The following is a 119,254-nucleotide window of genomic DNA, read 5'->3' as shown; positions in this document are numbered from 1 at the left end:
TTTGAATTTATTTTTGTTAAATTGATAGTGGGTTGCCTTTTAATTCGCATCGGCTATATTTCAGCTATGTAACGAGTTTTAAGTGCCAAAATCGATCTGTTCTAATGTGGGGAATAGAACCAGTGGTTCGGTCGGCGTGACAATCAAATTCTTTGACAACTTTGCCTGTCACAATAACCATAATGATAATAGGTCTGTTTCCTTCCAAAAGCTGCTTATTGATGATAGTGGGTGAGTGAGTTTAGTTTTACGCCGCAGTCAGCAATATTCCATGTATATGGCGGAGGTCTGTAAATAATCGATGACATGTGTCAACCAAGTCAGCGAGCCTGATCACCCGATCCCTTTAGTCGCCTCTTACGACAAGCATAGTCGCCTTTTATGGCAAGCTTATGGTTTGCTGAAGGCCTCTTCTACCCCGGGACCCTCACGGGTCGCGACAAGCATGGTTTGCTGAAGGCCTCTTCTACCCCGGGACCCTCACGGGTCGCGACAAGCATGGTTTGCTGAAGGCCTCTTCTACCAAGGGAGCTTCACGGGTCGCGACAAGCATGGCTTGCTGAAGGCCTCTTCTACCCCGGGACCCTCACGGGTCGCGACATGTATGGTTTGCTGAAGGCCTCTTCTACCCCGGGACCTTCACAGGAAATCATAACAAGGACACAGTTTGATAAATAAACCTCACCATTTTCAAATTAGCTTTGCTTTATTAGTATTCAGGGGTGAGAACTATTTCGTACACGGCACATATGGGGACAGTGAACTTTTAAATACCATAAGTGAGAGTAAGCAGTGTCTAACGCTTACGCCATCTGTACTAATGTGGATTAAAGCAGTGACTGAGGCTTACTCTCGATAATGCGGACTCCGATAATCTGGAAACTCATCAACATAGAAAAACTACATGAATTTAGTAACTATAAACAATGACTCGTTCATCTGAAATTCTGATTTCCTGCACTATTCCACTTTAATCTTTACTGTTCGGATAAACCGAATTTTATCGCACATATTGAAACGTGAATTTACTCACAATCAGTATCTTTGAAAAAATACTGAAAGCAGATTGTAAGACCGGTCAATTGAGAGCGTTCTAACCACCAGTTCCCTAAATCTCAAATACACTCATCTTCATCATTTGCGCTTAAAATAAAAGGTTTAAATTAATATTTAGAATTGAATTCACTCGACAATATATCAGAAAATGAATCGATTAAGAACGCTTTTACTTTGAAATGTTGAATCTGATAATTAAATGTGATATACGTGCTTGCCAGTGCCACACTTTTCAGTCCCGAATATACCCTCTGATGTAGGTGAGTGAGTTTAGTTTTACGCCGCTTTCATCAGTATTCCGGCAACATCGCGGCTGGGCTTCACACATTGCACCTACATAAAGAATCGAAACCCGGATGTTCGTCGTGATGAGAGAACGCTTTAACCATTACTCTACACCAATGCACCCTCACCCATGTGATGAATCCACATTCCGCAAACGGAAAGGGTGTTGGCTCTCTCAGTTCACCATAGTTCTCCAATCCTAGCCTACTGTTTCAATATATCCCGTTAATATGCTGTCGAATTGAGAAAAAAATAAACACAGAAAATTCAGAAATCAAGAACAATGAAATCTGGATTAGGCTATGACATACTGACATTATTTTGTGATCAAGTATTGGTACCAGCCAGTGCTGGTGCAGTGAGTGAGTGAGTGAGTGAGTGAGTGAGTGAGTGGGTGGGTGGGTGAGTGAGTGAGTGAGTGAGTGAGTATGGGTTTACGACGCTTTTAGCAGTATTATAGCAGTATCGAACACGGGTCTTCGGCGTGATGAGCGAAAGCTTCAACCACTGGGCTAGACCACCGCAGCAAAAGCTATCACAAGATGTACTGGCTTAGTGCATGTAGTTCAGTGTGTCAGGTACACGGTCGAAAAATTATTCCGCCGAGATGGTGCGAACAAACATGAGATAATCCTGTAATCCAGCACTCAATAATCATAACCCAAAAACTAATAAATTTCCCATAATGCACACCATTTACCAACTGTCGATTAACGTCACCTGAGTATACCTGTTCACATACATCTGAACATTTACAAACACCTATAGCCATTTACCATGATTACTAATGTATATGGTGGCAATAAACATGGGAATATTTAACAATTTTTCAGTAATTATGTAGATACTTCTCAGGGATATATATTTTATGGAAAGCGGAACTGGATCCATATTGTTCGTGTCAGTGTCTATTGATTTCTGGTTTGATGTGAAGTTCATGTAGCAATAAAACCACGTGTACATGTATGTATACCGTCATATCGGCGACCTACATCGTTCCTTTTGTGTCGGTGGATTACATAATGACTTTTATGACCTACTGGGTGGACTATCAGTCGTTAGCAACGTTTCGCTATTGCTTGACTTAATGTTAGCGACAACACAGGCGAGGTGAAATTGGATATTACGTTGAGATGAATGCTATATGACTTCAGCACATTCTAAACAATCGTACAATTAATTTGAAAGTGATAAAACGGTCTTATGTGTGGATATATAGATGGATGCATGGTTGCATACACGGTAGTGTGCATGTACGTGCGTGCATGTGGAGCATGGATGGGTTGTTGAATGAGTCGACGGACGGACGGGCGGACGGACGGACTGATGTCCGCAATGTGTGTATATTCAGGTGTATGTCGTCTTTGGAACGGTACAGCAGTTGAACAGGGACACCACATTTGGAGACAGGAGACACTCCTTGAGCGAGGTAACAAGATATGCCACAATCTACTGACATCCCACATACGCTGACCTCATGCCTCCTGGGTATTGGCTAGATACTCTTTACAGTTGACCATACGAGCTGAGGCATGGGTGAAGGAACGTGAAGTAGATCTGACACTTGACCACTGGATTTTGGTCTGGTTACCTCCCTTGAAAAAAAGTTGCTTCTTCACATCTCAGCAGCTGTCAAGTTTCAGTTAGTACATTGTGTATACTTCTAAACATGGCTATGTGCCTAAATATATATTTTACTGAAGCACCAAAGAGAAACAGCTTTACTCTGCACTCGGCAATATTCAGCTACATGGCGCCTGTCTGTAATTAATCGGATCAGGGCCAGAGAATCCAGTGATCAACAGAATGAGCATCGATCTACGGAACGGGGATATGGTGACATTTGTCATCTAGGTCAGCGAGCATTACCACCCGATCCCGTTAGTCATGGGTCATGGGAGATCAGTTCTAACCTAATGTTGAAGACAATTTATGGGACATTTAGTATTTTTTGAGGATGAATTCCTTGCACTTCTTTCCCCTTCTAAAGTTTAGAAACACCTGTCGTCTCTTGTCCCAAAGATCATAAATATAAAACACAAAATCATTCTTACATAAGTTTATTCCAGGTTTTTTCACGATTTCTCTCCATGCGTTGTTATTCCCCATTTCTGTAGTAACTAGTCTATGTGGAAGTCCGCATTTCATCACAGATAAAAGGAGCGTCACAAAGATGAAGGGTACAATAGTCACAATACACAAACAATGGTGACTGGTAAACCAGCTTAAGAACATCTCATTTACTAATGATAACATAGTCATTCATTAGCCTTACACACCCAAATGGGTGTAGAGGCAAACCACGGTAGGGTTTCAGTGTACCAAGGTGGGGAATCAAACCTGAACTCCAGCATAACCACATCTTCCTGTGCAAAGTGGCTTCCCCAACTACACCACCTATGTTGGGAACTGAACCCAGGTCTTTGTGTGTGGGTGAACACTTTCAGAGCTGACCTTCCTTAAACCATGTAGGTACCGGATATCTCTCTGATGACACTGTTTTCCAGAAAGGGCGGATATCATCATTTACAACAGCCATTTTGGTCACTTAATAAGAATATAAGACAGATCTACAATATAGGCCTGGAGAAACCAACAATTTGAGAGTGGTTTTATACCACTTTTGGCAATAATCCAGCAATGTCATAGTGGGGTACACCAGAAATGGGCTTCACACACTGTACCAAATGTGGGGAATCATGCCCTTGTCTTAACATTAGGATACTCTACTTATATCCTTGCAGGGTATAAGGGGTGAGGTATGTGGAGAGTTGGGGGTGGGGAGACGGACAACAATGATTGACTGGCAGGGACTTTCATGGTGCTGGTAAAGGTTAGGGTGGGGACGAGAAGAACATGACATAGGGAGTGCATTCATCCCTCGATTCAACCATCTAACCCTCAGCCTTAATAGCATGGTTTCCACCTTTACAAATCCTCAATTTGCCTCAGCTTCACCATCATCAATGGGGCAGTGGGGTAGCCTAGTGTGTACTCAGATGACCTGGGTTCATTTCCCCCATAGGTATAATGTGTAAAGCCCATTTCTGGTGTCCCCTGATTTGATACTGCTGGAATGTTGCTAAAAGAAGCTTAAAACCAAACTCTCTCAGTCACACAAAATCCAAAATTTGCCTCTGCTATACCATCCTCAGTCATGCAGGGTATTTTATTTGCACTATGTTGAGATGAATAACCTGGGCAAAATGCTGCAATAGCCTTGTACTGAAGTTCAAAATGAGAGGCCCTCAGTTTCAGCATAGGATATCAAGTACTATGTCAGTGATGAAGGAGATGAGATGGTAAGACAAAGCAAAGATGAATGGGCCAGAGTAGCATGAACTCCCAATAACCAGGATAAATCTCCCTATAGAGAGCATTGGGCGAGAAAACATATTGATAACTTCCATTACAGTTCAGAGATGCAAGTACTCCTTTTGACAAAACTGGATGGTCTGCAGAATAGCTGTTGTCAAACAGGGTGATCTACAGCGAATTAGTGACAAACATGTATCTCGCAATAAAACATATGTAAGTATTATCATATATTATGTATAAAATAACTGAGAAGATATGAATAATTTTGCATTGAAACCTGTGTGTTATTGTTAGGAATCTGTCTAGCTTAGTTAGTTACATTACATCATATTGTGTGGAAGCTGAAGCAGGATTTAAACCCTCCACCAGAACATCCTGGTTCAGAAAAGGGACACAACTCTGCCAAGAAGAAGCACTATATCACTGGCACAACCACGTCCTACAGTCAAGATAGGAGCATGGAATATACACATGTATTCTATATGGAGAATTAGTCCTGTAAATCAAATTGCAGAGTTGTGTCCCTTTGCTACCAGGATCTGTTGATCATGTGTTCAAATCCATCATTATGAAAATGAAAGCGTAAAGACACTGGGTACTCTGTAATAATGCTTTGAAGACAACACAAGTCACAATATTTGTGTTTTTAGGGTTTACAAAGTTTAGACCAAGACAATATCCATAAAACTGAGATTTCATACAAATGCTTGGAAGAGGTGTGAAACACATGTGACACAAATCGCAGTTGACATCCAGCGTTCAAATTCCAGCAAGATCATCTTTGGCTGTGGGTTTATTTCAATATCTCATGACAGTCTGGTGTATTTATCACAAGTTCAGTGAGAACAGAACTCTTCAATCATGAAGAGCGGAAAAGTGAGAACTTCCTTGGCATGCGGCCATCTTTGCTAATCAGCGCTGTCTCAATATTCCCATATGACGGCATCTGGGCCAGAGAACCGTAGGCAGCTACTGCAGGTCTGCTTCGTAACATCCTGGAAGCAACTCTTCTGATGTCCTCCTCAGTGATCTTGTCTGTATGGTGAAAGAAATTGTGTCAAAATTTGTCATTCTATCACTCCAGTAATGATAATATCACATGTAAACCTTAATGACCAAAATATTCACTTCATTACGTTTTTAAGACTTTTCATGGAGATATCAGGCATTTGAAAAAGCATATGGATTAAATATATCTATTTGCTCTCATCATTTTGACACCATTTGCTTACAATTAAAAGTAGGGAAAATCTACTCTTATTTCAACTACTCATTACTTTTCCAACATGTGTGAAAAATGACAGCCAACAAGTACTAAGGTCTGGGCTACATCTGAACCAGTGGTTTCCAAGAGCCTGATACTATTGTTGATTTGTTGACACAAACACTGAAACCATGTATGTGATTCGTGTCTCTGAATCTGATACGTCTTCTGCTTCACTCAGTGGCATATTAACAGACACTGAAGGAAGAACTACCTAGTTTAACATCTGAGAAATGCAGACTGAAGCAGGGACTACAGTAGCATGACAGAAGAAGCTATTGACAGGTACTCACTGATTTCTTCATAGAAGTATTTGGCTGGTTTGCGATGCCCATTGGCCAGCACCTGTCTGCCAATGTCCTCAAACACCACTGGCCGGGACTCCAGGTTCATCAGCAACATTGACTGGACCTGCCGCTTAGCTCGGTTCAGTTCATCCTGGGGTTATAAAGCATTATCACCTAGTCAGAGGAATCAAATTAGTGAGTGGAATCAATGGAGTCTGAAGTATCAAATGAGTCTGAGGTTTCAAACATGATATGTCAAAGCAAAGATGTCAAAATTAGGGGTATGGAAGCAGGCGCATGTATGAAATTGGAAGCATCAAATCAGTTAGAGGTGTCAAATTAGAGATATCAAATTAATCAGAAGTAACAAATTAGAGGTAACAAATCAGTCAGAGGTATCAAATCAGAAGTATTACACTTGTATGAAACAAGTCACTTGTATGACACTGAAGGCATCAAATCAGTTAGAGGTATCAAATTAGGGGTATTGAATCAGAGGTATCAAATCAGTCATGTATGAAATCAGAGGTATCAAATCTTGGAACTTTGATGGTATTTCAGTCATGTGACGTAATGGAAGTTTAATGCAGGTGGAAAGTCTAATATTATACTTATGGCAGCATTTTACCAAATTTGTAAAACCAAGACCTCTCGATCAAAATCAGGGACAATCAACGAATATCATATCCTGGCATGCTTAAGGACCTTAACTCTACACCTATGTCTCATGAAGACTGATGAAGACTTACCGGGAAGACTCTGCCGGCTGTGTTGACGATCTCTCTGACGATGACCTCAACAAGTTCAGTAAGCTGGGGGGAGATGCAGCCTATGCTTATATCATTATCATTCAGAACATACAATGTTGTTTATACCTATACTTCTCAGCTTTTCATCAAGATATTTCTTTGACTCTATTTTACGCTGTAAAACATTGCTCACTCACTCACTCATTATAAATGGGTTGTGAGAAGCTTTGAGGCCAGGAAAAGGAATGATACATGTCCTAATTGTTCACTCCCATTCAGCAGGGGAGCATTTAGCGCAAATGCAATATGTGAGACAGAATGTGTTTAAAAATTCTTTTCATTTTGCCATCAACAAACACTTAAAAATTTGAAATTAATTCCCCCTGGAATTGTTCTTCCTGCCAGTCACCCCTGCCCAAACAAGGGGCATGCAGGCTATTTACCTGTGATGGATGAGAACTGGCATGGACGCAGAAAAGACCAGTGTCCTGGTAGGCATGGTTGAAGGCTGTAGCATTGTACATCCAGTGGTACCTACATGCAGATGATGGAAATAGTATAACATGAAGTTATCCTGTGCCAGAGCCTGCAGAGGTATTGTAGTGTTCAAGTAGAATGGCTGTGTGATTCATTTATACACTTTCCAGTCCTTAAGAGACTAAAATTTGAATGGATTGTACATCCAGTGGTACCTACACATATGCAATGAAAATAGTATAACATGAAGTTATCTTGTGCCAGAACCTGCAGAGGTATTGTAGTGTTCAAGTAGAATGACTGTGTGATTCATTTATACACTTTCCAGTCCTTAAGAGACTAAAATTTGAATGGATTGTACATCCAGTGGTACCTACACATAGATGTTGGAAATGGTATAACATGAAGTTATCCTGTGCCAGAGCCTGCAAAGGTACTGTAGTGTTCAAGTAGAATGGCTGTGTGAAATTGTGATCCATATACACACTTTCCAGTCCTCAACAGACTCAAATTTGAATGAATAAGCAAAAGAAAGGAAAACGGTCTGACATAACTCATCATGAATTGTTGTACGATCCCTACCTGTTGAGAACGTTGAGGTACAGGCGTGTGTACATGCCCTTGCCTGGCCCGCCAGCGGAGAAGGATCCCCCACCCCCCATCATCATGTTGAGGACACAGAAGGCCACAAAGTCAGGGTCCTGGTGAGAGCAACTCTCAAGCCCAATCACCACGTGTGCCAGTTCAGGGAATGGTGTCGGGCCTAGACTGACATCTGACAAATCTTTCTCCACCTGTTGAGAGTTCAAAACAGTCATTTTCAGACCTATTCCATCTGGAGCTTGAGTTAAACTCTGATAAATGCTTTGATTGAAGGATTTACACATACAGTCAGTTAAAACTCTTGTACAGCCCCTTTTCAGTCAAATAACATTGTATGCCATTTGGTTTCAGTTCAAACATGACCCATACTAGTGACTACAGGGAAAAACTATCCATACATTAATGGGTACAAATGTAATGGGTACATAGGCTTTCCATTAAACAGCATCAATACATTGTGTGCCATGTGGTTTTCATTCAAACATGACCCATACAAGGGGTCTCAGTTGAAAAACTTTCTACTGGTTCAATAACTATCCATACAGAGGGTTCCAATCAAAATGTAAACTGTACCCAGGCTTTCAGTTGAACAGAATCCATACATAGGGCTTCAGATAAACTGCTGTTTATACAAAACATTTATAGTTGTTGAAAAACTAAACACAGGGTTCCACTGCGTATGTAACTCCTAATATACCCAGCAAGCCCACAGGGCTGATAACTGAAAATGTTGCCGGCCATGTTAACAGAATAAGGGAGATAAGGTGTTAAAATAATCTAATTAATAAATTGATGTGTGATTGCTACATACTATCAGAAAAGAACAACACTGTTCATTGGCATAAGGCATTCTTTCTCTAGACCAATCACATTTAGTGTTAGATACATGGTTAGGTCAACCTGTGGAAGTTATGGTTTGACTGATCATGAACTAAAGAGACATTGTCTAGCTACACATTTGTAAATTATTTCCGAAATATTTCCTGTAGTCAATGACATCGTCAAATGCATATCCTTGGAAAATGTCTTGGCCAATTGGGCTGGCTGTAAAGTAAAGTTGCCATGTTACTAGCAAGCTGTGGTCCAATGGGCAGATGCTATTTCACACACTGGGTTCAAGTTTTAACGATATCCATACATCAGGTTTCAGTTCAAACTCAAGAAAGAAATTCATCATTATATATTCACACTTTTCCCTGGCTATAGAACTCGTACAAACAAAGTGAATCTCCAACCTACTTGTAAATGGCCTCCTGTGTACTGTGCCACCGACTTGTCATCTGCCTTGTTGGTGTCAATGATCCCAGGATGCTCTGTCCAGATGGGTGACTTCCTGTTGATGAAGTACTCCTGTGTGAGCTGTACGAGGTGCTGGTGGTCCATCCCCACCCCTGCCACAACCATCCTCCTGGGTGTGTGGAAGTTCTTGAGGTATGTGTACAGACTGCTCCGTGTGTGGACAGCAATGTTCTCAGTAGGACAGAACCTTGGTAGACCTACAGTGTTGTCTCGGAAGGCAGCCTACAGCAGGAGATCATATTGGGGTGAATAAATTGAGTTTCATATCTCTTTTACAAAACATTCCAGCAATATCATAGTTCTGGACACAGGAAATGGACTTCACATAGTGTGCCCTTGTGGGGAATTGAGTCATGGCCTCTGGCGTGACAAACGCTGCAACAACTAGGCTACACAATCAACCTGTCTGATCATACTGGATAGCTTGTAAAACCCTATAAAGAGGTAAGGACGTCCCAAATCATTCATCAAACCATACTAAGTGGCCAATGTCATATAAACTGTAATGTTACTAAAGATTAATGAGGTCTTTATTTTTTCAATCATCAGTTACCCTAGTAACAGTAAAGTAGCAAGGCGCCACATGACAGCATGACAGAAACAATGAGTGAATGAGTGAATGACTATTTTTTCAGCTGCTTTTAGCAATATTCCAACACTATCATGGCGGGGCATGCTAGAAATGGGCCTCACACATTGCACCATGTGGGAACTTGAACCTGGGTCTTCAGGACGACAAATGAACGCTTTAACCACCAGGTTACCCCACCTCTTCTAGAACACACTAATGTGTGTCCCCAAAAGTAGTCATGATGATTGATGTTCAAGTACAACTCACAGCGTGGATCAGCTCCATCAGCAGGGGCTCAGGGTCAGGCTGCATGTTGAGATTCTCCAGTTCAAATGATATCGCCACCCGGGAGTCTTCAAGCTTTACAAACACAGTTCACATAGATATACATCAGCACTTCATCAGTTGTATTACAATGATGTGGATCTTTGTCTTTGAAATGAAGATGATAAGTATGCTCGTTCCATCCTGTTATCTTTCTGATGAAAATTATCGATGAAGAATTACCTCCAGAAGAGTGAGTGAGTTAGGTTTGATAGCTGTTGTCGCAGTATTCCTTGTATCCCACAGCGTTACACCTCAGTGTTGAATGGAAACCGTGAAGTTATGCATGTCTATGACATCTAAAACCTAGTTGGAACTCAAAAGCATGGATAGTTTGTTGTATGAAGTCCCACATATTTCAGCTATGTGGCAGTGGTCTTTATATAATCAAAACTGGACCAGACAGTCAAGTGATCAACAGCATGAGCATCAACCTATGCAACTGTGATACGATTACATCCGTCAACTGAGTTAGCAAACTTGGTCACATTATCCCGTTTGTCACTGCTTACGACAAGATTGGGTTGTTGAAGCCCGGATCTTCATGGGTCAGATTGATTTAATATGATCTCAAACTAACCTCATTGTCTGTTATGTTGGGGCGAAGGACCACTTCCGACAGAATATTCATTACAGCTGGCAGTCCGGTTGTTTCTGCTGAGGCTGCATATATCAACGTGTCTCTGCAACATGACAACATGACATGACCTGACAAGCTCACATGACACATTCTCACGACAGTGTGACATAGAAGAGTGAGAGAATGTTACTGTACTGTGAACTAGGCAATATTCCTGTTATATCACGTTTGTGTCATGTAAACCCATGGTTGACAGCATGAGCACCAATTTCTCCAAGAGAGAGGAATTAATCATGATCAGAGGACATATTTTGATGTCCAAGCAAAACTTCCAAACATGCTGAAATCACCCAAAACACATCTGTTTGGGGGCATGGTTTACAGACAGAAATGACATTAAAAAAATCTGTCAAGTATTGCTAAACGTTTATCAAACACTGCAAAGTCGCAATGTTCAGTTTGGTTGAACTAAATCAATTCATAATTTCTTTATGTCTTTGATATATTTGCCCTTTATCAACTGCCCCTTGCTGTTGTCTGAAAACATGGGGTCTTTTAGATTCCTGGGGTACAACAATGGAGAGACTGGTTTGTACATAGAGGAAGACATTTACTCAAAACAATTGTACCATGTAGTTTAAACAGAGATCTTAATACACTTTGACCCCCAACAGCCACATACACCCTCCTACATTCCCCTATGAATAAATTACCCTTGAGACCCTGAAAGTCACGTTCACTGCCGCTGTTAATAGGACCATACCCATGGTTTGTAGTGTTTCTGCTTACTGTCCCGTATGGCCCAGTCTATGTCGTAATCTCTGATTAATAAATAGCTGCGGAAATGTATCAGCAGACAGAATGTTCCCACAAGTAAAGTGCAGGAGCTTTGAAAGGTGCTGTTGTTTTTCAATGTTATCAGCCTTAAAAAGGAGCACACTGAGCGAAAACAGTGCAACAATGGTAACACATCCCCTACCCTCACCAGACTATACCTGTCTTCTTACAGCTATGTATATGCTCCATTGCCATATACATAATGCGACAGTCACATCTCTATATTTAGACAGTACCTTGATCCCTGGCAGTCACATATTCCGCCATGCTTCTCAAGTTCTTGGAGAATGTGATCCCGATTTTCATATTCTGTTGTTGACTGCAAAATGAATTGTCAGTTATCATGGTGATGGATTATCTTCCCATTAGTTATAAATAATGATGACCACATTGCTGTAAGCTACATCTTTTGTAGTAGCAAGTAAAAATGTTTTGTCAAGTAAAATGTTAAGTGAGTGAGGTTAGTGTTACACCACTTTGAGCAGTATTCCAGCAGGGGTCACCAGAAACTGACTTCATACATTGTACCCATGTTTGGAATTAAACCCAGGTTACTGGCATCCAAAGTGAACACTCTAACAACTGTCCTTTCACAGCTGAGAGGTAGGGACCTTTTTTAAGGATGTTGATCTCAGATGTATCTTGTTCCATATACTTGATTTGTTGTTCATGACAAATTGTTGTTCAGCAAATCATGATCAAGGATATGACAGATATCAAGGATATTATGATTGTGGACAGGCAAGCAAGATGATAAGTCCCACACAGCTGGGAGGAATCAGTCAAGGTTAATGGACCACTAATATCTTAACCTCATTCATGTTGTGTGACAGGAGTTGATTACACAGGGCCACATGAAGCCCTGTTTTCTGGGCGTACAAGCAGAACGCTGTGTGTCACACTGGCCGTAAATGAGTTGGATGAGCAATGTTGTCAGTGCATTGAAGATGAGACAGTGCATGGGAAGCAAGGTCCCTGCATGAAACAGATGCACCATTTAGTTGTAATGATAAAATGCTCTTGTCATTGCAAACTCTGGGAACGAATGACTTACACAGAAAGCTAGTTTCTCCAGGAAATGAGAGATCCCACTTGGGTATGCAACTTCATACCTTGATCCAGAGTCCAAGACAACTGAAACATAGGAGAGGAAATACAATACTGAAATATACTCATAGAAACATGTAAGGGAACAAAATAAAGTGCAAGCCTTCCTATATTCTTTTCCCTCGGTTTCTTCACAAGCTATGTATTCCACTGTGTTTGAAACTTCTGAAAAAACAAAGAATTCCTTATACTTTTATATATTCCCTTATTCGTTTCCTTGAGTATATTATAAACAGGAACAGAATTTGACTGTAATGTTAAGAATTGCACAGGATGGTTCAACATTCACAAGACACAGTAAAAGGTTCTAAAAATGGTTATTTCACAACAATTTAATTAAACCAAAGAATCAGTACTAAATATTTGACACTCACCTTTTTAATATTGTATTTACATTGCTATGGTAACTGATTTAGTGAATACTCCTGAAGATCTGAGTTAGACTTGCTATTCAATAACCCATGCTTATCATAACAGGCAACTAACAGGATCAGGTGGTCAGGCTGGCTCGCTAGGCTGATATATGTCATGCCATTGAAAAGGTGCAGATTGATGCTCAAACTGTAGATCGCTATATTGTATTATCCAGATTTGATTATGTACACACTGCCACCATATAACTGGAAGACTGCTGGGTGTGGCCTTAAACAACAAACCAATCTTTATATATACTGATACACTATATGTTATTTATGAGATAAAAAGCCAAAAATCTCTCCCTACCTCCAACTGTACAGAATTGTCCAAATTTGTTCTGCGAAGCCACAGAGAGGCCATTGTTGAGCACTGTGACCTGAGTATCAGCCGATGACCCAGATACAGAGGCGTATTGGGGGGTGGCAATGTTTGGGAGGGGCTTGGAAAGTGGCACGGAGGTGATGTCGGCACCAGGGGAGCTGCTGCAGAAACTTCGACATCTGGGACTGCTGAAAATTACAGGATCATTTGAATGGTCATGTGGCTGAGGGAATTTTTATGCAATTTTGTGGAGCGTTAAATGCAATTGCTGAGTACCTCGTGTGAAGCATGAATAGGCACAGGTTGCAGGCTTTGGCTTTTACTTCATGGATCTTTTGCTTGTCATTTCGATTCTTAGGTTTTGGTGTGCAAGTTAGGGTAGGATAAACCCAACTCTAACACTAGCTCTAAGATCCCCTTTCAGACCAAGCACCCCTTTCCAATCATTACAGTTGGGAGTCCCAAAAAAGCAAAAACATGATCACAATCATTTGAGTTTGACACTAACTGACAATCAAACAATCCTTTTTAATAATACATCTACTGGACATCCAGTATATCATGTCTGCACCAAGTGAGTTCAAAGATGTCTAGCATTTCAGTGGTGGCACAACCAACAAACAAAGTGTTACATTATTCCACTGATCTGATTTTGCACAGCACTTGAAGATCTGGGTTAGAATATATCTTCAGTAACCCATGCTTGTCGTAACAGGAGACTAACAGAACTGGGTGGTTGGGCTTGCATACTTGGTTGACACGTCATCATTTCCAATCTGAGTAGTACGCTATTGATCACTGGATGGTTTAATTAACAGTTGATTATTTACAGACCATCGCCATGATATAGCTGTAATATTGCTGAGTGCAGTGTAACTAAACTCTCTAACTTATATTCGCTTGATGATTGATGGATCATTGTAACCTCTCCAGGAAAAATATCTATTTCAACGATGATGACAACCACTCAATAAACAGTTTCGAGTGCTTCAGCAAACATTTAAGGTTAACTCCTCTCAGATACACAAAAAATCAAACAAAATATTCACCAAGATATACCATACTTGGTAAGAGTTCCGCACGTAACCCCAGCTTGAAATGTATTCTATTTACCATGAATCGTTCTTGGGTTTAGCTTTAGGGTTCCTAAACATAGAATGGTTTGTAATAAACGGAGGTTACAGGTGGAAATCTTTCGCCACACGTAAACTGTGACAGATTTTCAAAGGGGTACTCCTTAAGGAAGTAGCCTAATCATATATTCCATGCACCGTTCTCATTTGTAATCTGCCATCAGTGAATGTTTGCGATTCATGGAAAACATGAGGTTTTCAATGTCACACAAATACTCTTTTCGATAAACATATGCATTCACGTTTGGGTTGAGACAATGACTTGCTTACAAACATCAGGCTATACAGAGAGGGACATACAAGTATGAATCATTCAAAACAACAATTAGGTCTATACCTCTTTAATCTTTGACATCCTTTTCTCCAAACACGACTCGCCATGCGGGTCGCCATTTTGATATAACGTTTTACGGCACTTTTACGACAATCGACTATGCGCTTTTTCAATGTACCGAATCTTCTACTATCACTTGAAAACAACCCGTTTCAATGTTGTTTCATATATTGCATAACTGGGTTATATACGTATATAAAGGTAATATGGTTTAGTGTTTGCATTTACGACAATATAAATCAATCGACCACGCCCCCTTTTTGCTCAAAAAAAGGATGAATATAATTCTTTTCGTGAAATACATTTAAGATCAAGTATGAAAATAGCTGAAAGCAAACTGTCAAGTTAAAATTAGTATCTTAAAATTATGTATCTGTTATAATGTATGGAACGCATGTTTGTCATGTATTATTTTAGGGCTGGGACGGGTAATATGCATACCTGCGACGTGCCGGCGATGACCCGGGTACCCGTCTCAATACCCGGACCATTTATGACCAATAAATTAAACAACGGAATATGTAAATGTTTCATGATTTAAAAGTTGTATTGTCTTTGAATATACAGACATAATTTACAGTCACGCTTAAAAAATATAAAGCATGTAAATATTATATTGAAATTTGCCTCCCAGCAGATGAATATATTGCCATTTCTTGCAAATCTGATGTCAGGAATGAACATAAAGGGTATCCGGGTAGGGTAGGGTAATAGGGGATAGGGTACCCGGGTAGAAACTTTGGACCCGACCCAGCACCATATTTGATTACTATTGCAGCTTTGGTGATCCCTCATCACATATAAAGAATTACGAATCACATAATGAGCAGCACAGTTAAGTGACATTTGTTCCACATCAGATTCTGGTTTACAAGTCCTTATTCGAAACCAAACGAATCTGTAGTTATTGATCATATGGTACCGTATAATTGGTATTCTACACATACACGGTGGGGTAGCATTGTAGTAAAGCATTGGCTCGTCACCCCGAAAACTCTGGTTCGATTGTCCACATGAGTACAAGGAGTGAAGCACATTTCTGGTGTCATCCGCCGGAATTTTGCTAAAAGCTGAGTAAAACCTCACTCACTCGCTTAAACAACTACCTGTATTGGGGTTAAGGGTTTACATTTTGTATTGGTTTACCGCAAAAAGAAAAACAACCTTTCTTTATAGAGCCTGTACACTGAAACCACCTTGCCAATTAACATAACTCATGTTTAAAGCGCATACGACACTGCCCGTGAGACGCAAGAAGGTGAATCCACCGGTTACCCATTTTTTGCTTGGAGAAGTCCCTATGTGTCTAAACTATATATTGGTTGTATATGTGCTTACATGTACTTGTCCACCTCAACCTAAAAAACATTTATCTTTTTCACAATTTACATCTTGTTATAGTATCTATTAATTGCAGGACATAAAATTTTTATTTTAAAGAAGTTTCTTGTTTTCTCATGGTAGATAACACCCAGAATCGGTGAGTCAGTGTAGTGATAAATGGATGAAATAAACATGGACGGGAAAAAGTTGATCACAATCCACGTCTCCTTCCTACGTTATTGTTCGGTATTGATTATCTATCCGTGATGTATTTTATGGGCGTGGCCGATCCGTGTCCACGTGGCACACTCTTTGTATGTTGCCGCTGATATATATTGAACTTGGCCTATAGTATATTTATCTGACACAATCTGAAATGTGGTCTTTTACAGGCGATGATTAATCATTATTGCTGAAAAAAGAGTATCGATTCGTGATTTGTATAAGACTAGTATCTCCATTATAAGGCTGCGACTGGATGTGACATACAAACTGTGTCTTACATACCCCTCATCATATATTGTGAGGTATGAGAGACTCGCATGCATACTGACGTTCTTGGCAAAGTATATACCTAGTATTTTATCAATATTGTGAGGCTGAGGTATTGTTGTCAAAACATCTGTCAAAATATTTACATTATTTGGGATAAGTTAAAAACATAAATAAATGACTTTGTGAATACTTTCTGTCAACGTATATTATTCCTGAAGTTTGAGATATCGTGTCTCACTGTCTCTGAACAACATTATTTTCCCCACTGCCAAGCTCTATGTGTGAAGCCCTAAATGAAGCAAGTCTAGATTTCCTTGGTATCAGTTCTGAACCCCAGCTCTCCCCGGGTCTCCTTTTCAATTTGAATGGGTTTGTTTGTTCCTATCAAAATTACGTATATTCAGAGATGAAGTGTTTGTCAAGGGATATCGAAAAATAACAGCTGGTACCAGAAATACAAAGAGGTAGGAATCAGAAGGAAAAAGTCAGTCGCCAGTCTAACAAACAAGGCGGTATATTGTGGAAACTGTTAGGCGATGCATGGTATGCATCACTATAGTAGAGTGAGTGAATGGGTGAGTTTAGTTTTACGCCGCACTCAGCACTACCCCCACCTCCACACACACAGACACACACATGACAGCGGTCTGTAAGTAAGGGAGTCTGGATACCACAATCAGATGATCAACAGCATGAGCATCAATCTACGCAACTGTGATACGATGACACGTTTTAACCAAGTCAGATCCTAACCTCCCGATCCCGTTAGTCGCCTCTGACGACAATCATGGGTTACTGGAGAACAGTTCTACAGATCTTCACATGTCTTTAAATATCCTAATGATTTCGGGTGTCTTGTCAATCCTTCTTCGAAAGCAGACCGATCTCCGATGCCGTTGCACTCTGTCGGCCCGAAAATTCTCCACCCAAAAAGACATCTGAAATGGACATCCGGAGCACATTTTGTCATCGATTTACGTTTTTCATGTAACCTACCATCTGATGCTCCACATGCTACATGATTACGTCCGAGACAACCTGACAAATGGTAACCTGCGTTCCGCTTTGCATGTATTATCGGTACACTTATATGTTGTAACGATTCACGGTTACTAGACTAACAGCTAGTCTGTGAAATGAACATATTTTACAGAAAAAAACGTTCATAGTGAAAAAATATATATAATGAAATGGAGCCCTGAGACTTTCTTCATTTTCATTTTTCCTGAAGCTTAGGAAATCTAGACTTGCCACATTTTCTAGACTTGCGTGAGCTTTCTTGGATATATATACTTCAGGGTCTGTACGACAGACTACACTGTTTCGTACATGAAATTATTTTGCTTTCACTTAATTTTCACGTGTCCGGACGTCTTCGCTATCCGGACGATTTTCGAGTGAAACCAAAACGTCCGGATAAACGGGGTTCGACTGTATTGAGTGGGTGAGTGAAAGAGTTTAGTTTTACGCCGCTTTTAGCAATATTCCAGCAATATCACGGCGGGGGACTCCAGAAAATGGGATTCACACATTGTACCCATGTGGGGAATCGAGCCCGGGTCTCCGGCGTGACGAGCGAACACTTTAACCACTAGGCTACACCACCGCCCCTGTCTGGTCACAATCCGTATCACAGCAAGCAAGAGTGAAATGGAAAATGGACAAAGCTATCACACCGGGGGACTCTAGAAATGGAATTCACAAATTGTACCTATGTAGAAAATCGAACCCATGGCTCAGGCGTGATGAACGAACGCTTTAACCATTGGGCTACCCCAACGTCCCGTTTGAATCGGCCTAATAGGACTTTAGGTTTTGATTTCGGAATCAGGTATTTTGTTGTTTGTTTATTTATTAAGTGCGCACTGTATCAGCAATCCAGAAATTACACGGTAGGGGACAGCTGATGTGGGCTTCACACATTATTCGCATTTGGTGAATTGATCCCGGATATACGGCGTGATGAGCGAACACTATAACCCCTGGACTACCAGTGTTCTTTAATTCTTACTTCGATCGGTTTTCTACAATGTTAATTTATAAAAAAAAGTGTTAAACGATATTGATCTCTTTATTAAGCCTCATGATACAGAATCGATGCATATGAATTTAAACATATAGTGCGTGATAGAATTTAATAGATATCGACAACCATTTGTAGGTCAGCGGCGTTCGCACACCACGTGTATGTATAAACGACAGACAACACGTTGTTCAAATTCTCCCTACCTACACTTTGTCATTCAACAAGGGTTCAGCCAATCAGCAACAAACCGTGCACCAGTATCGACGTGTGCAACATGTGTTGGGACGTCAATGTGAGAGAACTCACGATCTTCGAAGTAGCCCACAGTAAGATGTAGTTTCAAACTTGTTTAAGAAAGCTTGTGTTAGTTTTCATCGTGGATTATCCTTTAAGCGTCATTCGGAAACGAATAGCATCTTTTCAAAATGTCAGCTGCCCCTCCAGGTTACATGTCTGATCACAGATATATCGACAGGGGAAAGAGTGAGACGTCTTTCTCCATCCAGTGGATTGTGTATTGTGTTGTGCTTTTCTCTGTGATAATATGTACCAATTCTGCAGTGCCCTATCGTAACTGTGTGTCTAGTACCGGCCAAAACATGGCCTGTTATGCCTCGCCGGAGAGCGTCGAAAACATTAACACGACGTTGACGGTAACGCCACCCGACGTCACTTGCGGACAAACTACGACCGACTACTACCTTCGACTTGGAGATGTGGTGAGCATTCGTGAGTCAAACACTCACGTTAAATTAGTCACTTGTAATAGAGCAGTATATATTATTAAACCAATACTTGTAATACACTTTAGTGTAATTGCTCCTAGCCACCCTTGTCCGTTATACATTATGCATGAGCATCCTACACGTAATACTCAGAGCTAAACATATTAAGGCATTACAGTAGTATGTTGAATATTAGCTGTAATATATATCTCACCTGATATCTCCTTACGGGGAAGAACGAAGAACACTAGATTTCTCACTTAACTTTCAGCCTATCGACATGTTCCTCATATGAACAGCAACATCACACATCTCTTTTTAAATCTGAAAAATCATAAAATTGGAGGGAAAAAATGTATCATTGATCAGAGGGCTGTGTATTAAATGAAATCTGACTCATTTTTTATGACGTAATGTTTGATTTTAGAAACTAAATTGTATTGTCTTGTAAAATTTTCGAGTAATGCTGTTGTAAGGATGACCACAGTGTCGCCTTTATAAGTCGACCGGGGTGTCTCGGTCATATCTGACCGCCACGTTATATTCATGATTTTTAAAAAAATTCGTATAACCATAATATCCTTCGATGTAACGAGCGTTACCAGTTTCAGTTACTTTTAAAGACTATGATTAATTATCATTGTGTACATGGCGAATACTCTTTCATTACCTCTATGATTCACGTGGACTAATCAGTATACACCATTAAGCATGTGACTTCCATGTTTTATGTGTACCATTGCTGACTGTGTTATGGATTATATTTGTAAATATAACTATGCGTATCTTTGAATTATATGATTTGAATGGTAATATTTGGATGTTACTGCATTTGGTTTAGTATGGACTGTTAAAAATAATTATATATACTTATTATTTTCAGTGATATGTATATTATTATGTTTTTCATTGAAACATATATTGAAAATGAATGTGTTTTTTGTTTCCTCCTACCGTGGTAAGATTATTTTACTTACATTACTCCCATGCTGCCTCGCACGAGTGTTGCTATGTTACCTCCGCTCGGGGACGTTGCCATGGGGATATTAAATACTTTACTCCAAAGTTCTTCAGATTTACTGAACCTTGATTTGACTTAAAACTTGATTTGACGTATTGAGAACTATGGGGGCCCGATGATTAATTTTTGCTCACGATGTCAGCCACTGGTTATTAAATATATTACCCTTTCCTAAGCCCACCCTACAATGTTACATGGCGAGATATTACGCCCCCAGCTACCACGTCCCCGATCGGTGCCACTACATCGCTGGGCATGCTGCAACGCCGGGTCTACACAGCTGTGTAACTATGCATGATGGTATTGTAGTACAAATGTCCGGGCTGCTGTTATAATTAATAGCATTGTCAAGCTACGGGTAATGTGAGAGCCTGAAGGTTTGGACTACATCCAGGGGCTCCTTTCACGAAGCAACCTTTAACTCACATTCTTTAACATTGCACTAAGGTGACCTAGTGACTTACGATCACTTTGGTGCTTTGTGAAAGGAGGCCCTGGTAAGCACTGTATTTAGTCACCCTACAACGAAAACATGTTAACTCGAACACCGTTAACTCGATACATCGATTGTTTGATATAACATTACGGAGTATCCACGAAATCCTTTATTAACATGCTCTAGCAGTGGGTTGTCTCGAACCCCAGATAACTGATATTAATTACAGCAACGCTATTTCGAGTTAACAAGGTTTCATTGAAATCAAGTCTGGATATAACGAAATCTTATCAAGATTAAGGACACCGTTAGAAATTTTAAAGAGAACTTACACCTTGGCCTTTAGAAACTGCTATGAAGTTTAATGTATATTATTAAAAAAGCCATCTGTTCACCAGCGACACAAATGTGCTATTAATGATGATCTCTATGCTTAATTTCAAGCAGAAAAATAAACCCCCTTTATCAAAATTACCAACATCGGCTGAATCGTTCAGTAGTGCATAGATACATGCTAGCAGAGACCCACGGTAAATCATATTGTAATTGGAAACAAGTAACGTTGTCGGGAAAATTACGGAACAGGTCCCACCTCTGGAGTTCTTTATATCCAGAACCGAAACCAACCCCAGTCAACACAACCAAACCACTCATCATTTCAGGTTGCTCGTATCAATGCTAACACGGCTTCAGATACTAAGTTCCAGAAGCTTTGAGATGGTAGACTGCAATGCACATCTAAATGCTCTGTCTATCATTCCTGCGGGGGTTTTCTAATGGGAAGTCATTTATGGAGGCCTGCTTGTTCGGACTATTCTGCATCGCGCTATACACTACTAGTGAATGCACAATGTGGTTATTATCAGATATTAAATTTAGTTCTCGCTACCGCTTAACAAATGATTTGAGAACATCCCGTGACGAGTCACGTCTAAATGACTTTGATTCATACCAATCATAGCATCGCTAACAGGATTCACGAAAGTGCGCTTGAAATGTATTTTCTAATCATACAAGCTCGAAAAGGTTAATTCGCAGAGAGGAGGTGGGTTTCAGAAGACAGATTCCGCCGTCAAATTCACTGACTGTCTGTCTCTTTGGCTCATTGTCGTGAAAACACGTGTAAAGGGATCGGTTAGACAGGCTCGCTGACTTGGTTGACACATGATATCAATCGATGCTCATGCTGTTAACCACTGGATTGTTTGGTTCAGACTGGAATATATACAACCCGCAACAAATACAGTTGTAATATTGCCAATCAACCAACTAACCAACTCATTTTATGCTTTACAAATTTTGACAGGCCGCGGGGTCTAGTGTCATACAATCTTGACCATCTTGTTGACAGTGGAACAATTTCCTTACTTCACTTTCAAATTTTGAAACGATGACCTTATTAACCTATTTTTAAAAGCCTCAAAAGTCTGAAATGTAAGTCATCAGCTGAAAACTGGAGCCGTAAAAAATCTGTTTTCTGATTGGCTATTGTCCGCTTCCTGTTAGGCATTTCATTGGTCGTTCTGGCGTGATTTGATACGTTGTGTGTGGCGGTAGCGGGAACTGAGATTTGACTTTATTGAGTTTCGGATATTCTTCTTACAGTTCCTTATGCAAAATTTTAGGTAATGTACATATGGGTGTGTTAAGCGTTACCAATGTTTCACATGCGTGTTTTTCAGCAGTTTTTGCATTACCTATAACTAACTGTATGAAGTAATCCTTAACGTCTTTTGAGTTGTATACATCTCTGGAAGCTAATGTATCGGGGAACATTGCCGAGTATGTTGAACTGGCCTCGTAACAAAGTGGTCTGCATTTGTCATCTTCCAGCTGACATTTGCACATACATTGTCCCGAGATATTGACCTGTCTTTGACAACGTATAGCCTATCAAGAGTGTTGGTTTAGTCGAGCGGTTAAACCCTTGCCCACGTCGGGAGCCAGGTTTCAGTGTGTTACATTACTCATTCATATTGCACCCCATTGTTGTATTGCTGGAATATATCTATAATCATAATTCATTCACCACATCAACCTTTTAACACGATTAATAATTTATGTTACGTATAATGAGAAAACCAGTCTCGATCATACGAAGAGACAAATTACATTGGACGTATAAATGTAGATATGGCAAATATAGATAGAACTGTATTCCCCACCTTGTGATGATACTATGTGTTCGTGAATAAGAGCTGTCTAGCTATTCTCGAAACGTTCGTAACCCTACGTACGTCTTATCTTAAGGACATTTTTGGCTACGATCAAAGTTAAGACATCTTAGGACTACGAACCTTTCCAGAATATCGTCTCTGGATCTGAACTTAAGGTGAGTCATACATCCATACCATACCTCTGAGCTGAAACGTTTTACAGTCATTAGTGTACATCAGGTAAAAGGTTAATTAAGGGGAAAACGTATGGGCGTGGTAAGAGAATATTAAACGGTTCACCCGGAGAAATTAGTAATAAAACCCCCAGCATAACAAGAACAGCAACAACAACAAAACAAGCACACCAAACAAAACAACAACAACAAAAACAAACAAACAAACAAACGAAAAAAGCGCTCACCACCAATTACCAATTCCTTCACTTTCTCGACAACAAGCAACAAGCAATAACTGCGACCAACATTAATAAAAACAATCACAATAACAGACAGCAGATAAAAAACCCATAATAAACAAAGGCCAACAAAACAAATATAAACAACAACAACAACATACAAAAACATCAAACAACAATGGTAACTTGGTGAAAGCACTGCAAGGATTTGACATAACATACCAGACCTTCCAGTGCGTATAATCAACTGATTCAAACACAATAACCAACCATAATATTACAAAATATTAATAAGCTAATCAAGAGTAGTTGATGCGTGTTATTGATACATGTATACACGACACATACTGACTTTACCAAAATATGACTGTATACAGATCAAATGCTCATGCTGTTGATCACTGGAATGTCTGGTCCAAACACGATTCTTTACATACCGCTGTCTTATAGCTGGAATACTGCGGCGTCGAACAAACAAACAAACAAACAAACACTTAATTGCCATTGCTAACCGGATACAGGTAAAATACTTTAGCATCATTAGTGCCAATATGCATATCAAATACTGACTTTAGCATTATCAATACTTGTACACAACAAAAAGATTTCAGAGCCTGTGTAAATGTCAAAGTGTGGCCAGTTAGTGATTTCAACGTCGTTGCTATGCATATTTTCCTCAAGAACCTCCCTGGAACGGAGGCCATGGTGTGCATGATGATGAGAATCCGCTGCTTCGATGCAGCAACTGCCGTTACGGCTGCCCAACGCGCAGTGCCCCTGTGACACCCGGTGTCCAATATTTGAAAAGCTTCCATTTTATTTTGAAGGAATCTTTGGGAAAGTTAAATCCAAAATTTCACATATGTGGGTAACAAGATTTTTTAATCATCACAACTCGTAGGGGTATAACATTTCTACAAAATTGCAGAAAATGGAATACGATCTGTGATTTGGTACCTTTTGCATAATGGTATGCCCCCAGATGATATCAAGTAAAACACATTCATAATAGTATTTGATGACTTCCCGTCATAATCAACAGTCACAGATTTGGTTTGCTCGATGTATTTTCAGTTTGGTGCTGTTGTTTTTTAAGGACAACCCCATCTTGATCGTTCAATGGAATACGATCTGTGATTTGGTACCTTTTGCATAATGGTATGCCCCCAGATGATATCAAGTAAAACATATTCATAATAGTATTTGATGACTTCCCGTCATAATCAACAGTCATAGATTTGGATTGCTCGATTTATTTTTAGTTTGGTGCTGTTTTTTTTAATGACAACCCCATCTTGATCGTTCAAAAACATTGTGTCCAGATATTTATTCTGGCACTGTTTACACTATATTGTGAGCTGACACTTAGGTGAACATTCAGTTATAGTTTGAACCCTTTGCATTATGTATGAATCAGTGAAAACATTATGCCCTTATGATTACGTTGTCTGAAAGCTCTGTCAGGAAACATCATAAAGGGAGTCACGATTGTAGTTTCAAATTGCATGGCACTTTATTAGCTCAGTTTGATTGTAGCGGAGTTCTATCTATCTGAAACACACAAGTGGTTCGTGCATGTTTTGTTTCCTGAAATCGGTGGTGCATTTATTGCAGATTTTGCGGCTTTAAGGTCAACATGAGACTGGAACATAGCGAAACCAATTTGCTTGAGGTTGACAGATAATATATAGAAAAATGAAACATAAAAACAGTTGCATTTGTATCAATTTCCAGGCAAGGCTATATACGTTTTGATCGATCCTCGTATTTTAAGTGATTGATATATGATAAACAATGGGTTTCGTTACGTCATAAGGCATGACTAATACGAACACGAATTACAGTTTTCAAGAGGCTATGCTACCAGTTGTTATGAACTCAATTGCCACATTGCGAATGTTCCAATGTACCTGCAAGGTTTTTGCCAGTTGAGCCAAACCTCATTTCCCCCAATTCAAAGTGCACACTACGAAATAGGATACACTGCCAAACGATACGGACACTGAGATTTCACTATTGTTTGGTGTAATATTTTGATAAATGATTGTTTGAAATTTTGTTGTTTAACGCCGTATTCAGACATATTCCAGCTATCTGTAAGTATAACCTAGTTTGGACTGTACAAACTGTTGATCAACAGCATGAGCATAAATCGACGCAGATGGGATAAGATGACATGTGTCAACCAAGTCAGCGAGCCTGACCACCTGATCCCGTTAGCAACTATATACAACAAGTAACGATTGCGGAAGACTTCCAACCTGCATCTTCGGGGGTCAGTATTTTTATCATCTCATTTAGTGCCAAACGTTCACACAGCACAAGGATTTCGTGAATTGTGATTTTCTACATGTCTCTGTTTCATCAAGTTACTAATGAAATTAAACGTTGTCCCTGTTGAATGTACGTTGTTTCACGCACAGACCGTAGCTTATGATTGGTAACAAAGAACTATATTTCAATCAAACAACGGTATGAAAAGAACATTGAATGTAAATAAAAACAATTTATGATGTGATTTGAACAGTTAGAATATAACGGGTGCGTGGATAAATACGATGTTTATAAATACATTATAAATACGAATTCACGTTCATCATGCGCGCACACACACGCACCTAAGCACGGGCGTATGCACGCGGTCACATTGATACAGACACACTCAGAGAGACACACAGAGAGAGGCAGACAGAGAGATACATAACACAATCGAGCGGCTTCAAGCTTTCTGTCCAGATTTATCGGGTTCATGTCTACAGAGTCCGATCATCTCTCGCGCTCGCTGCCCTACACGCCTCGCGTCAAGATGTTGCCGGAATACACCGGGGCTGTTTACTTTTGAAAGAACCGCTTACCAGCTGATTGTATGTACATATACTGACTATTGATCTCCATATCCCTAAGTCCGGGATGTATTGATTAGCTCGGAACACAGCCGCCGTCACTTTCATGATCGAACACAGACATTGTGCGCGAATGAGATATTTCATACAGATTCAAAACTTTGTTTACGATTTTCTTGGGCAGTTATTCGAAAGCTGTTTGGTGTGATACCCTTTTCCTATTAACGACACATGCTTTATCTCTTTCAACAACATCTACTACCAGATAAGGTCGTCATAAGGTCGTTAAAAATATGTAAAATAACAAAATTCATTATAGGTGCGGTTTGCAACCATCATCAGTGATCATGGGTGATGAATTCATAATGACGTCATCATTTCAGAGGGAAAGGAATTAAATTCGGAAGAAAAAAAATTCTGATTATCTGACGGAGTGATTAGGTTTAGATTCCGAACAATAGCAGGAGATATATGACCTGTAATTGTAAGTTTCATTAAGTGATGCATTGTTCTTTTTCGGTCACGTGAGTCCAGAAATAACAGGATCTGACGTCATTAACAATAGATGACATCATCTTTACTTTTCGGCGACAGTCGTTGATATAAGCTACAAATCACATTCATAAGAAATGAGTTAGTCAGTTTCATGATTTATACTCTATCACGAGCATGCTATTCGTATTCATCATTAAAGTGAGTTTTTATTCATTATTTAAGTTGAGCGCTAAAGGAGCGGCAGGGGAGCCAAGTGGTTAAAGTGTCTGGAGGCACGGGTTCGAATCCCCACATGGGGACAATGAGATAGATAGATACTAGTAGATATTGCTGGAATATTGCTAAAACTCACTCACTCACTCACTCACTCACTCACGCACTCACGCACTCACGCACTCACGCACTCACGCACTCACTCACTGAGCGTTAAGGTGAACGTAACGTTTAATGTTGACCCGCGACAGTCGTAGCGCTCGCTCAGATTGGGTGCTTAACGGTGCCCGGGAGTTTCCAGTAATGCTGACATGGGCCACTATTTGACAGGGATCCAACACTCCGAATGGAGTAGAGTATTAATCGGAAAATAACTGGAATTAGTGAGAAAATGATTATATATCGTTGTAGGTAAATTACATTCAAGTAAGGTCTTTCGGCCCACCCTCCCAGTGCCAGTAATTATCATGCATTGACTCATTCTTTCCTCAGTTCGTGATCAGAGTGTTATGCTCAGATATGAATTTCCGCGCTAGTTTGCTATTGAATATTTTTGTATTGTCACCGCTTATTCCTACAATGGGGCGGAGTGCAGAGTATTGACTGGTGAAACACGTAGGGCGACAGGTGTTCACTGAGTACCTGTTGAACGTGCGCCGACGGACTATTATTTAATTGAACGGAAGTGCTATCACTGAAATACCATTGGTTTCCAAGAAGCCGACATATGACGAACTTTGAAATTTATAGAAGTTGTAGAAGTTGTAATTTGATATATTATTCACTAGATTCTGTTGTTGTCAATAACAAAAACTGTTTACAAGTAGTGGTGATTTGCAAGATGCTTCCATACCAGTAAGACAACAACAATACTTTCCCACATAATTACAGAGGTGGAAAAAGCATGTAACACTGGCACACATCTACAAATATGGCTTGAATATAAAACCCTGGGCCAATATACAGGTGACATGCATGTGAAACACCTGAAACAAACTTTTACCTTTGAAAGTTACATACAAAATACAAACCCCAAAAACTTGTTTAACAAAAGGTTTTTGGAGTCTTTGGAAGACGATTAATGAAAATGAATCTGTGTGCGTGTGGATATTCGTTAACAGGTGATAAACAATAAAAGTTTTCTTTTTTGATTTGTGGTTTTTATCAGTCAGTAAAATATTTTGAAATTAAGTTTAATTACAATGAAAACTGACAGACAAGAAAATCATGGCGGTATTACACATTACTGTTAATTAAGGCTTTGAAATTTCACATTGTACATTTGTTGTCCTTGAAGACAAGTACTCGGGGTGGGGTATGTCGGGGGGTCGGGGGTGGAAAGACAGTATTTTATGCTGCATTTAATTCCAACAAAGTCAGGACAGGTATGACCACAAGGTACCTTATGCTCAAAGGTATGGGATTATGCTGAAATTAAGTGCAAAAACGAACTTTCAAACCCTGGAGACACATAACCGCGCGTAAACGCTTTACGATGGTTTAAAGTAGTCCATGATAGCTGGATGTTTTTAACAGTGGGTAAGAATGTATAGTCTTTGGGACTACATCGTTTGCAAATACCAGCGCAAGGAAGAATGCTGGGTGTTTATTGTTATCAATGAAACAATTTGACTTGATTAATGACTATTAAATCTGACCCGAAGTTATGCACGTGGAACACATGCTTACGTCACATGCCAGACATGTGAACCCTCGCCTGGAATTAGTTCATCAAAACAATCACGAAAAAATAATGACATTTATATAGGTAACCTTTTGACAGGAGATCACCGTGACATAAGTTCCAATTCAATCACAGAGAAATATATGAAGGTACATGTAAACACTTTTGCACTGAAACAAATATGAAAAAAATATTTACCACAAATGAAGTCCCAGCTGTTGACAGACTATAAGTTAAGCATTACACGTTGCATTTCCCACATTTCCACACTAGTAATCGGTTCCCAAATGCGCACACCGATGATGCTCATGTTGTTGACCACTGGCTTGTATGGTCCAGATTCGATTATTTACAAACCGCCGCCATATAGCTGGAATATTGCTGAGTGCGGCTTAAACCTAAACTCACTCCCTCACTGAACTGATGACGTATGTCCTGCTAGGAGGTTGACGTACCTGAAGTCCCACTGACCCTGGGTGGATCATCTTTGTTTTCTTGGTGCATTATGGCTCGTCCTTACTTAATATGACTGGCGTGAATTACGAACTTTTTCATGGCTTTGAAAATAATAAAGAAACATTAGACAAAAACCTGCTTTAAGATGTAATACTGAAAGTCTATTGAAACCAGTATTCTTCATATTGCTTTAAACACGCCTTTGTTGATGAAATGTTTATATAGTATTTCAAATATTTCTTTACTAACATATATACACATGTAATGTATATTTATATTGTTTTGGGTTGTTGGTATTGTTTGACGATGTGTGTTTAAATATTTCAAGGATGCTACACGTCATGAATTCTGTTTCGCATTCTGTGACTGTATTTGTTTAAATCCGCGATTAATGACAATTTCTGATGAGTTGTGTGTGATTTTTCAATAGGTGAGCACGCAAAACTGTACAAAGGATCAACACACGAAGGAGATGATGGTCGATGTTACGCCTAATACACGGTGGCAGTCAAAAACATGGTCAATTAGCCAGTACGATTCTACCTTCCCTGACCCCCAGTACCCGATCAATATCACCTTGTCCTTCAACAAGACGTACCGGATGGCGGCCAATTTGACCTTGACCTTCAACTCTGGACGTCCTCGGGAGATGATCATTTACAAGTCTGTGGACAATGGTGCCACTTGGGAGCCTCTCCAGTACTATGCCAAAGATTGCAACAATGAGTACCCCAACGTTCCGACCGTCATCGGCGCTGACAACTTGACGGCTGTGATCTGTACGGAAGCTTACAGCAAAGATTCAGGAAACCCGAAGCCTGGCGGGAAGGTCTTCTTTTCAGGTCCCACCGAGAGGATCAAGGTTAAGACAGAGGACGACGCAATGTATTATGCTGAGCTGGAGAACATAAAAGGATTCTTCGAGTTCACAGACATTCGTATACGACTGTTACAACCCGCCACTGATTCCAAGGAAACTGGTAGAAACATGATCGACTTCCTCCGATACTACTATGCAATCTCGGATATTACCGTCACGGCAATGTGAGTATACATCGATGGTGATGATGAATGAGTGTGCAGTCTAAGCAAACAGGTAACCTTTGAGACTGACCAATCAGAACACAGCTTACCAAATTGCGAAAGTGCACATTCGCACATTCCTTTTGAACTTTTTATCTCGAAAAGGGTCGTAAGCGAACGATTCCGAATGCTATTTAGCGTACGCTCGCTTCGCTGCACACGGCGTACGTACGACCATGACAACGGCGACTAAACAGTGGCTGAAAATGGTGTTTTCGGCAAGATGTCATCTTGCGGAAATTTTAGCTAATGGTAAGCATGTCAACAGAAAACCCAAAGTGTATATAAAGCAGGTCAAATAATTGTGTTATATGCGGATTTTTGTTTGTGGAGAGTTCGGTGTCAGTGACCTGAATATTTTGAAAGTCCTTCCGATCCCTATATAGTAGCCGTTGTCAGATTGGTTAAATCAGTTTAACCGTCTCGCGTTTGATTGGACGGTCATTGGTCGCTCAAAGGTTACCTTCTGCTTGGTTCTGTTAGACTCAGTGGTGGAGTGTAACGAAATACACTGAGACTAAGTTTACTTAGACTGAATGAGTGTGCTGCGTTTTACGCCGCTTTTAGCAATATTCCAGCAATATGACGGCTGCGGACACTAGATATGGGCTTCACACATTGTACCCATGTTGGGAATCGAACTCGGGCCTTCGGTGTGACGATGGAACACTTTAACCACAAGACTACCCCACTGGCCCCGATGATCAGCGAGCCTGATCACCTGATCCTGATCCGGTCTTACGACAAGCATGGGTTTTCTGAAGATCGATTCTAACCCGGATCTTCATGGGTAACACATATGTATATCCCCTGGCTCATCGCATCGTCTTCAAATTGCCACATAAAAAGCAAGTCCTAGTGATCTTTTGAGATTTTACGAGCGCTTTCCTAGTGTATTCCTAGTTCCTAATGGCGTATAAATTATACTCTTTAAAGAAAAGTAAGGGATAATGAACTTACAGTTCGGATAGGAAGTGTAAACGTTAACAAACGTTTCAAGGACAGACATCGTTTGAACGCACCACCATTTCCCTCTATTACCACTCCTAAACACAACGCATGATATGCACGTGCACAACGCAGTAGCCCCATACACGTGCATGGGGCACTTTCTTGATCTTGACGTTGTTTCAAGAAGGTCGAGAAATCACTTAGAACATTAATTTTGACACTCATCTCGCATCACACATTTATTAGTGTTTGTTTCTAGTCGTTTGTTTTAAAAGGGAAATCGGATACATGCAATTTACATGCCATACACCAATCATCTTTCAAAAGCGACTATGTTCCCAATAACTATGACCGTAAGGAAGTACAAATGGTGATGCACTCTCAAGACATTCAGTAATTTCATATCAACGTTGATTGACTCCGATACATTTCCGAAATATTTAATCGTAAATAAAAAAAAAATGAAGATCCCTTTCTTTTTTGAAGAGTATATATTGCTTTTGCGAGTGGCACGTCATCTTGCACACTAATGGATAAAGCAGAATGTCGAAAAGCTAACATTTGTGGTTTTCAGACTGGAATTCCTACATTTGCTTTTGTCTGTAACAGGCTGTCTAGAATGTGTTCATCTCAAAAGTGACGCGACGCAAGTATTTCAAAGAACCCAACTCACGAATCTGCATTACCGTTGAACAATATAGCACAGAAAAGCGTAATTTAAATCTCAAAAACATGACTGAGCCCAAATTCCCACCGAATATAGTTTTTGAAATACACAGATTTAACCCATGTATGCATATCGTCCCTTTTTGGGGGACGGATAGTCCCTTTTTGGGAGACGGATACTACAACAAAACCTATTTCTCTCTTATTGTTGAAGGTAGAAGCTTGCAGTATAGTCGTGAGTGAAACTGAGTAAATTGTTTAGTGGTTGATTCATTGACATTACCTTTTGAGTTTACGTTCTTTAAGCATGGCCACTTCTGGTGGCAAAGACGGTCCCCTGTCAATTTGTGACTTTTGTGATATTTCCCTGATATTGGTCCCTGTTTTAAGTATTAGGTTCATTAAAATGCGTTTGCACTTTCGTTGTTCAAACAGAAATGCATGTACCTGACACTGTAAAATAATCCTGTAGGCATGGTTTCATATGTGAGGAACAGCAGAGGACTTTGGGATACATCCATCAGCTATGATGCTGAGTTCATCAGAAAACATTTTATGGGATCAAGAATTCCCATGAAATGTTCAGGTTTGAAACTGTTAATACACACTGATTTATACAAAAGCCAGTTTGGTTGTATTCCATGAAAGCGTTTAAATTAAAAGAGTCATTTGTAAGATTTATGAGGTTGATCTCCAACCACCTAACTCTAACAAATTCCTCACTTTCAGTTCACTTACCTGTATACGGTCCCACTTATTGGACAATTGTATTTACGGGCAAAATGACACCTCATCCTATCATTGCTTGCCAAAAGAAACCAGTTCACAAACTTTGATGAAATTCTTAGACCCTATGCATAAAAGGGTTAAATGTATAAAGAAACATAAAAATTATTAATACCTTGCATTCTAAGCCACATCCACGAATTTAACTAAATAAGTCAAGATTGCATTGTGTAACTGTGTATGTTGTCTACACATTAATGTTTAGCTGATTGTCTATCTGGGATAATGTCAGTCTAGTGATATTAGTAAAATCGAGGGGCAAACAGTGACTATGAGTTTCATACAGCTAAAGGTATGTACATGTAGTTTATGAAATCACGTGATGGACATCTCCCATCGGAAGAGCAGGTTTACCATTGGTGCTCCTACCTATACCTCATCCAAACATGGGAATGTCGGTGAGTCTAGATCTGTTTTGGAGGCAGAAGTGACCAGCTTGAAGAACTTGACAGTATGTCTTGAAGTAACTTGATGACAAAATGTGACTGGTTTAATGCTATATTTTCGTCGCCAGTTGTTCCTGCAACTTGCACGCCGCCTCCTGCTTGTCCACCCTGAACGGCGACACCATCTGCGAGTGTCAACACAACACGGCCGGGAAGGACTGCGAGCAATGTTTACCCCTCTATAACAACAAACAATGGCGTCCTGGCAGCTTTCTTCCGGCACGAGTTGGCACGGCGTTTGCGTGTGAAAGTAAGTACATACGTGAGACAGTTTCAACAGTTCTAAATTGTCTGTCAACACAGCCAGTGATTCAGTTTAGCTTTACGACGCTTTTACCAATATTACAGCAATATCACGGCTGGGAACAGCAGAAATTGGATCCACACATTGTACCTATGTGGGGAATCGAACCTGGATCTTGGTGTGACGAGCGGAAACTTTCACCAGTAGGCTATCCCATCGCCACTTATCGAACATAATTAATTTATTTTTCTCAGATTCGAACTCAAGGGTGTAGGAGTTGGTGAGTGATATTAGTTTCACGCCGCACTCAATTACTGATATTCCATCTATATGGCAACGGTCTGTAAATAATCGAGTTTGCACCAAATAATCTAGTGATCAACAGCATGAGCACAAGAAGCTACTGTAGACGACATTCTAAACCAGATCTTCATGGGTATCCAAGAATAGGTCTGATAGGAGATCTCCGTACTGCACAGCGATAACCTCCTATTCTGTCATCATCCTAATGCCTGGTGTTTAATAGCTTCTCCGCACAGCCCATGTTAAATTTCAGTAAATTCCTCATTCTCTTCCCAAAGAGGTTACTATGGCCATATTTCTCGGTTCTCATAAAATCCCCTAGCGGCAAAAATCACATCACGAATTGTCCCCATTTTTTCTAACCATTCAGAACACGTGTTACATCGACTTAGATCCAACTTAACTATTACAAGCAAATGCGGTGCCACAAATATCCCACCTCTCCCGGGGACCTACGTTGATGTGACACGAAGGACATGTTATGGCTAGCCAGTCTGTTGTCAACGAGGGCGATGGAAATGCCATTGATCCGTCATGACTCAGTTCTGTCTAAAAGAAACATCTGCGCACCGCGCTGGCGAAGAGGCTTTAGTTTTCCCGAAGCATACGGAAATTACCGATTCCTTACGAATGATCACTCCTGAAACAACGTCGCTGATTGCGCAACTAAATCTGATTGCAGCCAATCATGAACCCTGAGCACTCGCACAATGAATAACCTCTGTGGGAAGAGAATGTAAATATTTAGCATTATTTTATTCAATGTCCAAGTATTTTGATGAGTCTGCAGTATAAAAAGCACTGCCTTTCTTTTGTCAGTGAATCCAGTGGTATACCACTACAAAATGTATAGGATATCTTTTGAATCATATGCATAACTGAATTCAGTAGAAGTGAAATATTAAAAAGATCACTGGAAACGGTCATTGAATATGAATATGATTTACTGAATACTGAATATGATATATTACGTGTGAATCATTTCATCCTAATCACGTGACCTGTCTGTCTTTGATTAATTTTTCTTAGATTGTTTAACGCTGCCATGTGCTGGTGGTCAGCGCTCGGCATTTGTTGAAATGTCATACTGAGATAACTGACTAGTTCATTACAGCCTAACTACTGACTTTAGCAGCTAGACGAGCTGGTAGTGCTTATGAAATAGACATCTAATAACACACTAAAACAATCTACTAAGATATATTTTATTCCAAAGAGTTGTTCAAAATAGTTTGTGTTTGATTATGAGAATATGCGATCGATTACTTGGTGGTTTGGTCACCGCGACCAATTCTCGATTATTTCAATGAATCAGAACACCACTAGGGTGTTTTTAAGTACTAATGAATGCTGGTTTCCTGTCAGAATGTGAATGTAACGACCACGCCCTCAGCTGCACCTTCAACTCTACACTGAACTACGGCAAATGCGACAACTGTCTCCACAACACGACGGGAATGATGTGTGAACAATGTCTTGACACCTTCTACCCCAATGTTGCTGTGCCCCTAAATGACACCAACGTCTGCCTACGTAAGTAGCTGCAGGGAGACTAGGTGTTGTAGATTATCCATGGTAGCAGGTAGTTACAGAGCGTGTATAGTCAGGTACACTGCGTATACTATACTGGTTAAAGTGGGTATAGCCAGCATGGCTGATGAGGGGTGCAGTTAATGTATGGACACATGTATAGTAGGTCTATGTATACGGGTATAGTAGATATATGAACACCCGTATATGCGGCTGTAGTGTGTATATGGACTCATGTATAGTGTGTATATGGAGACGTGTATAATGTGCATATGGCCACGGGTATATTGTGTATATGGACTCATGTACAGTGTGTATATGGATACGTGTATAGTGGGTATATGGACACATGTGTAATAGGTTACATGCACATGTGTAAAGTGGGCATATGGACATGTCAAAAGTGGGTATACGGACACTTGTATGCAGTGTATATGTACAGGTGTATACTTGCTATATACGCACGTGTATAGGGGGTATATATAAAAAGGATACAGTGCGTGCATAAACAGAGGTCCAGTAGATGTACGCAACACATCCTGGTACACCAAGTGTATGGACATATGTATAGTGGGTACACATACACAGGCACAGTGGGTATATATACACGTGTATAGTAGGTATAGAGATACGGATGTGGTAAGTATATGGACATTTCACGAGCTTCTCTCTTTACAGCGTGCGACTGTGAACCCCTCGGTCTACTGAACCCGGTTGACACAAAGTGTCAGAAAAACAGAACCCAGCCCAACATCGGTCAGTGCACGTGCAAGGCCAACGTAACCAGTCGCCGCTGTGACAAGTGCCAGCCCGAGTTCTATGGCCTCTTGCTGGCCGAATCTCCAGGCACCTGTAAACGTAAGGATCCATTAAAACACTGATTTACCGTGCATAAAACACTGATTTACCGCGAACAAAACACTGATTTACCGTGAACAAAACACTGATTGATCATTAACATGATGTCATTTTATCTTGTGATGATTTCAACTCTGCGGATAAAACTGTCGAGAACAACATGGACAATTATTGACATTTCCTCATGTGATGATTACATATGTCAACAGTTATTGACATTTCCTCATGTGATGATTTCATATGTCAACAACTATTTACATTTCCTCAAGTTCACAATATTTCCATTTGTTGTAGCAACTCACGCGGAGGCACGCTATTTTGTGATGATTTCATGTTGTGGCAAAGCACGCAAACGTTACCGATAATTAACACGCTAGTTTGCGATGATTTCAACTCTGCAGATGAAACTCTCGACCACGATATGACAGACAGTCAGACAGTCAGACAGTATCTGTTCAGCAGAGAGGCCTCCAACCATAATACAATCAGACTGACATATTCAGTGACAAGTATTAACATCTCATCATGTGATGATTTCATATGTTGTAGCAACTCACGCTAACGTTACAGGTAATCCACACGTTAATGTGTGATGATTTCATATGTTGTAGCAACTCACGCTAACGTTACAGGTAATCCACACGTTAATGTGTGATGATTTCATATGTTGTAGCAACTCACGCTAACGTTACAAATAATCCACACGTTATTGTGTGATGATTTCAGCCTGTGCCTGCAACACGAAGGGGACACAAAACAACAGTAACGTCTGTGACAGCAGCAACGGCCAGTGCCCCTGCAAAACGTCAATCGAGGGGCGACCCTGTGACAAATGTAAAGCCGGCTACTTTCAGTTTCCAGCCCTCTCCAGTGAAGTAAGTAGTGACGTCAGATGGCGGGAGAACGTACACCACCAGCAATCAAGACCTTGACACGTCGACTGTTTCCTGGTCAAAGAAAACAATATGACCTTTCGTATGATTGAAGACAGAGCTAAAACAACGACACTTTGTGGTTTTGATACTAAAGTTTTAGTTATACATTTTAATCACATCCCTTTCAAGACGTTTAAAGGATTACAAGAGTGAAAAGCTGGGGTTTAAAATGTTTGTTAAATATTTTTTATTTACCCAAATTGGCGAGGACAAACTGTAAAAACGACGCTGAGTTCTGGGCTTTCTATCCATCTTGTCGCTATTCATATATTGTGTAAAGAGCTGTTTCTTAGTCGTTGGCACATGCTGAACTACCACATGCTGTGTATAGGGGAGATCGGAGGCAATTGTAACACGAGGCAACTGTAACAAAGGTGAATACTCTACAGTTCGCTCAAACATGGTGTAGGTGAGCAGGGTTATTTCCCTTTGGTTTCCTGTGGTGCACATCCATGTCTTTTACAGCACCTCGGCATACCCACAATATAGTTGACGAAAATCGTTTTTCACGTGGGTAAATATTTTTTTAATAAAACGTAATAAAACATACTTCATGCAGTAAATGTTGCTTCGTATGAAATGAACTTTTCAAAATTGAGGTATTACGACACAATTTGAAGTATAAATATTTGAGTTGTTACTATGTGACGTGTCATGAAACATGGCTACTATCTTCAGGGGCAATTGTAACACCGTGCTAAAATTGTTATTTTCCCTTGTGTTATGCTAATGAAGCAAATTATGATGAAAGTTTTATGTTAGACCCTTTACTGGATATAGCGTAATAGGCTCTTTTCATTGTTATGTTGATAGTACCGGCCCCTAGGTGAAATTTTCTGGAGTTATTTTTTGTATTATATTTTGGGCATACCAATATTAACCCACAAACATTTCAAATGACGATGGTGATAAAGGTTTAATGTTAATCCATTTCCACTTCAGTTGATCAAGAAAACATCTCTCTACATTTTCAAAACTTTATTTCGTAAATAAACAGATCGTTATATTTTAACCTTCTTTGTTACAATTGCCCCATCCAACTGCTAGGGGTCAGTTGTAACGCTGGCAGTCATTGCAATTGATACGCAATATCTTTGCAACGACATGATAGTGAACTTTAAATGACACTGATGTTTAAAGCCAAGATGCCAATGTACTAGTTAATACCGATGAAAGTGTGAGCGGTCGAATTACAAAACGTTAAGAAAATAGTGTTACAACTGACCCGATCTCCTCTGCAATTACTATTTCTTTAAGATAGAAAATGGTCACCAGGGGCGTAACAAACCAACTTTTTCGTGTAAGCCCGATAGGTGGCAAACTTTTTTTTTATTTAGATAGTAACGATGGTTGCCCATCGTTTTTAGCAACAAATCACATGTAAACCTGGACGTTTTTCGTAAATGGTAGCTAAGCATCTGTTCTCACAAAGAAGGTGTTATTCTTGGTCTTGCTAAAAATTCATTACCTTCTTCTTCAGGAATGTCGAAGTTGTGCTTGTGACCCCGGTGGGTCGACAACGATGTCGTGTGATAATTTTGGAATGTGTACTTGCATTCCCCATGTCACTGGCACCAAGTGTGAGCAGGTCGAACGTTACTTCTACATGCCATCGTTGGACGAGTTCATTCTCCAGCCAGAGGGGGGCACGTGCCCCATAGATGGGGACCTATTGACTCCCCCAAAACCGTTTGATGGTTCGACATTCGCCACCTGTGACCCAAGCGGCGAAAAGGTCGTGGAATTCAAATACCTTGGCGTCAACGAGCAGTTTAATGTCACATGGTAAGTTTTCTTTTTTCATAAGGCCGTATACTGTCATCAAAAGTCAAACATTGTTTTCTAAACAGTGGTTGTCTAGAATGCAGGTTGATTTGGCATTCGTATCATCTTATGAAGCAGCAGCAGCAACAGCAGCAGCAGCAGCAGCAGCAGCAGCAGCAGCAGCAGCAGTAGTAGTAGTAGTAGTAGTAGTAGTAAGTAGAGTGAATTGACTTAAATATAATTCCGAACAACATTCTATCACGGCACGTCAGTTAAATGTGAAAGGAAGATTGAAGTTATTTTACCTCTTTGAGTGAACCACCAGCATGTGTATGGTGATGACAAATGTAATTTAAGACAAACTGAGATTCGAACCCACATTTTTAAGTTCCTGAGGTGCCAAAGGGCAATATTTGGCAATGGCGCTGATGAGCTAAAGGACAGTCGTGGCAAATCTTTGACTTCAACCAGCCATCTCATCCTGTCTGCGAAGCTTTACACGACCAAGGCGGACAGTCTGAGAGCATGTTCTAGGTCCAAAGTGCCTGTGGAAAGAGTCTTAAAGAGATTACATAAAATTCTACTCTTTGAATTCCAGGCCATACCAAATCGGCATTCGCTTTTCTCTGGGAGGCATGACGGCGCGAGCTGGTGCTAGACTGGAACTCACTGCCACCGGAAATACACAGCAGATAACGGCAGGGTCATGTGGAACAACATTCGGAACTGTCGCGACCCTAACAGTGAACCTAGAACCCGGTGAGTGAGACTAGGGCTATGTGCGTGGTCTCGGCCCTTTCATTGTGAGTTCGAAATGTGGTAGTTATATGGTGGTGTACCAGGGAAGAAATCTCGAATCTTTTCGAACGCAATCTGATTGGATGTTGCATTCTTCTTCACAAGGGAGAGAACTCGTGTTCTACACGAGATGAAGTCTGGTTTGTTGTGTTGACGCTACCCTGACCCCGGCAATGTCTCGGTACAACAAACGGTTTCGACATCATGGCTACGCGAAACGATTCCGCATATTTCAACGATTGTGGCCAGTTATCTCTACCATTGTTATATGCTTTACAAAAACGTTTGCAAAACGACAAGAAAGTCCCACTTTGAATCAGTTATAATAATGATCAGTTAAGACTAAATAAAAAATGAAACGTTTCTCGGGCATCGCCGAGTCATTTTTATTAGAGCGCGTAAATTTTTTTTATTGCCATTTAAACAAAATAATTTTGACTGTCCCGATCATCCATTTGTCCACTTTAAGAACGAATGTGATAGAATTTACAACTCATTAACACGTGCTAAATTTGCCAAGTTGTATTTCAGTAGTATATACAATGACAGTTCTGGACCACTTTCAAGAAAAGTCTCTACAAAGCCTTATTTAGTAAATAAGGCTTTGGTTGGGCCCTTAGTTCTTGCTACTATTACCCCTACTACAAAAAAGTTGGGTGCCTATGTCACGTTTACCGTGTGTTGGTAGGAGGTAACACTGTGCCGTACGGTACGATCAATAATTCTTCTCTTACAAAACCCCTACCCGGGCCATCCCTCAAGTAGTACAAGTTAGGTTCGTCGGCTTTCATATCCACTTTATCTATGTTGTAAGTTTTGACTGACCATATAGGATCGGTGGCCCGCTTACGGTTATCACCCTCGTGTTCCCCCGGCTGGTATAGATACCTCACTAGGGCCCTATCTGGTATCTGTTTCTCCTTCCCACGCAATGGAGCGGCCGACTCTGCAACTATTGATTTTAGTTTGATAGCGTCTGCTGGTTTCTTACCGGTGAGACGGGTGACTTCATGGTTGATTGCCGACACCACCTTGGGTAACCTCGTGACCCATTCAGTCGATCGTTTTCCAGGGGTGGCCATCTCCCTAGCATACTGATAGCCGAACAAGCGCTCAGCCAAAGTCCTATTAAATCTCTCAACTATGGCTTGGCTGCGATGGGCTCCGGCTGTGCCACGCCTGACCTTTGTATCGTGTTTGGCTAGCAGTTGTGACACGGCACCCATGAACTCCCATCCGGGGTCAACTTGCAGCTCTGTTGGCCACGTCAGCGGGCTGCGTTTGTATATGCGTTCGAATCCTCTGGCTACCTGGGCCGAATCTTTCGTGGTCAAGGGTTCGGCTTCCTTGTAACGACTGGCTACGTCCACTACGGTTAAGGCATACTTGTACCTCTTGTCGTGGGGTAGGAACAGTAGGTCTGCCTGGTGAACGCTATTAGGTATGTTAATACCGAACCTCCTTCTAGGCACGTAGCGTGGTGCCGGCAAATAGATCTGCCACAGGGCTTGTTTTTCAAGCCACGCTTTGGCTTCTTCCGGGGGTACTCGCGCTATTTTAGCTAGCTTATCTACTGCGCTAGCTCCTTTCCAGTACCCACGCGGGCTGTAGTAAATAGCCTCAAATTTTTTCATGTCCATACGCGTATGTGTTTATCCCATCAATAGCTATCCAACGTTTCGTGTCCATAGGCGACAGGGACGTCTTGTTTATAGTCAGTCCGTATATCTTATGCCCATCACTTCTAAGTGTGTTCATTTTATGTCTAAAGGTACGGGTCTTGAACAGGGCTTCCTTGAATCTGGCGTGTTTGATGTGTTGTTTCACCACATACTTCTTAACCCCCTTAGCCTTCCGGATCTCACTATTGTCGGCTTTCAGTATGGAGTACATCTTAGGTCTCAAACCTATGTACTCGGCTATGGGCGTGCCAGCACACTCGTCCTTCATCTTACCTAGGACCTTTTTATTTACCGTACTGTGTATGGCATGGGTCTTAGGGTAGTCGCTGGTGTCGTATAAATCGAGGTGTTTTTTCATGTCCTCGTACACGTCCTCGGTTCGAATCTCCATCAGCAGGGAATCCGTGTCAGTGTACAGCACTTCACAACTGGCACCGTACTGTTTCTTGAGCTCGTTGTAGTAAAAGTCGTACATCAGGTGTTTGGATAAATCGAGGATGCTCATCCCCACGTAAACAGGCCGGTTGAATTTTATGTGGCTTTTCTTCATGTGTAGGGCAACCAGGTTGTCTGTGAATATCTTACTACGGTTGAATGCCGGACTGGCTATCAATCTCCTGAGCTTGTCTTCCTCACTCGACCGAACCAGCTTCACGGTCACGCGTTTCCTCAGGTTCTCCATAGTCTTACCAAACACCGAGTTGTTCATGAGCTTGTAGAGATTTTTCTCAAAATCACTGGTGGCTTTTTTTCGTAGGTCTGTGTTCATTCTGATGTAGGGCTCCATCCATGGGCTCTGGTCGAACATGAGCACCCTGTGTATTTTGGTCAGCCTCATACCCAACGACAGGTACAGCTGTAGGTTGCGATAGTGAACGATGTACTTGGTCTTATTCATTAAGTTAGGCACGAGTTTTTCAACGTCTGTCACACGCCCACCTAACAAGTTATTTTGGTACTCAGACATCCAGTCTGGGTTAACCCTCATACGTTCGGGGGCCAGGGGGTAGCTGTTGTGTGATGTGTGTAATTCCTTGGTATACTCTAAGTCAACCTCGAGGATATACCCTTTGTTCGAATCTGATGCAACCCCCATAACATCAACGTGGGGTACCCATTCGAATCCCCCTGTAGGTAGATACTGGCTCATGGCCCAGCCGTACAGGTTGTTTGCGTCGAGGTAGAGAATGTGATTGGTTGGCTTGTTAGGATCGTAACCTTTCACGTATTGATTATTTGCTTTCGCGTATCATTTGGATGCCATGGAAATCCCACCTCGCAAGCCTTTCTCAATGAATAGGTGCATGTCGTAATCTGTGAGCAATTCTAAATTAACTCCGGTCTTTTTAAGCAAGGCGTCCCACGACAGACCTGGGCTGGTGTAATACCATGCGGGGTCGAGTTTATACTGCTTGAAACACGTCCGCCTAAACGTTTCAAACACGTCGGCTAACAGCAGTACATCTGTCCTCAAGTACAGGTCGTGATAATCACCCAGGTTCTTACAACCCAGTTTATTCCATACGTTAATCGCGTGCGAGTAATCATCTCGTGAGACGGACGCCTCATTCAGCTTGCTATAAAAGCAGTCAATAGGGGGTAGTCTGGTCTCGGTGAACTTGGCCCAACTATCCATGTACTCATAGGGGTACACACCCTTCCTCATAAGCAGGGGTCTAGTCTCGGCGTCTGTGTATCGATCGGTGATAGGGAAGGTATTGTTGGCCTTGACCAGACTGTCGAGTGACGACAGGAGGAACTGAAACGAGTCAATGAACCTAAGTCCGTTTAAGCTGAAGGAGATGTATCTCTCCATGTTGTTGGGGATGCACGTTATATTACCATCGATTTTCGCGATGGCCTGCATGATCAAGTGTGAGTCGTACCCTCTCAAGTTGTGAAAGACAACGGGGATGTTTATTGTCTTAGGGTTGATTTTAAGCTTGAGGTTGCACGCGTTGTGAGCGGCGCCTCTATACTTACCAGTTATGTGGCAGTGATCTCTCACCGAATCACCGTTAAGTGGTGAGTCACACACGTGACAGTTAGTGCTACTAGCGTGAGCTAGCCTGTCGACTCGGGTCATACGCATGGGAGCGATTTTATACAATGCATTCCTAATAATTTTTTCTTCCTCCTGCAAACACTTTAGAAACCTTTCAGCCGCGTCAGGGCCCCTATACACTACCGGAGCTTTCGTTTCCCCGTCACAACGGACGACAATGTATCCAAACGAACAGGCTTTATGCTCTTGTGTCTTGTGGGTGAAGCTACCACTGGGGGAATCCCCACCCACAACTAAGGCTTCGAAGTCGGCGTATATGATATAAGGCACAGACATTTGGTTCTTGTGGTTACTGAATTTTAGGATTTTGTTATCTTCCTTAGGCATGTCGACTCGTATGGCCGTCTGCCCCACACCTTGACAATCATCCCGGTGGGATTCTAATAAATCAGCTCGACTGAAACCGTGTAGGCATCGTACACAAAAGTGTTTTTCCCCATCGTGTTTCGACTGGTCGTGCAACAACCGGCTGAGATGTTTTATCCACGTGTAGTGATACTTTTCACCTCGTTGGATCATGAATATATTGATAACTTGGCGAACCCTGTGTACTATTGTTGTGTTACCTTCGTGCCCAAAGACATTTATAGCCAGATTATTCTGTTTTTCTACTTTAGTGATCTGGGATATGGGGGTGGGTTCATCTATACCATCCCAGTTGAGCCCATCGTCTTGGGGATAGCTAGAAAGCCTATCTGAATGAGTGCCAGCTGGAAATAAGGCTGACCTGATAGCTAACCTCAGGCAATCGTTTCCTCTATTCTTAACGTTTACTATGGCATGTTTGTTCCTATAGTAGGGAGGCAAGGCTAGGTATGACCCGCCTCTGAACGGCACGTAGTTAGCTATGTCTAGATAGACATTATCGATTTTATCTACAGCCCACCCGGACCCCAAGTGTGTGTAGCATTCTAGGTATTCTCGTATCTGCTGAAAACTGGTATCGATTGATGTGTCAATGGTCTCTGTATGTGTGGCGACCTCTTGTTGACCTCGGAAGTAAGGCTGAACATACTCAGTGGCCCCTGTGGGGCCCCCAACCTGCTTATCGAGCGACATTTTCACTGTGATCTGAAACTTGATACTTCCTAGGTTATTTAGTTCCTGGTTGACCTTATCAGCTATCAGAGGCTTGATATCTGTAATGTCTATGTTTCTATCAACGTGCATGCGCCAACCTCTCAAATAGTTGCCTACAGCGCGCTCAGTGCGCACGAACTGTAGGTCAATAGCTCTATTCTGTCGTAATAATTCTAAAAGCTGTGGTTTTCTCATACGAGAATACCCGCCTAAACCCAAATCGTGTGCCTCGACTTTCAGTTGTTTTACAGTGGGACGTGCTACGGGGGCATGTGATAACAATGCGGTTAACCCGATTTGAATAACCCGTGTATCCAAGCTGTTTTGCTTGAGCTTTTAATTGTGTTACCGTAGGAGGGGCTTCTAAACCTAGTAATCTCAACAATGCTGACTTCCGCATTTGAGAATACCCGATCACACCTCTCTGTTTTGCGACCCGCTTGAGCTCGCGTACAGTAGTCATAGTGTTTACACCTAAGAGAACTAATGTCTAATTGGTTCACAGTAAAGGGAGGTAACCCTTTCACGCACTGGAGTCTATCTTGAGCAGTCGCCTACGTTCTTTTATGTAGCCTTTTTTATTCTCGTAGATGAGTTGATGTCTGACTACGTTCGCTCCATGAGCTTTACATAGACAGTAATGTCCTTTAACCCCGATACCACACACAGAACACGTGTAGTTAGGACTTCCCATATGGAAACAACAGAACCCCTGATTCCTGCATTTCCTACCACAGGCCTCGGTCTTCCCCATAAGTATGTATTCGCATCGGTATGGAGCGGGTCTCATGTTTACTTATATAGGTATTTTAATTTAATTGCTTCGCAACCAACGCAGTAGCTGCTATACCCAACACTATGAAGCCCAGTTCACGATTCATTTGTCCCTTGGATGGTGTGTAGTACTGAGCGAGTGTGGGTTTATTGAGCGGTTCCAATTGTTTACCAGTTAGTAGGTAGTATTCTTTCATTGCTTCATCGACATCGTTGAATGTTTGAACGGCATGGTTTTCACGCTGGAGTTGTTCGTTAATAAAATCGATCCTCTGGAGACGTTTTTTAGCGTACTCGGCCTGTGCTCTTTGTAATTTCTCAGTAGCGAGATCGTGCCGCTTCCTTTCTTCCTGTATTTCAGCCGCGTGATCATCTCGTAGTTTTGAGAAGAGGAAATTACTCCCGGAAAATGCCAGGGCATTCACTAACGCCCCACCGACCATCATAGCTATCGTGGCCATCCCTATATTTATTTCATTATATTATCAGGTATTATTCCTTGTTTTACTAGGATGTCTTTTGTGGCCATCGCCATACCAAGGTTCATTATGAGCATACCCATATCCTGCAGGTTGAAATCTAGCTTGATAGTTGGTTGTTTAAGCACCATTTTAGTCAACCGAGCGTACCCTACGGCTAGACTGGCGACCACTGTGGCGTGGTATGCGTCGTTGACGAACGTTTTCCCCTCAGACATTATGTATATGATATAAAATATCAAAATTATAACATGATATGCGGGTCGACAGTGGGGCCTGCCGGCGGCGTGGGGGTACCCCCCACACCCCCAGGGTTTTCCTCACTGTGGGAGGGTACCCCCACGTATAACCACGAGACAGCCAAGGCAGCAGTTACGCCTACAACCAACAACAGTCGGGTTGGGTTGGTCACTTTATGTTGGTTACACCACCGTTTTTTACCGGCAGCTACTCTCTTAGGATTCTTCTGTCTGGTTACTGTTGGGGGTACCTCCACTGAAGGGGTCACTTCCCTCACTGCTGGGGGTGTGGGGGGTATCACCTCGGGAGGGGTTTCCCTCACTGGTTCCTGTGTCACTTCCGTCACCTCGGGAGCAGCATCCATCTATACTATTATTATTCTTTCTCTCAAATTGACAATGTTTTGCTGTGATAATCACCGCCGTCACTGGAGCCAACAACATACCATATTTGTGGTACAGCCCGCAGCTGATAGAGCTCACGGCGTGTTCGATAAAAGGGTCTTTCTCGAGGTCTTCCCACAGGTAAAGTCGGCGCTCTGGTGGAATGGGAAAGAAGTATGACACAATACCGGTGTATATCTGGGTCATAGCCGATCCTATTGTCTTTGTCATTTCTGCTCCGAGCCGGGACTCGTATCTAGCGTACAGCTTATCGATTTCTTCGGCTGACATTTTGTGAATTTTATCCGGAGTGTAGTCTCCAAAGTAATGTTTGGCTTTGCCGCCAACAGCCAACGCCACCAGTTTCTCTCGCTTGGGGGAATCCCCCACACCCCCAGTGGGGGTACCCCCCAACTGTTCGAGCAATTCCTCACACTCCATCTTATAATATAACAAGTAAGATTTAGTTTTAACTATATAATACCCGATGCAGACAAAACACAGAGAAATGAAGGTTAAGTTGCACACGACAAACACTTCAAATATCATAGCTATGCTTAGCATTTGCTTAGCTTTGCTTAGCTTTAGCTTAGCTTTGCTTAGCTTTGCTTAGCATACTCTATATGCTACTGGTTGGTCGGTCTTTAGCACGAGCTTAGCGTGTTTAGTTTCAGCGAGCTGTTTCTTCACCCGTTCCCGTTCTAATTTGCTCATCACATCGTTCTCTCTCAAACACTCCTCGAACGAATCCCTGTCCTTGCAGTGAAATAAGGCCACCCATCGCGTCTGCTCCCTGAGGTCTTTCAACACCGAGTTGAACTTCTGCGTTAGCACCCAGACGCTGTGATTTGCATGCCGGCCGGAGAAGGCCAGGTACGATAGCATGTCTCTCTTTTTTGTTATCTCGCGATTAGCGCTGCAGTCGTCCAGTATGAACAGCGTCGGTTCCCCTTTAAATTTCTCGTGAAGAGCTTTCAACCAGTCCTGCAGGCGTGTTCCAGGGTCGATTTTGTGTACGTCCGGGTCCGTCATCACCCAAGGTCGCGCGTACGTTTTATTCATGCTCAGAGTAGGGCACATGATAACGATGTTATCGAACACATCCTTGTAGTAACCCTCCAACATATCCAACACGAAAACGGTCTTCCCACAGCCAGTCTGCCCGCACACTATGGCGCAGTGTGGGTCAGTGGGTAGTTGTGGGTACCCCTGGGGGGTGTGGGGCAGTGGGGACTGTTTATTGTTGGGGGGTGTGGGGGGGGTACCCCCCATCAGTAGATGGCTTGCACGAATCTCCCATTGTCTATATTAAGTTGCGCGTCCATAATAACGTACAGATATAATTTCAACTTACCAGAGGGTTGAGCCTTCTTAGTAATCTGGATGGTTATCCCTTCGCTGCCGTTATCTATACGGCGCCCGCTACCGTGCAGTTTATCATCATCCGTGGATCGCATGTCCAACCATAGGGCGTACTTGGTGGTCAGGTATTCACCGATCTGCACGGAGCCGAGGTCCAGGTCCTTTGTTATATAATCCCCAACTGGTAGCTTTTTTATCTCATCCCACTGCTGGTGTGGCCTCATACCATGACTGAACAGCTGGTTGGGCACGCCCTCGATGGTCACTTCCACCTTTTCAATCTCGGGGTTGAAAAACTTCTCGCTGTCCCTCCGGAATCCTCCTCGTAATCCTCCACTGGGACGACCAGGATACCTTTCATCGATCGCGCCGGCACGTTCAGGTTGATATTCCACACAGTGTCGCTCTTATCTCGCACGACTGATCTATGCCTCAGTACGCGATCGTACAGGATAGCCATCTTCCCAGAGTACTGGCTTCGAACCTGCCTGGCCAGCTCCGGGCTAGTGACCATGTCGAACTCCAGAGAGATGTTGTCTATGGTATAACTGGCCTCATCACCGTTCGGCGTATGCACTACTTTGCTATAGTCGTTAAACGTGAGCTCGTATTCGAGCCTATCACCCAGCGCGGCCTGGTAAAACGGCGCGTGTCCCGTGAGCAACTCGAAGTCGAGCGGCACGCAGAATCGATTCCCGTATGCTCGAGCGATGGCCTTTTCACCGTCCGATAGCTTGTCTTGCTGGTCTTGCGTGAAGACATACCCTATGCGCGCCCGGGTTGATTTGCTGATACCCTGGTACACATCATTGACTCGTTCTCCCTCGCTTTTCCAGAGATCCCTGTAGCAGTGAAACACGTCGCTGTCGTCGATGCTCAGCACCTCGTTACCGCTGATCTTGACGGTCGTTTTCTTGATGATGGCTCGACCCACGTTCCACACTAGCGCGCGTTTGTCGTTGTCGGAGGTCAACGTGATATTGAACGCCAGTCGAACAGTGCCTGGTACAATGAGGTCATTCTCACCAAGGTTTGGAAATCTAACCAGCAGAGTTTGATTCTGGTCTATCTTGCTGGGATTGTTGGTGATGGTCACCGACTGTCGCACGGCTCTGGCGCCTAATGGCTCTCTCAATCTTCTGAAAGGATCTAATTTTCTACCGTACATTGTTATATATAAATAAAATATATTTAAATACTAATGGATGAAGACATAGATATGACGGAGATGCCGGGCGCTAGTGCCCAGGCATCTGATGAGCAGGAGACCTCATTTACTAGTTCACCATTGAACCAAGAACTTTTGGCAACAACGGTAGATGATTATTACGAAAGTTTAAGAAGTGATAAATACTACGTTGATCCACAGGGCCGATACCTTGATAATTTTTTTATTGATACAAAGGGTGTTCTACGCCTTAAGTCTAAACCAGAGGTTGACCTCATTAACAAGCGCAATAAAAAACCACTGGCCTTGTCAACTCTAGCCAGACGCCATGGTGTTGAATTTATCCGTGAACATCTAAACATGCATGATTACGTTGGTGCAATACCTAAGGCCGTTGTTGAAGATCTGCAAGCTACCAGATCCCACCTCACCACTAGAGATGAAATGACACCACAGCGTGCTACAGAAGCCTCGGACAGCATAGAAAAACTGTTGAGCACCTACTGGGACAAACCGTTACCGGGGTTTGACTTTCCGGTAAGAGAACTGCGCGGCTTAGACGAAGCCGTGAAACGCGTGCGTGGAGAACTCGTGAACAACATGGGGAAACTGAACGAAATCGACGAGCACATCGCTAGGGAAAAAACCAAACTCAACGAAACTGAAAACGATGATATGAAGCGTCGTATCAATGAACGACTACGCGATTTAGAAGACGAGAGACGTACACGATTGGAATCCGCTTCCTCGAATCGTGAACAGCTTCGATCCCAGATCAGTCGCATTCGGGAAACAATCGATAGAATACTGAATGAGGATACAACTTTAGCCAACAGGATTCGGATATTGTTCCGGGAGCAAGGGATCACCATCGCCAGCATTCTGACTGCATTGGGTTTCATTATATCAACCCTGGTGGTGTCACTGGTGGGGGGAACCCCCACACCTGGCGGCGGGGGAACTCCCACAGGCGGCGGGGTTAAAGACTGGATAAAAAAACTCGGGGAAGGCCTAGCTAAACTGGCTGGTAAAGCCGCCGAAGCCCTTCCCGGCATCCTGGGTAGCATCGTCTCGTGGTTGTTGAGCGCTCTGGCTAAAACTGCCATGTGGCTCAGTCAAAACATGTGGGCAGCCATTGTCGCCGTGGCGGGTCTGGTGTACGTAGCGGCTAAGAAATCTTTAACCAAATAAGCCCCAAAGTTACCCCACCAACCACTAGGGCTGTTTTATTATCAATATGCTGCTGATAGGAGGCCTGAATATGGGGGCCACCTCCTGTGGTGTTGGTTGAACTTTAGGCTCCGGGGGTGGCGCCACTATACCCGTTTCACGTGGTGGGATGTGTGGGATATAGGGGGTGTTAATATCGGGGTTGATACCCAACTTTTGATCCGCCGTGGCTATGACTATTTTGTTGTTATAACCCACCACTTTTTTTACTCTCAGTTGCATATCACTCGGAGCCATGTACAGCCCCACGCCGAACACGTAATTGACTTTCGATCTGGCGTATTCTAACACGTTTTGGTAGCGTTCGATGGCCCGCGGGAGATCAACTGGAGAATTGATAGCATCCTCAACGTTGGAAACGAACTGTTTCTGAGCGTCGTAAGCAGTTCCCTTACCGAGGATGTTGGAACGCGTCATCGACTGCGCACCCAACAGCGCCCACACGTACGTTCGAATCGAGTCGTTCAAGCGTATTGTACCAGCACGAGTGAATTCTTTCGATGTTTTTGAGATCATTTTAGTCCAGGCTGTGACTGCATCAGGATTGGTTTGCTTTATACAGCTGACATGGATCTTTTCATTCGTTGTGGGGCCTGTAAATGTATGACGGTTTGGGTTGTATGAACCATCTTTAGAACCGGCATAATATGTTCCGGACCTGTAGAAGTACACGAGAACTATACCGAGACCATGGTTCACACCAGGAAGGCGAAAGTCTTTATTCGTTGGAATCTCAAACTCCCCACAAACACGTTCATAAGCGCGTTTATCATAGGGGTTATTCGTCATACTCCACGCTTTATCTTGGGGAAGAGGAGCACTTATTTCCTTCAATATTCGTCTCGTTTGATAATAAATATGAAACAAAATAACCGCCTTACTCAGTTCGTCTATACCGTAGTCTGGTGTCACACCCGACCCTGTCGTCGCACACCACACAGCAAAGTTGAGTTGGTTCTGCCAAAACTGCATTGGGTTTTGATTCCAGTTTACCACCGCCTGCGCGTTATTAACGGACACGATATAGTTTTCAAAGATATTAATAAAGGTTGTTTTAAACCCCGTACTACCTTCCACCACGATTTTCAAGTGTGCTAAATCCATATTATAATATATAAATTATATATTATAATATGTACATAACACTTCCAGGAATAACGAGCGGTGAGGCCGTTCAGCTGACGCACGCGATCGATAACCCGTCAGGTCAACTCGAAGTCGCACTCTGCGATATCACCTACCTACCGCAATGGACTAACATCAACGCCAGCAACAATAAGCTGTTCGTCAGTGGGGCTCGCAGTCAGATAACTGACGGCTACTACAGCGTGTGCTCTCTAAACGACGAGGTCTTCAAACCCCTGGGAGCCGAACTCAAGATGAACGACTCAAACGGCACAGTGGTGTTAATCAACAACGGAAGAACCTCCTTGAGGCTCGGCCGACCATTAGCGAGGATACTCGGTATGTCTCCTGGCGAAATAAAACCAACAACAACCGTCACAGGCACGAAGTTACCCGACCTAGTACCGTACCGAGAGCTGTACATTCATCTCGGTCAGGTGAGCACAACGTACAACATTCAAGGAGGTCACCCTTCCACTATACTGAGAGCAGTGCTGGTGAAAACTGAGAAATACAACGACGGTAGAACTGAGTCGTTTTCACCACGGCAGTATAAGAGATTAACCCAGGGCAACATACCTGAGCTGACAATATCGGTGTTAGATATAAATCATAATCCTGTAAATATAGGATACCTCAGCTTAACGCTTCATGTAAAATGACCAGCGCACAAGGACCTGGAGTGAAAAAATGCGTCAATATCGGGATCTCCGACCTCAGAGACACGCGCGGTTTCGACGCTCCCGGAGTAGATGGTAAATCGTACGCCTTGCAACTGAAAAACAACATTTACAAACGCGTTGAAGTCCCCTCCGGTGGAACCCTAAGTGATATAGTAGATACCACAAGAGCAACAGTCAACACTAAGTACGCCCTTGTCAACACCGGTAATAATAATTGGATAATATACCCATCGTTCGGGGGTAAACTGTTCGACTTAGACGATGTTGAGAGCACTACCGTCGCCCAAAACAAGCCATATATACTCGTCTTCACCGAAGATGACAAGTGGGTGTTGTTACCCGATAACGACGACTGGTTTCTCAATATTAGACTCGTCTCTCCCTACGTGTTCACGGATAACAAAGACAACCACCTAAACAAAGTCGTGAACAATGGAACCCTGCTCGTGGCTTACGTCCCAACTGAGAGACGTAGCGTAGTCGTCAGCCCAGTCAACACTATAGCAGCCCACATGCTATCGAGTAAACCAACCATACAAAACGTGAAATTGCAGTTGGTGTCTGAATTCGAAGGCGTGGTCACTATACTAGAGAGTCTACCGGCAAACTCAACACTGATCATCAAAGTCTACCTAGGGGAACCATCGGGGAATGATGTCGAGATCGTGAAGGGGATCAAACTCGGGTGGGGTAAACAACATCAGTATCAAGTTTGCAATGTTTACGTGCGGGTGGGTTCCGACTCCAAGACCAGTCTGCAGGGGGTCAATGTGATCGTGGAAAACAAGATATCACTAATCAATATCTTCCTGCCTAACAACATACACTTCATGGGTATGAAGTTCACCCCTGAACTATTATCAGAAAACCAGTTGGAAATTATATCGTAATAGTATAATAATGACCAGTCATCGTCCCAACACTACACTTAACGACCTAGGAGATACGGAGGGATTCGATCAGCCTGGTGAGGAAGACGCTTTATATATCCTACACTTCAAAGACAACGTGTACAGACGGGTGTCGTTATCAGATTTTAAAGAGCCTAAATGGAATATCAACTTAACACTCGCCTCACCTTATATAACAATAGACGAAAATGAGTGGATCTCTAAGATTAGTAACAACGGTAGCTGGATCGGGGATTTCATCATTCCGGAGAGGGGATTCATGATGTCTATTAATTCCGTAAATAGGTTAATGTCTGTAGGGGGAAAAAATAAATTAACATTTAGCAATCGTTTGGGTAATATAGTAAATATTGTTGAGATATATTCCCCTTCCACACTCATCATAGAAGTCTTCTTTTATATAAGCACTGAAAACAACTCAAGAGTACACCAAATTGTACCCGGGGTGTCAATACACTGGTATGACGAACACCTAGGTCAACATTGTCGTATTATTATACAACGGGATACCCCGGGTCATATAAACCACTTAATAAGCCTCAGTGGGGTTTTGATTACAACAGGAAAGTCTATTAACCTCTCACCTATTACCCTGACTAGTGGTCTAGACCTTATAGAATTCAAATTCACTTATGGACTATTAACTGAAACCCAATTAAAATATCTTTCATAATATATATTATAGGATGGGTCTGTACCCAGTCGTAGAGGAAGTAGCGAAGACGTTGGAAACCGTAGATGGGTTCCGCTTGAGGCAGTTATGTGATGTGAAACGTCAACTAGAACAAGACCGTGACACGCGGAAAGCACTATGTAAGAAGTACAATAGAGCTTTCAATATCGTGGACGGGGCTGACACTACCCTTATGGCAACCAGCATGGGACTAGGGGTGGCAGGTGTTGGATTGTTGGCTACCATCGTGGCTGCACCTATAGTGCTAGGTATTGAAATAACGGCAGGGGTGGCAGGGTTGGCAGGATTGGCGCTTAAGTTAGTATCACGCAGACTTCATCGTAAGGCATTGAAACACGACGAGATCAGGGTTCTGGCCGAAGCAAAGCTGAACACAGTGAGTGAGCGTATTTCCACGGCACTCTCTGACAGTAAGATCTCAGAAGAGGAGTTTCGTTCAATCCTCTCTGAACTCAAAAAATATAACGGAATGAAACAAGATATTCGATCCAAGTCTCGTAAGTCTGCTATCAGCGAGGACGAGAAAAAAAAGTACATAGAACAGGGGATACAAAAAGCCCAGCAAGCCTTTATTATGAACACCAAAGAGATTGTAGGCGGTTCACGTTAAACTGTTTCATCGATATAAACATGACATAGGCACAGACGTTAAGTAGTAGGGGTAATGTATCTATACCAGCCGGGGGAACACGAGGGTGATAGCCGTAAGCGGGCCACCGATCCTATATGGTCAGTCAAAACTTACAACATAGATAAAGTGGATATGAAAGCCGACGAACCTAACTTGTACTACTTGAGGGATGGGCCGGGTAGGGGGTTTGTAAGAGAAGAATTATTGATCGTACCGTACGGCACAGTGTTACCTCCAACACACGTTAAGTAGTAGGGGTAATAGTAGCAAGAGCTAATGGCCCAACCAAAGCCTTATTTACTAAATAAGGCTTTGTAGAGACATTTCTTGAAAGTGGTCCAGAACTGTCATTGTATATACTACTATTTCTGAGGGAAAAAAATAAAATGTGTTCAATCCACGTCACTTATTTTTTATCAAAAATTTAAAAACAAAGTCCTGCCGCCCCCATGACTTCTAAAAAAAATGTGTCCGAGAAACATTTCAATTTTTTATGTAGCCATATGGTTCTGATATTTGGCCTTTGTATTTTTATTCACAACGAATGGGGTTGTGTTTTATTATATTGCAAAAACATACCGAAACGTGAGTCTCATCAGAGACAAACTGTAGCGCAAACTGTTGCGCAGCAAAGAGAATATGACAAATCTTCTTCTATGCGAGCGAAGCGAGCAAAGTTTGGCAACGTACTTCCCTCGCTTCGGATCGAAAAATATTTTTCATGTCAAAATAAAATATCGCCATCATCAAAGGTACACTCCCATTTCCGCACTAGGTTGTGCTGTCAGAATTCCCTCCCCATGTTTAATAATTACTCACGTGAAATATTTTTTATTCAACATTTTAAGCGCCACTCGTGGTATTCAGATCGTTCTTCGCCTTCATTACGCCTGCTAGCTTCCGGCTGAATGGAGTGACGGGACAAGAATAAGCAGAAATACGATTGAAAAGAAAAAGAGGCGAAGAACGGTCTGGTATACCACGAGTGGCGCTTAAAATGTTGAATAAAAAATATTTCACGTGAGTAATTGTTCAGCATGGGGTTGAATATGTGAGAGCACAACCCACTAAAGAAATGGGTGTATACCTTTGATGGTGGCGATATATATTTTGACATGAAAAAATATTTTTCGAACCGAAGCGAGTTCAATACGTTGCCAAACTTTGCTCGCATTCGTAACTACTCGTGTCATTCCGGCAAGCCGGATGGCGTCTCGTACCCCTCTCGGCGCATGGAGACGAGAACTGTCTAGTACCATTATCAAGGAAAGATAACTCTGAATTTCCAAACATGGCTTTATGAATACCCAGCATCCCGTGGGCAAAACAGCAATACGGTCTTGCCCTTTCCAAATGTGTTTTAGTGTTGAAAGTCGTTCATTCTTTGGCTCAAAGTGTATGTTTAAATTGTGCCAATTTCATATTTTGAAATGCGTTTTACTACATTTGATTGGTTTGCCACGATTCTTGGCAATAATGGCGTACGAGAACGGTACGAGTCTTCTTGTAGGTCACGGAAAGGGACGAGTAGTTACGAATGCCTTTGTTCCCTTTGCTCGCATGTAAGAAGACTGGTAATTTTTTCTATGCTGCGCAACCCATATGCGCTACAGTTTGCCTTTGGTCTCATTAACCAATTCAGACAATGAGCTACTTTACAACCGATCCGAATTTTCTCGTGTGCAAGTGAAAATAGACATCACAAACAACTCTGGTTACACTTTTTTAAAGGTGTTTGGACATGCCAACGTTTCTTGACATGTCGGACAATGAAAGAGATTCAAGTTGACAGAACTCCTTCTTATGTTAAAGCTGCTCCGTGATTAAAACCATCTGTTGTATCATTCAAAGACTGTTCAACCCAGCTCACTAAGTCCAAGTCGATGTTAAATGTTTACTTCATTCACTCAGTGGTCACTACTGCAGGTCAGTCCACTGCTGTGATGGCGAGACCACCCGTGATCATTGACCGGAGATGCGCTTACACACTGAAGCTGACTCTTCCAGACCACGTGAACGGCACCAACCCCACCCTCATCGACTCCCTCATCTTCCTCCCCTCCCTCAACGACAGCGGACAAGCGTTCAGAATCATGACAGAAAGTAGTAAGTCGCTATATTACCCCAAGCCAACATATATTTATCGCTAAAACAAGTTTCTAGTAAATTACTTGAGTTGATACTTTTGCATAGAGCTTTATATATGTACGATACGATAATTCATCTCTGTAAACAATTTACTGTTTATGTTTATGAGAATAGTAGATACTTTTTAGTGGATAGTTGACCAAAAAGTTCATGGCTGTGAACAATAGTTGGTAATTGTGGACAATAGTTTACGGCTGTAAAACAATACCTGGTTTGAGTACTCGATCTTGATTTTAAACACTAGTTGATAGTTGTGAACAACAGTTTATGACAAATAGCTGATTCTGTTGAACAAAAGATCATGGTTGTCGACAGTTGATAAAGTTGATGCAATAAAACTTCTTACCTGTAAAGTATTGTCATACTCATGAACAATAGTGCATACCTGTAGACTGTTAGGTCGTAGTTTGTCAGCATTAGTGCATACCTGTAGACAGTTAGATCGTAGTTTGTCAGCATTAGTGCATACCTGTAGACAGTTAGATCGTAGTTTGTCAGCATTAGTGCATACCTGTAGACAGTTAGATCGTAGTTTGTCAGCATTAGTGCATACCTGTAGACAGTTAGATCGTAGTTTGTCAGCATTAGTGCATACCTGTAGACAGTTAGATCGTAGTTTGTCAGCATTAGTGCATACCTGTAGACAGTTAGATCGTAGTTTGTCAGCATTAGTGCATACCTGTAGACAGTTAGATCGTAGTTTGTCAGCATTAGTGCATACCTGTAGACAGTTAGGTCGTAGTTTGTCAGCATTAGTGCATACCTGTAGACAGTTAGATCGTAGTTTGTCAGCATCAGTGCATACCTGTAGACAGTTAGATCGTAGTTTGTCAGCATTAGTGCATACCTGTAGACAGTTAGATCGTAGTTTGTCAGCATTAGTGCATACCTGTAGACAGTTAGATCGTAGTTTGTCAGCATTAGTGCATACCTGTAGACAGTTAGATCGTAGTTTGTCAGCATTAGTGCATACCTGTAGACAGTTAGATCGTAGTTTGTCAGCATTAGCGTATATTTCTTAGATATAGTTCACACTGTTCTATAGTCCATAACTGTTAGAATAGTTCATGTATGTAAACAATAGTTTATAGTCTGTATATAGTCTATTGTCTACTGTCACTTGGTCGAAATTCGAGTACTTACTTGATGGAATGCTATGATTTTGATATCCACTGTGGACGCCAGCCGAGTCTGTTCGCCAGGATACCATTCTCATGTTCAGATATGTTATCCCCGGAATCAGCTGTTTCACTATTCGTCAGGGGATCAGTCTCATGTTCTGACATATTCTTCCACAGGCTCTGCTATTTCACCATTCCCCAGTATATCATTCTGATGTTTTGATATATTCTCCATAGACTCCGTTGTTTCACTGTTCGCCGGGGTATCATTCTGATGTTTTGATATATTCTCCACAGACTCCCTTTTTTCACAGTGCGCCAGGATATCACTCTCATGTTTTGATATATTCTTCCACAGGTTCCGCTGCCTCACAGTACACGAGCACCTGCATTGGCCAGTTGGCAGCACTACGGACTCGCAGGACCGCCATGACAACCACCCCCTGCAGTAAGGTGCTGCATACCGTGTCGGCGGAGGTCTACAAGGAAGGGAAAGGTAGGTACTGGTTCCTGAATGTGACTTTCTACGCTGACTGACAGTGGACGTTCAACTGATGCCAGGGGCACTTCAGATCAAACGTGCGTTCCTTATGCACGTGAAAAAAATATCGCAACATTTCATATGTATCATAGCATCAAGGTCATAATAATCATACAAACAAGAATAATGAATGAAACATTAATATTAATGGCTATATCTGACTTAAAACTCATAGGTGTTGCAGTACTTTTTCCGAAGTGTATAATTACTATTTCACGTGGATTTGATTATTTTCCAAATAGCAACTGAACACTTTTGCAAGGAATTTCATTACCGATTTTTCTGATGATCATGATGTTGTCTGATTCCACACGTTTGTGTCCCCTCAGTCAAGGAATATATTTTTCAGCATGTCAATGCAGCCCAGTTGGAACGGTTGATAACACTTGTCAAAATGGTCAATGTGACTGCGCCCCTCTTGGTGGTCAGTGCACGTGCAAACCAGGGGTTGGAGGACGCCGCTGTGACGTGTGTTTGCCCGGCTACTACAATTTCTCATCAGCTGGGTGTACAGGTGAGTATTCCTTACTGTTTTCGTGAATTCAGAGCACAATATGACACTCAACGTTTGTTTTGATTCTTCAGTGTAAACTCCTACAGTAACAGTCTAAAGAGGAAGGTGGAAAGAGGAAACTTTGTCAACCGCAGCAATGGTGATCAGCGTAAACGTGTCAATGAACAAATATCACACTTATAATTCAAGCGAGCCTGACTACCCGATCACCTTATAATTTACGGAAGATAAATTCTAGATAATTATAATTCTTCACATCCTCGAAATGATAACTCTCCACTATACCCTGAATGCATCTACGGGTCGCCCCGATCATTTTATTACCTCCCTTTGCTGGCTCTGCATTCTCACGGTAGCCAATCAGCTAAGCCACAGTTACAACCGAGCTTGCCAGTGTCAACAAAGATAGCGGTCGCTACCACGAAGGTTTGATCGCAGTGCCATTCGGATTTTGAGGGAAATCATGCAGACAAATTGACAGGTCCGAAACATTAAAAAATGTATGCAAGAACACCTTCTACCTCATTTAGAGTACCACTGCATCAATTGTGTCGCCAAGTTTAATCGGTTAGATAATTTAAGAAGCGAAAGTGATTGCCCAGCATAGACAGTGGACTGTCCCTGTATTGTTACCACGAAAGACACCGACCAACAATTGTTTCCATGTCTGGAGTCAAATCCGTTCCGGGTTTTGATGAGTCCTTGCAACATTCATTAACTGGATTATCCCCTTTCCGATAGGTAGAATATTATGCGTTTGCTGCCCGCATGGGTTTGGTACCATGTGTAAAGTCCCTATCTGGTGTAGAACGCCTTAATATGTGCTGGAATAAATGTAAAGGCGATGTAAAATCATACTCATTCACTGATCCAGTCTTTGCCTCGCTGGGGCCGTGGTTATAACTTTGGCTGGGTCGGGTTCGATTCCCCACGTCTGTCCAATTATGAAGTCTGGTTTCCCAGCCCCTCAGTAGTCTTGCACCAAGATACCATTCAGGTGTTCTTTCTACCCTTGTGAAGGAACACTAACTGTAGAAGGCCACTCAAGTGCATGCACACCCTCACGCACACACACGCGCGCTCACATGGCTAAACGCATTTCCTACTTGTTTGAAGGTTTACATCCTCCAGCTTCGACTTGAAAATAACTAAAAACTTTTAGTTTTAGTTTATTTAGCTACTTATTTATAACTATTAATTATTATAAAACTGAGGCAAGTTTTAATAGGTCGTATTTTGCTCTGAATTCATATATATTTACCTTTATTTTCAAAAACTATGTTTCAGTAGTCTTAGAATAGTGTTTTACGATAGGATAGATATTTCTGTGTCATTGTACTACAATTCTCTACTTTAAATTTCTCAACATCTTTTACGGGTTTTTTCCTAATTTTTCTCATTTTTGACATCCATTTCTTGTCGTATTTTCCTCGACCTTTGTACGTATGCATATTTTCACTGGTAGAGGGAATTAAGAATATCTTTGAACGTTATTTCGAATTTTTTCTTGTTTTGGAATAAAATGTTCGAAAAAATATTCCGGCAAAAAATTCATTCCGAGGATCGTCACCTGAACAGAAGATGAAGACGTCGTGGTTTTATTGACACAAGTAAGTTTAAATCAAATACTCATCCTCAGTATTCAGGGATATTTAAAGCTCTTATTCTAAGTAATGTCTCATTTCTTAAGTTCATTGAACATCGGGGTGGTTTAAGCGTTCGCCTATCCCCGTGAAGCCAATTCCTGGTGTCCCATGTCGTAATATTGCTGGAATATTGCTAAAAGCGGCATAAAACTATCCTCAATCACTCGTTGACAAAAACTCACTAATGAGCCACAGATATGCATGTTTCGGAATTTGTACGAGATAAGAAAGCTACAATAAATATTATACGGATGGTATCCAAGTCAACAAGTATACACTATTACTCCGGAATCCAGAAATGTTTGAAAATTTTAATCCACATATTTAATTTGAAAATTTCCCGCAACAGTAGTCATGATTCGTGTTAATTAAAACGATTTCCCGTGTTATATAGTGTATGTAGTTGCCTCCCTATGCTGTAAGGATTTGCCAATGCATTATGTCTATGGTCTTCAATACCCGCTGATCCCGAGCCAAATGAGTCCTCACTTATCATGGTCGAGTTAGTCAGATGGTTTGTTGAGACGCTACATAAGCAAGATAAATTCTTTGTGACGCCCAAACAAAATGAAAAACACAGAAATAAATTCAAGTCAAATGAATATGCCGCTTTGTTGTACGTTCATGTACGGGGATAGTGGGGACTCACCTAATCTGGGATGTAGATAAACAAATAAAGCGACCATGCACGTACATGTTTTACGCCACATAAGGCACATATTTCTTTCTCTTTCTCTGCAGAATGTCCGTTATGGCCATGTCCAGAGATATCATCCTCTACACTCCAGTCCAAGACAGGACATTTTCTAGAAACACCTGACACGACCGGCTTGTTTATCGCACTGGGACTTACACTGTGCGCCGTCTTTCTTGCATGCTTAGCCTTTCTGTGGTTACATCCAGGGTTTATAACACACCATATCACATGCTTGAAGAAGCACCATGGGAATAGGAAGAGCATCCGGGTTATTAACAAAGGTCCCGGGGGCAACCTAGGATCACATGACCCACGAAACCACGCCCGCACGGAAACTGGTGATCGTAAAGTAACATGGATTTCTGCTGGTAATACCAATATGGGTTATTCCCATCATTCCCATTCGCCGTCAGACACAAGGTCGGATTCAGAGAAGGACGAGTTACCTGCGTTTTACTTCGCTCAAGGGAGACAACTCAGTGACGGACAGTTAGAAACGAGGAACATGGTGGACGGTGATTATTCTAGTGGAGTAGCACCGATAGTGGACTCGGAGACGGGAACGTGTGACGCAGAGACGTTGCCGTCCGATATCATCCCTCCTCCGCCATCTTTTGACACATTCAAGTCCGATAATCCAATAACACTTCCGGTTATAACCGTATCAAAGCCATCAGCTCCAAGCAAACCAAAGCGAAAGAAACAAAAGAGTATTAAACCGGTGAAACTCGCCGACGACAATCAAACAAATGTTGACGATTGCAACACAGCTGTCGATGACAATTGTTTCAACGAGAATCTTCTGCAGCAGAAAAACATGAACTATGCTGGTTATGAATCTTTCGATGAAATTAATGGTTCTCTCGTGTAGTCAGCTGTTACATTTACTCAAACGCATGTTTCGAAACACCATACTCAAACTCTCTCCCTTGTACACAATGAGTGAGTGAATGAGTGCGTGATGTTGACCAGTCGGGCGTGTCTCTGACAAACCCACAACCTTGAGGGGAACTTGGATTAAAATCCACGATACTAGCGATCTGGTCTTCGCACGCGACACCTGCACCTCTTTAATCCGATCAACATTTATGCTGATGAAATCGGATCCAGATTATAAATGTCCGGGTAAAAACTGTAATATACTGAACAAAAGGAGTTAAGAAACACCGATGGCCTATGCCTGATCAAAGAAGTGTAATATGAAAAATATGACATCTTTTTAAGAGGAGTGTTGAAGAAGTAATGCCCCTAGTTTATATACCTTAAAGCTTTAATGTGATTAAGCAAACAAATTAACAGACTAATATATGTGTGTAATAAAAACAGGTGTAAATGCTTCAAAGCCCAGCTGAAGTGCAACAGTCTGAAACTATATTTTTAACTGTTAGTATCAATACGTGATGTTCAAATTGTGATCCACGTTTTGTAGATTAAATTATTAATTGAAATTTTATGAACTGGCTGAAATGTTTAGTTATTTCGATTAATATAGTCATCAGTTTAGCAGAGACTTTCTGGAAAATCATGGCACATTGTACATATGTGTGTGAAACAGAATAACTTTACAAACGATGTATATGGTTGAATGAGGTCAGCTTGTCTTAAAAGTGAAACAGATGGCTTTCCTTTTGCGTCTCTGAACCCATCACATCCTATTCGCTGTCGCCAAATTCCTAAAGAGAATGTGAATGAAATGCCGATTGTGTAGTGAATTTTTGACTGTTCAACTTCATCAGTTAATATCCTCCCTCAGTACCAAAAACTTATCTGGAAACAAGATGGTAACATGCCTGGTTGTTCCTATTACCGTCTTCGTAACGATTGTGGCTTTGACCTCGAATTCGACCCGTGGAAGGACCCTGAACATGTTAACGACCTTGCGAAACATTGTGCTTTTAAACTTCTTTGGTTACATCCCAAGGTTCGAGTCCTTCATAAAGATTTTTTGGTGTTATTGAACCTTCTGTCCCTTTTGACAGCCATGTGAATGGCAAGATTTTCAAATAGCATGATACCGATAAATATGCTTCTGAAATTGCACTCTTGCATCCAAAGTACGCTATCTTCAGGCTCCCACTGTTCTGTAGGAAATAAAATACTGATCTGTGCCCCGTTGTTCAAAACAACCTTAGCTAAGATCAACCTTAAGCACTAAGGTTAGAGTTACGATCACCTTAAGAAAAACATACGCCCGTTGCACAAAACAACCTTAGGTCAACCTTAACTTGAGGTCAACCTTAGCGTAACCTTAACCCGTGGATTTTTTTTCAGGCGCACATTTGCATAAGGTTTTAAAAGTGAACGTTGTGCGAAAATTGCGCTAGCGTGGTCCTGGATCTGTGTACGGCTATAGAATTACACAGAAATGTAGAATATTTAATTTCCTATCCGTTGGTATAAATATAACTGCGACAACCTCAGGGATTTGAGAAATAGATATTGCTAAAAGTTGTCCAAAACTTTTGAGTGCGTTAAAAAATCATTAAATTTCTCTGCTTTCATCGTGTACCAATAAAAGCACTCGCCTACGATTTTTTAATTTTATCATCTTTACGAAAAGTGTGAGCGAAGAAAATACAGCCTAATGTCAGAACTACATAAGTGTATATGAAATGGATTTATGTGTTAATGCACAACATTGTACGCTCAATATTAAAAATGGCCCGCCATAAATGTCAAAAATGGATTCTCATCTATGACGTCCACAGGGAGACGATGCACGCATAAAGATAAGGGGGCATAACCCCGCTATGCTTTACATCAGGTCAGTGTAACTAAGATCACATGGAGAGAATTTGCTGTGAATATGGACAGTATATTTTCATTATGTTTTGTACACAGTGAACAAACCTATTCCAATACAAAGTTCCCCAATGTGAGGGGAGACCTTTTGGTAGTTTCACAGTTTATAAGGAAAGATACCAATGTACTACATAAGAAATCGATTTGGATGGCAATAGATAATTTAGTTCTTAGATTCCAAATTCTCCTGTTTGTGTAGATGTATTTTGATTAATTTTGCATCACTATTAACGCAGTAACAGACACTTCTTAAAATGTAATGACATTTTATAATAACAGAACTGAAAATGATGCAACATTTTAGTTGACGTCATGGCATGTTGTGTGCATTTTGTGACGTCGGAAAAAGACGAGTCGGATTGCTGATTAATATATATCTCACCTATTTTCCATTGAATATGTCAAAGGTCTCGGCTTCTATGCCAGAATTCAACACTCTTTAGACAAAACGAAATAATGCCCTGAATATATCAACAATTAGACGGTTTTACTATGTATCTTATTGTGAGCAACACGTGCACCTGCCTAGCATCAATTTAGCGTAAATGAATATTCATTTAGGATATAAACATTTATGATTATATTATTTCTCTTTATAGGTATGTAATGAAAGGTAAAAAGAGAGAACTATTAGATTGTGTACGTAAGGCTTGTCCAAATTAAGACATGACCTGTTATATTTTCTTAAGCAGTTTTCGTATAAATATTGAGTTAGATATCCTAGCTGCTATCAAAATATGTTTCAAAACGTTTTTGACAAACTCGCACCTGGTCAAAATACGCAAAATATACATCACAATACTGAAAGTGCAATCGGAATGATATAGACATTGTGTTTACTCTTGTTCAACCGACCTTCTCCTCAAAGAAATTGCCTAATATGTGAAACAATGTTGACGTGTGACATCACTACCGATGACCGATTTCTTTCAAAATGGCGGCTTTACTGACAAGGGTACATCGGATTTTGCGAGGACTCTTGCCTTGATTCAGGGATCTTTTGATCATAAATATGAGATGTAAGTAATCAGAATTATTCTGAGAATCTGTGTATTGTTATATGTTTTTATCGTTTACATTGTAAATGACGGAAGGAGCCTGAAATGCCGATAAGTACCGTTGTCGTTCTGCTTGATTTTGCGTCTGTCATGGCGTCACGCTGCACGGAAACTTTGACAGTTGCTTATGAATCATTAAATGATTGCATTGTATATTTTTTTATCTTGCTATTTCTTGCTGCGATACTCTTCAACTTAATATTCTAGGCTTACTTAACCATTGGAAGCAATGATTACACGGCTGATGGAAAATTTCCGAAAATGCCACGTAGATCTAGTGTAAAATCGGATTTTTTCTTTGTTTACATTTGAAACGCACAGTCTTTCGAGCACCGCGTTCGTTCTCGTTCGTTTTATGTAGACAGTTGGTGTTGGTGACATTACCATTTGTAATTTGATTCTATGATGTGTGGAGAATTCAATGATGCATTTGTCGCAGCAGACTATGAAGTATACGTGATATAATAGGCGTCTCAATATCGGCCTAGTCGAAACGTGATTTTGTAAACACTATCCAATGTCGCGGAAACCTCACTTCGGCGTTCGTGTAAGTGTATTTTCGAAAACATCCCAACCTATTCTTGGTTCATCGGCGACGTTTCAGAATTATCATTATTGGTTTTCATGAAAACTTGATATCAGTGATCATTAATATGCTATTTTTGACATTCCCATTTCTGTACACTCTTTGCTTCCTGAAAATAAAAACAGCCGCCATATTCCCTCTCCAACCTTGGAGACGCTAAGGTTGGGTCGAACCAACCTTAGTTATCAACCTTAACTTAAGGTTAACCTTAGTTGAAGTTGTTTCGTGCAACGGGAGGCTAACCTTAGTAAAGGTCTAAGGTTGAAATCTTAGAGATAAGGTTGACCTTAGAGATAAGGTTGTTTTGAACAACGGAGCACAGATTAAAGCGAATAATATTCGTTTTGGTTTTGTATCATAATGTACACACATGTCCGTTTTTTGTGGTCAACAATCTGGTACAGCCCCTCGCACATCATACTACACACACCCATGTTTATGTTAAGGCCATAGAACGTCAGCAATGACGTCATACACAATGGTATGTCACATATGAAATATGTTTTAACCATGACGGTGTTTATATCACGTGATGCATGTACCATTTTTTTGACGAACTTACCTTAAAAGAATATATACACCTGAAAATACAATTTCTCCAATGGGTATCAGTATATAAGAAGTCTGGTAGTGATGGTTGTCATGCAATATCACCATTACTACCATCGTCAAGTGTATCACCGTCACTGTACCTACCAGGATCCTAACATTACGGCAGGAAGATCGATGTGTGATTATTTCCATGGTATTAGCAGCCTACAATCACAAGTATTTAGCACAATGATTTGCCTTGATGGTGTAAATACATTGAATGCACTGAAGAATAAGCATGCTTAAAATCGCGCGAGAATGCTCAAAGTAACTGAGAACTCAAAGTCTGGCTGTCGGTTAAGTTACGTGCGAGGATGTCGGTAACTGAAAGCCCGGTTGTCGGTTAAGTTACGTGCGAGGATGTCGGTAACTGAAAGCCCGGTTGTCGGTTAAGTTACGTGCGAGGATGTCGGTAACTGAAAGCCCGGTTGTCGGTTAAGTTACGTGCGAGGATGTCGGTAACTCAAAGCCCGGTTGTCGGTTAAGTTACGTGCGAGGATGTCGGTAACTCAAAGCCCGGTTGTCGGTTCCTGCCACTATGTTGAGATGCTGGATACGCACATTATCAGCATCACCACCATAGGTACTGTGACGGTGTAGGGAGGTGCATTTACTGTTTGTTTCATTGATAACCACAAACTTGAGAGAGAGCATTTTTGTTCTCTGCACTGTATAGAATTTGTAATAATGTGCAATATATTCATACTACTTGATCAATAAAACCATCAACTGTAGTGTGCATTTGTCTTGCATTAGGTAAGGCAGAACCTGTGTGTGTTTGTGTGAGCAAGAGAAAGAGAGAGAGAGAGTGTGAGAGCGAGAGACGGGGTGGGAGTGTGTTGGGGGGTGGGGTGAGGTGGGGGGTGGGGGTGAGAGAGAGCCTCACTTGTAGTTAACAAGGCAGGCTATCTAGTGACCCAGTGACCCAAGCCTACAGTACGTTGTTTAGTTTAGGTCCAAGCCTATTTTGTATTTATTTCATTTTTGTAATTTAATAAACTTTAAGAAATCATCCAACCAGAAACAGGATCACAGTGCCACTGCCACTACAGGTACACATAGGTAGTATTTAAGATATTTTGAGTTCTATTGCTTTTTGTTTTACCTTTACATTTTTGTCCGATTTGTCAAATTCCTCAGTACCAACCTTAATTTTCTAAAATCCTTTTGACAATAGTCTTTGGTAAGGGTTAACTAACCTTTTGCTCTAGCCTTTTAGTGACATACTACTGTAGACTGACATATATATGTGTACGTTCCATGGTTTGTTACAGCTTGTGACTGCGACCCGTACGGATCTGCCAATGGTGCTTGCAACATTACCACTGGACAGTGCAAGTGTCGCCTGAACATTGCTGTTGCTGGGCAACTGGACGCGAGCGGAAACGCCAGTGACACAAGGTGCCGCGCATGTCTGGCTAATTACTATGGTTTCGGACCAAGTGGTTGCGTTGAATGTGGATGCAATAATGATGGATCAACTGGGAAACAGTGCAATTTGACTGGACAGTGCCCGTGTAAGCCGACGATTGGTGGAATGAAGTGTGACGTTTGTGAAGATTCCTACTACAACTTCAACGCTAGTGGTTGTCAGTAAGTACTATGTGAATGAAAGTTACCTTTAGCAAACCCATTTATACTGACTGAAAAACGTATTGTATAAAATGTACTAAAGAAAAGAAACGATTGATGAACAAGGACCACGCAAACAGGTTTTTTTGGCTGAAAGCTGACATACGAAACGTCGGAATGAAAATTCAGGGTGGATCAGATATGGTTAACACTGTTAGGATTATCTTAGTATGACAGCGATACAAATGAACAACCTTGAACCTTTGACCTTATGACCTCAGGAAATGTGAGTGTGACCCTAACGGTAGCACGGCCTTGACCTGTCACGCTTTATCCGGGGTCTGCAACTGTAAGGACAACGTCCAGGGCAGCAAGTGCTATCAGTGTAAAGCTGGTTTCTTCAATCTGGCGGGATACAATCCTAGAGGCTGTCAACCATGTTTCTGCTTCAACCATAGCAGCATCTGTGCAGCGGCTGATGGCTTTATTGAGAACAACATCACATCGGCGACGTAAGTACTACCTGATACAAAGTCATGACTAGACATTATATATACTCAAATGCTATGCCGTGAACGCAAACTTATCATGAGGATATCCTTGTTCTGATAAATCTGATGATCGATGTGTAAGAAACCTTGTAACTGTGGAGAAATATTGATGTAAATACACTATACAAATTCTGTAATGAATATTATTCTCTACGATATCCGTGTGTGTTGCAGGACTACAGGATGGGCTGTCGATGGAACCAGTATTGTAGCACCGGAAGTCTACCTTGGAGACAAAAGCTCCTCTTATGGCCAACTGATCAGTGCTGATATGTTCCTAACAGGGAGCAGTGTCTCACAGGAATCGCTCATTACCTTGCGAGGAGCTGGTAAGAGAATTTTTGAGCACTAAATTAGATAAAGTCATGGTAACTTTCTTTTGTCACCTTTGCCTTTTAACTGGTCCACTTCACAGCAACAGGGGGCGTTTCACAAATTTATGTATATTCTTTAATCCAGTCAGTGTGCTCAGTATCATTTTCAGATAACTTGTTTATGCTATGTCGTTATTACCAAATATGGCCTGTAATTTACACACGTTGACAAGAATTCTCAATATATTTACAAACATATTTGATATGGGAGTTCAAATATACAAAGTCAGTAAGAGCACAGTGCGCTTTGATCGGCAGTAAAAGTTGTATGGGTCGTTAATAATACCAGGAGCTAACTTCAATGTATCGTTAAACGGGAAATTTTATAAATTACAATCTGATCCTGATCCTGAAACCAAGTGATATTACATGAAACGGTTGGGTGTAGTTTTCTGATACTTTCTAGCACTTCAGTCCTGATACAATGCAGTATACGTAGCACATTTGGTCTTACCTTACCTTGAAAACTGCCTATGTTAACCGAGCAGAAAAGGGATACCCGGTGGGATAAGTAATATGAATATGAACCTTCTAGCGCTTAGCCGTCAGCTTGAGGTATCTGGGGTTAAGTAGTTGTATTAAATACCTTATTGTGTCTTGCGCCGTGCATATCCCATAGTAGGTAATTGCACGTTTCCTCTGTGTGTGCTAGGGGCGGAACTTGTGTATAGGCACACTGCGCCGACTACAGCCGGCAGGAACCTCATCCAAACAAGACTGTATCCCGAGAACTGGCTTCTAAACAATCAGAATCCTTCGCCGAACCAGATGTACAGTAAGTCTCGCCCGTGACAGCTTCTCGGTCCTTCAAGAATATTTATGGGGTGGTGGGGTAACATTGAACCTCCATGTGGATACGGTGTGTGTAGCCTATTTCCTTTAACCCACATGAGGATATTGCTGGGTTAAAGCGGTGTGAACCATACTAATGCATTAACAAAAAGTCCTCTTCTGGTGTATCTATATGATGAGAACTATGAGTGAGTGAATGAGTTAAAATTCAAAGTCGCATGTTTCAGCCTTATCGTGATTATGAAGGTTGTAAATCGGTGAATTTATATATGATTATAAACAAACTCAATGTAGTAACCTGTCTTCAAAGCAATATAACTGAAAAATCCAAAACTAGCATATAACTTGAAAACACTATTTCTCTCTGCGACAATTCGATATGAAAATGGACTACAGGTTCCCACAAACTGAAGGTAGATCACCACAACTTGTGGTAATTTTGATAACTGCATGAGGATACGTGTTCATATGTGTATCTCAGTGTGCACACGAAGTCTGTCATGAGCATTTTTCATCCGATTTTACAATCGGCTGCCCTATCCAGCTAGCCACAATGACATCAGTTCGGACATTTTAAGATTAAGTATACAATAATTCAAATTTGAGACATTCATTTTGTATTTCACAACCAGTTTGGCTTGAAACATTATTATAATCAAATACGCAATTGTATTTCAGGTATTCTGTCATCTGTAACACAACTGACATTCAAAAACGTGATAAACTCAACTCGAACAGAAGTTTCAACTGTAACCATGGTAACGGCGACAGCATCTGCTGGCGTCACGGCTCAACTTGGCGCTAGTTTTGTAGAGAACTGCACTTGCAATGTAGCAGGCAGAGTTGGCGGTGAGTCGTTACTTACGTTAGTGTATGGTGTTGTGGGAGATACATGGGAGGGGTGTGTTTGTGGAATCGTGAACTGTCTTCATGTCTCAAAGTTAACTGTAAAAAATCACAACAACACAACATGAACCGAAAATCCGATATGGACCAATAAAATTCTGTCAGTATGACAAAAGCCCTCTTTGCTATGTGGTCACACGTTAGGAAAGTGCGTTTCTTCAAAATTTCCGTGTCCACCCATCATAAACGTACCCGGTGTATCAGTCATGGGACCATTAACCTTCTATGGTCTCAAAGACAGCTTAGGTGACTCTGAGTAAAAATGCGTAGGCGGATCCAGAAAGGGTGAGGGGGTGCATCCCCCTTTTGTCCTGAAAGTCTATTATATATTAAACTCCCATGGATCTTCCCCCGCCCCAAAGCCCCCACCCCCACCCCTACCCCATCCCCCTTTCTCAAAAATGTATTTTATGTATTACCTGTATTATTCATCATTTTGTCATGTCCCAGTGACAACTTTTCAAGTTGTATGCATTAAAACACTTGACGCCAGTTACACGTAGAACCAGGATTAAAGGACCTCCAATATATTCAGGTTTGTCGTGTGAGAAGTGCGGCGAAGGGAATAGGCGTTCTGCGTCCGTGCAGAATGACACACGATTCGACGTGTGTGTGGCTTGTGACTGTAGCGGACGGACTTCCGGTCAGGTACAGTGCAACGAAACGACTGGGATCTGTCTCAACTGCCGGAACGGTACAACAGGTGACAAGTGTGAGAACTGCTCTGCTAATGTTGTCGGATCTGATTGTAATACCTGCGCCAACGGTTTCTGGGGGCTTGGTGCAGATGGGTGTAGAGGTAAGGAACAAAGACGTCCTCCAAAGCCATTCTGTGTATTCTGATGCTGCCATAGGGTTCTGCACGTCCCCTGGCTATTAAAAAGCAACAATGCAAAAGTACCGGATTTGGTTACGGATAGAAATAGATGAAGTTAAGTACTGTTTAAGTGTAGAAAAGGATACTGTGTTGTTGACAGATGCAGTCAAGTGTAGGTAACGATAGAGTTACGCGTAGACGAAGATCGACTTCAGTGCGGATAAATGTACAGTTTAGTGTGTAAACTGTACTTGACATCAAGTGGTAGATAGGTATGTAGTGAGATATACTTGAAACAACACTGAGATGTACAAAGAGATGTACTTGAGTTTTAATTAAGATACGGCGAAGAACCGGGAGAAATACAAGATGGCATTACAGCGAGAGATGTGATTACGCTGACATTGATGGACATTCAGCGACAGTTAAACGTTTTGAAAGAAATTGTTTTGTAGGTATTTTTTGTATACGTAGGTAGCTGAGGCTTCTTTATTCTGTTTTCTGCTTCCTCCCAGACTGTAACTGCTCTACAACAGGAACCACAGCAGGTACATTCTGTAACAAGACCAACGGACAGTGTGTGTGTGCTCCCCACGTGACCGGAAGGCAGTGTAACAAGTGTGAAGATAATTACCACAACCTCACAGCGTCGGGTTGTCAAGGTAGGTTTGTAGGATAACTATCATAAACCCACAGTGTCGGGTTGTCAAGGTAGGTTTCTAGGATAACTATAATAAGTTCGCCGTGTTGCGTTGTCAAGATAGTCCCACAGGATTAGTACCATATCCTCACAAGGTTAGTTGTCATGACAGGTCTACAGGATAACCACCATAAGCTCGCAGTGATGATTTGTCAAGATAGTCCTACGGGATTAGTACCACAACCCCCCAATGTTTGTTGTCATGACAGGTCTACAGGATAACCACCACAGGCCCACAATGCTGTTTTGTCAAGATAGGTCTATAAACTACTCGTCCGTAATACATGCGCATCGTTGGACTTGAAGCTGATATTAAGTAAGAGTGAGTGAGTGCGTTTGAGTAGTATTTTGGATGTATGACGTTTCTGCTTATCCTGTACGGGTATGGTGCACACACACCAATAAACAGTATTAAAGCAGATCTTGGATTCGAACGACAGCCAGATGTTGCCGGCACGTAACAGAACCACACAAGGCATTTGTCCCGTAGTGATTTGAAGTCGCACAAAAGATAAAGTTTACACTATAGTATGCATTATCTTACCTCACACATAAATGTCGTTTTCTGACTGGGCGAGCGGTCGTCTGTTATTTTCAATGTATCCCGCTTATAAGCGAGTGGCATTTCTGTATTATCCCCATGAAATGCCGTGCTCATTTGGTACATCGTGGCAGTAATTCTGTAGCTCGAATAATTAAGTCACATATGATATACGAACATTACCGATGTTTTGTGAATGCAAGTATATCGAAGGGAGATAACTCTAAATTTGTTTACCTCTCTGCCTAACTCTGGTACTCACTATAATGAATCGATATTCCTGCTTCAAGCACTTTAAAATTGTCATTGAGGTGTTCGGTTCATAAATACATTGCTCACGGGTCCCTCGGGGCGCATGGGTGATACCCTAAACTGGCGGGCAAAAGAAAGTATAGGTACATTTTCACAACCCATAAAACAAAGACAAACGAAAATAGTTCAGTTTATATTATTTTATCGGATTCAGTGATGTTTAATGATATTCTCAACATAAAACAGAAAACTTTTATGTTTGCATTTATGCCATAATGGCCCAGTAAACACACAAGGGTTGAATTAGCACATTTTGTTAAAATCTCTCGTTACACCAAATGTCAGTAGCACACTACAATGAAGCATGGTCACTGTCAGTAATGTGTATGACCTCCTGCCACGTCAATACAGGCTCGGATACGTCTCCTCATTGACGTAGTCAATCGTCTGATGACGTCATTAGGTATCCGTTGCCATTCTCCTGTAAGTGCGCGTTGCAACTCTTGACGATCATGTGGAACAGGTCTCCGAAGTCTAATTTGTTTGCTTATGCTCCCTGAGCCTTTTGGTTCAACCCATGTCCCCCCCGTGACCTTGACCTTTGTTGCTGTATCAGAGTGTGACCAATGCTACAAGCTCGTGATGAAGGAGACGGACAAACTACGTGGACTGTTGACCAACATGACGAACACGCTGTCCACCCTCAACGCAAACGATGACACCAAGAGGCTTGGCAACTTTGTCGACAGGGTCGACAACGCTTCGAGATCCCTTGACAGACTTCTCAATTTCGTAAGTTGATTGAATAACTTCGGAACTTTTAGCAGGTTATGGTCGGAGCAGAGTTATTCTCTACTTATGTAACAATGATAGCTTAGAATAAAAGCGAGTAAGTATCGATCCTTTAAGCCGTTCTAGGCTGGAAGATTGCTAAGAATCGACCCACTTAGCAGTTCTAGATGGAAACAAGGCTAGTGATCAGGCGCGTATCAAACCAGCTTTTTTCGTGTGTGCCCAATATGTTGCAAGCTGTATATTTAGGTAATATTGAGGGCTTGCCCAATTTTTCTCACTATAAATCATGTGTGAGCTCGTTTTTTTTCATTATGGTAGCTACGCCCCTGGTGATCAACCCTTTAGCAGGTCTAAATCGGGTTTACAATTAGATATTTTTTCCGTTCTGAAGAGGAATAGGTCTCACAATCTATTCATTTGGATCTATGCTAACGATCGACAAATTTAGCAGATCTAAAATGGACAAGGGCTACAATCAGCCCGTGCAGTTCTTGGTCGGAAGACTGCATGCAGTCGACCGATTAGCAGGTCCAGATGGCAGGAGGGTTCAGTCAGCCCGTTGGTCAGCTCCACAAAGTAAATCCATCACGACTAATCTTTACCACACGCACTAGTCCATCAGTTGGATTCATATCAGTTTCAGTCCAATCACTGACACGTCTTGTTTAAGACATTGTTCCACACTGCTCGATCGTCACACAGTAGGCACTGTCTGTTTCAACACATATAGATCCTACCCGTGAAGATCCGGGCTGGTCTTCAGCAGCAACCAGGCCTTGTCGTAGGAGGCGACTAACAGAATTGGGTTGTCAGGCTGGCGAACTTGGTTGAAACATGTCATGGTATCCGAAAATGCGTAGAGTGATGCTCAATGTGTTCACTAGTGGATTTTCTGGTCCAGACTCGATTGTTTACAGACCACACCATATAGCAGGAATAATGCTGAGTGCTGCATTAAATAAGAACATATAAACAAAACACATAGGTCCAGTATATGGCGCCATCTAAAACACAACTAAATGTCTCAATCATTGTCTCAGTTGAATGATGCCAACGCAGAGGAAGCCAGAACTCAGAGCATGATCGACCAGTTTAACAACACGCTGATGACCTTGACCTCTGACCTCAACGCTGGCAACAGCTCAGACCTCCCGCTCATACAGCAGCTCATCCAAGAAACGACCTTGACCTTGACGGGAGCAAGTTCGAAGAGGGACCAGACAATTGCAAACATTAGGAATATCTATACAGCAAAAGGTAAAGAGTGAGGTCGTGGGTGAATAGTGAGGTGGGACTAGGCAGGCTTTGTGAGAGGGAGGATAGTGCTTGGACAAGTTAGTGGTTGGTAAATGCTTGGAAGTTTCGCCAGTAGTTATAGGACATATTGCCGAGGTATAATCCTAACCACCTACACAATTTTAAGTATACATGTTAGTATCTTTTCATCCAGAACCGCTTACCCAGATATGGACGTCCTTGGCCTCTCTCGTGGCGTCATTGAAGGAAGTGCAGACATACCTGATGTCCCTGTCCACAGATGCGTCATCACAAGTGAACGCAATTATGGCTACTGTTGATGAGATAGAACGCATAGCTACCGTGTCACTCAACAAGTCCATTGTTGACTACTCAGTAAGTGTAACATAAATGTGAGATGAAGTGTTTAAAACGTATACCTATCTGTTTATATATCCATGTTGGATTCACATATTCTGAAAGAGATGATAAGATCGGCAGCAGATTGTCGATCGGCTGCGTTGTTTATACCTTGAACTCAGACACATATGTTATACGTCAGACATACCAGTAAATAGCTTTCGTGAAAGGCATTTAGAACTTGCATGAATACATGTCACGTTTCATAGATAACAACGTCTTATTATTCTGCTGGCACCGTTTCTGAGCTAATACCTGCTCCTTCTTCAGTTGAATGGGTTTTTCAGTGATAAGAAAAAGTAGCATGAATTATCTCTGGAACGTCGTGCAAAGAGTAACCGTGCAAAGACGTTGTCCATAAAACGCGTAATGTATTCACGCTAGCAGCTGTATGACAAAGGTACCCACACACGAGATGCTCTTTGTTGCAGGCTGCAGGCAATCTGATTGTATTGCATCGCAACACTACAACCGACATCACTAGACTTGACAACATTGACTCCGTCCTTGAGACTGTGTCAACCACAGCGCTTGCTGAAGCCGAAAGAATTCAAGCAAAGAGCAACTCAACCCTTGCTACAGCTATCCGTCTACAGAACGAAAGCATTCAGTTCAACAACCTCGATCTGAAACTTCAAGAACTAAACAACACTTTCCTAGCTTTTAGAAATACTTCAGCGGTCACCAAGGACTCGGTAAGTGATCAGTAAATTATACCAAGAATAAAATAGATAGACTATACTATCATTATAACATCTATGGATCTATTCTCCACCCACACCCACGAAATCGGCCGCCTAAGCCGCTCAGCCACCGCCACTTACACGAGTGGGTTAGGTTATATTATTCTTTAACTGGATAGTCGTATAGCGCACTTATCCATGAAGCTAGTGCTTGCTCAAGGCGCTGGTATTTGTTTCCCGCGGTAACTGGATGTCAATCTCAAGATCACATCGTAATTTCAGTCTCACTCCCTGGGGAGTATACAAGTCTTGCTGCCACAAGGCGCTCCGAGTTTTATTGTGGCTCTCTCATCCTAACGAGATACCCAATTCACAAACGGGTGGACTGGAACACATAGTCACAGTACTCCGTCCGATTTTACTTCACGTTTCTGTACTCGCAACATGGTGTTTGCACGTAATCGTGTGGCCACCATCTGGTCATATACCTACGGATTCGTGGATTCTTTTAAGTGCACAGGGTTGTGTACTGTACACTAGGGGTTGTGGCAACAGATGGCTTACATTGTGCGCTGATAACACATGACTTACATTGTGTGCTGATAACAGGTGGCTTACATAGTGTCCTGATAATAGATGGCTTACATTGTGTGCTGATAACACATGGCTTACATAGTGTGCTGATAACACATAGCTTACATTATGTGCTGATAACAGATGGCTTACATTGTGTGCCTAATTCTGACACCTACACTCAGTTCCACTGCTTTGTAGTATAATGTGTCGACCTTACGTCAACAGGCAGTGAAAGGCAAAGCTGATGTTGACAGTAAGGCGACGAGAGTGGCCATTGCCATCAGCAACTCTGAACAGCAGCGGATGAACACCAACAACATCATCAAGCAGTGTAATGATATCAACGCCCGGATTGCGGCGGCGGAGAGACAGGCCGAGGATGCTAAGCTGAACTCACAGAAGCTGTTTCAAGAGGCGGAGTTCATGAGGGACACCATGCTGAACTTCGAGACCAGGGCACTCGGTACGGTATTTAACATAATATTTTTTTGTATGATCAATACATAGAGGAAAATACTCGAATCTGTGATTATCATGAAAAAGATGGGATTTTACTTTGGAGACTAAAAAGCAAGTCCTATGTCAAGCTCTGTCAACTTTGTCTGATGTAAATTTGACCATTTCCATGTCACAGTTTGTCGCTATACGTTGTTCACTGGTCAACAACGGGGTACATCAACACATGGACCAGTGAACAGCGTATTTATCTTACCGAACACCTCAATGTTAATTTTGAACTGTCTGAAGCACGGATATCGGATCATAATTATAAGTACTGGAGTTAAGCAATTGGCCTATACTGACGAGAAACAACAAAGACAAATTTAGAGTTACCTCTCTTCCATCGATTTGCATTACCAAAACATTGGTAATTTCCGTATATCATGGACTCAATTATTACAGGTAAAAACGTTACTAACACAAAGTATCAAATAAATTTACGCAGTTCGGCATTCCTGGCAGGTAACATAGAAAATGTTACTCGCTTGTAAGCAGGGGACACTGAGCGTAACAGAAAGAGCACTGAGCCAAATATTTGTGTGTGAGGTAAGATAACGACGTATGTCATAACTGGTGTTTTCCTCTGTTTGCTGTTGTTTTGCCCACTTCCCTAACACAGTTTTTCGTAAATATGTGTTCTACCTCATCCTATATTCACTTGTGTCTTATGACTGTTTTACAGCAGTCGAGCAGCAGGCTGTAATGTCTCTCGCCAGTGCAATGGCGGTAACGACGGAAAGTCAAAAAGTCATCGACGATTCTGCTGCACTGGTGACGACGATGGCGACATCTCAGCAAACATCGTCACTGGCTCTAGAGACAGCACGACAGGCGAAAACCGTCGCCCAGAGCCAGAATGATGTATGTTATTAACGTCGTATTTTCAAGGAACTCATGTTACCTTACCATTAATAAATTAGTCGCGTGGATAGTGGAGTTTAGCAGTATTCCAGCAACATCACTGCGGGCGACACCAGAAATGGCACTCTCGTTGTACCCATGTGGGGAATCGAACCCGGGTCTTCGTTTGACGAGCGACTAAGCTGCCTACGGCCTCCGAACAGTAACATGGGGCTCTGGATAATACCATTGGACAATTTCAGGATACAATCCCTATGCAAATTGTTCCATGACACAATGCTATACGACTGTCGCAGGTTTGGGTACGCACATGAGCTTGTTGATAGTCTTTTGGCGTTTCCATGTCAGAAATCTATGTGTAAACGGTCAGGATATTTGTTCAGGCAAACCCGTTAAAATTCCAGTCTTCACCAACCCATGTTTTTCGATAAAGGCGTCAAACGGGATCGGTTGACATGCCATTTTAACCCAGTTGTGTAGATCTTACTGATGGTGTTATTCACTGGGTTGTCTGATCGAAACTCGACTATTTACAGGTCGCCACATTAAAGCTGGAAAATTATTGAGTGCGGTTAAACAACAGGCAAATGTGTTAACGCAAAACTGCATGTATTGTGCGATTAAACAAAAATGAATTTGCTAAAGCAAAAATGCATGGCTTTAATTCATGTAGCTTATTAAATGTTTTGGTACACACCTCATTCACTTTTGTTGACAGGCCATCACGCGCGTAGCGGCCACGGCCATTCAGCTTGGCATCATGTCCGACTTGACGGTATACCAGAACAAGTCCATCATCCCTAGCACAATCAACACAACAATTCTCGTACCAGCTAAAGCAAAATGCGACTCAACTACGGCCGACGTTGCTGGCGCCACAACTGTCATCAACGCCGCCGACACAGGCGCCACAAACCTGGACGCGGACGTCCTCCGAACACAGGCGGAGGCGAGCAGAGTACTCGGCATCATCATGAATGTCCCGGGACTCAACGTCGCCACCATCGAGTCTCTAAAGAACCAAGTTGAAAAATTGAAGGGTCAGTTTAATAGAGACTCGCTGACCGTAGCTATTAATAATCTGATAACTGCTCATGCAGCACAGACGACCTGGCTGGACGATTTGAAAACGAAAAAAGCAAATTTAGAGCGACAAGTTAATGACATGAAGTTACTGGAGAGACAAATCTCCTAATACGGTGTTATAATGATGGGTGGCCTTCAGGTGCTGTACGTAGCATCTTGCTTTGACGTCTCTGAGGATGGTACAAGGTATATTGGACCATGCTTATTGACATAATTTGCCATCAACAACTATGATTGTTATGTGATTTGGGGATAGAAGTGTTTTGTTAAACCGTTTTTTACACGTTTTGTAAATAACATTATTTGTATTTATACGGTAAGTTGATTCGAAACATATCCGACACATACTGACATGTGTTCCAGTGATAAAGGAAGTATATGGCGGTCTCACGGTATGAATAATAATAGATCCTATTAGCGTGAAACCTTCATGCATGTTTCCACATGTAGAACTAAATTTGAAAAACATATTCTGAAGTTATCGTTTCCTTGAAATTCAAATTGCATTCCAACTTTTCGATTCATACAGTGATATGTTTCTCGCCAGTGACGGCATACTGTTGAGAAAGAGGGGAGCACACTTCATTTTCACGAGAGTTTTAATGGTCATTTAATAACCTTTCAGGACAAAAGGGGGTTGCGTTCTCTTGCAATACCACCCCCTCCCCTACCCCTGGATTTGCAAATGTGTAGTGCAAGTAGAATATTTCCATCAATGGTCAGGTATGCTGATCTGTATCACTTCATGGGGACCGATCCTATATGGTGTATTCACTGTTAGCAGTCAGACGTTTACATTGAGCCTGTATTTGACGGTTCCTGGGACACCTACTCTTAATTTCCAGGGGTCCTGAACTACAAAACTGGGGTCCCGGACACTTAAATATTATTATTGAAACTATGTTGTGGTATTGTTGTAATTCAGTAACTGTTATTGTTTTGTTTACCATGATTATCACATTGTCACAGTAATTAATTCGCAAATGATACAATAACCCGGCTACTAGCAGACTCAGTGACTTATTGTTACTTGATTGAAGTTTTTACAAAAGATATCTGGACAGTGGGCGCGCTAGAAAATTTCGTTGCGTCCATTGTCAATTTTATGCGTACAGACACAGGAGTTCGTGTCCCTTAAACCTCTGTTAGTAGTCTACACACACTTATCTCCCCTGATGGGAGGCTGGTTTCCAGGTGTGATCGATGCTATTTAGTGTGAACTACAGTTTCTATTTAGTTTCTTTACACTCATATATTTAATAGGTATTGTTACAGGGTATACATTTTCATACTGAATGCTCTAGATAGTCATCTCGACTGACGACGATTCATCGCACAAAGCGACCTTAGACTTAATTCTATGTTATAATAACGGGGTAAAGATCATTGCAGAGTTTCGATCGCCGTGTGCAAATATCAAATATATCCTACCCTTCGCCCTTTGGCAGTGATACTAACATAAAAATGATAAATCTTCCCTACAAATGACACAACTGACATATAAACACGTTATATTTGGGATTTTCTTTTTCAGAGAAAACCATATATTATCTTGAAACACTATACTCGTGCTATATCAATTTGTGACGTCATAAGCGACCATCAGTTTCATATCGAACAATTATTTGGGCGGCATGTACTGCTCCTTAGCTACCAAACTTACTCGTGAATTTTGATAATCACAAAACATAAATATGAGTATGGAATCAGATCACCACTCAGTAGTATATGTATTCCACTCCCGCCAATCAGTGTTGTCACGTCCGTTGTGGAATAATATGAATGCATTGTGTATATATACATATATATCCTGAATATCACACCTTATCGTGACCTTTTTTCACAACATGAGTGCCTGCACATCTCCATTTGCCATCTTATCTGCCATGATGTAGTTGCCATGCGGCGTCAGAGTGTGTTACTATGAATAATCTATCCTTATCTAAAGTTGTAACCCTGAGATACATAAATTTAACTCGAATATTCATTGTGCATAGAGTGTACATAAATAAAGTTTTGTTATTGAAAATTTGTTTGTTAATCTGCATAAAAATGAATGTGTATGCTGGTGGCAGCACGACAGTAATTCAAGCCAGTATGCAGCGTCCTGAATCGGAGAGCCAGCCAGTTAAACTTTAATATTGAATGCACCACCGACGTCAACATGCAGCAAACTGAAGGAGTCCCTGCACATTACACAGTAACCTTATCAGTTTCATATTGTTATAGTCAGTGTTGGGGACTTGTTTTGGTAGTTTATCGATTTGTTCGTTAGGACGAATGCGAGGCCTCCAACTTTGAAAAAAGTTCAAGGTCAACCGTCGTCAGGACGATTATCTTTATTTATTGACCCTACAAAAGCAATAGCTGAAGCCTATCCACGAATTCACCCTGGCCATCTTTGAATTTAACAGACTACAGTGTTATGCTGAGACAAATGCTGGGTGGATTCTGTTTGTGTTTTTTGAAGTTGGAAAGTTTGCTTACCAACTTATGAACTCTGGTCATCTTGTGGGTGTATTCCACGTGACAGAACACTGGGCCTGGCACTTCAAGTCACGTACTTGAACGCCGGGACATGTAGAGGTTCTGAGAGAGATCTGTTCAGGGGTACTGCGGCTTGTTTCAGGTTGGTAAGATGAGAATTTAATCAGTTCCATGTCGTGCCATGTTCCTGCAAAACATCCTCAGTCTCGAAATCCTGTTGAAACGATTTAGCCAACAAACTATAACTTCCCATGTGTGTTTGAGCCATGATATTCTCTGATGTTGTCTGTTTTTGTGTTCATTTTAAATCGTGAGTGAGTGAGTGAGTGAGTATACCGGGAAAAAACACAAATTAGATTCACACATTGATTACATTGTGTTTGGAGTCTTCGGGACTAGCGAAAGGAAATAGGCTGCCCAATCATGATCAAATGCATAGTTTGTAAAGTTAAAGTTTTTAAAATGTATTTTAAGACCTGATATCACGTTGCGCGTGCCTTTATGGAGGTACAAATGTAAAACTGTCCAGTCAAGGTCAAGGAGACTGAGCACTCCGTTTTTATACCAGATTCATTTTCCACTGAACTGATCACATAGGCCAGACACAAAGCTCTAATTCTGCTGTAGACAGGTGAGTCGATCGATCGATAGCGCCCAAGTCACAATGACACTGGCTGTGGTTGTCGTCTGGATATCATGTCAGACCGTCGTCATGTCGCGGAACATTTCCAAGAGCGAATTGAACAAACTAACAACGTAAATTTCATAATCATCAGAGGCAGTTTCACAATCATACGGTAGTGGGGATGAATACAGTTCCTGGAAGTAAACTTTTTACAAAACCAGTACTTATGGTCACAAAACTACATCATTCAATGTTGTTGATGGTAGAGGTTCATACGATCTGAACCGAATATTGCCAACTCACTTAGTCAGCCAATGAAACAACACAACATTCTTCCACGAACTCCTCAGCTGTAAACCCCCTGGATGCCGAGTTTTTTTTCAGGCGCACATTTTCATAAAGTTTGAAAAGTGAACGTTGTGCGAGATTTGCGCTCGCGTGGTCCTGGATCTGCGTACGGCTATGAAATTGCACAGACATGTAGGATATTTGATTTCCTATCCGTTGGTATAAATATAATTGCGACTACCTCAGGGGTTTGAGAAATAGACACTGCTAAAAGTTGTCCAAAACTTTTGTGTGTGTTCAAAAACAGTAAATTTCTCAGTTTTTTATCATGCACCAATAAAAGCACTCTGCTACGATTTTTTTTAATTTGGCATCTTTACGGGAAGTGTCAGCGAAGAAAATACAGCTTGATATCTGAACGACATAAGTGTATATGAAATGGATGTATGTGCTAATGCATAACGTCATACTCACAAAATCAAAAATGACCCGCAATAAATGTCAAAAATCGATTTTCTACTATGACGTCAAACGTCGACAGAGAGGTCATGCACGTATAAAGATAAGGGGGCATAACTCAGCTATGGTTTACATTAGGTCAATGTAACTCCGATCACATGGAGAGAATTTGCTGTGGATATGGACAGTATATTTTCGTGATGTTTTGTTCACAGTGAACCAAACTATTCCAATACAAATTTCCCCAATGTGAGAGGATACCTTTTGGTAGTTTCACAATTTGTAAGAAAAGATGCAAGTGTACTACATCAAAAAGCAGGCAATAGCGATTTGGATGTCCCTATCCGATACATATTTTAGTTCTTAGATTCCCATATTCTCCTGTTTGTGTATATGTATTTTTATTAATTTTCCATCATTATTAACGGAGTAACAGCCACATTTTCAAACGTAATGAAATAACTGAAAATGATGCGACATTTTAGTTGACGTCACAGCATGTTTTGTGCATTTTGTGACGTCGGAAAAAGACTACTCTGGTTGTTGATTAGTATATATCTAACCTAATTTCCACTCAATGTGTAAAAGATTTCGGCTTCTGTGTCAGAATTCAACACTTTTCAGCCAAAATATAAAATGAATGGTATTATCACTGAAATAGTGTCCTGAATATATCAACAATTATACGGTTTTACTACATATCTTATTATGAGCAACACGCGCACCTGCCTAGCATCAATTTAGCATAAATGAAAATTTCACAACACCTGAATATTCATTGAGTATTCATTTAGGAAAAAGACTGTTCTTCTCATGATTATGAAATCAATTCCCTTCATAAGTATGCAATGAAAGGTACAAAGAGATCGCTTTTTCAGTAAAGAAGTATTAGAAAATGGACGTAATGCTTGTCCAAATTAAGACTTGACCTGATGTATATATTTTTAACAATTTCCGTATAAATATTGTTTGAGTTAGACATTCTGCCATCAGATATATTTTAATCGCATTTGAATTGACTTTATTATCGAAAAACAATGATAATGAATCATGAAACGTTTTGACAAACTCGCACCTGGTCAATTAATATTCATAATAGTTTTTTCTATAAAAACGACACAAACCAATACAATGAACAAGACAATTCCTTTAAATAGTAGTATGTGTGCCCCTACATTTGATAAAATGTACAAATCATTTTCATTAATATTATCCGTTTTACTTATAAGTTGGAAGTAAATCGTTGTTTATTAACCTGTTCATATGAAACTGCAATATTTGTCCCAACGTACTGAATATTGCACATCACGGGAACTAAAGCACATGTTGCAGTAATGGCTACGTGTGATCTTCCAACACTTACGTAGAGGCTTAAAATGTGGTATAATACACTTACTTAGACAGTTTCCCATGTAAATATTATTCAAACAATCAAAAGCTTTCAAAGAATAAAAACGGATACCTTATATCCACACATGATATGGTGTTGAACATGGATATACGTAGATACTGAAATCAGTTTCATGAAAAAATATCTGAACGATGCGCAAAATATACATCACAATGCTAAAAGTGCAATCGGAATGGTATGGGCATTGTGTTTACTCTTGTTCAACCGACCTTCACCTCAAAGAAATTGCCTAATATGTGCAACAATGTTGACGTTTGACATCACTACCGATGACCGATTTCTTTCAAAATGGCGGCTTCGCTGAGAAGGGTACACAGGATTTTGCGACGACATTTTTCTTGATTCAGGGATCTTTTGTATATAAATATGAGATGTAAGTAATCAGAATTATTCTGACTATCTGTGTATTGTGATATGTTCTTATCGTTTACATTGTAAATGACGGAAGAAGCCAGAAATGCCGATAAGTACCGTTGTCGTTCTGCATGATTTTGCGTCAGTCATGGCGTCACGCTGCACTAAAAGTTTGACAGTTTCTTATGAATTACCAAATTATTTCATTGTATCTATTTTCAATTTGCTATTTTTTGCCACGATACTCTTCCCCTGAATATACTAAGCGTATTGAGCTATTGTAAGCAATGATTAGAGGGCTGGATGTTAGGAAATTGCAGAAAATGCTACGCAGTGTAAAATTGGATTTTTTCTTTGTTTACATTTCAGTCAAGCGCTATCTTTCGGGCACAGCGTTCGTTTTCATACAAAGTATATTTCGTTTCGTTTTGTCTAGACAGTTGGTATTGGTGACAAAGACCATTTGTAATTTGATTCTAAGATATATGGGGAATTCAATGATGCATTTGTCGCAGCTAACTATGAAGTATACATGATGTAATAGGCTTCTCAATACCGGCCTTCTCGAAACGTGATTTAGTAAACACTATCCAATATGGCGGAAAGCGCACTTCGGCGTTCGTGTAAGTGTATTTTCGAAAACATCCCAACCGATTCTGGGTACATCGGTGACGTTTCAGAATTATCATTCCGGGTTACATGAAAACTTGATATCAGTGATCATTAATATGCTATTTTTGAAATTCATTACTCCCAGTAATTATCCGATTTTCACATTTCAAAACATACTGCAAATAACGCTGTGAATCTCGATTTTGTACAGTTTGAAAAATGGCGACATTTACGAAGAAGCCTATTTTGAAAGGTGATTTTAAGGACTTTCGCTTGGTCTGAGATAATAGTGGATGGTATCAAGAAACTGGGAAGTTTCCGCAGAATTCAAAACTGTGAAGTATTTATATATGCGTGGTATATTTAGAATTTTATTCGACTTCAAAGTGAGGGGTGAAGAGGAGGGACATATATGTCCCTGTGGCATCCAGGGGGTTAACCCCTGGGAGTAATGAATTTCAACAATAGCACATTAATGATCACTGATATCAAGTTTTCATGTAACCAGGAATGATAATTCTGAAACGTCACCGATGTACCCAGAATCGGTTGGGATGTTTTCGAAAATACACTTACACGAACGCCGAAGTGCGCTTTCCGCCATATTGGATAGTGTTTACAAAATCACGTTTCGAGAATGCCGGTATTGAGAAGCCTATTATATCATGTATACTTCATAGTTAGCTGCGACAAATGCATCATTGAACTCCCCATGCATCTTAAAATCAAATTACAAATGGTCACCAATACCAACTGTCTTGCCAAAACGAAACAATATATACCTTGTATGAAAACGAACGCTGTGCTCGAAAGACAGCGCTTGACTGGAATGTAAACAAAGAAAAATTCCAATTTTACACTGCCTAGCATTTTCGGAAATTTTCCAACATCCAGCCCTCTAATCATTGCTTACAATGGATCAATACGCTTAGTATATTCAGGGGAAGAGTATCGTGGCAAAAAATAGCAAATTGAAAATAGATACAATGAAATAATTTGGTGATTCATAAGAAACTGTCAAACTTTTAGTGCAGCGTGACGCCATGACTGACGCAAAATCACGCAGAACGACAACGGTACTTATCGGCATTTCTGGCTGTTTCCGTCATTTACAATGTAAACAATAAGAGTATATAACAATACACAGATAGTCAGAATAATTCTGATTACTTAAATCTCACATTTATGTACAAAAGATCCCTGAAACGAGGAAAACGTCCTCGCAAAATCTTGTGTACCCTTGTCAGTGAAGCCGCCATTTTGAAAGAAATCGGTCATCGGCAGTGATGTCACACGTCAACATTGTTGCACATATTAGGCAATTTCTTTGAGGTGAGGTCGGTTGAACAAGAGTAAACACAATGCCCATACCATTCCGATTGCACTTTTAGTATTGTGATGTATATTTTGCGCATCGTTCAGATATTTTTTCATGAAATTGATTTCAGTATCTACATATATCCATGTTCAACACCATATCATGTGTGGATATAGGGTATCCGTTTATATTCTTTGAAAGCTTTTGATTGTTTGAATAATATTTACATGGGAAATTGACTCAGTAAGTGTATTATACCACATTTTAAGCCTCTACGCAAGTGTTCACACGTAGCCATTACTGCAACATATGCTTTAGTTCCCGTCATGAGCAATATTCAGTACGTTGAGACAAATATTGCAGTTTCATATGAACAGGTTAATAAACAGCGATTTACTTCCAACTTATAAGTAAAACGGATAATATTAATGAAAATGATTTGTACATTTTATCAAATGTAGGGGCACACATACTACTATTTAAAGGAATTGTCTTGTTCATTGTATTGGTTTGTGTCGTTTTTATAGAAAAAACTATTATGAATATTAATTGACCAGGTGCGAGTTTGTCAAAACGTTTCATGATTCATTATCATTGTTTTTCGATAATAAAGTCATTTCAAATGCGATTAAAATATATCTGATGGCAGAATGTCTAACTCAAACAATATTTATACGGAAATTGTTAAAAATATATAAATCAGGTCAAGTCTTAATTTGGACAAGCCTTACGTCCATTTTCTAATACTTCTTTACTGAAAAAGCGATCTCTTTGTACCTTTCATTGCATACTTATGAAGGGAATTGATTTCATAATCATGAGAAGAACAGTCTTTTTCCTAAATGAATACTCAATGAATATTCAGGTGTTGTGAAATTTTCATTTACGCTAAATTGATGCTAGGCAGGTGCGCGTGTTGCTCACAATAAGATATGTAGTAAAACCGTATAATTGTTGATATATTCAGGACACTATTTCAGTGATAAAACCATTCATTTTATATTTTGGCTAAAAAGTGTTGAATTCTGACACAGAAGCCGAGATCTTTTATACATTGAGTACAAATTAGGTTAGATATAAACTAATCAGCAACCAGAGTAGTCTTTTTCCGACGTCACAAAATGCACAAAACATGCTGTGACGTCAACTAAAATGTCGCATTATTTTCAGTTATTTCATTACGTTTGAAAATGTGGCTGCTACTCCGTTAATAATGATGGAAAATTAATAAAAATACATATACACAAACAGGAGAATATGGGAATCTAAGAACTAAAATATGTATCGGATAGGGACATCCAAATCGCTATTGCCTGCTTTTTGATGTAGTACATTTGCATCTTTTCTTACAAATTGTGAAACTACCAAAAGGTATTCTCTCACACTGGGGAAATTTGTATTGGAATAGTTTGGTTCACTGTGAACAAAACATCACGAAAATATACTGTCCATATCCACAGCAAGTTCTCTCCATGTGATCGGAGTTACATTGACCTAATGTAAACCATAGCTGAGTTATGCCCCCTTATCTTTATACGTGCATGACCTCTCTATCGACGTTTGACGTCATAGTAGAAAATCGATTTTTGACATTTATTGCGGGTCATTTTTGATTTTGTGAGTATGACGTTATGCATTAGCACATACATCCATTTCATATACACCTATGTCTTTCAGATATCAAGCTGTATTTTCTTCGCTCACACTTTCCGTAAAGATGCCAAATTAAAAAAATCGTAGCAGAGTGCTTTTATTGGTGTACGATAAAAAACTGAGAAATTTACTGTTTTTGAACACACACAAAAGTTTTGGACAACATTTAGCCGTGTCTATTTCTCAACCCCCTGAGTTAGTCGCAGTTATATTTATACCAACGGATAGGAAATCAAATATTCTACATGTCTGTGCAATTTCACAGTCGTACGCAGATCCAGGACCACGCGAGCGCAATTCTCGCACAACGTTCACTTTTCAAATCTTATGAAAATGTGCGCCTGAAAAAAAACTCGGCATCCAGGGGGTTAAAGCTAGGCCAGTCCATGGTATGTCAACTGGATTCGGCGTGACGACTCCACAATACATCATATGAACTCGAGAATAATGTAATTGCACTGACCTCACGAAGGACAAGGTATGATAAGGGTGGTTTTTGGCCCACTAACAGAATTGGCTGAAAACATGTTATTTGTTTAGAGACAAGTTAGCTTTGCATAAAAATGCTATATTTTATATGTTCTGAGGTGTAATTGTGCTGCAGACGGGCCCAAAATGGGTTTTATCAGTTCCCATGAAAAATAACAAGAAGTCTGAAATATCAGTGTGCCATAATGGCGTATTTACAACTGTTATTTTATTTATATACAAATTACAGCAGTTTTACAACAGGTAGTCATGCTGAAAAACATATTAATGTCAATCATAATGGTTTAACCTCAAGGGGCCCAATTAGGGTTGCAAAACATTGTTAATTCAATTACTTGCCAGTTGTTTCCCCAAAACTCAGTCATTATTCACAGCATTCCTTGCAAATGTAATCCATGGGTCCATTGTACAACATGTAAGCATGATAACAATCATGTTGTACTAAGAATCACAGGGGCCTGTTTTGGGTAAAGCTTCATTTTGGGCACAGCTTCATTCTAACAAGTTAGTGTTGCGAGACAGCGTGTACAACCAGTTTGAGCAAATATACAGTTAACATCGCAATCATCATATGTTATTACAATAGCCAACCATGTTGCACTAACAATCACAGGTCTTGACCTCAAAGGGGCCCATTTCGGGTGAAATTTCATTGTCAGCGCAGGTTCACATTAACACCGTGCACATGTTAAAGTCAGTATTCAAAAGAGTAATTATTCACAACTTATCCACTATAAAGATATAAAACATCCACTATTACTCTTCATTCGCACAGCCATCAATCTCAGTATCTGATTCACTCTCAAGAACTGCAGTATTCAAAAGTGTATAAGCCTAAAGTATAAAAATGTATAAAATATGAATTTTATTGGGAACAAAGACAACTAGATCGACTTGAAAAGGTGAAGGGTCAGTGTCTTAAAAAAAGGTTTACATGATGTTAATTAAAGCTTGTTTGACCAGTGTTGTAACATAGATTAGCAAACTTAAGAAAAAAAATTACAATATCTGGATCTGATGTTAAACAGATTAGTTAAACATTGTAGACTTGATAAACAAACTTTGAAAAAAAGATAGAACAGTTACATGGACTTGAACACGCATGTCTGATAACAAAAAACACCCAACAGTCCACTATAGCAACCATTAGGCTACATATTCCTTGGCCTCACAATGTGAATTTAACCTTACATATTACACTTTACAACTATGTATGACTTGTGTTCATCATCTGCTAGACCTTGATACAATGTTCTTATTCTAGCTAAAAAAATCCTTTTCATAGTCATTTTGGTTAAATGAAATCTAATTTGTCATTGGAAACATCAAGGTACATAAGTTCTTGGAAAATGCATACGTTTATACATGGCAATCCTGTTGAATGAAAGTGTTATTTTGACAGTGACAGGTGACTCAAAGGTGTTTGATACACAGATGATTAAAAAAGACTATGATCAAATTCTTACATAATAACAAAGATTCTCACATTTACAGTACTGCTTGATTATATTTTGAAAATCTTCAGACATCTTCTTATTTTTCTAGCAGAGACTAACAACCAAACACCAATGTTTACCTCTCATAAATCAGTCTTGTGAGTGCCTTATGATATTGAAAATTTTAATAACGATGTTTGATATGTGTAGTTTAGAGCACAAAACCATTCAAAATATAATGTATCATGGCACAGATGTGTAAATGTGATGGATTGTTTTTAATGATGTTAGTTTATATCAATGTTTATTTTTTGAGATGTTGTATGGGGCAATTTCATAAACCGAAAAAATGCACTTTTTAAAAGATTTTCATGTGAGCAAAAGCGTGACCCACCACTATTTTTAGGTGTGCATTCTAATTTACTCTCTACATATGTGGTGAAAAAATTGGGATGGGTCACGCTTTTGCTCACACTTTTCTATCATTCTGAAAATCAGAAAATGTAGGTTTCTAGAAGATATTGTAAAATATGACAACTTTGAGGTCTTCAAAGAGGAAAACTAACAACACTAAAAACATAAAAATGCAATTAGAGGTAACTTCAACAATTAATTTAGCCCCTTTTTTGCTAAAATTATCATATTGTAAAATTTTGATAATCATGACATGTTGTGGGCCAATAAGGGCCTCTGTCATACCTTGTGCTTTTCTATAGTCTTGCGGTAGACTGGATACATTTGTGCCAAACACAGCCGAGGTTGTAACAATCACAAGGATGCCCCCGTGGAGGACCTCACCACCGAGGTACAGTATAGCAGCAAAGGATAGATGATGATGTAGGTTATCCCTGAATGTAGGTTCTTCGTTCACGTCGCTGAGCTTTAAGCTGGTCAGTGCTGTCTTTGTGTTGGGAGACAATCTGACTTTAAACATCATTCCTGTTTATTTATTACAAGATATTTGTCGATCACAAATATAGCAGAGTCTTGAATAATTAGAACTGGACTTCCCTTTGCACGACTCACATTCAGGTGATGTCAGTTATAGCAGCAGATTACTCAACAGGTGATGTATTTCTGGTCTGTCAGATGCTGCCCAGGGAATACGTCATGGGTGATATTGGGACTAATACTAGTACTCAATACTAATACTAGCCCTGGACAAGGCACTTTCTGGGGTTGGAACAAGCCTTTTTCGAAACTGCTTCAGTTTCTAGAAAACCCAAAGTCGACCCTTAAAGGTTACGACTGAAGCTATTGTGGTCTAAAAAAGTTCTATAAAGCTTGTTCTGGGGTCTTGGATCGACCAATATCAACACCTTAATGTTTGATACCAGCAAGGTATCCCCAATAAAAGCCACCAATCGACGCAAGACAGGAACATAACCCAGGAAACGATCTACCAATGTAGATTTGAGACCTTTAAAGGGATGTCTTGGCCACACATAGTAAACATAAGACAAAGACTTAACGATAATATAATTGTCAATAGAGATACAAAAGTTTCTAGTCTCTAAATATCAACCCAAGATGTTTGTCCTTTTGTCGCTAAACTGGTTGTCGTTGATACTCTTGATCTTGTATTTAGTGTTTCGTGTTTGTGTTTTGTTGGTGTGTTATGCATGTATGTTATGTATGTGTCTTATGTATGTGTGTGTCATACATGTGTGTCATATATGTGTTATATGTGTGTTAGGATTTGTGACATGCATGTGTACTATGTATGTGTCCTATCTATGTGTGTCATCTATGTATGCCATGCTTGTGTGTCATGTATGTGTGTGACGCATGTGTTGTGTATGTGTGACATATATGTGTGTTATGTGTGTGTTAGCATTTGTGGCATGCATATGTGCTATGTGCGTGCATCTTTTCTCTGTATATGTATGTGTGTTATGTATGTGTGTTATATATGCGTGTTATGTATATCTTATATATTTGTGTGTTAGTATGTGTGTCTATACATATGTGTTATGTGTGTTACATATGTGTGTTAGGTTTTTTGTGATGTATGTGTGTTATGTATATGTGTGATGTACGTGTGTTATGTATGTGAGTCGTGTATGTGTGTCATGTATGTGTGTCATGTATGTGTTTATAAATGCGTGTTATGTATGTGTGCCAAGTATGTGTGTTGTATATGTGTGTTAGGACGTTTGTGATGTATGTGTGTTATGTATATGTGTGTGTTATGTATGTGTGTCATGTATGTGTTTATATATGCGTTTTATGCATGTGTGCTAAGTATGTGTTATATATGTGTGTGTTAGTATTTGTGTCATGCATGTGTGCTATGTATGTGCCATATATGTGTGTTGTTTATGTGTATTATATATGCGTGCTATGTATGTGTGTTATGTATGTGTGTCATGTATGCGTGTTATGCATGTGCGTCATGTATGTGTGCCATGATTGCATGATGTGTGGTAATAAAGAAATCTGCAGCATTGACGTTGAGTGTCCTTCATTATTATTATCGTCCTTTCCCCAGGTCGACGAACAGAACACCGTCGTGGAGATGGAAAGGCAATCACTGATGGAACATCATATGGGGTACGATGTATTACAGATATTACTTGCACAGCTATGGTTTTGAACTGCAGGATCTTGTAACGGAAAAAACCCTGAATTGGCATACATTGATACAAACTATCAATGATGGGTTCTTAGCACTGTGTATAAGGAAGAGGCGAGCATGTGGGTAAATATTTAGCACTATTTAACACCGCATCAGCAAACTTGCATCTATTCGCGGCACAAAATGTAATATACTGAAGCGCAAAAACCCTTTTTGAAATTGGTAATCAGTTTAATTCAAACATGTGTACATGATATAATGGTTGTCGGAAAGATTTCAGAATGTTTGATCATTAATACTTCAAGACGAATTTCAGACAATTGCATGTAAAAGTGAGGACAGGTGGCGCGACAGTGGAATCCGAAAGTCAATAACGTGTGTGGCCTCCACGAGCGTTGACAACAGCGTTGCATCGTCTGTACATGGAGTGGATCGGACGGCTGATGACGGCCATAGGAACTTGTGCCCAGACTCGGTGATAAGCCTGAGAGAGTTCCGCTGCAGTTGTCGGCCAGGTCGCACACCACTGAGCCTTCTCTTAATCTCGTCCAACAAGTGTTCTATCCAGTTTAGGTCTGGACTGATGACTGGTCATTGAAGAGTTTGTATGCCGTGTTGACGGAGAAAGTCTCTAGTTGCTCTGGCAGTATGGACACGCGCCTTGTCCTGCTGGAAGACGTGGTTTCCATGACGACCCAAATGTGGCACAACGAAGGGTCTTGGCTCTTGATCAATGTAAGGGGCAGATGTTAGATAATTTCCTCTACCAGGACCAATATTCTGGAACGCCGTAGGGCCTAGTATGTGACTGGGAGCAATAGCAACCCATGTCATTATACTCAGACCTCCCCACGTGTCCAATTCCAGGACACAATCATCTGCAAAACGCTCCCCGCGTCGCCGCCGCACTCTCACTCTGTCATCATCAGTCGAGACGCAATACCAGCTTTCGTAGGAGAAGACAACAGTTTGCCAATTCCGATGATGTGTGGCTCACTGGAGACGAGCCTGCAACATCTGACGTTTCTCTGCCTTAAACACCTTCGCCGCTGATTGGTCTCTAGCGTTTGTCCGTGAGTTTAGGTAGCGATTTTGCAGGTGATGACGGACTATCTGACGATTTTGCCCCAAAGTCTTCCAGCGGCTTGGACTCGTTGTTGCAGGCCGTATATTCTTCGAACATGAACAGAAAAACGATTTGCAACATGTCTTGCAGTCGGGCCAGCATTCAGTCTTCTTTGAGCTTGGTCCCTCTGTTCCATTGAAAACCGTGACATGTCACCACTGTCGAACATTGAATGATTCGGTGCGTGTTCGGTGGCTGTTCTTATAGGGATGACACCTCGGGATGCACGTGCATTGTCATTTTCAAGAATACGCACAAAACCTCGTCCCATCGTCATTACTCAATTGCATTTTGATATGTTGCTTTTTATCAAATGCAGAATCTGAAACAAAATTTTCTTTAACACTGGCTACGAAACAGGGGTAACTCAACCATAAAAGCGAAAAACATAAGTAGAATTAAGATGAAACATATCTGGCAAAATTCTGGTAGCATGATACTTCTTTTGCGCTTCAGTATATACAGACTATAGGGTATAATCGCAGTGGAAACGATGTTCATTTGTAAAAGTCCTACTTACATATGACATTCAAGGGTAATAACTGACTTTGGACACCCTTCTAACACCATCGGATACATTTCAATGAGTATGGTTTTGCGGCGCCTTAGAAAACTTCAGCCGTAAAACGAAATGCTTCACACATTGCACCCAGTGCGTCCTGTGGGTAAGGAGCTAAGGCTAAGGCTTAATGCCCCCTCATACAGACATACATTACTTTGGGGGGAACTTAGAGTGAGTGATTGAGTTTGGTTTTACGCCGCTTTTAAAACTAACCCCACTCACTAGTCTGGACATTAGTGTGGACATTAGAGAACTAGGATCAAGGTTTCATTGGATCTTCTCTTATGTTCAATCACCATCACAAAAATCGTTATAATGTACTTTCAGGGAACTGACGAATCACTGTAGGCAATTACCAGACGGAATAGGAGAACAGATCACAATAAATGCTACAAACTGCTCGTTCGTACAACAACCAAATGTGATAGCAGGTAAGATTATTGCACAGACAATCAACGAATTCAGTGCATTACAGTCAGTAGTATAGGGGTGAATGAGTATTGCAGATCTCTTGTTCTCACGCAAGTGCGAGGTCAGTGTTGGCGTAGGTTCTTTGAAGTTCATGCGTTTATTCAAAATAGATCGATGTGTGTGTACCAGTCTCCATGTGTGTATACCACTGATGATGTATGTCGTAATTAATCCCAGTGTGAGCATACTTGTTCCACTGATGAATCCCAGTGTGAGCATACCTGTTCCATTGATGTATCCCAGTGTGAGCATACCTGTTCCATTGATGTATCCCAGTGTGAGCATCCCTGTTCCATTGATGTATCCCAGTGTGAGCATACCTGTTCCACTGGTGTATCCCAGTGTGAGCATACCTGTTCCACTGGTGTATCCCAGTGTGAGCATACCTGTTCCACTGATGCATCCCAGTGTGAGCATACCTGTTCCACTGATGCATCCCAGTGTGAGCATACCTGTTCCACTGGTGTATCCCAGTGTGAGCATACCTGTTCCACTGATGCATCCCAGTGTGAGCATACCTGTTCCATTGATGCATCCCAGTGTGAGCATACCTGTTCCATTGATGAATCCTGTAGTGTATGGCACTTATGAGTATATAAAGTTAACAGTCTAAGGGAGACTACACCGTAAGACTTAATGCCAGCTCTAATGCTAGAGTCAACTAGAGTGATGTCCCTTGAATATGGGTGGTGGAATAAACGTGGCTGCTGTTATCACATCAATTGTTGTTCTGTCATTGACTAAGGTCAATCACGGTGGATACACGACAAATCCCAGCGTGGGTACATTTACAGAATGCCGGATACCTAGTGTCACGTCACCCTAACCCTAACACAAACACCTAAATCTTATCCTAACCCTAAACCTTACCCTAACCCTAAACCAAACACTAAGCCTAAACCAAAAACTAACCCTACCCCAAACCCAAACCCTAACCCTACTCTAATGCTTTCAAAGATGGCAGACGATGTCCGGCATTCTGTAATCTGTGGGTATTTCTGTTCCATTGACGAGTCCCAGTGTGAGTATACATGCAGTTCCTTTGATGGGTTTCGTATATGTGAGTATACTGTCGGGGAGTCGCCATTTGACTATACTTCTTAGTATACGTGAGTATATGTGTTGTTCCTTCGGTGAGTCGCCATGTGACCATACTTAGTACACATGAGTATACATAACGTTCTGTGGATTTGTTTGTAGAGAATATGCATGTAGTTTGATTGATGAGTATTAACGTATGGACACGCTCCTTTGACGGATCACTATCTGAATATCCGTATCGTGTTATCGATGAGTTGCTGGGTGGGTGTAGTGCACCAAATGAATAGCTTGTAAGTATACAGGTAGTGTCTTAGTTCTGTTAGTGTATCGGGAAATTATGAGTGAGTGTGATGCCTTAGCTCCTGCACAAATATATAGTGACGATGATGGTTTGGTGTATTTCAGCAGACACCACAAACGACACATATTCGAGATATATATCTATACATAATCTGAAAAAACATGCATGTTTTAATTATTTGAATTAAAAAATATATATTTATATAAGTGTATGTGCTCTTCCTTAGTGGGTTGCCCAATGAGAAAATGAGGTGAATTCTCTTGAGTGTCATTTTGAGCGCGAGCGAAATATGTAGCTTCCATTACTAGGGTCACTTTTGTGACTTCGGGCCTAACGTATCTTTCCTGCCTCTTGTAAATGTATGTTCTCTTTCCAGAACCAAGATATGAAGGTCGCTACACGAATTTACTTGGTAAGCATGTGTTGGGATAAATATATGTGTGTCCTAATACTGGCAGGAATTATCAAATGATTGTTCTCATAATACTGACAGTCCATGGTACAACGTTTTGCATAAGGTTTCTATAATGTTTTACTTTTACACAGACTCAAGTGTGAAACGCTTACGTTTTCACGAAACGTCACCTATATGTTATACTTTGTGTATGTACCTTGAATAATATACAGATACCATAGAAACTTAAGTATGATTAATATACAATGTGGATGATTACTTATTTATTCGGTGAAGATGAATATATTTGGTATTTGGTATTGATACATGTGCGATTGGCATGCAGTCTGTATCGTCAGGGCACATCAGTGCCTAGTTGCACAAAGCGATTTTAGCACGACAGTGATTGTAACTCCCATTCTCCAACATAGGCATAAGATAGTCGTAGGACTAAGATCGCTTTGTGCAACTGGGCCCAGAATACACTACAGAAGATGTCATCCATTATGTGTCTTGTTTTTATTGTTACTCATCAACTTTTGAAATGTTCATTTCCAACATATAATAATGATTTTTGATATGTGGTATGATTACAAGGCCATATTAATCAAGTTTCTTAAAGCTAATCTCGAAAAATGAGATCGGTTGGTCAGGTTCGCTGACTTGCTTGACACGTCTTCAGTTCCCAATAGTGCAGATCGATGCTCCTGCTGTTGATCAGTGGGCTTGTCTGGTCCAGATTTGATTATTCACAAGAACAGAGTGAAACTAAGTTCACTCACTCACTCAGACAATAGAAATTTGAACTTTGTAATCATCCCAGTGTTTGTCTAAACTGTCAACATTGCCCAAACACTACCTACTCATGTATGGTTTATATTATAGGACCGTTCTAATGTTTTGATGTTATTTATAGAGAGAGACTGGACCCAATCATTTTTGTAAACTGATGAGTTGATAAGGTCGTTTTGATTCCAAATTTACACATTATATTTGCCCGTAACCTCCTTTGACTTCATTAAACATTGCCCGGTTATGCTTACTGTTTATTAACTCTGACAGATGGAAACATTTTGGGTTCTCACAATAGGTAGATACACGTAACGTTCTGAAAACTCTATCTGTCATTAACTCTAAGACTCGTTTTATGATTGAGTGAGCGCTGGCTTAATGTCGGATGAAAGCTCGAGATAGGGTAGCTCGAGATGGGGTAGGTTATAGACCTCTAACACGTGAAGCCATGAGCAAGGATATGGCAATGACAAAACTGATAAAGAAATTGGGACGACTTGGGATTTTAACGTACAATCACAGGTCATACCAAAAAGGCACCACTGCAGGGCCTATGAGTATCGCGAGGCGCTAATTCCGGTACTAGACTGGTTTCCGGCCCCCCATACGCGCGCAAACTTACGAGACGGAGCCCAACGTAATCACGGTGCCAGATTTCCGATGACAAGCTTATATCCACAAACCAGTTCTTGTTCCAAATTGCGGGACCGCAAAATATGACTTCATTGGACGGGGCCCTGTTTGGTTGGCACGACTGTGGACAATCATAATAGCCGGTTAATTTGGGAAAGGTTAGATCGGAAATTTGTTATTGCTGCAAGGAGTATCGTTTCCTATCAACTACCAGCTGTCAGCTATAAGGTCATTTGAACAGGTATGAAATGTCGTTTGTCGCCGGAAGTAGTAAACAACGTAAAGTCTCGCGAAGAGCCGTGGCCTACTTACGGGCCCTATACATAGCAAATCGAAGCGCCTTGACGGAAGCTTCCAAACACTATAGGCTTCCTTGTTTTTAGGAAGTAATCCCGCTGTCATCATCAGTTAACCTGGTAGTGACCATGGATTCTGAAGCTGTAATAGATGTTTCTGACGTTATTTTTCACATGGAAGTTGGACAGTACCAATAGGAGCTAATTTTACATCGGAGAAACTTCCAGTGGAGATGAAGATGAGGAATCCATCGAAACGGAGGCAACAGTTTGATTCATTCGGTAGTTTGGCCATGTGACCCAGAGCACACAATTGTTTGTGACGACATATCCTTAACATGTGGCAGGAAGAACATACGTACATTTTCATGGCCTAGAAAACACACGTTTCATGAATTTGTCTACAGAAGTTATGGTTTGTGTGCTTCTTCGTACCGAGAACAGAATTACTTTTGAAATTGATATTATGTAATTATATTGGTCGTAGATCCGCATACGTTTCACAAACAAATGATACATGGTACTCATCTTCGAGAACTCATAGATTACGACATACATAGTGCATACAGGCATGTTTTCATTAGTACAGTGTTTATTTTTCTCAATAGATTAACTTTCATCTAATGCAGTGCAATACGCATATGTAGAAAATGCACGAATAAGGGTGTTATCACTCAGTGCTGTATGGTATGTTTCAGACTTTGATAATGATTTGAAAATCGAATAATTATTTAAATTATTTAAATATGTGGATTTACAAAGAGTCATATGCCACACCTGGGAACAAATATCAAGGATTTTTGTGCAAAAGTGTGGTTAAATATTGTTCCCGCTTCTTGCTCTGTCCAAACACGAAACTCCAATAGTGAAAAGTAAGTGACGGACATCTGAAACTCATGCATGTTTACCATTTTCATTAAGGTTGTTGAGGAATAAATAACACTGGTGAGGAAGGCCGGGTGATTTCATTCTTAATGTTTTAATCATAACTAGATAAAACGCATTTGAGTAGAGACGTGCGTGTATCCGCCACACTCACCCAATGTTGCCTTACTTGAAGCACACTTGCAAAGAGAAAGGTCACGTGACTTCCAGAGGAATATGCATAATGGCCGAAGCTCAGAAAACAGAAACCGTTTTCGTGATTAAGACGTAAATATGCATAATTTGTAATTGAAACTTTGGGTATATGTTGCTGATGACTTTATCTTTCACCCAGCAAATTATTGGAATTCTCTTATATTCTCTTTTAAACGATATAATTTCACATTCTGCAGAATCAGCTAAACTGCGCCTGCGGTCATTTGACTGGAAGAAGTTTGTGGAGACAACAGCTAGTCGTGAAGCAAAACAACGATTAGCAATCCATGGGGTGGTGGTGATTGTAGGGCAGCGAGGAAGTGGCAAGACGACCATGGGTTTGCACATCTTAAAATCATTAGCATCAGGATCTAAACCTGTCATCTTAACCAGTCCAGAAGATTGGGGCACCCTACCGCTACGTCTAACAAAGAGGCAGGACCCTAGGAGGAAACTTACTGTTCTGGTGGACAACATGTTTGGGATCGAAAACACTGAATCCTACTTGAAAGCATAATGGCTGCAGAAGTTTGATAGCATCTGGTCCCATATTGAATTTGGAATCGTGAACCTGATTCTTTTGTTTTCTACAGACATTTTCAACGCTTGCAAAGAACAACTTTCAGAATATAAAATATTTCAAACCTCGCACATTCTGTCACTCTCAGATCCGAAATATCAGCTAACCGGCGATGAACAATTACAAATGATTCAGAATGCAGTGAGAAAACCATTGAGCACAGCGGAAAAGTCGGTTCTTTCAAAACTTAGCATTCCATTTTTGCCGATGATATGTCAGTTCTATGCTAGGGACAATGAATCACGCCTGAAAGGCCTGAAGTATTTCCAAAACCCTGTCAAATGCATAGTGAAGAGGTTGAAGAGAGTGAGTGAACAAAGTGATCTCCAGTATCTTGTTCTGGTTCTTCTTGCAGTGATGAAGGGCCGGCTTCCAAAGAGCTTTTTCTACCCTGATCAACAATCCAGTGAAATCAAGGACCCTGTCCTTGTTTTGAAAACTATCAGAAAATTTGTTAAGTTTGATGTCAGTCCATGTAGTCTTGAAGGTGTAGCTGACAGTATGGTAGGGGAGTATTTGTCATATTGCGAATCAGACAAAACGTACAGATTCCTTCATCCTATATTGTATGATTCTGTACTCCTAAGCTTTTCCAGTTTTCATATCAAAGATGTCATTGATATGTGCCCCACTAGATTTCTTGTTCAATACACACAACTCTCATCGTGTAGAGTTTCAGAAGGAAGTCTTGTGTGTCAGGTGCAAATGAAAAACTGTCAAATCCTTGCACAGAGAATAGCTTATGAGCTTAGAGAAGGGGACTTCTTTTCAGTGTTAAGTCACTCTGCACTGAAGGACGAACAATTCAACATTGTTCTCACAAAATATATCTTAAAATGCGAGGGATGTACGCGCATCTGCCGTAGGAAAATTGGTTTCTTTCATATTTACAAGGATGCACCTTTTGCATTTTCACATACTGACGGTCAAGTGGCGAGAAGTTCAATTATAAAACCGTACAGAAGATGGATGGCTACATACAAAACTCTCATTTGTTTGATAGTAATGCAAAATTTGGAGTCATTAGCAAAGAAAATTCTTGATCAAGTGAAGATGACACATGGTACCAGACTCCTTCACTGCGCATGTTTCAAGGGTAACATGGATGTTGCTCTAAAGGCGTTTCCTGAAATTAATGCTCACCAACCTGATTTTCCAAGAGTTGTCATTCCCCTGTGTATTGTATCCGACAAAGAGGATATGATGTTTATGAAAGCACTTCTACACCGGTTCAAACAATCCAGGGGATTCCACTGGCTTTACCTCGAGCAGTTGGTGCGTTTAGCAATAGCCGTTCTCAAAGTGAAACATGTAAGAGAGATAATGAAATGTCTAAAGAAGAATACACATGAAATGCCTGAAGGAAGATACCAAAGCATGCTGAACACATTTCTCTACCAACTGATGGCCCAGTTTTGCAGCTACCATTATGACAACCGACAAGAGGCTTTAACGCAGATGTTGAAACTTCTTCTGAAGGAGGGCGTCAAAGTGGACCAAGGAAAGCTGATTTTCATGGCATCCGAACACAAAACACCAGATGCTCTAAAAATACTATTAAGCAACTTTTCAGTTGGAGAGACACCACCAACCACTGGGGCTCAAGGTGTCTTCTCACAAACATTTGGCACAGAGGGCAGCACGCCACTATTAGAAGCCTCAAAACGCAGTATAGAGTCAGTTCAGCTGCTACTTGGTTGTGGTGCCAATGTCAATGCTGTTGATGAGAATGGATATACAATTTTGCATTCACAGATCATTTATTCCAACACTGAGTTACTAAACATGATTTTATCAAGAATGGTATGTCCACTCACAGCATATCAGGACACATTTTCAAAAACAGCTCTCCACATCTGCAGTGAAATTGGGAACTCTGAATGTTTAACCTTGCTTCTAGAAAAGTATCCTCATGTGAAGAAACTCACTTCTCAAGGTTCAACAGCTCTCCATTTGGCCATATTGTCAGGAACAGACAAGGCTGACAAGGTTAAGGCCCTCATCCACGCTGGTAGTGATATCATGATTGCTGATAATAAGGGCAACACTGCGCTCCACCTTGCTTCAGTTGGTAATCATATTCAGATTGTTAAAACACTTATTGATAAGGGGGCAAATGTAAATCAGAGAAACACTGGCGGAAACACACCTTTGCACCTTGCACTGTCAACACAGTCCACAAAGGCATGTGTCGAGATCCTTCTGAAAAGGGGTGCTGATGTTTTACTGGAAAATAAGAAAGGTATGACACCAGTCTATGAGGCAGCTGTGACCTCATCTGTAGAGACTCTTGCAATGTTGTTGAAATATTGTCCAAGGAATCCACCCTGTTCAAATCTACATCCTCTGAGAAGTACCAATAACTTTGAAAAAGTGAAACTCCTCATCAATCACGGTTTCTGCCAAACCCAAGAGTGTGCCCAAAAGTGTCTTATAAAACTTGCAAAAGGGGATTATCCACGAGTACTTGTCATGGGATACCAAAGAGACTGTGAGATTGCAAACAACCCATTTCAGTTTATGACAGACATGGAAGGAGTTTGTCACGAAAGTATTACTGCATTGCTATGTGACCATGGAGCTGATGTAAATCTGCTCAGTACTGATAACAGAACAATTACATCTCCATCATATCATCCACTCCACACCATATCAAACCTAACAGAGATCATCTATTGCAGAACAGTTCCGTGCTGCTCTCCATCAAACCCTAATATCAGAGCAGTCCAAACGTCACCAGATGCTGGAATGGCGAGGAAGAAACGAGTAGATAGTACTGGCGAGGCTATCTCGGATAAAAGAGCTTCTGAGGAAACTCGAACTGTCGAGACAGTATCTGAAGGCATAAAAGACACAGACTCCTCTGCAACAGGTCAGGCGATGGTGGAAAACCATCAGGGCCAAGCCGTGCCATCTACTGTTCAAGAAAACACGAATACAAGCAGTGAAACAAAGTCTAAAGACGATAGTGTTGATAAAAATAGCATAAACATAGAATCCAGGTCAAGTGACCAGACGACTTCAAACAAAACCAAAGCACCTGACATAACAGATGAAACTACGACTGTCAAGAGTTACAACGATCCCGACAAACTGGAGGACATGGGAGGATACACACCATTCCACGTTGCACTTACAGAAAACAACTGGGAAATGGTGAAGTGCTTAATCAAGAAGGGAGCCGACGTAAATATTCAGCCATCGCGAAGGGGGGCCATTCCAGACCTCATTTGGCGTTCATACATACCACTGGAGATATTCAAAATAATTTTTCAACATGGGGAAAACCTAACATGCACGGGAGACATGTTCATAAATTTTGCATTCAGACGATTCTGGAAAACTATGACTTTGCTTCTAGAAAAGGGCTTTGATGTAAATTCAAAAGACACGCATGGAAATACTGCACTTCACTTTTCACAGAGTTCATGGAGGTGTTTGAAAGTGCTTTTTGAAAACGATGTCAAAGTCAATATTCAAAATAACTTGGGATGTACAGCTCTCCACAATTGGGTTGACCATGCATACTCGTGTCAAATTCGAATTCAAGGTAAACTTGATTTACTGCTCAGGAATGGAGCTGATCCAAACCTAAGAAACAATAGCGGTGACACCCCGCTCTTGATAGCTTGTAGTAGAAGCGAAGTTCATGGAAGGAGTAAACAACCAAAAAGACAGAACTTGTGGATTGTTGAAGAGCTGGAAATAAAAGACATGAAGTCGGTTAAGAAGAAAAGGAAGATTGGCCGTTCAGTATGTCTTAATGGCCACGTGGAGGTGATTCTGCAGCATGGAGCTGATTGCAATATCAAGAACGATAATGGACTTGCTGCCCTTCACATTGCTGTTCAGAATTCAAACTATGAACTGGTTTGTATTCTATTAAACGGGGGCTGTGATGCTAATGTTACAGATGGTAATGGGAACACACCATTGAACCTTTTACTGAAACTTGTGGCAGAATGTCAGGGTGGGAGAGCTTCTTATTACATACCACATCAAAGAAGACATATCCAGGTTTGGAAGTTTGTGGAACAACTGTTAAAGAAGGATGCCGATCCTGATATTCAGAACAATGATGACGATGCACCACTTCACCATGCAGCTTCCATGAATTGTCAGCGGTCACTGGAGTTGCTTTTAAACGCTGGTGCCGATGTTGATGCAGAGGATGCACATAACAGGACACCTCTACATAGATGTGCACAATCTGGTCATACTAGGATCGCTAGGATTCTGATTGTAAACGGCAGTGATGTTGATGCCATGGACGACAATGGCGACACACCACTCCATGTGGCAGTGAGAAGAAAACAATACAACATGGTGAAGCTGCTTCTACAGATGGGTGCTGATCTGTCGCGGGAAAACACTCATGGTCACACTGCCTATTATGTCTGTATGGAGCTTAAACGGTCATGCAAAAGACCTTGGTGGGTATATAAAGGACAAAAACTCGCAAATGTTCTCTGTCCACGTCAATGAGATGTAGAGTATCTAAGGAAGGTCTTCTGGTCGAAGATGATGAGAAGGAAATTATTTTGTCACTTTTACAGGAACACCTGCATCCTTTACAGATCCAAAGCCTGTGTTGCATGTAGCATTTATCTTAAATGTGCAAGAACCCTTAGTGGTGGTAGAAACTGTAAACGTATCTACAGTAATTGTGCTTCAAACTTTCATTTATAGATACGTTCAGTTGATGTGCCCATGTTTGCTAGTGTGTTATCATTATACGAGTATATAAAAATAAAATATTTGTGTGGCTTATAACATTTGTTCGAGCTCTCATGAAACCGCTTTGAGTCAACATTTGTATTTTTAAGGAACTCTGTTCTAACGTTTAACATGTGACGGCATACCTTGTTGATATAAAGGTAAATATGTAACTAACATGCACATACTGCTCCTCAATGTGCTTTGCGGGTGGCCCTCAAGGACCGAAAACTTCATAACTTCGCTATACTCTAGCTTATTAATACCTGTCGTTTCAATAGGGGTACATGTGATTAGATGCCACATGACCGGAATGACATGACATGTTCATGTCAATAATACGTTCATGTAAATGATATAAACCATAATTCAATGCCATGCAGTTATTCTTATCATACACATATCAGAATTAGAATAGGCTCAAAACATTTTGATTGCCCCGGCATTTGATTTTGGATTTTCAATTGTTGAAGTGTCCCAGAAACTTTAGTTTTTCAGGTGTATGAACTTATTGCAGGACGTTCACCTGTATTCTTATGAGGTAAAATTTCATTATTTTTGGCACTCTTGGGAACTTCATTGAACTATATGGTCAGCTATTCCTTTCCGCAGTGATGTTAAACATATGAGTGTTACGCTGTAATATACCGGCTTTGAAATGTATTTTGGTGACTACAATTTGTTGTTACATTTGTCATTGTATGACTTGTCTTGTTGCCCTGATTTGCATGCATTGTAACATAGGTAGAGAACAATTACAATGTATGTATTATGAATTGTATGCTTTCTAACACAGTTAAGAAACATTATCAAACCACGAATTGTATGCATTGTAATATAGTTAACGAAAGATGATTCCATTAATTGTATCCATTGTAACATAGTGAAAGAAACATTGCCAAATCATGAATTGTATGCATTGTGACATAGTTAAAGAACCATTACCATATTATGAATTGTACGCTTGGTAACATCGTTATAGAACCATTACCAAATCATGAATTGTATGCATTGTAATATAGTTAAAGAACCATTACCATATTATGAATTGTACGCTTGGTAACATCGTTATAGAACCATTACCAAATCATGAATTGTATGCATTGTGACATAGTTAAAGAACCATTACCATATTATGAATTGTACGCTTGGTAACATCGTTATAGAACCATTACCAAATCATGAATTGTATGCATTGTAATATAGTTAAAGAACCATTACCATATTATGAATTGTACGCTTGGTAACATCGTTATAGAACCATTACCAAATCATGAATTGTATGCATTGTAATATAGTTAAAGAACCATTACCATATTATGAATTGTACGCTTGGTAACATCGTTATAGAACCATTACCAAATCATGAATTGTATGCATTGTAATATAGTTAAAGAACCATTATCATATTATAAATTGTACGCTTGGTAACATCGTTATAGAACCATTACCAAACCATGAATTGTACGCATTGTAACGAAGTTAAAGGAACAATACCATATTATGAATTGTGTCCACTGTAACATAGTTAAAGAACCATTAACACGTTACGTAATACCACCTGCCCAAATTAAGCTAGGGTGGTGATGCTTGCTTTCATACTGTCCATGTGAAAACCACATGCTATTCCATACATACACAATTGTTTGAATATTTGGTTATCCTGTATATAATATCTTATGAAATAACGTTTAATGTGAAAATCTTCATATCTTTATAATGAGAACACTTTCATTGGTGCCAATCAACTGTAATTATGATTTGCTGATTATGAAGATACACTTGATTGTCAGATGACGTGATTGTACATGAAATTAAAATCTCCGACTTACGTTCTGTACACGTATATCATACAGAGTAGAGGCACCCCCGTGGCATATGATGGACAGGTTTATGCCTAGCCCAAAACTGGCTGTAACTACTCTGTTGTACAAACAAACACGTTGGGCTATGTGGGAATGGTTATAACGTTTGGGCTCAGGGATTAGTCGTACTAAATAAACACAACACAGATTGATATGGTCTCCTTCAGGTTATCATCTGAACATACACTTCATAATTTATAAGTCGACATTTATTAAGTAGGAAGCAGCATCAGCAAACATGAAATCAATTTCGCAACATTGGTATCTGGTCTTCAGAGTCTGGAGTTGAATCTGCAGATCTCGATGCTTCTTCTTGTACTTCAGTCTAGCTGTGGCCTGGAGATGGATTATTGAAATTTCATTCTTAGCATGCGTGGTTTTGATGACATTGATAAACTTGTACGGGTTAGGATGGGGTGTCTTGATGGCGTTAATGTGCTTATGGTGCCACCCTTCAAGATGATTTGTTCTTCTCAGTAACATAGTCCGCAAACCTGTCTAGGCCGGTTACTCCTGATGGTCGGTTTTCCAATTTCTGAACCCATACATCATCTAGTTTCTCTAATGGCACTAGCGGTAAGACTGTTGCATGTCTGATGAATTTGTTGAATCGGGAATGTCTCTGTGGGGAGCTCAATGCTGCATTTTCGAGAAAAAACATTGCAGAAGGGTCCATAAATATATGATTCACGATTTTGGCAACTTCAGTGGCACGGCGGTCACTCTGGTTGTTGTGGTTCTGGTCTGACTTAACTAAGGCAGTGTTCTGTGTCGTAGCTGTCGCTCGACAACCCATGGGTTGATGTCTACTGTGTCCTTATGCCTGTTCTTAACGCCGAACGGAAAGTCGTTGTAGACTAGAAATTGTCAACCTTTAAAGTTATCAATATATTCATCTTGTACCTGTGCGTTTACGATTTTGAGTGAAGCTGTCTAAGTTGTCTGAGTTTTTATACTATGATCTGGATGACACTGAGTGAACACTAAAGATAGTGAGTGAACGCTCACCGAAGGCAAGATCTTTATCCAAGGTAGTGGATGACAAAGAGTGAACACTTCTTCAATATATCGGGAAACAGGCTATAACTCAGAGCGTTAATCCCGTGTATCAACACTGCTCCTTTGGGCTTGGGGCCTAGTGGGAATAGGGGAAAATAGATTTTGGGCTAGGCGGGAGGTCACCAATGGGCACAACCCATCAGGTCTCCCAGAAGAACTATATGCTTAAATTTACAACTGTTAAGTGGCTTGATAAGTCTAACTGACCAGTACCTTATGTTGTTATGATGGTAATCGAATAACCAGAAAGTGAAGGGTGTAAGAGAGAAAGGTATATTGTGGTTGTATTTTTGCACACATGTATATGTGCGTGCGACCAGGTCTGGCAGCTGTTTCCACAGACTTCTTGCCATGTTTGAATTCACGATGCCAGCGTTTTACAAGGTCATATGATCGGGCTTCATCAAAATAAGTTTCTTTCATTTGATCAAAACTTTCCCGTGGTGTTCGTCCTTTCAAATATATAAACCGTATCACAGCGCGACACTCAGCAGGCTCCATTTCACACCTTACTCAGTTCTTGTTGTCACTTTGAAGTCACTTGTTAAACTGAAACCACGAGTAGTTCAGAGCTCAAATTTGCCACATTACCCATAGAGATATTCAAATCACATGCACATTTTTAGGTAAATCAGACAATTGGAAGTGGGTCAGGGGCTTTACTTATTGAACGCCACTCGTAACAGTCGTGAGGAGGAAAGCATGCTAATAACAATCAATAAACAATAGTTTTCTGAAAATATAACAATCAAAAGTTAACATATCCACCTATTACATTAGAATCATAAGTGTCTGAAGACATTTGACCGTGCAGTTTCGTTTTTATCTGCCTGAGAGAACAATGAAAGAATGGATACATTCAAAGAATTATCGTTTTCCACTAGAGTGGCTGCATAGCATTGATTTGATATCATATCCTTTGATAAAGAAGTGCATTTTATGTCTTCTGCCAGGGTAATTAATGCACGAAAAGAAATAGTGAATTTAGACAATTTGAGAATTTGGTGATCTTCGTAAGAGTAGCCACAAGAACAAGAAGTATCTGAAGGTAAAATATTAAAAATGTGCGTTTAAATCACTGTAACCTCAGCCTACGTCGTTCTTCTAATCTTTAGCCTACTTGTGTGTGTCCTAATTAAAGGAAAGAACTAGCATTACGTATTTGAGAGCTATTTGAAGTTGGTGTACTGAGTAAGGATAAGATATATGATATATCTTGGCCTACTGGGTCCCGATCAACAAAGAGTTCGTAGCGCTACGACATTCGTAAGTCTATGATAAACTACGAGTTATGAACGTTACGTTACGAACGCTTTATGACCTTGACCTCCAGTGTCAGACATACTTGTCATACTTTCGCCACAGTTCACATTACCTTACATGTTTATACCAACCATTTGTAAGTTTAAGTAAGTGTAAGTATGTGAAATGAAACATGTATTAGTGATGAGTGTTGAAACGTCTGGTAAAAATACCCTTTGCTGTCCTGTCAGACATAAACAGCAGTCGGTGAGCCTGAGCGGATTTTCAAGAATGATCCTGTGCTAGTAGTCTAGTTACGTCTTTGTTCTTAGTACAGCCAAAGGTTTGAAGCTGCACTGGAAACTGCCCTTAATGCATGATTATATGGATTATATTGTACAAGATATCCCTACTTGTTCAGTTGTATTATAGTGGCTTTAAATAGTACCAGCTCCTTCATCATGTACTAGTTTCGTGGATATGTGCGCTATATAAATATCCTATCAATATTAATACACATTTGTGATTACAATTTGTTGTTACCATTGTCACGGATATCATTGTGTTGATACCATTGTATCGTTCTTCCGAATGCAATGTATACTATATATATAGTGTATATATATATATATATGTATATATATATATATATATATATATATATATATATATATATATATATATATATATATATATATATATATATATATATATATATATATATATATATATATATATATATATATATATATATATATATATATACCCATTCCACATTCACAAGAAATCTCTGCTAAAAGCAACAGTCAATTTCGCAACTGTGGCTCCATCATGAGCAGATATTTGCTTCAGGGGCATTACAGCTGTATCATGTTGTTACTACACAAATCACGTCTGGATCAGACAATCCAGTGATTGTTACCATGCCATACAATGTGAGTGCATGTGTTTATAAATCAGGTGTTTGCAACAATATGAGTCTATCCTGTCCCAGTGGCACCTGTCATAATCATTGACTAAACCCAGTCAATAGTTCACCTGAAATAAATCGGGAACGTATGGCATGTCAAAATAAGGAATTGCATGGGACAATCCAATCTGCCCGATCGGCTCAAAATGAGCTATGCCGTGATGATTGCTTACATAATTTCCATTTGAGTAATACTTGTCTCTCCATATTTATTTACTTTTTTTTTTTTGCATACGTCAATTGGCTTTCTCGTGATTTGGTTCGATGATATTTGTTTTAAATTCAAGACAGATGCTTCTAATTTTAACACACAGAGATTGCATACCGCTCATTTTCAGACGTTTAAATGAAAATCTTAGAAACAGAAATGATTGGTAAGTTTTTATTCATGTGTTTTGTAGATAGTTGTATTTTTACAAGTATTGGCGGTTTTTATAAGTATTGGATACATTTAGCGACTGTATCCTCAAAGATGATTATACAATTATATCCTGAGAGGATACGAAAGTCCCAAAGCATTCGAAATAAATTTTGATCCACCAACATTTTTAATCGTAGTTGTATTTTCATCTTAATTTGCATTTAAATCTAAGCACATTAGCCAATGACGGAAGGAATGGTTTATTATTATTATGGGTAAGAAGCATTGATTGTTAAGAGGTTTATATGAAGTGTAAGGAAAATATGCAGTGCCTCCCATTTGTTTTGTTAATAGTTACGTCCTTGCGTGTTTCTGATCTAGTAAACCACGCTCTGACTTGATGAATGGTCTGACGTATCGTGTAATAGTGACTGTTGTATAGGTCAGCTTATATACAAGTGACGCTCTGATTGGGCTGAATGGTTATGTCACCTGTTGTCTTCAGATCTTTGATGTACGAGGGCTGGTCAAAAAGTTCTAAGCCTACATAACGTCTAGACTGGTGACTCTAACTAATCTTAGGAGTGTTGTTGGACAGTGTTCTTCATCAGTAGTTCCATTTAATTTACTCAGACAGATCAACTAGTTTGAAAGCAACAGGTCCTTGAAGTTCCTGTTATGACATCATGAGTGCGTGGGTCATGTAACAATTAAGTCACATTGGCCACATTTCGTTAGGCATTGGTAACAATTAATGACTACCATCAATGAAATTATTAAGTATATTCGAGTTGTATATGAAGCCTTACTTTAACCCGCGGATCACCACCCACATCCATCCAAAGTGTTGGGTTTCACGTTTGAGGGTTAGATAGAACGACAGAACAATAGAACGCCCATTGAGAGACAACCAGTTCAATGAAATAGGACTGTGGAATGATGTTGAAGTATGAGTCATCTGTTCATATAACTCGTTAAATATTCTCAGTCACCAAGTAAGATGCTTGCCAAAAGAGAAGTTTGCCTCCCAGTGTTAAATAGTTACTGTCATGAAATGCACACCCACTGTCACAGTTGCAGTTGAAATCAAACGCTTTAAAACATGAACAGTTGTAATAACTGGTATTTCAGCAAGTACGCGTACTTAAATCTCACAATACAGAGGATTCCTCTTCATTATTCGGGTATAAGAGATAATTCAGTCTCTCCATTGTGTTGAGGACACATTTCGGACGTTCATCCTCAGCAGGTTTCTGTCAGGTGCACTCTGTTCTAGGACTCAGATCTACACGGCAACGTAGTAACATTGCCTAATGTCGTCTTAAAAGGGAGACAGGCATGACGAGGCTTGACTGATGCTTTTTTTTCACAAATTGCCTTCGCGACGGGAGACTTCTGAGGAAATGCTAGATGTTGTAATCAAAGTTTCGGAGCATCGCCAAATCTTGTCCAACTTCGTCCAGGACAAATTGCGACTGCACCATTCGAGTTCTTATCTAATGTAGCATAGTATTTGTACTGGTCAGTATCACTTTCCATTTGAGGAGTTAGTGAGTAACGTATTTAACGTCACATCGGCAATATCTCAGCCATATCGTGACGAGAACATTTAATACTGAAATGAAATATATATATCTATTATAAAACCTGTCAACGAGGGACAGTAAAACAACTAGAATATCACAGATGAGAATATAAAACTAGTAACTATACCTAAAACAAGTTATCTATAGAGGACAATACAAGATAAAAATGGGCTATAGATTGCTAACAACTGAAAGTAGATCACCATACTAGGGACCATGGGGACTTACTGTACCTTTGCTACCTGCATGGACCCTAGCTGGATTTACATCATCCCCTCAGCCGTCAGCAATTTGGGAAATCTAGCCATGCAAATAAAAAGACACTTATGCTACAATTAAAAACGTGAAAGTTTGAATTTACTTTGAATGTTTGTGGACTTACGTACCCTCTCAGGGGGACAATAGTTTTACAGTACTTCAACCCCCTTTGAGGATACAGCCACTAACAAGCACAGTTCTGAATTTAAACTTCCAATAATAAAATATTTATCTATTTACAATTCAGTCAATAAATCTAATTCTTTTTAAAATGCAATGATTAAATGAGAGCTTGTGTTATTAAAAAGATCCTTCAGAGTTCGTGAATTAAAATACTGATCCCTTGTGATGGAATACTCGACACAGTCAAGCAGGATATGCTTGACTGTGATTCTTCCATCACAAGGGATACAAAACGGAGGATCCTCACCTTTAAGCAAATATTTATGTGTATATCTTGTGTGGCCAATACGACATCGTCGCATGATGACCTCCTGAAATCTGGACTGACAACCCAAGTAGGTTTAACCAATATACGGTTTTATTTCATGTAATTTATTGATACCTACTTGAGTGTCCCACTTCTTCTGCATCAGATCACTGATATACGTTCTAATGCAAGCTTTGTAATCTGAATATGGAAGAAAAAGTAGTGTCACACATTTGATGAGTGCTGCTTTGGCAGCAAGATCGGCCATCACATTCCCAGAAATACCTACGTGACTGGGTAACCAACAAAAGACGATGTCGTATTGGCCAGTAGCAAGAGTATTATACAGTTCAATGATTTCAATTAAAAGCGGATGTTTACAAAAAATATTTTTAATAGCCTGAAGACAAGAAAGAGAGTCGGAATATATTATATACTGTTTACGTTTAGGGTGTCTTTGAATATATTTAAGAGCTGTTAATATGGCGTTAGCTTCTGCTGTAAAAATAGAACTATTATCTGGTAATCTAGAAGATATTGTTCTGGATCCAATGACAGTAGCACAAGCTACTGCACCACCGTCCTTGGAACCATCTGTAAATAAGGATTTGTAATTGTTATATGTATGTTTCAATTGATTATATTCTTGTTTATACTGTAATTCATTAGTTTCTGATTTTTTAAATGTAGTTAATGTTAGGTCAACCTGTGGCCTAACCGACTGCCAAGGGGGAGAGGAAAGAAGACGGAAAGGAGCTATATTGTTCAGCTCAATACCACCAGCAGCAATAAACGGCTTTATTCTGAGCCCAAGAGGTGGAACAAGAGAAGACTTTTTGCTATACAAATCCTCATAAAGGGGATTGAAGACACAGTTATATGCAGGGTTAGATTCGTTAGAGTATAGTTTTGTGATATATTGTAAAGATAATTTGATACGGCGTTGTGCAAGAGATGGTTCATCGGCCTCAACGTAAAGACTGTCAATAGGTGAAGTTCTGAAGGACCCAAGACAAAGTCTGAGACCTTAGTGATGAACAGGATCAAGAAGTTTAAGATTGCTTTTGCAGGCTCCACCATAGACGATGGAGCCATAATCAAGTTTAGAACGAACGAGTGATCGATATAGATGGAGAAGGGTAGCTTGATCCCCTCCCCATTTTGAATTTGAAACCACTTTCAACAAGTCAAGAGCTTTCAGGCATTTAGTTTTAAGTGATTTAATATGTGATAAAACGTTAAGTGTGAATCAAAGATTAGACCCAAGAATTTGGCTTCCTTAACAACTTTAATGGGCGTCCCATCTAGAGACAATTCAGGGTCTTTATGTGGTTTGTATTTACGACAAAAATGTATGCAGTTAGTTTTCGATTTAGAAAATTTAAAGCCGTTTTCAAGACACCATTTATTAATCTTGTTTAAACACAACTACAATTGCCGTTCAATGGTATGCATATTTTTACAACAACAAGAAATATTAAAATCATCCACAAATAACGATCCATCAATTGAATCGTTCAAAACTTTAGATAAACTGTTGATCTTGATGCTAAAAAGAGTGACTGACAAAATACTGCCTTGTGGAACACCCTGATCCTGATTGTAATGATCAGACAGGGTAGAACCCACACGGACCTGGAATTGTCTGTTATTTAAAAACTTGGCAATAAATTCAGGCAAACGACCTCGCAACCCGAAGTCATGTAAATCTCGTAAAATGCAATATTTCCAAGTTGTGTCATATGCTTTTTCAAGACCAAAAAAGATAGACACAGCGTCTTGTTTGTTAATTAGTGCGTTTTTTACAAATGATTCTAAACGCACTAAGTGATCGACAGTACTTCTGTTTTTCCGGAAACCACATTGTATATCTGTGATAAGGTCATTAGTTTCCAAATACCAAACAAGTCGATTATTTATCATGCGTTCCATGGTCTTGCAAACACAGCTTGTTAATGAAATCGGACGATAATTGGACGGATCCGTATGATCACGTCCAGGTTTAGGTATTGGTACTACTATGGCATCACGCCATGACGGAGGAAAGTCACCCGATGTCCAAATATCATCAAAAATATTTAGGAGAGTTTCTAGGCAGGATTCTGGTAAGTGCTTCAGGAGTTGATAATGTATGTTATCAGCTCCTGTAGCAGTATCATGAGCCTGATCAAGAGCAGTATGGAGTTCATGAATAGAATCATTATAATCTTCCCCATTATCAGAATTGAAATTAATAGTTTTCTTTTCTTGTTGTTTTTGATACTGCTGGAATTTAGGTAAATAATTAGAAGAGGAAGAGTGTTTAGCGAGGGTTTCGCGAAGTTTATTTGCGATATCTGATTTATCAGTAAGTAACTGATCTCCATGTTTAAGATGATGGACAGTAGATTTAGTGCCTTTACCTTTAATTTTTTGGACCATGTTCCATACCTTGGACATGGGTGTCCGAGAATTTATTTTAGATACATAATTTTGCCAAGATTGGCGTTTGTTCTGTTTAAAAGTACGCCGTGCTTTAGCATTTAAAATTTTAAATTTATTTAAATTATGCACCATAGGATGGCGACGGAAATAATGTTCTGCTTTTTTCCTTGCCTTCCTAGCTTGTTTGCATTCATCGTTGAACCATGGTTTTCGAATATGTGGAACTGCAGAGGACGTTGGTATACACTCATCAGCTATGGAATTCAATGCATCAGAAAAGCATTTAATAGCATCAGGAACGTCAATAAACCGTTCGGGTTTAAGTTTTTCAGCACACAGTGTTTCATATAAAGCCCAGTTAGCCTTTTTAAAATTCCGCCTTGATGATGGAGGAGCATCAGATGGAGTTACAGATTTTAGTATAGTAGGAAAATGGTCACTTCCACAGAGGTCATCGTGGACTGACCATTCAAATTCATTTAGTAGTTCTGAATTTGTAAGTGACAAGTCGAGAGCAGAATAAGTTCCTGTACCAGGGTGTAAATATGTTTTTGAACCGTCATTATATAAGCATAAATCGTTATCTGAACAGAACTCTTCTAATAGTTTACCTTTAGTATTAGTAGTTGTACCGCCCCAGAGTGGGTTATGGCCATTCAAATCTCCCATAATAATACACGGTTTGGGGAGTTGATCGTATAGGGTTTGAAGGTCGGTCCTCTGAAGAGTTATAGACGGTGACACATGCAAAGAACATAATGTAAGGGTAACATGTAAAGTTAGTCGGACGGCAACTGCTTGAAGATTAGTAGTGAGTGTAATTGGGCTATGGATAACATTCTGTTTGACTAGGATTGAAGATCCTCCAGTGGTTCTGTCACCCGGAGGTGAGAAACAATTATAAGCACTGAAATGACGTAGCTCAAAAAGATCTGTCTGCTTTAAGTACGTCTCCTGCAGACAGACTGCTGACGGCGTACAATCCTGGACCAATAACTGTAACTCATTATAATTATGCCTTAGTCCTCTGCAATTCCACTGTACAATATTGTGAGAGTAAACTGTCTTTTAGGGGGGTTTATTGGGGATCTACCCCGTACCTTTTTGGTGGGCGACAAGCTGTGTGCCCTAAAATGGACATTTTCGGACACGTCCATGTCCTCAAGTGATCCATATTTGTTGAAAAGTTTAATCTTATTTTCAGACCCTTTTGGGGCTCTACGACTTTGTTTTTGGGAAGAATCCGGCTTATGTTTACCTTTGCCTTTAGCAGTTTGTTGCACGTTACACAACAATTGAGACCTTGTGGTAGACTGAGATAACAAATTTTGATCACGATCTGGCTCTGGCTGACTTTGAGACGTGCCAGGAAGTGGCTCAGCAGTTTGTGTAGATATTGCAGGTGCAAAAGTCTGTGGGGAATCAGTGTTCACCCACGTTAAATCTGTTTGACAGCCTGAAGTTGATCTGGTTGCTTTATTCGTCGCCTCAGATGATGTCTTAGTTTTTGAAGCATATGTTTCTGTTAATTCAGATCTCTAAACAAGCTGTTTTGCCTTTGCAAAACTAATATTTTGAGTAAATTTCAGTTTGTTGATCTCCATCTGCTGCTTCCATATTGGACATTCTTTAGAAAAAGAGGAATGGTCTCCTGAACAGTTAGTGCATTTCTTATAACTACTGTCACAATCTTCTGTTGTGTGTGTCTTCTCACCACAGTGAGCACACACAACAGACAATGTGCAAGTATTGACGCCATGCCCATACTTCTGACACTTGAAACATCTCAGTGGATTCGGAATATATGTTTCCACTTTGATATGACAGTAACCAGCCTTTATCGATTTAGGAGCAGTCGGAGTAGAGAAAGAAAACAAATAGGTGTTTGTTTGTTGGATCTCATTGTGTTTACGGGTAGTGAAACGTTTTACATACAACACACCTTGTTCCTTCATCTCTGAGGCAATATCAATTTCCAGCATATCAGCAAAAAGGTGGTCTCGGTCTCTCACTATGCCTTTGCTGGTGTTAAGCGTTCGGTGGGCAGAGACTGATACGGGAATGCCAACAAAAGATTTAGTTGACAGGAGGTTATTTGCCTGTTGTCTCTTACTACATTCAATAAGAAGTGAACCTGTACGCAAACGTCTAACATTTTTAACATCTCCTGCTATGCCTTGCACGCCTTTTGAAACAGCAAAAGGGTTCAGCTTCAAAGGAGTCTTGTCAACAGTCTCAAGTACTATAAAACGTGGCCAATAGTCAATAGATGTGAACGGTCTTTGTTCATTAACATCAGGATCCGTGTCAAGAGGACGTTGTTTCTTGGTCATAGGGGTTTCGTAAGCCATAGTTAGTGTTTTAAAGTTCATCATCCGAGCTCCCCACCCACCACGGAGTATCACAGGGACAATGCTAAAAACAAGTGGGTCTCCAACTTGCAGCACCAAGGATACTCGGATGATATACTCCAACAGAAAAGTTATAAATAGCTAATCCACCAGATTGACCCATGAGCCACCGCATAAGACTCTAGGCAAAGAACAAAACATCACATTGCAATTCATTGACATTTGATATGTATAAATGTACCAAGTCCAAATGTAAAACATTTTCAAATTAAATTTGTGGAGTGACGTACAAGTCCATACACAGGGCTTGGCGTGACCAGCCGATTGATAGAATCGGGCCGATTCTACCACCCGTCTAGGTGAAGTAAGGGTCGAAGTGGTGTGTTGAACAACAGGAACACGGTTCAGGCTCCTGCTGCCCTCAACCACCAGACTACCGTCCTCCATCGACACGGGACGCAACCCACGGCAAACAGGTTGCCCAATTTGGTTGCTCCTTGCAACCAGCAATGGGGTGCTATGGACCTAGTTGACCCGGGTCCACAAGGGGGTTTGAACGGCTCTTGGCGTTACCCAGCACCCACCACGAGGAGGTGGCCGTTCACGGGTGCCTCCATTTGAGGAATACCCCTCAAACTCACCAACTATTATCAATGAAACAAAACAGATGGATATCTATGACGCATGTTCAGATCCACTTGAAAACATGTTCAAAGAATCGTTGCCAGGTTATATTTTTTACCATCTGTTTCAGAACAAACACATTTTCTCCATCCAGAAGCTGAGATAGTATTAATCTCTTGGTCATGTTATTGTTGCATTCATAGACACCTGATGACAGTGTAAAGGAACACATGTTGTCCCGAAGAAAGGCCTCTGTTACATACAGGACAGTCTTCCAGCTTTTGTGAATACAACTGATAATTTACCCAGCCGCACAAACACCTACATCGAAGTCCCTGTCCGGTATGCAAAGCCGCAGACCTCTCTCTATCTCTACCTTCTGTAGAAACGTGGCACACACCCATTGATAGTCATCATGCTTAGAATAGTAAATAAGTATGTCACACTTAAAATCTCATCTTATAATCTTTTCTACGTGGCACAAAACGAGGAAACTGTATCAACATCAGTATCCATTATTTTAAAGAGATTGTGTTTTTCATCATCAAAATGACAAACGACAAGACTTTAAATCAGTACCCCAAATCAGACAAACTGAAAATCGGACAAGCCGAATTTAACCGTAGCAAGATCTCCAGTGTCTCCAAAAGGAATTGGTAATTCTCTGATAAATCAAGATTTCTTACATGCTCCAATTCAAATACACGTGCTGTATCCGTTGTTATAGAAGAGAGAGAAAGATAGTAATTCCACAAGTTTTTACCTCCAAGAAAGCTGATGTTAGTTCCGTTAAATTTCCATGTGCTCCTGAACAACTTGATAAATGTTTTTCCAAAGGCGGAGGAAGACAAAATGTCATGTTTCCAAAACGTTTTGGAATGTTGGTAAGCCTTGAAAATACTGCTCTTGTCCATAACCAACATAGAGTTCACTCATCTCATGTGACACATCCAGTGCAGCAAGGTTAATTAATACATTCAGGGAGATGACTCAGCCAACTCGGTTCACCTTCTAGGGCATTGTGACTGATGTCAAAATATCTTAAACAGCTTTGATACGGTCCCTGCAATAGAGCACTACTTTCAATTACGACTATGCTAATTCCTCCAAGAATCAGTCGGTCAACACATTTGGTTACAAGGTAAAGTGTCATCCCAGGCGTGAGCACGAGAGTTTTATTCTTCACAACACCTTGGACGGTCACATCATGTGTATTCACATGTGAAAAGTCGTTCACACTATGTAAAGACTAATACAGTCCAAATGGAGTAGTGTCTCTTGCAAGCAGAAACTTCAGTTTATGAAGAGGAAAGAAAATATTGTCATCCACAAATCTAAGATTGGTACACACTGACAGTGATAAGTTGCTCAATGGTGTTTCCCTGAAGTTGACAAATGCGTCTTTCACTGAAAGTTTGAGAAGGCGAGGAGATCGCAAACAGAGACACTTCAGGCTCTTCATTTGTGCAAAGCCAGGTCCAATCAATGATCAGTGACTCAAGATGGCGAAGATCAGCAAATGAAGCATCAGGATATGCCAATGAAGTAAACTGCACCTTCATTCTGCTCACACGGAGTGTTGTCAGAGATGTCAGGTTTTGGAATGTTCCAAGAGGAAGAGAGGAATAAGAGAAGTTCAATTTATTCCCATACAAGTATAATTCTTGAAGGACAGGCAGGTACTTTGCAGATGACTTGTGGAAAATGGTAAAACAAGTTCTTATCGCCCGTTACTTGACTTTTTATTGTCAATATAAGGTGTGTTGGCCAGTAGTAAAGGCCGCCATTGTATAGTCCTTCTCGGGCCAGTACTACAAGTCCCCATGGTCCGTAGTTTGGTGATCTATCTTCAGTTGTTGACAGGCTAAGGGCTGTTTTTATATTGTATTGTCAT

At 40.7% G+C, this 119,254-nt stretch overlaps 4 protein-coding genes and 1 pseudogene across 5 annotated transcripts; 3 read left to right on the top strand and 2 right to left on the bottom strand.

Annotated features, from left to right (window-relative positions):
- Positions 1–3,385: 3,385 nt before the first annotated feature.
- LOC137273277 (mitochondrial-processing peptidase subunit alpha-like) lies at positions 3,386–15,044 on the bottom strand. Of its 2 annotated transcripts, XR_010956132.1 has the most exons (13): positions 14,966–15,035; positions 13,481–13,683; positions 12,705–12,784; positions 11,887–11,969; positions 10,814–10,916; positions 10,177–10,269; positions 9,279–9,560; positions 8,019–8,230; positions 7,403–7,493; positions 6,960–7,022; positions 6,217–6,361; positions 5,446–5,694; positions 3,386–4,010 (listed from the first exon to the last, which is right to left on the bottom strand). XR_010956132.1 is itself a non-coding variant. In XM_067805822.1 (12 exons), the coding sequence occupies exons 1-12, from the start codon at positions 15,019–15,021 to the stop codon at positions 5,519–5,521; spliced, it is 1,587 nt and encodes a 528-aa protein (XP_067661923.1). In that variant the 5' UTR covers positions 15,022–15,044; the 3' UTR covers positions 3,386–5,518. The 2 variants fall into 2 exon arrangements, 1 of the variants encoding a protein (XP_067661923.1); XM_067805822.1 differs by having other exon boundaries at positions 3,386–5,694; positions 14,966–15,044.
- A 4,187-nt stretch (positions 15,045–19,231) lies between these two features.
- On the top strand, positions 19,232–80,517 carry LOC137272286 (laminin subunit beta-1-like). The gene is made up of 25 exons (XM_067804648.1): positions 19,232–19,525; positions 29,681–30,294; positions 33,251–33,432; positions 35,095–35,262; positions 35,938–36,117; positions 36,844–36,992; positions 38,533–38,837; positions 39,415–39,575; positions 56,048–56,227; positions 57,749–57,886; positions 58,281–58,445; positions 67,100–67,418; positions 67,679–67,909; positions 68,123–68,277; positions 68,975–69,097; positions 69,793–69,963; positions 70,556–70,819; positions 71,353–71,499; positions 72,947–73,122; positions 74,166–74,382; positions 74,576–74,757; positions 75,213–75,476; positions 76,266–76,503; positions 77,224–77,402; positions 78,121–80,517. The coding sequence occupies exons 1-25, from the start codon at positions 19,232–19,234 to the stop codon at positions 78,595–78,597; spliced, it is 5,679 nt and encodes a 1,892-aa protein (XP_067660749.1). The 3' UTR covers positions 78,598–80,517.
- Positions 80,518–80,871: 354 nt separating this feature from the next.
- On the top strand, positions 80,872–104,244 carry LOC137273274 (uncharacterized). The gene is made up of 5 exons (XM_067805818.1): positions 80,872–81,117; positions 92,112–92,173; positions 94,214–94,317; positions 96,076–96,111; positions 99,092–104,244. Exons 2-5 carry the CDS (start codon positions 92,139–92,141, stop codon positions 99,409–99,411), a joined length of 495 nt encoding a protein of 164 aa, XP_067661919.1. The 5' UTR covers positions 80,872–81,117; positions 92,112–92,138; the 3' UTR covers positions 99,412–104,244.
- Positions 100,852–102,244, top strand: LOC137271584 (serine/threonine-protein phosphatase 6 regulatory ankyrin repeat subunit B-like). The gene is made up of 2 exons (XM_067804028.1): positions 100,852–101,716; positions 102,156–102,244. The coding sequence occupies exons 1-2, from the start codon at positions 100,852–100,854 to the stop codon at positions 102,242–102,244; spliced, it is 954 nt and encodes a 317-aa protein (XP_067660129.1).
- A 13,180-nt stretch (positions 104,245–117,424) lies between the features above and the next one.
- LOC137271583 (toll-like receptor 6) overlaps positions 117,425–119,254 on the bottom strand; it is a 2,029-nt pseudogene continuing 199 nt past the window's right edge.

The sequence above is a fragment of the Haliotis asinina genome, chromosome 2, assembly GCF_037392515.1.
Source record: "Haliotis asinina isolate JCU_RB_2024 chromosome 2, JCU_Hal_asi_v2, whole genome shotgun sequence".
Lineage (NCBI taxonomy): Eukaryota > Metazoa > Mollusca > Gastropoda > Lepetellida > Haliotidae > Haliotis > Haliotis asinina.
This window is presented reverse-complemented; position numbering and strand designations above follow the sequence as displayed.

Bases quoted from the DNA above. Each gene is read 5' to 3' on its own strand.
- LOC137271584 (XM_067804028.1), top strand. From the start codon at position 100,852: ATGCTGAACACATTTCTCTACCAACTGATGGCCCAGTTTTGCAGCTAC. The intron at 101,717-102,155 runs GTATGACACCAG...CATCTATTGCAG, and splicing joins TTTACTGGAAAATAAGAAAG to AACAGTTCCGTGCTGCTCTC.
- LOC137273274 (XM_067805818.1), top strand. From the start codon at position 92,139: ATGGAAAGGCAATCACTGATGGAACATCATATGGG. The intron at 92,174-94,213 runs GTACGATGTATT...ATGTACTTTCAG, and splicing joins CTGATGGAACATCATATGGG to GGAACTGACGAATCACTGTA. The intron at 94,318-96,075 runs GTAAGATTATTG...TTCTCTTTCCAG, and splicing joins ACAACCAAATGTGATAGCAG to AACCAAGATATGAAGGTCGC.
- LOC137272286 (XM_067804648.1), top strand. From the start codon at position 19,232: ATGTCAGCTGCCCCTCCAGGTTACATGTCTGATCACAGATATATCGAC. The intron at 35,263-35,937 runs GTAAGTAGCTGC...CTCTCTTTACAG, and splicing joins TGACACCAACGTCTGCCTAC to CGTGCGACTGTGAACCCCTC. The intron at 77,403-78,120 runs GTATGTTATTAA...TTTTGTTGACAG, and splicing joins TCGCCCAGAGCCAGAATGAT to GCCATCACGCGCGTAGCGGC.
- LOC137273277 (XM_067805822.1), bottom strand. From the start codon at position 15,021: ATGGCGACCCGCATGGCGAGTCGTGTTTGGAGAAAAGGATGTCAAAGA. The intron at 13,684-14,965 runs GTATAGACCTAA...TGTAATTTTCAG, and splicing joins GGATGTCAAAGATTAAAGAG to CAGTCCCAGATGTCGAAGTT. The intron at 6,362-6,959 runs GTAAGTCTTCAT...TTATAACCCCAG, and splicing joins CAGCCGGCAGAGTCTTCCCG to GATGAACTGAACCGAGCTAA.